This window comes from Patiria miniata, unplaced genomic scaffold (genome assembly GCF_015706575.1).
Source record: "Patiria miniata isolate m_02_andy unplaced genomic scaffold, ASM1570657v1 HiC_scaffold_3, whole genome shotgun sequence".
Lineage (NCBI taxonomy): Eukaryota > Metazoa > Echinodermata > Asteroidea > Valvatida > Asterinidae > Patiria > Patiria miniata.
In genome coordinates, this window is record NW_024037069.1 from 34,376,534 (window position 1) to 34,510,252 (window position 133,719).

At 39.5% G+C, this 133,719-nt stretch overlaps 8 protein-coding genes across 11 annotated transcripts; 6 read left to right on the forward strand and 2 right to left on the reverse strand.

The window, feature by feature from the left end:
- Window positions 1–380: 380 nt before the first annotated feature.
- Window positions 381–29,650, forward strand: LOC119736751 (receptor-type tyrosine-protein phosphatase mu-like). The gene is made up of 38 exons (XM_038210763.1): window positions 381–417; window positions 2,438–2,548; window positions 4,671–4,760; window positions 5,322–5,588; window positions 6,951–7,274; window positions 7,502–7,768; window positions 7,861–7,995; window positions 8,121–8,276; window positions 8,552–8,647; window positions 9,073–9,114; window positions 9,472–9,777; window positions 9,921–10,211; window positions 10,342–10,629; window positions 10,776–10,993; window positions 11,613–11,682; window positions 12,220–12,326; window positions 13,154–13,331; window positions 14,091–14,193; window positions 15,301–15,538; window positions 16,099–16,138; window positions 16,899–17,010; window positions 17,305–17,408; window positions 17,662–17,906; window positions 18,629–18,716; window positions 19,194–19,270; window positions 19,579–19,615; window positions 19,907–20,004; window positions 20,233–20,352; window positions 20,687–20,838; window positions 20,987–21,122; window positions 21,348–21,497; window positions 22,019–22,118; window positions 22,419–22,495; window positions 23,156–23,290; window positions 24,218–24,346; window positions 24,954–25,270; window positions 26,075–26,210; window positions 27,437–29,650. The coding sequence occupies exons 1-38, from the start codon at window positions 381–383 to the stop codon at window positions 27,536–27,538; spliced, it is 5,679 nt and encodes a 1,892-aa protein (XP_038066691.1). The 3' UTR covers window positions 27,539–29,650.
- Window positions 29,651–33,737: 4,087 nt separating this feature from the next.
- LOC119737557 (mediator of RNA polymerase II transcription subunit 26-like) lies at window positions 33,738–41,522 on the reverse strand. 3 transcript variants are annotated; one of them, XM_038212000.1, is made up of 3 exons: window positions 41,317–41,522; window positions 36,495–36,569; window positions 33,738–35,501 (listed from the first exon to the last, which is right to left on the reverse strand). In XM_038212000.1, exons 1-3 carry the CDS (start codon window positions 41,377–41,379, stop codon window positions 33,996–33,998), a joined length of 1,644 nt encoding a protein of 547 aa, XP_038067928.1. In that variant the 5' UTR covers window positions 41,380–41,522; the 3' UTR covers window positions 33,738–33,995. The 3 variants fall into 3 exon arrangements, with proteins under 3 accessions (XP_038067928.1, XP_038067929.1, XP_038067930.1); XM_038212001.1 differs by lacking the exon at window positions 41,317–41,522 and adding an exon at window positions 40,757–41,301; XM_038212002.1 differs by lacking the exon at window positions 41,317–41,522 and adding an exon at window positions 40,594–40,695.
- Window positions 41,523–45,427: 3,905 nt separating this feature from the next.
- On the forward strand, window positions 45,428–54,239 carry LOC119737717 (myophilin-like). The gene is made up of 6 exons (XM_038212266.1): window positions 45,428–45,633; window positions 49,694–49,818; window positions 50,762–50,828; window positions 50,946–51,050; window positions 52,033–52,065; window positions 52,206–54,239. The coding sequence occupies exons 1-6, from the start codon at window positions 45,583–45,585 to the stop codon at window positions 52,386–52,388; spliced, it is 564 nt and encodes a 187-aa protein (XP_038068194.1). The 5' UTR covers window positions 45,428–45,582; the 3' UTR covers window positions 52,389–54,239.
- Window positions 54,240–58,298: 4,059 nt separating this feature from the next.
- Window positions 58,299–63,773, forward strand: LOC119737716 (calponin-1-like). Of its 2 annotated transcripts, XM_038212264.1 has the most exons (6): window positions 58,299–58,489; window positions 59,345–59,466; window positions 59,652–59,718; window positions 60,950–61,054; window positions 63,309–63,341; window positions 63,474–63,773. In XM_038212264.1, exons 1-6 carry the CDS (start codon window positions 58,439–58,441, stop codon window positions 63,672–63,674), a joined length of 579 nt encoding a protein of 192 aa, XP_038068192.1. In that variant the 5' UTR covers window positions 58,299–58,438; the 3' UTR covers window positions 63,675–63,773. The 2 variants fall into 2 exon arrangements, with proteins under 2 accessions (XP_038068192.1, XP_038068193.1); XM_038212265.1 differs by lacking the exon at window positions 60,950–61,054.
- Window positions 63,774–66,204: 2,431 nt separating this feature from the next.
- On the forward strand, window positions 66,205–76,443 carry LOC119738290 (myophilin-like). The gene is made up of 6 exons (XM_038213130.1): window positions 66,205–66,530; window positions 71,959–72,104; window positions 72,491–72,560; window positions 73,830–73,934; window positions 74,564–74,596; window positions 75,705–76,443. Exons 1-6 carry the CDS (start codon window positions 66,477–66,479, stop codon window positions 75,900–75,902), a joined length of 606 nt encoding a protein of 201 aa, XP_038069058.1. The 5' UTR covers window positions 66,205–66,476; the 3' UTR covers window positions 75,903–76,443.
- A 6,740-nt stretch (window positions 76,444–83,183) lies between these two features.
- LOC119736899 (VWFA and cache domain-containing protein 1-like) lies at window positions 83,184–111,051 on the reverse strand. The gene is given in 28 exon segments (XM_038210922.1): window positions 83,184–86,102; window positions 86,284–86,544; window positions 87,251–87,402; window positions 88,012–88,128; window positions 88,553–88,668; window positions 89,395–89,646; window positions 90,203–90,425; window positions 90,909–91,019; window positions 91,314–91,397; window positions 91,664–91,761; window positions 92,509–92,612; window positions 92,615–92,650; window positions 93,257–93,346; window positions 93,832–93,910; window positions 94,244–94,316; window positions 94,640–94,763; window positions 95,633–95,782; window positions 95,974–96,106; window positions 96,414–96,520; window positions 97,079–97,213; window positions 97,342–97,431; window positions 97,729–97,864; window positions 98,401–98,545; window positions 99,014–99,164; window positions 100,262–100,368; window positions 101,100–101,248; window positions 102,535–102,597; window positions 110,438–111,051. Coding segments are annotated over 28 exon segments (4,095 nt in total). The 5' UTR covers window positions 110,816–111,051; the 3' UTR covers window positions 83,184–85,671.
- A 42-nt stretch (window positions 111,052–111,093) lies between these two features.
- Window positions 111,094–117,426, forward strand: LOC119736898 (adrenodoxin-like protein 1, mitochondrial). Its single transcript, XM_038210921.1, has 6 exons — window positions 111,094–111,341; window positions 112,458–112,512; window positions 113,095–113,201; window positions 113,564–113,651; window positions 114,674–114,726; window positions 115,311–117,426. The coding sequence occupies exons 1-6, from the start codon at window positions 111,110–111,112 to the stop codon at window positions 115,412–115,414; spliced, it is 639 nt and encodes a 212-aa protein (XP_038066849.1). The 5' UTR covers window positions 111,094–111,109; the 3' UTR covers window positions 115,415–117,426.
- Window positions 117,427–117,669: 243 nt separating this feature from the next.
- Window positions 117,670–132,621, forward strand: LOC119738028 (protein zyg-11 homolog B-like). Its single transcript, XM_038212744.1, has 13 exons — window positions 117,670–117,851; window positions 121,368–122,398; window positions 122,941–123,081; window positions 123,229–123,287; window positions 123,733–123,850; window positions 124,619–124,672; window positions 124,860–125,018; window positions 126,093–126,254; window positions 127,001–127,048; window positions 128,103–128,170; window positions 128,704–128,836; window positions 129,324–129,471; window positions 130,127–132,621. The coding sequence occupies exons 2-13, from the start codon at window positions 121,388–121,390 to the stop codon at window positions 130,276–130,278; spliced, it is 2,253 nt and encodes a 750-aa protein (XP_038068672.1). The 5' UTR covers window positions 117,670–117,851; window positions 121,368–121,387; the 3' UTR covers window positions 130,279–132,621.
- The last annotated feature ends 1,098 nt before the right edge of the window (window positions 132,622–133,719 follow it).

Consider the following 133,719-nt stretch of genomic DNA (forward strand, 5'->3'; position numbering starts at 1 on the left):
ACATTAAAGGGACATGGCGTTTAATTAATAACCTACTTAACAAGGGTAAATCGAAACCCAACCCGTCTCATGTAGTCCAAGATGGCGTACAAATAAATGGTAATGAAGAAATTGCCGACACATTTAATGAGTATTTTGTAAATATTGGAACTCAACTTGCAGACAAGCTACCATTATGTAATACCGATTGTCAGTCTTTTCTTAAAGACAGATGTTCACATTCTCTCTTTTTAACACCAATAACAGAAGAAGAGATTGAGGATACCCTCAACCAAATTCCAGGTAGTAAGGCACCTGGCTTTGATGACTTAAGCCCTTTTGTTATGAAACAAGCAAGGAGTAGTCTTTCAAAACCACTGGCTAAAATCTTCAATAAGTCCATGGCTATGGGAGTTTTTCCTGAAGGGCTAAAAACAGGTAAAGTTATTCCAGTGTATAAAGGGGGAGATGAACATGAAGTTAGTAATTATAGACCTATTTCAGTTTTATCTACATTTTCTAAGGTTTTCGAAAAGTTAATTTACAAAAGACTTATATGTTTTATAGATAAACACAATATTTTATCAGAATCTCAATTTGGATTTAGGTCAAACCGCTCCACCGAGATGGCAACTTCTTATGTGGTAAATAGACTTCTTGAGGCCATAGACGACAAAAAGATCGCTATCGGTGTATTTTTAGACTTGTCTAAGGCATTTGATACAATTAATCATGATATCTTGATTTCTAAATTAGAGCACTACGGAATTCGAGGAATAGTTTTAGACTGGTTCAAGAGTTATTTGTCAAAAGAAAACAGTTTGTATCATTCAATTCTGCAAAGTCTACATGCAAGACTATTACCTGTGGAGTCCCGCAAGGTTCTGTTTTAGGACCACTTCTATTCATTCTGTATATAAATGATATTTGCAGTACATCAGATGTAATTGAATTTACTTTATTTGCTGACGATACAAGTTTGGTGTATAGTCATAGTAATGTAGATGCTGCTGTAAGTAATCTTAATCATGAATTTCTCAAAATAAGCACTTGGTTGGTAGCAAATAAACTTTGTATTAATCTACTTAAATCAAATTATATCATTTTCTGTCCTAAACAAAAGAAATACGCACAAACCATTCCTTTAAATTTCAATGGTACTATCATGAAACAAGTCAAAACAACCAAATTTTTAGGTATACATATTGATGAAAACTTAAATTGGAAATTTCACATTAATACCATATCTGGCAAAATATCCAGAACTGTAGGGATTATGAATCGCCTAAAGTTTTTTGTGCCGGAAAATATCCTTATCATTCTCTATAATTCTCTGATTCTCCCTTATCTTATTTACTCGATTCTCACGTGGGGTGGTTGTTCTTCCCAATGTGAAAAACTACTAATTTTACAAAAAAGAGCAATTCGTATTATATGTAATGTCAGTTATCGTGAACACACTACTCCCTTATTTGCTGCCCTCAAGATTTTACGATTTAATGACCTTTATTACCTAAATTTAGGTAAATTCATGTATAAATATTCAAATAATTTACTCCCATATTGTTTCAACAATTTCTTTACTTTCACCTCGAATATTCATTCATATAATACAAGAAGCGTTTCAAAGCAAAACCTTTACGTTTATTCCAGTAGAACGTCAATGTTGAAAAACGGCCTTGTCCACCGGGGCATTGACTTTTGGAACAGGCTGAGTGATTCAGTTAAATCATCGTTAACTTTATCTACATTCACCAAAAAAATGAAAACTCAATTGCTTAACTCTTATAATGTCTGATGAATAATTATTTTTACTCCTGTTTGTTTTGTTATGTTCCTGTTTTGTCCCTGCGTTTTTGTCCCTATTCGTAACTTGTATGGTAATAGTAGGTATTTGTCCAAAGGTTGGGGTACAAAAGCTATGCTTCACCCTATACCTAACGTTGTTCCAGTATGTATGTTGTTGATTTATGATAAATGTTGGTTTGAATTCAATTTATATCCAGTTATAATAATGGAATTATAACATTAATTTTGTGTATTAATGAACAACGTTGAATAAATGTCTAGCAAATTGAATTGAATTGAATTGAAACTTCGATTTTTCCGCAAGCCAATCAACCATTTCATACTGAAAGTATCGATAAAATAAAGCCGTGGTAAGTCAAGCTATACCATTTTGTTTTCAAGTAATGCTATTCGAGAACGAGAACTTTGATGATCGAGTGCGAGTGCCGTTATTTCCAGTACATGTACTTTGAAATTCGAGTACGAGTATAAGCACGAGTACTCTTGAAAAAAAATACTCGAGTAGTACTTGAGTACGAGTACCAAGTATGAGTACTACAACACTGCCCCAAGCTACATGAATCAGCAGAGGCAAAAACCGGCAAAACCAGGTTCAACACCATGACTCTTGGACTATATGGACACTGTTAAATAATATACTTTAACACAGGTCTGGCTCTCAATCTGCGGAACAAGCCGACTAGTCAGAGTACAACGTTTGCAGCTGATGTGCCTGCGGAGAATGCAGTAGATGGCGATCGAGGCACCACATCACATACAAGTAAAAGTTGTTTACTGTTTAAAAGGGGTATCATTCATTGTTATATACTGGCAATCGTGGGCATCAATCAGTGTAGGCATTCAGGTTGGGGACGGGGGACATCCCCCCCCCCCCCACGCGCACCGTGTCGTGAATTTCTATACGCTCGAGGACAATGCTTTATATTTCCCTTTGTCACTGTAACACCCTCTAAAACTAAGCACATAACCGTACGATCGAGGACCGTTTTCAACAAAAGACCCAAAAGTCGAGGACTGAAAGGATCTTTTTTCTCCCTTTGTGTGTTCGTCATCTATCGTAAAGCCATATGTACACATAGACAAACGTGTGTGTTTACCTGCAATCGTGGACCCATTATTGTCCCTCTTTTGTTTGTACTTTTTAGGAAGACCTCCAAAATGTTTTGCACACGATTGTCAATTGTGGACCTTCGGGAATTGTGGACCCTATTGTCCCCTATTGTTCAACGTCCCCTATTGAATGTAATATACACTCACCCCACACACACACCTTTATTAGTGAAGTGATCGATGCCCATGTTGGTAATGTTTCATACAAGGTTGCCTTTCCACTTGTTTTATTAATTCTAAGGATAGAAGGTCCCGTTTTAGATGCGGGATTTTAATGTACGAAAACTTTATGTTTGTGAGTGCAATGATAAAACCTTCAAAAGGTGACAGATGGAATGCTCCGTTCCACGAGTCCAAATGGAACGAAAATAAATGGAACATTACATAATCACCGAATGACATTATTCTTTCCACTTATGAAACATTTACTTTTTTATACAAAACCTCAATAATTCCAAAAGTATAAGTGTGACCCGTGCAGCGGATATTCCATTTACCGTGGAATAGAACTGTTTTTGCTGTCGGGCCGTGCGTTGAGACGAATAAATAAATGGCACGTGATCAACGGCCCACCAATCCGATGACGGGGATTAATTCAGGTGTTGCCTACAGATATTATTCAGGCTTTTCAAAACGGGGTTGTCGTAATTCGTATCAACTGCGATAGAAAATTGCACAAAATAACAATCTGAAGCTAATTGGACGTCTTTGATGTTGTTACATTTCTGTTTGATTGTCCTCTATTCCAGCTGAGATGTTATAAAGCTTTTGGTTTGGTTTTGCGTCATTCATCCGTTTGGCTAAGGGCCACATTATCCAAACACATCAAAACAAACAACCGAAAAACGTCTCACAAAGAGCGCCCCGCATAATAAATTACAGGGGTTACACAATATTTCACAATCAATTAACTTCATAATTAATTACGGATGATTTGTGACGTGATGTATTGTCTTCTGTGATTGTGCAAGCCAAACAAATATGGGTTTCGTTAAAAAAAAAAACAGGGATGTGGTCAAAAACGGGTTTATAGAATCCCGCATAGTCTCAATTTTGTGGGGTTTTTTTTCTTCTATCGAACCGTTCCAAATAATGTATTGTCAACAGTGATTGTGCACGCCAAAAACAAAGACAGTAGCCAAACGATGGTTGTGGCCACAAACGGGTTAATAGAATCCAAAAGTTAATGTAAAATTTGGTGTTGATTTTCTATCGAAACCATTAAAACAATTGCCTGTGTAGACTTTTCACAACACTAAAATACCACCGTGATTTGTGACATGTCCTGACGGTAACTTATGCCTAATAAGCAGTTTTGGAAAACAAACCCAATAAAGACTCGACATTTGGCATGATTAACAAAATGTTTGACGACACAATATTTTGGCACTTTCTCTATACGGGGCATGGCGAAAAACCCCAGGGTTGGGAGATTATATCCCTCCCCTTTCTTTGACCTGGTTGGGTCATTGTATTATCCCCCCCCCCCCCAGTTTTGTAGTGAGAAACAATAAATGCTGAATTTGAGGCTGTATTTTTACATTTCAACCGTCCTAATTTTTATATAATTATGAAAAACGGAGAAGGAGCACTACAAAAGCTTACAATACACTGTTGGTCTGCAAGGTTCAGTGCCCAACATGTACATTTTGAATTTCCATGATTTTGGGATTTTGCCGTTTGGTCATCCACAGTCCCCCACTTGCCGACACAGATTTACGCAACTGGTACGAGATGATAATATGTGGAAGGATATATTATTTATGTTATAGAGGAAGACCCGAATCAATGGTGGAGAGTAGATCTTGAGGCTATCTACTGCTTGAAGAAAATTACAATACTCAACAGAGTCGATGGCTGGGGTAAGTTTTCTCTACATGCTCTTCCAAGCCACGTTTGTCGATTAGAAAAACAAAATCCTTCTTTTTTGCATTCGCCTTCATCATTATCAAACGCAGTGTAGGCCCATATAGGCCTACGCAAAATCCATTTCGTTTCCAGATATGGGGGTATTTCGATGGCACAGTTAATTTAGAATTTGTGTTAAACATAATAGTGATGCAATTTTGTCATTAATTTAGTTCAGCCGAACTGACTCAGGTGGGCATTTGCACCCGAAGTTAAGTTTCATTTTTTCTTACGTCGGAAATCGGTTTTGCACACAGGATTCGAAAATAGTAGGCCTACAAAGTCCAAAACATGTGCTTTCGGGAAATACATTTTAAAACGTCCACACATAAAAAACGAACCTGTTGAAGCTTTTTATAAGCAAAATACAAATATTAAAACATATCTAACTTTATTAGAGTCCATTAATGGGGTTCTTGAACTACTAGGAAAGTGCAAAGACCGTGGGTCAAAATAATCCGTGGGTCAAAATAATCTTGGCAATGATTACTTTACGGCGTTACAAATTACTGCAGGTGGCCGATTGGCAGGTGCTGTAGTGCGGGCTGGTTTGGATCCATCAGATTTCTCACAGAACACACAGATAGGAGATGCAGTCACAAGTTCTCAAGCAACTAACGGAGCAGTGATTGATTTCATCGCGGATCCCATCGTCTCCGCTCGATACGTCAGTGTGAAAAAAAATGCAAATGGTTTTGTGTGCTTGGCCGAAGTCATGGTGGAGGAAATCCAAGACACTGAGGAGACTTCTACTGTTGAAGGTAAAACGAATGAAAATTATGGTTGCAAGCAAAGATGGTATAATTATTCTGCTGTTTTTAACGATTTGTCATAGTCACGAGGGAAATGACATCGTGCTTCACGATACAGTTTCAATATCTCCAACATTTCGCATAATGAATATTTTCCGGGAAAAATATTAAACATTGAACTACGGATTTTGAACTTCACAAATGATAAAGATGTTTAGTTGCTTTAATTCTTTGGCGAATTACTAAGAGTATCGAAGTTGGTCTTGGGTATTAAGGTCGAGCCCATGCATAAAAGCTGTTATTGATGGACTGTTTATTTTTTTATTTATTAGGGCAAGTTGATGAGAAAGTTTACACTGCTTAAAATAAGTTGAAAATTTGTGAAATCATTGCAGATGCAAACACCGAAACCTCAAATGTGGTATTAAATAAGAGGGGACAACAAAACATGCCTTTTATTTGCTTTGTGTGCCTGTGAGCTAGATGGGATATAGAATGGTGTACTGATGTCAAAAGTGGGGGTGTGGGGGCTAAAAAAAATATGGATTTTAGGGTGGTCTTTTTTGGCATCTTGTTATTACATGCAAAATGCAAGTGTTATTGTGATGTTTTGTTTTAACTATTTGCCATGGCCTTTTCTGTAACCTGAATTACCGACAAAAAATATTGCCAAACCAACAGAAGTTTATTTAGATGGCCTCATTTTGTAGATTAGTCATTTAACTTCAAGGAACATTTTTCCTTTACGAGATCTTCAGTGAGAAAACTCCACTCTTAATGCCTTGAAGTCAAAGGATAATAGCAAAGAGTTGACAGAAGACACACTTAAAACGTAACACGAGTTACCACGAAATTGCTCATCAGTGAGCCTTGATTACTTTCATTTCTATTTATACAATAACGTATGAAGTTTTAATTCAATTGGCTGCCGCCAATGAAAAAAAAAAACGTGTGTTACATTGCAAAAGTTTCTAGGCTGAAAATATAAACTTTGAATGGACATTGTCGGCAGTGGGGGGATGGTTGGGAAAACTAAAGCGATTAACCTGACCCCACTGCTGCAGAGCTCTTAACACCTTTGTCCATATTATTAGCATATAAATAACCTGTTAATTACAATATATTGCTGATTGATTGATTGATGATATGTTCCTTTTTAACACAAGTTGTATGAAAAAAATTGAGGTTCAGCCGAAATTTACTTTACGTTTTTTTTTTTTTTTTAGGGTATTCAAACGCTTTCTATGTGTAACATTCCAAAGACTATACTTTGACATATTTTGTATTACGAGAAAAATCCCTTAAAATATTTAGATGAAAATTTAATTTGTTCCGATCCAACAGTCCTATGGCAACGTTAAAACATTTTAATGCATTCATTTAACTTTTCAGAAATCGGTGTGGATTTTACTCTGGTTGCCAACCCCGCTCGTCTCGGCCAGACTGGAGACGACAATGCAGTCATCCAAGCTTACAAGGGTTCTACGTATGCCTCAGCTGGGATCATCTTCGGCAGACAACTGACCACAGGAGGTAGCAATGTCGAACTACCAGCAGGATCGATGGTTATGGATGATCCTCAGACAATATGTAATGTTACATTGTCCAGTACGTTACCTGAATCAGCGGGGATTGACCGAACGGGTGTCTTCTACGCTGAAGCAGTCAAAAAAGAAAACGTGACCAGGATACAGACAATCATATTGAACAAAGATGGTAAGCTGATATGATGGCAAGGAAAAGTTGTAGTCTGATATCAAGCACTGCATTTTATTTCAAATATACATCCATCTGTTTTTGTTGTTACTTCCTCATACCGTCGTTTTATTTTATAGTTGTATTTACAGACTATGGAGCTGGGGATGCTTTCCTCACAAAAGATTGTAACAGGTGAGTTCCATGGTTATTACTGATTGTTGCAATGTTTCGTGATTTCATTGCAGACAGCACAGTCCATACACGACCTACACAGCGAACACAGATTGCCAACATCGGAGAGTCGGTGACACTTCAGATGGAGGATGTGAATTCACCTGCTAACAGCAACTACAGATGGAGGCATAATGGCGGTGACGTCATCGCAGCATGGAACAACCAGCTAAATGCGAATATCGATAACGTTGCTGTAGATGATGGAGGCATATACAGCTTTTCTGTCGCGGACCAAGAAAGTCAACAACTTCATGGCTTCATGAGACTCATCGTGAGAGGTGTGTCTTTCACATTTCTGCCCATAACTACCTTAACTTATAAGTTCTTGTTTTCCAAAATAATATAATTATTGCGATCATTCCATAAACAGGTTGTCCTGCGGGTATGTGGGGCCCGCCTTCATGTCAGAACACCTGTCGTCGATGCTACAATGGAGGTATCTGTGATGACAAGACGGGAACGTGTATCTGCGCTCCAGGATTCAGCGGAGAATATTGCCAGCAAGGTAATTCGTCATATCATTATATTTTGTATGGCGAACATTAAATCCTTCTTGTGAACAACTTGTTTGGCTGGTTTAGATATAGTTCAATTTGATATGATATGAGTATGTTATTCTCTTACATTCAGTTCACGGGCGTCATGTCTTTGGCCAGAATGCTAGCCATACCTGTTCTGATAGCACTGATCCACACAACGACGCTTGCCGGGGTCGTATGTTTTGTCTTCCTGATCCTTACGGATGCTCCTGTGCTGCTGGGTATATGGGACTAGACTGTATGCAAGGTATTATGGAATTATCAAAATCTTGTTAAGTGGTTTTTTTTTCTACACTTCTTTTCACTAGTTTTCCTATTCAGGCAAGGGTCTCCGAATTGTGAACAGATGACATGAAACTGGTTGTTTTGTGAAAGCGGATTTTTTTAATAGCAAAGATGTTCTGCAAAACAGTCGCTGCTGATTAGTTTTACTGTCTCGCTGATTCGTCCCCGTATATAGGGTAAACACTTTCTTTTGTCCCAAGTTGTCCACTTTTATTCAATTGACTTTTTTCACATTAGAATGTGCTGAAGGGAAGTATGGAGCCGACTGTAAGCAGACATGTCACTGTCCATCTGGAGATTCCTGCGAGAAGGATACGGGAGAATGTAATGGAAGTAAGATAATGTTGCTTTGTATTACAACTAAGCTTGTTGAAGCGGGGGTTTTTGTGACAATGCGAAGCAAAAGTTAGTCAATCTTTCAAACGTGAACTTAAGTTGTAACTTTAAGTCGAGTCTCCCAAAACTCTCCCTTTGGTACCGTTGAGGGGGTATTTGTGCACGGAGCTCATAAGGCAGTAACAACTAACAGGAAACTTCAAATTGGATGTGTACCCAGCTGCTTTTCTGACTTCAGCTATATGGTGAGGTTTATAGAACTGCCTTTGTTAAGTCAAAAAACTGGACAAACAGAACTTAGTTACAACTATAGTGTAATATGAAATGCAAAAGGATATTTACTTATTAACAATGTGTATTAATGCGTTACATCCGCTATACTAACATATACTAACGTTTACAGTCTTCATATTTCATTCCAGATTGCATACCACCATATTTCGGAAGTAACTGCCAGTGTTCTAGTAAGTTTGTTGAATCTCTTTCACTATACCCACTTATCTTTAATCTAAACAGATATTATTTTGCAGATACACGTTGACGGGAGAGTTACCAGCAAGACAAGACAAGCATCTCATAGTTGAAATAGAAACAATTAGAAGACGTTTGTGCAGATTATTATGTGAGATGACACCTTTAAGAGGAAGGTGATGGATAAAACGGCAAACAAAGAAGCATGACATATGAATGAAGAGGCCACGTCTACAATGGCTAAACATGTGTGATATTATGCTATCAGTGACACTACTTCAGCTTCAACATTACCTTTGGCGGATCATTAACTGATGCTTGTAATTGTTACACCCTTTGTCTAATTGTAGCTGACAATGGCGTTCTGGGGCTAACAGTGATTGCAGACGATCCAAAGCAACTCCAAGTTTCCTGGCAACCAGATGCATGTGTCTCTGGCTACATACTGGAGTATGCATTGACAAACAGGGGCCAATGTGAAGAGATTGAATCTCCACAGTGGGTATCACTTCCAGGTCTACTCGATGGTCAAACTACCAGTCATGTCATCACTGGTTTGATTTCTAGTTCAACCTATATGGTTTACATTCGCCCACAGTACAGTGGTACGCCAGGACCCAATTCGACGACATCTGGAACCACACTAAAAGATGATAGTGAGTAGATCGAACCATTTTTCCTCACATCCATAACTAAATGCAGCAATTTTGCTATATGGTCATTTAGCTGTAAGCGCTCAAAGATAATTTAGGACAACCTGCGATTAAACGCTCCTTTGGTTGTCTCTCTTTTTCTCCAGATCCATCCGTTTCCCCTGTGGTGGTGACTTCCTACGATTCTACCAGTGTCACACTCAGCTGGCGTGAGGTGTATTGTGCCAACTACTCCGTCGAATACGCACTGCAAAACAAAGATGGTTGTGAAACTATCGACCAGCTAAACTTCATCCAGCACTGCATGTGTTCTGGAAGTAATTCGACGGTAATACCAAATCTCTTGGTCAATTCGGTTTATGAGATACGAGTCCGCGCCTTTGTTGATGGAAGCGGCGGTCTACTTATACAACGGAGCGTTACAACCGGTACCAAAGGTAAGACTATTTTCTATGAGCCAAACTGTCAATGCATTGTGTACTGACTCCCTGGGCCCTGGCTCAGTTTGGCACCATAAACAAGCAGATGTGGACCAACTTAATTCAATCTGATTATTTTTTTCTTTAGAACCGTCTGCACCACCACAGCAAGTGACCGTCACTTCAACGGCGAAACGGAGCCTGAATTTCTCCTGGAGAAAGCCAGCGTGTGGAAGCCGAGGTGGCAACATCACAGGCTACTCATACAAGCTGAGTGGACCAGGGTCACAACTCATCTCAAATGTATCGACAGCTGAACAAGTTGAGATAGATGGCTTAATCCCCTTCACTAACTACAGTTTTCAAGTTGCCGCAAACAACAGTGTTGGGGTAGGGCCGTACAGTGAAGTTGTCGTTCAGAGAACTGATGAAGCAGGTGTGTGCTGTTTAAAAATACCATGAACAAAACCTTGATCAAAATTCCTTGTTATTGGGTGATTTTAGCCATTGTTTACTAACGCTTGCATATTTAAACTGATTGCTTAACCCTGATTGCTTGATTTTTTTAACAATATTCAATAGAGCCCACAGTACCCTTGAATGTCGCTATTCAGAACGTTGATGACGTATCCATCACTCTCCAGTGGTCAGAGCCCGACCCTCCCCAAGGAATCATCATCCATTACAACGTTAGGTACTGGAGGAGTGAACAGCCAGGAAACCAAACGCTTATCAACGACGTGGTGCAGTTGATGCATGAGATCACAGGCCTTGAAACAAATGTAGCCTACTTTTTGCAGGTACCAACTTTGTCAGTTCCAAACGGCAATATCAGAATCTGATAGGTACCATTAATGTCTACCGTACGGAGAGCAGTGGTGTAGAAGTGTCATTTTTATTGAGGGGTAGACGTGAAAAAGGCCACTTGCCTCATCTGTGCTCACATGTAGACATACAGGTGGGTTTTTTACCGGTCACCCAACTTCAGTAAACCAAAACAGTGGGGAAACACACCCTCTTCCTGTGTTATGAGGCTGCTTTTCAAAGCAGAATATCACGGACGTTATCGGGCAATATGTGGTGCTTTTCAGGGCGGCAATATTGCCGACGTTTGCCAAGTTGCAGAATGGTCACTCTTGAAAAAGGCACCTGTGAAAAAAAGGGCACTCGTACCAAAATATTGGGAGGCGAGGGGACGATCCTCCCCCCACCCCACCACTAGTGCAGAGTCGATTCGGTTTTATATTGGTAAAACTGAAGACTTTGATTTATGTTAATTCTCTATTAAGGATGCGGTTTAAAATGATAACTAAACCATTCATAACTTTCATTTAAAATAAGTGGTTTTACTGCCTGCAGGAACAGGGTGATCATTTACTTCAGTGATGCTGTAATTCTCGTTTATTCAAATGTTGTTAGGTACAAGCTGAAACGTCTGTTGGTGTAGGACCATGGAGTGCGAATGTCACTGCGACCACCCAAATCGGAGGTATTGTATTCACTGCAGAAGTCTGATATTTAATTTTACTATATAATACGATTCTATGGCGAAAATATTTTATTTTCTTGAGCTTTTTTTACGAAATGGAAAAGTAATGGCATGCAGCGTCGTTACTTTGCGAGACAAGTTACATGGTATGGACCATTTTATCACTGTACTTCTTGGTTATATTGCTGCGGGGTTTTTTTTTTTGCAATTAATTTCCGTTCAAGACTTAATTAATCTTTTTTCATAGATTCATTAATGTTTAGGTTTTCTTATTGACTGTTGTAAATGTGACCTTGCAAGGAGTATATGAGTCATTAAGGCAAACAAAAATTATTAATACCCACCATTCGTGTATAGTTTTGGTTCCGTCATACGATTCCTTATGTGTCCTTATTGCGATATTTGACTATAGATCTTAGTCTGTCGTCATACGAGTGCTCATCACAAAGGTAAGTCCATACTTAGTTTAAAAAACGATAACAAGGAAAGATTGTGAACCATTCTCTACTGACTTTTCCTTGTCATTTCTCCTGGCAGTGCCTGGGCCCGTACGAAATCTTCGTTGGACGAATACGAACGAGTCGTCAATAACTCTAGATTGGGACGAACCTCTCAAACCAAGAGGCAGCATTTCCCATTACATAGTAAGTATTTCAATAAACAAAGCCATGAATAAGTAGTGTTTGCGAGTCCCAGAGGGCCAGCCTACAATCCTCGCTGTACCTATCTCACTGCCCGACCGACCGACCGACCGACCGATTGATCGATTGACTCACTGACAGTCACTTGTGAGCAGGTCATTCTCAACCAATTCGGGCTATTCACAATGCTGTGCGCCACCAAGAGTTTGCCATGGAGATTCCATTTTTAAAGTTAACGGTCGACAATCACGGCCCATATGAATGAAGTGTCAGTAGACAACTTGAGCTATGATTTGTTATAGATTGGGACATAGCGTTCTGCCGCCTTACAAAAAGCATGATATAAATAAAAAGAAAAGAAAAGGGCAAACATATACTCGAATCGTACGCTTACGAAACTACTGACCGGAAATAAGTAACAATTTCAAAGGTGCGGCGCGGCGAATTTGTCGACCATCTCCCACAATGTACTGGGAAAAATGAACTATCTGTGGCAAACTCATGGTGGCGCACTGCATTGTGCATCGCCCGAATTGAATAGAGGTTTGTACGTGGGATGAGACTCAGTTTCATTTTCATTTTCAGTTTCATTTGAGAGACATTTATAGTTCCTTGATCGACAAACAGAGTTATCAGGGTCACACGTTGACCCTAACTACACGCACGCTGTTAAATAAAGGTCCAACATTTCCTTAATTCTCAATAAAGTATCGTTATTTCGTCTTCTATTTATTTGCATTATAATTACATAACAAGGAATATTGATCATATCCTGAATACCAAATATGTAAATTGTTTTTACAACTACAAATGAATTCTTGATTTTTAAGGTAAGGTACAGGATCTTCTCTCCATCGGAAGACTACAATATGGATGAGGTTGAGAATTCACCATTCACAAAGAATGGGCTAGATCCAGCCACTGCGTACGAGTTCAACATTACGGCTCAAAATGAGAAATTCGAAGGATTCCCCCACATCTTGGTGGTTTACACGAAACCACAATCAAGTAAGATACCATTCATAAGATGGAATTTTTGCGTCGGGGAGTAAGACACCAGTTTCTTCATTTATTCTTAAAAGCCCCCAGTCAGATTGACCCGAAACAGAGATATATGTTTGACCCACTTACTGACTATTAGGCAAAAGAGACTGTTTTCCGGGTCAAATTGACACTTCGTTTGCTCATTTACCGAGTCATTAGACCCGCTAACCTTGCAAAGTGTTGTTTTGATCCAGAAAAGTGTCATTTTTTTATGAGGCAAAAAAAAAAAACAGGATTCCGGGTCAAATTTGACAAGGGACCTTTCAGAGTGTAGAAAGTAACTATAAATAGTTCTTTTTAATACATGGCTAGTCCGTATTGTGTGGCATACCACTCACATTTGCTATCGGTTTGTGGACCAGGTAGCCTGGTAAGCTCAGTGGTCGAGTTGCTACCACGGCTGCCCTAACTAGCAGGTAGCGATGGGTTAAATTGTTCCTGCAACCAACATGTTTTTTTTGTACATGGATTTTAGTGAAAGGTATAGGATGTGCAAAATGTAGACCGTATGTGAAACCAGGTTAGGGCCTACTGTACTTTATAACCAATTCAACAAATGAATGAAGTCTATGGAGGTATAATGCATTATAATGTTGGTCTATCCCACAACAAGTAACACCTCAATTTTCTTCATTATTACTACGTCTATAGATACTCTGAAACGCAGATACGGTTGTATAAAATTAAAACAATTTTAAAACTCCCTTTGAACACTTGTTTTAGACCCTGCTGCGCCCCCTAAACCACCTTCCTACGACAGCGAAGCCACAGACACTACCGTGACGATCGGGCTGACGAAACCCACCACCGGGGGCCAATTCGTGGAGTAAGTATGAATCCGTACCTTGGACAAGGTGTATGAAACGCCAAGACCACCTGGAATTGGCACATAAACATTGACTCTTATTGACAAATTAAGGTTTGCTCAGTTGTCTCGTAAAGAGAAACTTCAAGAGAGAAATTTAGAAAAGTGTTAATTTTCAATGCGTGAATTTCGTAGTTTCTGTCGACGAATTATCCTTAAGGCATCCAACCGAGGTTCAAAGTATTTGTTTGATGTTAGGCCAAAAAAAATAAGTCGGTCTCTGGTCAGCGCGCGCGTCGATTTTAATCATGCGCGTCAACCTTTTTTTTCTTCAAATTGTCCACGGTAGCTACAGCAGCGCCCTCTATTGCCGCACCTCCTCAAATGTTTGTACCAAGGAATGGGGAAATTGCACCAAGGCAAATGATAAAGGGCACCAAGGCAAATTATGGAGGTCCCCAATGTATATGAGGACACAACAAAAGCAAAAAAGTACCCACCTTGTCTGTACAATCCAAGCTTCCAAAAAAAAAAAAAAGACCAAAAAAAAAAAAAAACAGCCGCGTCGCCGCATCAATTCCGGAACTTTGGTCTGACCAGAGACCGAGTATTTTTTTGGCATTAAAAAGGGTAACTACTGGCGAGCTAAGTCCGAGTTAAAAAGGTAATGTGTCTATTTTATAGATGCCTGCTATGGAAAATGACATTTTTTACAGTTAAACAAAATAAATAATATGATCGTAAAGATACTTGGGGGTTAAAAATTGATATATTTAACTTAAATTGGAAATTCCTAGTCTTTTTTCACAAGCGGGTTTTAATCACGAGTGCCCCTTCTTAACGTCGTGCGAACGTCTTTAATTGTGCCGTTACGAAAAGCGCCACCTATATTCCGATAGTGTCCGCTTTGAAGGACAACCCCGCAGAAAAAGGGTGTCAATACCCCCCCCCTCCCCTTTGTAATGTGGCGGATGCCAGGTGACCATTGAAAAAAAATGGGCGCCAGCCCCCCCCCCCCCTTCCCCCAAAAAAACCCAACTAACATCCCCCAACTCTCCCCCTAACGGCAGGCCACGTTGCTGGTCTTGGGAAATGATGATTAACAATCAATACAATATTTCCCCTCAGGTCATACGTTGTCCGAGTCAAGAGAGTTGGATCGGTGGTCAAGAGAGATATACTGGTCCCGAATCAGTTCGAGGATTCACCCAACGACTACATCGCAGCTGAGCTACTTGCTCAGATTGCACCGGAAAAATTCGTCATCGGTGATACCCAGATGTACGGTGGTTACTACAACGCACCGCTAATGACAGGCGAGAGTTACGAAATTCTCACGGGCTCGGTTAGCAAAGGCAACGAATCGGTAGGCTATTTTCGGTGTTTTTAGTAAAGAATTGTCAGTTATATCACGAAGTTAATTATTCCCGGTACTCTGATGTTTTGCTTACATACTTTGCTAACAGGAAGGCTACGTGTTTTACTCAGATCCCTGTATGTATTTTTATTACATTGTATGACAAATTATAGGTATCATTTTTTGATAAATGATTCCTGCTAGTATCAGATCCCTTTATGTATTTTTATTACATTGTATGACAAATTATAGGTATCATTTTTTGATAAATGATTCCTGCTAGTATTACGGGAAATGATCTTTAAATTACATAGACTTATGTCACAAAAATTCCTAGCTTAAATGACCCTTAACTTAACCTTATCCTACCCTCAACAAACATTGTAAATTTGGGCATCACGTTGAACCAGGATATGCGATGGTAGGATTTTGCCCAGAAACAGGACTTGGAACACCAAGGGTCTTCCTATTTTATCTTGTCTCCATAAATACAACAGTTGATGATACGTATCACCCTAAGGGTACAGTATACAAGATTTCTGATACTCGATTTGTGTGATATCTTGTAGGATGGATACGTGTCTTACTCGGAGCCCTTGACGGTTACAGGTAAATAATAATATGTCGATTTAGATATTTGTTGAAAAAGGTTTGTGGAAACAGTATGTGAAGTGATATCCCTGAAAATAATGGTGATTCTGAATAGGATGAGCGGTGTAAAGTCGACGTTTCGGTCATTATGCTCGGAGCGTCAGTTCAAGAATGATGCCGATATTTCTCCTAGATGTTCATTGTCATTCATGCATGACACTACAGTATCACTGTTATGTCCCCCCGCTCTCTATAGAACAATCGATTGGAAGCATGGTGTAGTCCTACAGTATACTTTAACCCTAAAGAGGCCGGGTTATTTTGCCAATCTCTCAGCCGGGGGGGGGGGGGTGTCAGATTCCGCCCCCCCCCAGATCTCGGCCATCGAGTGACGAAAAATTTTGAAACTCTGTACATGCATAGAACAACTCTTCATAAACATACCCAAGAAAGTTCATGACCAAAGGTCAAAGGGTTTAGGAATTATGGCTAATTAATTATTCATATGTATGAATGGCAATTCTGGTCTGTGTACACGACGTATATGGGAAAATTCAGTTTTCACGGCCAATTTTTATGTTTTTGGTGTGCAAGGCTTGAGGCTAAAAAGTCATAAAAGCTTGGGTCGCAAAAAAATTTGTTTAAAGGCTATTGCGGAAAAAGTCGAGGGGGGGGCGGATTCCGCCCCCCCCCCCCCCGGCCCTTTTAGGGTTAACTGCCGGAAGAGCCCTTACATACTTCATGACTAACCTTGTGTTTGTCGATCTTTGTTTCGCAGCAAAGAAGACCACAACCGAACCACCGCCACCAGTTGGCGTGATAGTAGCTGTCGTGCTCGTCGTTGTCATCCTTGCTTTGGGTCTTGTCGTTGGCTTTGTAGTCTACAAGAGGTAACCAATCACAGATGAACTTTATTAGAAATCTACAGATTCTGAAAACCAACACAATGTATCATGCTCTTTTATCAGACAAACAAGCTTGTTATCTTTTGTCATGTAAAACCTTGCAACAGTTTTTCTTCACCAAGATGAATAATTGTCAAACCTTGATCCTCTTACGCCTCTTCAACTTTTAAAATAGTTGAAATAATAATTTATTTTGCAATGAAGGTATGGTTCTTTAGGATATCAATCCTTTTACCTAATTTTTACATCTACGTGTCTTGATTGGTGTTTCTTTAACAGAAGAAGAGCAAGTCGAGCCAAACAACTCAGTGATGAATCTGACATTCCACTGAACGCAAAGGCTTCGCCTTCCGGTAAATCTTCTTCATTTCTAGAAGATTTTTGTCATAATCCATTTTGAGCCACGTTCAATATGTTATCCGTCGACCCAACAAGGGCAAACGGTTTTTTTTGTTTATTGCAAACAGATTACTAACTTATCTAGAAAAAAAAATGAGTGGGAATACATCGTAGTTTATCTGATCAATTTAATTACTATTTTTGAATGGCCCTGTATCTGCATTCAAAATCACAGAAAGATGTTCTGAAGACACAAGACGTCTCTAAATCACATCAGCATTCCATTTTTGTTCACAGATTTATCTTCTGTTCACAATTACGTCAACGACGGAGCAGCAGCCAGCGATACTCCCAACAAACAGAAGCCCAAACCGACACCAAAACCACGCCAGAAGCAGGGTGAGCCAGAACCACATGCAGAAGAAGAGGGCGGCGAACAAGTGGAATTCGTACCACCACCTCCTGTCCGCAGGGATGAGCTGGCTGAATACATCCGCCAGAAGGAGGCGCAAGGCGATAATGGATTCCTGGCAGACTACAAGGTAATAGTCCCTAAAAACCAGGCAAAGCTTGGCTCTTCCAAAGTAGCCTAATTCAATAATGTTTTCGATCCGAAAACGAGAAAGGAGTCACATGTCCAGCACGTTATTAGATCAGTTAAAAGGCAACTGTGCAATGGCCAATTCAAGCGTTATGAAAGTAAGTGTAATGTCTTCAACAGAGCGAATTGAGTCGTCTAAATAATGATAAACAGAAATGACCCAAACCTCAAAGTCTGCAATCTTTGGTTATTACCAGAGAAAGGATGTATAAGATTTAAGAAATAAATTTTCAGGGTATTTTACTGAGCTTTTAAAAGCTCTGTCACTGACATTAAATAACGCTGGAGTATCAGCACTCGTCGATTATAATGTAAGGTATAATCGTTCTTGTTTCATCCGAGTTTTGCCATGAGACATCATATTGCCATTTTTTTCTGGAAAATAAAACCTGAAAGTCCTCTTTTCAAAATTTGGGTTGAGGTGAAGTTGACAGTTGACTTATTTCTCTTAATCATGTCATCTTTAATTCACCGCAGTAGTTGCCGTGGTATATGTTTAATAGTTATTTTTTAAAGCCATAACTCACATAACTTGTATTCAAAGAACTTGTTTTTGTTTTGGTAATTACGCACAATTTAGTATCCTGATTAGACATGGAAAAACCAAATATAACAGTTATAAAATAATGAAACATATAATCCAGATTACTTTGTCTGTTTCAGTCGCTTCCCGATTTTCCACTACATCCATGGACAGTGGCAGCGAAACCAGAGAACAGGGCCAAGAACCGATACGTCAATGTCATTGCATGTGTGTATTACAGTCTATCTAAGTGCCATTGATAGCTTTTATCAAACCAGCATTGTTTTTAATTTTAAAACAAATAAGGGATATTATGTAAATCTCAACGGAAAGACATCTTATCTGATTAATTAGTACGGTTAATTCGAAAGCTTGTAAACATTTTGCAAATTTCAAGTGACACTTAAAGTACACTCTGAAATTAGTCTAGTTACATTTGACGAGAAAGCTTTCAAATTTCCAGCCGGCCGACTCTATAACTATCGTCACCTGGGTGCAAGATTAAATGTTTTAAAGTCAAATCTAACTAGGTGTTGTACAGTGTAAGCTGTTAAAATCACGATCACCACCGACTGAAAACTATTTTGATGAATTTTGAAAATGTTTTCCTACTTTTTAGAAACATTGTTTAAAAGGCTTTTGGACAAGAATTTTGTTCAATACCAAGTTGTGATTTCATTGTGTATTAATTGTTATTGTACGCAGACGACCATTCCCGCGTTGTACTTGACCTATTGGAAGGTGATCCTCATTCAGACTACATCAATGCCTGCTACATCGATGTAAGTCCATAATTGATGTACTCCTTCAAGCTTAGTGAGTAAAACACCGATGGGGTATTCTGTTGAACTAGGTTCTAATCCAGACTCAATAAGTCTTCTCTTTTCAAATGACAAATGAACATTAATTTCTTGACTTTAATTTCCCCCACCTGTTTGAACAAATGTAAGATTGCAGTAAGTCCACATTTTGTGGTGAAAAAAATGCTTGAAAACATAAGGCTTGCTGCCGAATAAAATACTTTTGTGGATTTTGTGTTTGTGCCAAGTTTAAATAATGCAGTACGTCTTAAATTGGTTTTGCTTTGTAGGGATACAAGACGGAGAACAAGTACATTGCAAGTCAAGGTAAATGCAATAGCAAAGTGGCCACTGTGTCTTGTAGTTTGGCAAGTTTAAACTCGTAAAGGCGCACCCACTGAATTATCTACCAAATTATGTATTTTCCGTAATTAAATAAAAGTAGGTTTGAACATAGTCACAGCTGTTGAAATACCGACAACTGTCACAGACAGAGCTCACTGTTTTAGTACCAAAAACAGTTTCTTTTCAGAACCACACAAAGTCCCAAAGATGTGACCACACGTTGCTACTAAAACCATTTATATATTAACGAACTTATTGTAATTCACTTTGCAGGACCCAACAAGGCATCTATCAAAGACATCTGGAGAATGGTCTGGCAGTTGGGCATCGATAAGATTGTCATGCTCACCAATCCCATGGAAAACGGCAAGGTAACGTGCACACCCTGAAGTATTGAAACATTATGAGGTTTCGGCAAAAAATATCGCACAAATACTGTTGAAATCACTCTTGCGAATCAGTATGAGGCGTTTGACCTTGGCTGTATAATAGAAGTTGGCTGGGAAATTTTGTCTTTTGAAAATTTCGAAAGTTTTAACAAAAATCAACCCGGCGCAAAGTGGTTAAGAATGTTGCATATTTTTTTTTGCCGTATTCAGATGAAGTGCCTGCAATACTGGGCTGATACTGGATCTACCATTCTCTCAGGCATCGTGGTGACTACAGACAAAGAGGAGGTGTTCCTGGATTACACCATTCGTAATTTCAGCATTCACCCGGTAATCACTAAATTATATAATCATTATTTTATTTGGATCAGGGAAATCAATGTTTTTATCATAACATGCAGCTGAAACAGGCCGTGAATTAGGCGAGCCATACATACAGTCCTAAATAGTAGTATTTAGAACTATTTAAAGAAGAGTCGGGCGTGTTTTTATCGTGATATTCGTGCATCGGGCACCGTTGGCATAAACTTGTTATAGATGACACCCGCATCCAGACAAGAATAAACTTGTTTTTCAAAACGCAATACGAAACTTTATTTTTTTCAATGGATTTTAATCTGATAAGATCTTAGCATGGTTTAATGCAAACCGACTATTTATTCAGGTTGGCAGCGAGGTTGCAGGAAGAGCGGTGAAGCAATTCCACTACACCACCTGGCCCGACATGAAGCCGCCAGAGTACCCAGCACCATTGCTCAACTTCCTGCGATTGGTCAATGGACATCATAACCCGGGACGCACAATGGTGCATTGCAGGTACACTCACTTTTTACATTTCGCTGATATTGCAAGAAAATACAAAGCCTCGTTGTTTACATCATTCTCATGAAGGTTTGGCTGGTGCGATTTAATTTAAAGAAACAATATCTAGTGATAGTTTTATTGATATTTACTCTTAATCTAGCGCTGGAGTTGGACGCACTGGTACATTCATCGCCCTAGATGCGATGCAGGAACAAATGGCGCAGGAAGGACAAGTTGATGTTCTTGGCTTCATCTACCAAATGAGACAGAATCGCATCAAGATGGTCCAGACACCGGTGAGTTTACGGGCACACAATCCAACAATAGCTATGGTTATAAGAGACTGCTGCGACTTTTGGCATTGCAGTATATCGGATGGAATATACAGAACCGAAGTGACATGAACCAATACCTGTTAATGCAATTAAAACTTGAAATCTCATAACATCATGACACCTGTTTTGCTCAATAAACGTCCAGAATAGCCATTCATCTCTTAAGAAATGCATCTTTATTTTCAGGAGCAATACAAGTTCCTCTATGACGCTCTTCTGTCGGCCTCTCTGACTGGAGACACGACCTACAGTGTTGCAGACTTCCGCCAGAAACTGACGACTCTGAAAAAGAAGGACAAAGGAGCGAAGGAAACAGGCCTTCAGAAGCAGTTCGCGGTAAGTCAACAAGCCAGTAGCATTTTGGAAATTAAGATGGACACAATGGGAGGGCACTATTTCAGTAAAACTCTTTTGTGTTACCCAGTCCAAATAGCACCATTCTGTTGTGTCCGCCACATCACAACAAGGCTATAATTGCAATAGTGAATCCACTCTAGGGTCAGATCGTTTGAAGCGATTCCACTATAGGGTGAGATCGTTTGACATCACAGTACCACGTGGCCATCCGGTTTTCCCGTGATCGGCCACCATTGCAGTAGGCAACCGTTTGGTTAGCAACCACGTCTTGCGTGGTTGCACACTATCATGCGACAGTAGGGCATATTTTCACATAAAGTGATTTTACTAGATTTATGCACGCCTTCATTCATTATGCTCGTGTTTTTCAATCAGTAGACACGTTAAGGTCCTTTGGGCTCCTGTTATAATGCAAGCCAATAAAGTGAAAATTATAATTTGCCAAGAAATTATTTTCATCTTTGGGCCTTTTTATTTTGTTATTGGGGGTTCCTTTCCAGACTCTGATCCAGCTGAGCAATAGGCGAGTTAAAGTCGAAAAGAAGTCGGGACAGCTCCCTGAGAACAAGGACAAGAACAGATATCGGCATATCATACCAGGTGAGTCCAGACAACAAGTTGAGCTTCTGATTCTTTTTTGTCTCATAAGTTCTCTCTTAATCGTAGATGTCGCGTTATAAGTGTCGAAATGTGTATACTATTATATAACAAAACCCTAACACCCACTCCCAATGGCGCAATACTCACTGTTTCGTACGGTTTGAATAACTAATTTCATTTCATCATTATTATATTATATTATTCATCATCACCATCAAAACGTCCTACTTGGTACTTCTGAGAGATTTCATCCTTGAACTAAGTATTTCATCCTATGTCTTATCATCGCTTGCTTCACAGGTGACCGTTCTCGACCATTTCTGTCTACCAGAGTCCATGAAGATGAAACCAACTACATCAACGCAACCTTCTTGCCAGTAAGTATCTGAATCATATGAGATAACACCAACATTATACACGGTCTCCACTTGTCAACTTCTACAATAATTATTATAGGATTTTGTAGATACCCGCAAGTTATTCATCTTGATTGGTGTTCCCAACACGCACGAAAATAAATTGTTTGTTAATTTTCTTTTCTCCATTTCCATTTTAATTTTCATTGAAGGGTAGGTAAAATTATTTTGTGACAGAATAAAGCTTCGTTGTTTTAATATTTTCCAACAACACATTTCAATGTTGCGTGGTGAAGCTCAGAAAAAAAATAAAGTTTTTTGCAGCTCTTCAGTTAGTATAATAATAACTTTTGTTATACCTCTGTCTGAATAACTTAATGTTCGTGACAGTTTGTGGCAGTCCTTCAGTTAGTATATAATAACTTTTGTTATACCTCTGTCTGAATAACTTTTGTTATACCTCTCTCTCGAATACTGCATTTTTATTGGCCTAGAACGATCACGTGTTAAGTTTATAAAAAGTCATGGCACAAAAATGTACAAAAATGCCAATATTATGTTTTCACAAAATGACGTCCCTGTTGGGTTGCCCGTAACAGGAAGTTTTTACACAATTAAAAAAACATAGCCTACCTAACAATACTCAATGAAAACGGTTCTTAATGCTTCTCTTTCCAACAGGGCTACCGTAAAAAGAACATGTACATCGGTACGCAGATGCCCATGCCCAACACTGTCACTGATTTCTGGCGCTTGATGTACGACCACAAAGCGACCAGCATTGTGATGCTGAACACCTTTGATGTCAAAGACAAGGTATGATGACAGCTCGTGTCAATGTTTTTTTCCAAAAGTTACAACTGCTGGCCCCTACATTTAAATATCTAGAATTGAAATCGCCCACTTGAAAAAGCAATGCATGAAATTAATTTTCAGCAAAATAAGAAGATAATGATTTCAGTACAGATCCTTTGCATATATCCCCAAAGTAACCTGTCAAATGTTAATTTGATTCAAGATCGTACTGTAACTAAACACCTTGTGACATTATTCCGTCTGCGTTGCTGTCACTAAGAAGAAATCAAGAATTGTAGGTAATTTTAACGATCAGTAAGTTGACTGATTTTTGGACATATAAATCGTGTTTCGTGATGAAAATGGCCTTGCAATCTATGTTTGCCACTATTTTCTCAACAAGTGTAATATCCACTGAGCTAAAGGCTGAACAGGTTAGGTTCTGAACATTCTTCTTTGGATTTTGGGTTGTTTTATTAGTGCAAACGAACAAAATGTGTTAAAAGCAAATGATCCTATATCCCTAAGTAAATCTAATACCTATTCACCCACCACAGGGGCGGAACCAGGAATTTTCGCCAGGGGGGGGGGGATTCGTCCACACAAAAAAATCTGAAATGTAGACAGTTTTCTCCGGGACACTTGGCCTCCGAAAATCAATAGGTACCATACTTTTAATGGGGGCGCTGTTCAAATCCGACGATTATTAACACAATAGTGTTAAGATACCCCCCAACCAAGCTGGCTCTGTCCATATTTTGTGCACAGGCGGATATTATTACCAATACATACAATACAATAATTTTGACAAAGTTGGGGGTTGCGGGTTTGAACCCCCCCCCCCCCCCCGGATCCGCGCCTGCACCAATTTGCTGATACGTGATATTTCAGCACGATGATTCTTTTTAAGGATTTAAAATCAAATGCCATTTTGTCTTCTGATTATAGACCATGTGTCGCTACTGGCCGGAGAAGGGAACCATCAACTTTGGCAAGCTGTCTGTCGAACTTATCCAGACCAAGCGATCCGACAGTGTGACACGATGCACCTTCACCCTGAAGAACACCACTAACGCGGTATATTAACTAATCCCCAAACAACTTTATCTTTATAAATGAGCCTTGAGGTCTGAACTGTTCAACAAGATGTTGTAGGCTCGAGATGGCCGAGTCCCGTCCGAGAAAATTTGTTCTTACGTGCTTAAAAGCCTTAGATAGCACTGCAAATTCACAATTACAGCGTTTTGTCAGGTCGGGGCTTCCCATAATGTCAAGGCAATGGACACAACTTGCAAATATCAAAAAATAAAAATGTCAAAAAATCAATTCAGGGCAAAAAGGAGAAAAAACCTTACTTGATGTCAAAATATCCTGAAATATCCTACTTGATTGAAAGTAAATGAAAGGATCATGCATCATGTGAAATCGTTGCGCTTAGTTTGTTGTCATTTTTGAAGAAAAGGGGAATGACCATCATATTATTCGGTTAGGACCAAACCACCGCGCTTTCATCGGAAATTCATGCTTTGCGTGGAAGATGGAAGATGCATTTTCACAGTTTACTCAAACAGAATTATACCGTATCTGTACTGAAATTTCTACAGGTTACTTTTCAACAACATGCTTGAGATTGATTTTACTACAGTCCAGGTGCTAATTACATCGATGTGCTTACCATAAAATGGTTCTTGGCAAATTTAATTGCCCAGCAACCATCCTAAGAGAAAATTGTCTCATCACGCAGAACACGTCGCAAGGCATATTGGCTGGTATTCTGCTTTTGCCAGGCAGAACTTCGCTATCTACAGCTAATTTTGTTCTGAGCGAAACTGTGTCTATAAATCTTTTACAGTCCGAGGAAGCACGCACCATCACCCAATTCCAATACCACGACTGGCCCTCCGACCAGGAGATACTGAATTCCGTGCCAGGAATGCTGACCCTCATGGATCTCACTCGAAAGTGGAACGGAGACAAAGGACCCATTGTTGTCCACTGCATGTAAGTCGAAGGGGAATTTTGGATGTGAAAAAGAGTATTGTTGAAATGTATTACATTTGTCTGGGACGCGGTTCGACTTGGATCGGTACACTTTATTGATTTCCAAAACATTAGTGATAAACGAAGACAAATTTAGTGGCATCAATTCCAGTTCAAGCATTTTTAGGCCAGTCTTCTGAGTAGGGTGTATAAGCATTCGGCATTTTTGCCGGACTTTGGAAACTGTAACGAAAGTGTCTGACGTTGGTTAACCGGAAAGTGTCGTTGGAAAAGGGAAAAGTAAACACCGTTGTAGATTGAGAAGTGTTAAGTATTAAATACTAAATTGAAGTATAATTAAAGAGAAGTTTTATCTTAAGTACTTGCTTGCATGTGTATAACCAATAACAGTAAGGTATATGCAACCGTAAGAATAATATGATGTTAAGTCCCTTTCGGTGTTTTGAAATATTTCATTAAATGAGAATGCCAAACTTAAGTTTTCGTATTGTAATATAAAATTTTGGACCTTTTTGGTAGTATCTTTCTTGAATCATTGAAGACCATTGTAAGGAGATAATTATCATTATTATTATTATTGTTGTTGTTGCTGCTGCTGCTGCTGCTGCTGCTGCTGCTGCTGCTGCTGCTGCTGCTGCTGCTGCTGTTGTTGTTTAAGAGTAATTTGACATTTTGAGAATTTTTGAAGTTACTGTTAAGATAAACATCCGAATATGAAAATGTCTGTGTATTGTTTGTTGTTATTAATTCAATTTAATAGATTTTTGTTATTTTTACAACTATTTCCCTTTTTTGCCTTTGTAGGGATGGTCTTGGTAGTACTTCTGTGTACTGCACGTTGATGGCGCTGTTGGAACAGTTCAATGTCGAGAAAGCAGTGGACGTGTTCCAGGCAGCTCATCGTCTGCGCATGGTAAACCAAAACATGATGAACTCGCTGGTAAGTATTGTGTGACTTTTACCTGTCATTTTACCTGGAAAACTTTGAATGTTTAGTAAATTCTCACGGCCTTGGGATTGTGGACAAGGGCGGATCCAGGGGGGGGGGGCAAAGGGGGCCATGCCCCCCCCAAAAAAAACGAAACCATTTTTTTTTTTTTTTTATGTGACATCGCAATAAAGGCAGGCAATGAGTACACTATCTTTTCCTCTAAAAAACATTGGTTGAAGTGGTCAGAAATTGCCTCAGATCGCACCACAGAGCATCTAGAATCCAAAAAAATTTCGGGGCCCTTAAGCGGGCCCCGAACCCCACGCCGTAATTTTTTGACCCACTTTTTGGGGGACCCAAATTTTTTTGGGCCCCCCCCCCAAAAAAAATTATGTTCTGGATCCGCCCTTGATTGTGGACAGCATTAGAGTTGCCTATGGGCCTTATCCACGAGCCGGCCATATTGAATTGAAAGTTAGATAAAATCGTAATTGTTTGAACTGGCGAAGAGAAATGAAAGCAATTTAATTTATTATCAATAAATTTGTAATTAAACATATTTCCCTAATGTTTAAAGCCATATTTACAACAAAAAAATCAGTAAAATAAGGCTGTATTGTCCCTGCACAAATAGTCTGGCGCCATCCAATTCAACAGTTAACAATTAATGAAATACAGTCAGGGAACTCGAAAAATATGGCCAACTCGTGAACAGGGCCCATTATCCTTCTGTAATTGACCAGGTTGCAGTATTTAATGCAGCATGCCACTACCATGCTGCAATATAGGGCCTACGTTTACGTAGGTTTGAAATGTGTACAAATTCTATGGTAAAAGATAATTTTTTACCATGTTTTTAAGCTGTCAGCATATTACACTTTGTCGTCTGACTTCAGTTGTTGTTTCCAAACGTTCATAAACGTACGTTCATAAACGTACAAGTGACCTCCGTTGTTATGGTAGATGCGCATGCGTGAAGTAGGTGCAATGATGTTGCATGCGCCACAAAGGATATTAACAAAGTTATTTTGTATGAAAAAGTTTATTTGATTCCGCCCAAAAGATGTATGAATGGTATTCACTTCACACATGGGCAACAGCATTTCTATTCTTGCTCTTCTTAAACTGCCCTTTTGAGATGTGAGGACACACTATAGGAGGCCACCATTTTAGAGCGGGAAAACTGTTTTATATCAAAATATAATTGCTAAAAAAAAACATTTTTGTCTTACCAGGACAAATACGCACTGTGTTACGATGTGATACAGGCCATGCTGGACTCCACTAGCATCTACGAGAACGTCACACCCTCAGCTGGACCCGAATCTGCCGTGTAAGGTAGACAGTTTTGATGCAAGTACAGCACATTCATGGCTTATAAAATACAATCCTCTTCGTACCTGACTGACTGAAACACTGACTCGCTGAATGTCACCTGTGAGCCGGGCAGTGCTATCGTATATGATTACCCTGTAACTCTAACGATGGGCTAAATCCTGCCCAATATTTACACAGATGCATAGCAAAATTTCCACTAAAACCATTTTGAATCAATGGGCTAATTGAATAGATTTTTTAAATGGTGGGCTCTTTGACCAAGCATTATCAACTTCAATTTGAAAATATGAATGCACAACCTACTGCAGATGTGCAAAAAAAGTATTGATGTCATAATGACGTCATCATATATCAAATCATCTGGCCTGGATGTTACACAACACTCCTGGAGTCTTTCCTTGACTCAGTGCATGCCAAATTTTCAGAATCCAGACAGGTGTTTGCTGTCAGTGTTGTCAACTGGAGGAAACTTGTCGTGGAAAAGGAAAAAATAGAAATGACTCGTATACTCGAGAAGAAAGCATCGAGAAGTAGGGAGACCACGAACATGAGGCTGGAAACTAGTAGTAGCCGATCTAGAATTTTCCATAGGGCATAAACAGGGGGTGTTGAAGTCCAATTTGTTTTCCGGGGCGGGGTGAGTCGTTGCAGTCAACAAAATACCAAAGAACTGAAACAATGAATAAAGATTTGATAGGCCTACTCTGAGTGATGAGGATATTTGAGGGAACTTCAGAATGTTTTGGACTGACCTTGTTGAAAATTAACGATGTTCAGTCCTGGGGAGAGATTGCCTACCCAACCCCTCTCGATCCGTCGATCTTTGCTACAGCTGTGTTGGTTGTGCGCCAGTACCTTGCTCTAGACCCACCGGTTCAAATTCCCCTCCGATCGATTTTTCACTGTTGGTTTATTACATTTTGTGACAATGAAATGTTTTTCCCAAAACATGCAATATCACATAATTTTTGTATCCCGACCGTGTAATATTTTCCAAAAATATGTACAATCAGGAAAATTAGAAAATATGGTTGGATGGAGCTAGACTAAATGCATTCAATTGCCAATTCTCCAACCATGGCCAGAGTACATCTTGTCAGTAAATAAGTGTAACCCGTTTGAGGACGTATCCCATTTTACCCAGAGCTATAGTTACATTTTAGAATCTTAAACATAAGTTTATCTACAGCAAGGAGTGAAAGCTCTATTCTTCTTTTACCATAGCTTGTTTTCTCTTGCAACGCAAGTTTTATTTTAGAATCTTAGACGTAAGTTTTTCTACAAGGAATAAAAGCTATATTCCTCTTTTATTTACCCAGAGCAATATTTTGTTCGCTTTTGCAACGCAAGTTATATTTTAGAATCTTAGACGTAAGTTTCGGCTGCAAGAAGTAAAAGCTATATTCTTCTTTTATTTACCCAGAGCAATATTTTGTTCGCTTTTGCAACGCAAAATATATTATAGAATCTTAGACATAAGTTTTTCATCTGCATGAAGTAAAAACTTTTTTCTTGGTAGAGCTGTTTTTTCTCTAATGCGAAACAAATTATACTTTAGAATCTTAAACATATTTTCTTACTGCAAGGAGTGAAGGCTATTCTTGTGTTTTGTCGTGGAAAGCAAGAATGCACGGACGTCAGTAGTTACATGATCACATTAATGCAACATGGCCGACCTGCTAAACCTCGCCAATAGAGGGCGCACTGTGGACACAACATCTTGATACTGGTATTGCAACGTTGTAAAGTTTGTTTGTAGGTTTTATATTTTTTGTAATTCGTGATCACGCATTCGGATATATTATGCGCTTTCAGCAAAGATTTCGTACTAATGAAATATGGTTTGCCGAATTGATTTGAGTTGAAATTATATAAGACGTTTTTAATGTTTAATCATATATATATATATATATATATATATGTGCATCTTGAATGTTTGATATGTATATTTTCGTTGAGTTTGATATCTATAGGCATATAATTGTTTACAGTGATTGTAGAAATTTGTATAAAGGGGCCTTATTAGGGGGTCTGGGCATAATTATTTGATAACATAAGCAATACAATTGTTCGAAGTATAAAGAAAGGTGTGTGATCACAGGAGTAACGACTACATTGTTTAAATCGCGATAATAATTTTAGATTATCAGAATTATTGTAAATAATTCATTGAAACTGTCGAAAAGGTCGCCTTTTAATAATACATTTATTTTTTATGTCCATTGGAGCTTATGCACCAATGGACATAAAATGGACTGCGAATGCAAACTTAAATATTAGTGCAAAGTAGGTTTATTTAGCTACATGTATTTACCCAGGGTATACGCCACAAAGGCACTTATAATCGTCTTCGCTCGTTCCTTCAACTTATTTTTGGTTACAAAATGTAAGCCCATCTATAGTTACAAAAAGCTATCTGCAATACTTTGCGTTTCCTCCACAGGACCTACGTCGTCAAGGCCTTGAAAAGGAAGGGGCATTGGTATGAGCAAACATGGAGTATAGGCTATTAGGCCCCAAAAAAGTCTCCGGTTTCTGGTATGGAGCTTGCCCAAAAAGTGGTGCGGCGACGCGGCTTTTTTTTTTTTACCCGTTTTTTGTTTGCTTCAAATGTCGGCTGATGACTGCAAATGGTTCCCGACTAAACTTAGTGCAAATATGATGGGAGTCCAGAGAAGCCACGTAAAGCTTATTCTCGATCATAACCCCATATAAAAAAAAAACGTTAAAACTGTGCAGCAGCAGGATTCCAGTCAAACCAGTGAGTTTGGCGGTTTTGAGACATCATCTTTTATTGAAAAAAAAAACTTTTTCATTTTGCCGACGCGCATGGCTACGGCGACGCGCGCGCATACCAGAAACCGGAGACTTTTTTGTTTGGCCTTAGATATAAACGAAAACAGATTTGGCTTTCCCAAGTATTTTACTACCCAGATTTACTGCAAACCACATGTTTATGCTTTTAACATGAATAAAGTATAAATAAAACTGCAATAGTACACACAATTTTGCGAAAAATCATTGAGATACCGGAGACATTTTTTTCTGTTTAATGTCACCAAAAACATTGCTGAAACAGACATGTGTTTGTCACAAAAAGTTATGCAGATATGTATGCTTCTTGTGCAGTCATGCGTCTTCCGTGAGCATTCCCGTATCAGACGGAACACTTTGCATGATAAGTCCGCTTTTTGAAACTGATGAAATCTCCAAATCTCCGTCAAGTCAAGCAACCCCCCCCCCCCTTCCCCCGCCCACCAAACAAAAAGAAAAAGAAAAGGACTTTTCATACGATTTTGTTGCAATTGTGCCAATTTTTATATTATTTTCTGGCGGCAGACTGCAATTTTTAACAAGTGGCTTGAGGACTTTTAATAAAAGTTCTCCCTGTTCTCAAAAATTTCCCCTTAAAATTAGCTCCTTACAAAATCCAAATATTATCCCTCTAAGCTTAAGAAAAGGGGGTGCATAGCACCTTCTCCCTCCCCATTCAAAATAAAATTGACTAATGCACTTCACTATTAATCAATCAAAATGTTCACCTGTTTATCAATACATTACTTCAATGTAGCAATTCTCTTAATTTTATTATTGCTCGATTCAATTCAAAACATCAATACACATAATCAAATTATTTCAAATTACAAGCCTCCTCTAGAATTCGCTTCAACGCAAACTAACAACCAAGGAATAAAGTGACCGGGAATGGATCTTGATATCGGAGGTGTATATGGTGCTCAATCGCAAGTTGGCCACGAACTATAGCGACTCAAAAGAGACAAACAAGGTTAGGAATTTAAATTCATACACAGCTGTTCAAATCACACAAACAGGGGCAATGGCTAAATTATATGCAATTAACTGTTCAGAAACAGGTGCATATTTGGCGTGTGCATGTTTAACATGATACATGATTCTTTTCTATATTCATGTAATCATTACAAACATGGCAAGAGCAACTTAATTTAGGCCTGTATGCAATGGTGGGGTTCAGAACCAATGTTTGGGTATATGTAGGCCATTCCAGCTGTTCAGTTTGTAATACATGTACATGTATTGGTCATGGTGAGAGACAATTGCCTGCTAGAGCTTGCACAGTTTGTCGTCACTGTGAATAGGTTACACAAATTCATTAAGAATTAAACTAGAGCATCTACTCATGCATTTAATAGACCTGTCCACTGCGAGGGCGCTCTCCGCAAACTCTCTATAGGTGGATGGCGCATTTCTTCTTAAATTAGGCTTCAAACGAAAATGACGTCACAATGGGTTTACATCACCTCCCAAAATGGCTTCCACTAGAAAGCATACATGTTAAACGAAACAAGACAGCGCGTCTCAGGCTTGTCCTCTTCAATGCCCACCATGACAGTATTCACATCATTTTCAGGCACCCGTTTAGTAGGACAACAGACTACTTGTGGATGGCGCCCTCACAGAGGACAGATCTGATTTCAATTCAGAGACAATGAAAGTACAGAGTCCTCTCATGTGTATCACAGAGGTAAGGCGCTCAATGCAGGCGGTATCCAGTTCGTTAGTGACTCTGTGATGCATGCGCGCACACCACTGATTACTAGGGCCATTGGATAAACACTAAAGTTGAGTTAACTCGGAGTTCCAATATTTCCAATGCTACTTAATCATGTTAATGTGCAGTGACCATGGTTCAAACTTAAGTGACGTCACACTGACGAACCAGATATTGCCAAATCCTACTTTAAAACGATTTCTCTTCAATACATTTCTACCTGGATTTAGGGAAGTAACTTCCAAGCCCGCAGATTATAGTTAAAACACACCATCGGTTTTAATAATCGAAAATATTCAATTTCCTTTCTAAAACCTAACATGGTGGTGTTTTATTAATATTTCATTTCAAAATATCAAATTTTAGATTTCAAATCACAAAAAAAGTATACAAAAAAGTATAAAAAAACAGCTACTTAATTCTAGTCCTCAATTTTCCAAACTCTTAAGTATTTGCACACAATGCCAGGGGTAATACTATTTAAAGCACTTTTTCCAATATAATGGCCACTTGTTCAAGTCAACATTTTCCTTTTTCAAACACCACAGAAATAAGTCAATATTTCTTTTGTTTCCTGATGCGCACAAATTATAGTCTTTTTGAACAATCAGGATTTTAAAAAAATCCACTGTAGGTGGTAATCAATTAAGTTGCCCGTTGAACAGCTTCCAGTACTTGGCCCTTTTCAATGCACATCTCAAATGAAGGATTTTGTAGGATTGAAACCTATAGGGCAAAAAGGCATGGCTGATTTTGGAGGATGTACCGTTTCAAGGTCTTGGACCGGACCTTGTGTTGTTTATGCTCAGCCATGCATAAATTTAAGACATTAAACTTGAAATCCTCCACACTGCTCCAGGATATCTGGCTCTGCCTCAACATTTTGAGGATTGAGGCAGTGGTCACCCCTCCAAGGACCACATTCAAGTAATAACAGAGGATTTTGCAGAATCGAGGCTGTATGCAATTTTTACATGGAGGGAGTTGGAGGATTTTGCAGGATTGACGTTGCATCCCAGCCAAAATGCCTAGGGAGTTACGGTTAAAGTAAATCTTTCAGAATTATGTTCATAAACATTTACCATGAACAATGGTATGTTACAAAGAAGAGTGTATGAATAAGAGTCAATCACAAGTCTAATAAGTCAGGTCATAGTCTTAGTCAAAGACTGCATTTGGTTTTTATTCCCTTTTTAAAAGCCAATCTGTGGCAAGTGAGGTCACTATCTACAACATGAATCAAATTCAGTCTTGGCAATATTGGCAGCGCTACTCAAGCTAATGCACACACGTGAGGTATGCTCCTCATTTCCTGGGTAGCGCTGCCAATGTTGCCAAAATGCCAAGACTGGAGTTGATTCATGCTACTGATAGAGACCTCCACCACCGCGGCAACTTTAACGCGTTTGTCACAGGACTGGCAGCAAAATAGGGGAATAAAAATACCAAATACAGTCTTGAACCAAGTCTAGCCCGTTCACACGTAAAAGGGACTGAACAATGACAAACCACTGCTTTCGTCATTCTTAACAGCTTTGGTGAAATGGCACAATAGGTGAAGCCTCACTTCAAAAGGAAAATTAAAGACAATTTCTTTTTACTTGGAGACATTCTAATCTGCTCCAATAATAATCAATCACTTGGGCTCAATGTTTAAGTTTTTGAACATTTTCTTTTCATCAGCTTTCTTCTGTTGATGCAAAAACATCAGAAAATATCTGGGGCAAAGGAAAAAATAAAACACACAAAATGGCCCCTTATTGCAAAGCTAATAACACCTTGTTACTGGATTGATTAACTTGGAACAAAATAATGCTTATTGCCCACCATGTGAGCAATTTAGAGAAAAAAAACACAGCTCTGACTTGTAGTTTTTTTAATTTTATAAATTTCTATACGAGTACAAGTGAACGCAGCGCCAGGAATCAGTCCAGGCAAATGTACGGTAATATATGCAAGGCATTGTCTTCTTGTACAGTAACCGAGAGACACTGCGTCCAATCAAACCACTCTGACCGGTCGTTAAAGCAACCATTTACACCATCCCACTCCTGCTCATGGATCCTGGTCAAGTCTTCGGCCGTGACAGGTTTGGCGGGGACTGGTTCCTCCTCAATATCACTTAGAGCGACATCTTGAGGGGGTGATGCTTCTGGCGTTCCCTTGTCTGGGGTGTCAACCTCCAAATCCAAGTCTACTTGGGAAGTGTCAACAGGACTTGGTTCAAGAGGCTTCCCTGTATCCGCTAGTATCAGTTCATGACTTGTCGGTGTAGGTACTTCTTCCAAATCCACGGTCGGTTTGCTGTGTTTCGTACCACTAAGAATATCGTCATCGTAGTCGTCATCAAAAATTGAGAAAGAGACTTTGGAGCTGTCTGGTTCCTGCAAAGCTTGGTCAGGGGATGGTGATGCAAGCTGGGTACGGTTGTAACTGATGACTGGGGCACTACATGTTGGAGTCGTGCATTTCTCTTCGACAGCAGCTGCAGGTGACCGTAATTTAACAGTTGCTGAACTGGAATTGGAGTCCTGAAGGCATTTCTGTACACTTGGGGATTTGACATGCTGCTGGCTGGAGACGACAAAGTCTTTTTGTGAGGTGTCTTCAGCCTCTTCCCCGACATGCAACGTGGCATCAGCCACGTCAAGACGGTTGGAGTCTGTGCTGTTGGAACTACTTGGCTGTTTTGCCTTAACAGATGGTGAGGAACGACCTGCTTTAGCAGTTGCGACGACAGCGGGTGAGAGTTTGCTACCACGGTTGATGGCGGGGCTAGACCCTTGTTTGGTGAGCAAAGGTGACTTAGAAAGCCCCTTGCTAGTATTTGCATTCAATTTGCTCAAACTCGGTGAGGACTGAGACTTCGCTTTTAAAGCGGGGGAGCTGGTTCTGGATGGTGCCTTGGGCTCCGATTGTTTCACCTTGGAAAAAGCCGACTTGGAGCTCTGCAGAGTGGACCTGCCGGCTTCCAGTTGGGTAGGCATGCCATTTTTGGTCTCTGGAGTGGTCTGATCTTTGGTTGCATTGGAGGTGGGTGTGCTCACTGATGGTCGTGGTTTCTTGGCAGATGTTGGTGCGGACCCTGTTGACGTAGCTGTGCTCGGTGACGGGGTCAGCTTCCTCCGTTTGCGGTTCTCCGACTTCTTTTTGTCCACCGTTGAGGTCGGGGTGGCGGACGTCTGGGTTTTGAGGGATGGAGTTCTGTTACCTCCGCTTGACAGAGTGGAGGCAGTCCCTGGAGTAGGTGGGGTGGGTTGCCTGTTAGCGGTGGCATCCTGAGTACTGCTGCCGGCCGCCTTAGCAGAGCTAGGTGTTCCTCTAACAAACTGCTTGCTCCAGACGCGGACCAGCTTCTTACATCTCAACGAAAGCGCATTGTCTTGTGTGTTCTTGCGGATGTCGTTCACAATCTTGCCAAGACGTGTCTCCTGCAATGAAAGGAACAAATGACATTTAAAGAACATCCCAAAATGTGAAACACTCTTTCAGAATGCTCTTTTAAGGAGCAGGGAGCATTCTTTGCAGTAACAGTCTGTTCTTGTTCAAGAATGGAAGCATTCTTGTTCATGCGAACACCTCGAAAAAGCTCCAAAAGACCCTTCTTCGGAGAGACATTTTGCAATTATTTTACTCAAAGATTTGACCCTCCCATCAGACTGGCATTTATCTCCAGTTTCAATGGCATGAAACGACTAAGAATATTTTCTATTCTCCCTAGATGGGATGCCGGTCCACCCTAGGTTACTCCCAAACTATTGCAAGTACACATATACATGTACACATGGTCAATATACACAGAGCAAAGTTGGGACGAAGTGGCTTGCCCAAGGACACAACATGCATGTTGGCGATTGTTACTTAAATGTTACCCCAGGGTGGGGATTTGGTCACTTACAAAATGACAGTCCCCCTAACTTGGGTGGAGCAGCCCTGGGGGGGGGGGGGGGGGGACCAACTATCACCATTTTCAAGACCCGACAGTTAGTGAAAACCCCGTAATCAATCATTTCAGTTTCACGAACTGACATGCATGTATGTACGCGCACTTCGTACATTGACGCATAAGAGAATAATTTTGGATAAGATACTGCTTTTAAGGAACTGCAACGCAAGCATGTTGCGGAAATACAATTTGGAGAAAAATGCAAATGAAAGGTTTGACACGAATATACTCCATCCGTACACTTTAATTAACACCGGTTTCAGTTTGTGAAAACGAAAATGTACATGTACGGAGTGCGCTAATGTAGTACAGGGTGTCAGTTTGTGAAAACCAAAAAACAAGGTTCTGTATGCCGGTGTGCCAGCAACTCAAGAGCAACCTAGTGTCAATTCGTGGTTTCGGTGCCGCATTGATAGGTACATCAGGAGCTAGAATCTTAAGGTACATGTAGGTGTACCCTTCAAGCCTCAATGTTTACCTCAAGAGCCTCTTTGGTGATCTGGATGTTTTCCAGGCATGTTATGGCTTCCAACACACCAACCATGTTAGTGACCTGGACAAAAGAAATAAAGAAAATGATCAGAACGTGTTCTAATAACGTGAAAAAAGGTTTAGTTAGGGGCTGTGAAACTTGGTATGTCCATAAAAGTTCCCTGATGTCAAAGAAATTATACTAGATTATATCTGAAATCCTCCGCACTGCTCCAGGATGTCACTGACTCTGTCTCAACATATTGACAGTGATTGCTGGAAGATTTTTGAGGCAGTGGTCACCCTTCTAAGAACCACATTAAAAAAAAATAGGCTTTTGGAGGATTGGGGCTGTATGCAATTTTTACATGGAGGCAGTTGGATGATTTTGCAGGATTGAGGTTGCATCTTAGCAAAACTGCTTAGACAGTTAGGGTTCAGATACCATTGTAATACTTTCTTTTCTTTCAAATTACTCATTATTGCACTTGATTGGATGGGCCCAGTCAAAAAAGGGCCAAAAAATTAATTCTAAAAATACATTGTAGGATGTTAAACCCATTGTACATAGGTCGTACACATGGTGCCAGATGTGCTGTATTCTCATAAAATCTCCCAGAATTTTGAGATCAACTAAAAAGCTCTACAGAATTAATCAATGACCATATTCCATTCCATGACATTGGCACTGTACGTCGATGTATTCAAAATGAGCACTCACCTATTTTATGATAAGGATTTAAATACAAGTACATGTACAATGTACATGACTTTAGCAAATTCCATTTGCATGTAAACTGTCCCTGATCATTCATGTATTATGCATCACTATGAAAATGAACTGGTTTGTTTTCTTTTTCTTTCTTGTTGTGGAGGGGTGTTCAATAAATAAATCATTAATTGGCACTTATGATTGTAAACAATGTGTCATGAGACCGATCATTGACATTTGTATTTTTTTTTTTTAGATCTATGTGTATATTCAGAGACAATGTTTGACTAACAAGTGCAACAACATAAAGAGAGCTTCATTTAAAAACAGACCTTACAGAGTTGTTGAGAAAAACATTCCTTGGAGTCAGCGTAAAGATAGGACTTGTGATTTTTTTTTCAGTCTGAAATTTAAGTGTTTTCATTTTTCAAGTTGAAGTAAGAAATCGACTGGAGCAGGGTTTGAACCTGCGACCACCGGATTGCTGTTTCGGTGCTCTACCACCTGAGTTACCCAACCCTATGTTGGCTAGTCCCATAAATGTGACTGAAATACCTCCGTATATCAGTCACAGAGCCACGTACGGCCTGTGAGCAGAGCTTCTCGTTGCTAGGGGAGCCGAAAATTAATTAAAGATCGAAATTATTTTGTCAGCAGAAAATCAACCCAGCTATAGTATGACTGCTAAATAGCACAAAATCGTTAAATTCGGTACCTTCAGAGGTACTGCTGTTACCTGTCATTCCAAAATCTTTGAAGCACTCTGCAGTGAAGCGCGCCCTCTTGTGTGCGCTCTTCATCCGCGGTCGCGTATTGCATCCGGGCACTTCACAGAGCGCCAAAGATTTTGGAACGACAGGTAACAGCCGCGTTGCACTTTGCCAAAGTTGACGCACGCTCAGTAGATGATTAAAGCTCTTGTTTGGTTCCCTGACCCCTTTGGCCTCTTGACTAATATTAGGGTGGCCGGGAACATATCAGCGACACCATGCTTGCTCAAAACCGTCTGCATTCTTTGACGAATTACCATGATTTTTGGATAACTAGACCTCTGAAGGTACCGAATTTAACGATTTTGTGCTATTGAGCAGTCAAACTATAGCTGGGTTGATTTTCTGCTGACAAAATAATTTCGATCTTTAATTAATTTTCGGCTCCCCTAGCAACGGGACGCTCCGCTCACAGGCTGTACGTGGCTCTGTGACTGATATATACGGAGGTAGTCCAGTATTTCAGTCACATTTATGGGACTATATGTTGGCGGTTCCCCATTTTGTCAATGTCTTAGTTTGTTTATGGCCAAAAAAAAAAAGTCTCCGGTTTCTGGTATGCGCGCGCGTCGCCGCAGCCATGCGCGTCGGCAAAATGAAAAAGTTTTTTTTCAATGAACGATGATGTCTCAAAACCGCCAAACTCACTGGTTTGACTGGAATTCTGCTGCTGCGCAATTTCAACGTGTTTTTAGATGGGGTTATGATCGAGAATAAGCTTTATGTGGCCTCTCTGGACTCCCATATATTTGCACTAAGTTTAGTCGGGCACCATTTGCAGTCATCAGCCGACATTTGAAGTAAAAAAGTCGGGTAAAAAAAAAAAAAGCCGCGTCACCGCACCACTTTTTGGACAAGCTCCATACCAGAAACCGGAGACTTTTTTTTTTGGCCTAAGGGTCGCTAGTATGAAACTTCATTGAATCATTATTTTGTCCACCGACTCTTTTGGCAGTGAGTTACACATTAATTCTGTGTCCGTTTTTTGTTTCCCTGAACTTTCCTGCATGAAAATTGTAACAGAATTGTAACCCACAACATTACCTACTGGTGGCCCTACACAACCAAGACTGTGCATGATAGACTGCAAACCACATGCAAAATCGTGCCGTGGGTTTACGTTGAGCATACCGGGGAAAGCGACTATTGCACCACGTGAATTTCCGAACTGTTTTAAGTTTTTCCTTCCTTCCTTCCTTCCTTACAAGTGCTGCCTTCATATGGTTGAAGATAAACACACTGCCAGAAACACCAGGGCATACTACGGCTTTACGTCCCATCCGACATGTCCGAAGGAAGAAGCAATACTGGTTAAGTGTCTTGCTTAATGACACAAGTGTCAAGACCAGGACTCGAACCCACACTCTGCTGATCAGAAACACCAGCAAAGCTGGAGAACAGTGCTCTTAAAGGGAATATACAACATTTGCAAACAACGAAAAATAAAACTATCAAGTTTTTGCGAAATACCTTAACAGGATGTTGGTAAATGACAGTCTAAAGCATCCTGTAAAATTATGGCACCTGGTATACTGTCATTTTCAAGAAAAGTGGTATTTTTGTATCAATTTCCAACGCTGATCGGCCGATCAGCGTTGGAAACAACTGGCTTTTTATCAAATACTGGCCCCAATTGACCATTGCACTTGTTTGCAATCGATTACAAACCTATAAACGGGTACGAGCCAGCTAGACTGGTTCCCTGACCTTACAATTCCCCCAATGTATGTAAACTGCTCTGTTTCTTCTTATATGGAGTCAGGGAACCAGACTACAGGAAAATGATCGTTTTTCTTGGTTTTTATAGCATTTTCGAACCCAAAACCTCCAAAAAGTTAGTGTAACTATATTTGCTTTATATTCCGACCCCCCAATTCCACCCATTTCTGAAAATTACAGCAAAAGCAAATGATGTATATTCCCTTTAACCGCTTGGCCATGACACTCCACTTTTTGGGGGGTTTATTTCGGTTTTTCACACGACGCTGAAGACGGCCTAACCGAACTAACCCGATCCAAAAATCGCAAATGCAAAACTGACCCGGACCGACTGAAATGATGAGAAAAAAAACGACCTGATCTGAACCGACGTTCTGAAGAACCACTGAATCTTAATCCATTCATAAACGCAGAATTTTTGTTGAGGACATTTTCTGTACGGATTGAGAGCCATGAAAATATTGAAATTAAAATTGACTCCCGACAATATGTAATATTGGTGCTAGTTTGAAAAAAATATATGTTCATGATGACAAAATTGTGCATGGATTTTACTGTTTTCTCCGTGGCAAAATTTCTCACGCTTCAAAGTTCAAGACAACAGTTTTGATTTTACACGTACATTAAGATGGAAAAGATTGTTTTGTAAGGTGTATTTGACTGTTTAAATTTCATGATTCAACCAATTTAATGTGGATAATTTTACAAAGTAGCTTAACTTAAAGTTAAACTCAAGTCAGTATGGTCAATCACTAATAATATAATATGCCATTCCATGCCATCATGATCAGAGCAGATCATTCCATTATCATGCCACATTTTCCATGTTTCCACATCAAAAAAATCTGGCAAAACCCAATCTTTTCACAAAATAAGCAAAAGCATGAATGAAATGACTTATTCACAATTCTCATCCTTCACAAATCATCAATTTTGGAGCTCGAAAAGGGTCTAAACATGACAAGAGAAAAAACACTGAACACGATGACAAAAATCATGTCCATATTTAGTTCACACTGGGTCCCATTCAATACAGTAATACAGCACTACATGCATTTAGCTACATACATTGTACATTACGATACGACAGGTGTACCAGCTACGCAAGGCCTCCACAGCACGGCCGCCATACTTTTTCTGCACGCATTCATTATGCACAGAAAAACACAAGACGTGTTCCACAGACCCCAGAGCGCATGCGTGCAGGCCGTCCGCTCATAGGTTCCCGGCCGCGGTCAACAGTCATTTTGCAGCGGACCAGCCGACTGGAGAGATCCCCTTACGGCTTCGCGCTCTCCACATACCCATCGAAAAACGCCGCCGTTTTGCACTTTTTTCACGTTCTGCTTTATTGTTTTCGCACCCAGGACATTCTATGATTGTCGAGCTTGGCGTTAGTGGTGGTTAGAGACTCTGACAGAGAGGCCCTGGTGTGAATTCGCGGACCGAATTTTGGTTGCTGCCTGGCAAAAATCGGCCATTTTGAGGGGTCTCCGATCCGCGTGCGTGCGCAATGTGTATGTTAGGCATGGCAGTGTATGCCCGATCGTACAGCCGGCCGACCGGCCCCGGTTTATTTTTCCGATTTTACGACTCCTAGAAGCGAATTGACGGAAATTTTGGCTTACTTTGGCATCTTGGTCTATTGCATTGAGCAGCTGCTCCCGGATCTGGCTTGGGGTTGGCGGCATTTGACCGTCTTTCCCCGGTCAAAATCTGCCGAGGTGCTGCACCTCCACAGCGCACACACTGCACAGGCATATCGCGGTTTATCGGCCTATTTCCCGAATGGCCCTATGGAACTATGGGATACGTAATGAGCGAGCGCCCAGCTTTTATTTTCTGGCAGACAAGCAAACTCACTCGCGTAGCTCGAGTATGCGCAACTCGTATATTTTCGTAAATGACGTCACGGTGCCCGATTAATCCCGAAGTTTAATTCTTTGTTAATTAAATAACACATTTGTATAATAACAACTGTAAAAATTTTACAAGAGCAAATAATAAGAAGATTTGTTCACGAGTGGTCTAGGTGCCGAACTGTGCATTCGCGATCCCGGCGCAGCGTGATGAAGACATAATGGCGTATCGTACATGCTAATACGTGGTGCGTGGTTTTAAAGCAAACTACATGAAAATCTTTCCAAAAACAAGGGTATTAAATTATTTCAGACGTGTTCGGTTTTTTTCCTTAAATGTTTGATTCGTGTGCTTTGTTTGTCACATCATGACCTTTAACCCTGAAAGGTTTTCATAATTCCAGACAATAGTTTTCACATTATGTTTATTTAAAAATGCAGTTTCTCATGTCTGCTAAATCACGAATTTTAATACCGTTGAGGGCGCTTTAGATGACATCGTTACGGGTGCACCCATGATGAAAATTCCATAGACACCAGTCATGCATATCCATACTTCAAAATTCTTTTTAAAATAATCAAAACCCACACAGGTATCAAACAAGTTTTGGTGGATTGAACCTCAATTATTCCTCTAAAACCAAATCAAATGGTAACAGACTCGCTGTGAAAAAGAGATGGGCAATCCGTACGTTCCTGTGAACACAGGTTCGTCCCCTAGTACCCGTTGCCTTACATTTTTCATGCGGGAATATAGTCTCGTGATCATGAAACTATCATAATGAGCTATAGAACATTAAGTTTAACCTACCGCACCGGGCGGAGCATCTTATTTTATTTCAGTAACAATGAACTTCTACAAAAGGTTCACTCATTAGCGAAACAAATTTAAGACTCGGCCCTCAAATTTTATTGAACACGACCTGCTTGACTGCTTCGCATAACTATTCAACCTGCTGTATGGTCTTACCTACATATTTAAGGATTGTCCACCCGCCCGTTGAAAAATCTTCATGGAAGTATAACGAGAAGCTTGGATGGAGGGTGGCAATTAAACAAAATCAGAGGTAGCTTGTTCCACTATTAACAGTTCTTGGAAGAAAAGATTGCATGTAAACATTTGTTCTTGCGCGCGGTGCTTCATTAAATTAGCAGTTATTTCCCTAGCCTTGGTCAATGCTCTCGTCGTTATTCGTCCCGTACGCGGTCAATCGTCGGCGTATATCCTCACGCGCTATGCACATGCATGTAAAAATACAGCACGAACAGTGACCTCACGCGGCCACTATTTTTATACGCAAATCAGTTGGGGACGATCGAGAGCCTTGGTACGGTTCAATCGTCCATGTGAGGTTTTGGTGGTGGTGCTCATTATGTTAATAACCTTAGCTGACCTTAAATGTCGTTTTCTTATTGGTCGATCGTTGCGTGGAAACTTGCATAGTGAAACGTGGCACCGTACATAATCCATACACGTACACGTTGTGTGTCTCTGCACACGGCACCAATGCACAAAAACTGTAGTTCCTGTCACGTCCGCAAAAGGCGAAAATAGCTGCAAATAATTTGATGACATCCGGATTTACCAAGGTGTGATTGGACACTCCACATATTGGCCCTGCCTACACTCATCTGTATTCGCATACGAGGTCGTGCGCTAGAAATCCAGCGCAAAATAAAGAAAAACAAAAGCTTTTGCCGACGATTGAACGAAGGCTCTCGATCGTCCCCAACTGATTTGCATAAAAAAATAGTGGCCGCATGAGGTCGCTGTTCGCGCTGTATTTTTACATGCATGTGCATAGCGCGTGAGAATATATGTCGACGATTGACCGCGTTCGGGACGAATAACGACGAGAGCATTGACCAAGGCTATTATTTCCCCTCCTTTCTCTTAGGTTGCAGTGTATCTCAGCGAATGTCCATAGACGTAGCCAGCGGGGGGGGGGGGGATAATTTTGTATATTGACTGCCCTTTTTTATTCAAATGCCCTTTTTTTTACCATCGTTACCCCCCCCCCCCATTGGAAATGTATACAAAAATACCATTTTCTTGAAAATGACTTAACACCAGGTGCCATAATTTTACAGGATGCTTTAGACAGTCATTTACCAACATCCTAGAAAGGTATTTCGTAAAAACTTGGTAGTTTTATTTTTCGATGTTTGCAAATGTTGTATTTTCCCTTTAATCTGGACGAAGATACCACCTTGTCCTGTCCAGTATCCACTTAGATATAGAGACCTTTGAGAAAAAGTTTTGCCATTTTGTGGCAGGCGGCCGTTATACGGGTGTATTTTTGTTTTAATTTCGCGCTTGTATCGCCCTGATAACCATTATGTCTGTGCGAACCTTATGGTGCGTACGCATAATCGCCAATTTTGAACAGCGCCCCCAACGACATTACAAAAAAATGTACCCGCCTCGACCTGCACATTACTCCAATTAGCCAGGCGCGGTTCTAGAGCCAATGGGGCTAGAAGGGTGGATCCGGACTTTTTTCAGGGAGGCGTGCTGAAATGTAGACCGGTTATTTTCTCCGGACATTTAGGCCTCCGAAAATCAACAGGTGGGGGCCGGGGAGGGGTGGGGCTCGTGCCATATTTTCAATGGGAGCGCTGATAAAATCCTAAAATCAGGCACACTATATAAACTAAAAGTGTATAAAATGCACCCTTCTCACAGCTATTTATTTAGAGGAGACCATTCGCATGTCACATTCTTACATTTTGCTAGTGCAATTTTTTGTATGGAATTTTTTTGGGGGGGCAGACAATTTTTTTTGGGGGGGGGGCTAACCTGTTTGATGAACTTAAAATTGGTCCGTCCATCCTTTTATTTGTATTTGCCATAATTCATTCATCATCGTCCTGTGAAACCCGACAACTTGGGTCTTGGGTCAGTGGCCGCACCGTTGCTATCCTTTGTGGACGAATGTTGTCGAGAAATACAAACGTGCGTCACATTCATACGTATGTGCCGCAAAATCTTGTTTCCGTCTCCACGGGTCCACTTCCATAAAAACATCCGCCCACGACATCTATTGTTCAAGACAGTTTATAGATCTTGCAATGTCAATAATACTAATACCACTGATTGAGCTTGGAGTTCAAGATAATGAGACAAAACACAAAATTACTTATATCTCAGTTCAGATATCAAAATTTAGTAGACCCTGGCGGATACCTACAGGTCACCCATAGTGATGATAGTCCACTTAATTTTCAATTTCAATGAATTTTCTTTTTCAGAATTTTTAAAATTTTTTTACACTTTGATGATATAGAATGATGATATAAATATTGTCGCAATGATATTACTTTCAAAGGCATTATGTGACAACCTGCATGCGTCATGTTTAACTTAATTAATATGTTATCGGTTTTATTTGTGTGGTATTTCAACTTTTACCACTCACATATAGCAAATTTACTGCGAGAGATGGCTTGTGGTATTCTTCAAAATCGATTTAGGGCGCAAAATTGCCAAGATAGGCTACATGCGTTAGGGCGAAGTCAGAGGGCAATGGTTTTGTATCGCTGAGATATTTGTTTCAATCCTTGTAATTAAATCAAAATAACAATACCTGTCCTCCGGCTCCGAGACAACTGCTCCGCAAATAAAGCCTTACAAATGTGACAATATTAAGTTCATCGGATTTCTGCAATTATATAGATGAAAGACTAAATTCATTTATTTTGTAGTATACTATTATGCGGGATATCCGAACGTGGGCTACATGGGTTTGGGGTTAAAATGCCACAAAAATGTGGTGAATGGAAGTTTATAAGACTGTGATATGTCATGCACAGTATGAAGGCTAACCACCGTACAATCGGATGTAAAAATGACGTCAGAATACTAACTCAGTGGTCTGATTGTGTCCATAAAAGGGAGGGGCTTATACGTAGACGGGCAAGGCTGACATTGACTGCACTTACGCTAGTGCTTTTACAGACAATATCCTGTCGAGTTGTGAGTAGAACGCAGTCTGTTTTTGAAGCGACTTTTCAGCACCAAAATCACCAGTAATCATGGCTGAGAGACCAAAGGGCTACGGAATGACTGCCGAGCTGCAGGCCAAGGTAGGTGGGGTGTAAGCTTGGGCAGACGTTGATACTAGGAAGATAGTTGCAGGTGGTTGATTATGCACGTACAAACCGGCGCCGTGTACAATGTACATGTACATGGTGTACATGTACTTGCGAGGCACATGGGCATGTACATGTACATGTACAACGCGCAACGTAAATCGAGTGAATCACCACTGTACATGTACTGCCCATTTCAGGAATTTACTATTCATAATTATAGGGTTGGCATGTTTCTTTGATTTTTGCCAATACACGAGGGAATCTCAGCCACTTTGTGCAGGAGTCGGACTTGCTTGGGCGTATAATATTGCAACCTTAACACACCATTGTGAGATTTGCATGTGACCATGAAAACACAATGCGAAGGACACAAACATGGCATTGGATGAGTGGGGGGTGTACGTCCTATAAAATAATTGTGCCAAATAGCCTTCAGTCTACTAGTACGTACATTACAGACTATTGACATTTATATTCGCTGCAGAGTTGTATACGGCCTATACCCATCATGCGGTTCTAGGGGCGAGGAGTGGATCCAGATTGTTTTTTTTTTTGGGCAGGGAGGCGTGCTGAAATGTACACCTTTTTTTTTTTACCCGGACACTAAAGGCCTCCAAAAATCAATAGGTGGGGAGGCCGGGGCGGGCTCTTACCATATTTTCAATGGGGAGCGCTGATAAAATCCTACAATCATACACACTATTTTGCCCAAATGACAAATGCGCACTTCTCACTACTGTTTTTAGGAGAAGACTGTTCGCATGCGACGCCACCTTTAAAAGCCCCCCCCCCCCCCCCGCCGTAAAACCGCGCCTGCCTGAGCCGTGATGGAGTTGTACAAAAAAGGGTGATGCGTTTACCATGTTCAATGCACCTTGGTTTATAGCACGCGGTTTTGTTTGGTTATTTCAATTTAGCATCAATGCACAAACGGCCATTCATTCATCATGTGCATATTCGAGCAAAACTAAGGCATTGCCCACAAAGATTGACTGCTACGCAGACCCTTAGCCTACCTAAAGCTACAAAATACTACTGAGTAGTAACCTGCAGTATATGCTTTTCCTTTCCATACGTGAAGTGTACACAACACACGAAGCATTAAAGTCTGTTCAACAAGTTTCTGCATAATTCAAATGAAATACTGGGGTGCTGGGCGTAGTTGCATTGCATCGCGACTTGTTTCCATAATGGCTGTGTCTGCAGCCCAAGGGACGATTTATTGCTTGAAGATCCTCTCTCACTTCCTATCAATTGCATGTTCTTTATTCAATTAACTTGACCTGAGTCAAGCGCCGTGATGATGCATCAAATCCGGTTTACCGATTTGATGAACCGAAAGGTATGGCTATTGACCGACAAGACTTATTATTTGAATTTAAAGAAGAAAATGGGCCATTAAACTCCATAGATTAAAACGTCATTTTACCTTGAACGTTCTGTTACAAAAAGTACCATCACTCTATTTTCATAGACTTCGTATTTCATAATGCATGTACCATCATAAATTCGGCCAGTATATACCATTGTGCAATAAACAATTATACAACGCATGTATAAATATGTGTATAATTATGAATGTTTATGAGCGCAATATGAGGTGACAGATGGAATGTTCCATTCCACGAGGCGAAAATGGAACATTTTATCTATCACTAAATGAAATTATTCTTCCATTACAAGAATGTGACATTCATTGTTGTGTTTTATGCAACACCTGAATAAATCCTGGTCATCTGATTGGTCAGAGCCGCCAAAACTGTGGCCGTGCGTTGGAACTTCTATTTACCGTGGATGGAATAGAACTGCTGTTGTATTGCCATGCGGCCGGGTCATGGGTTGGGACGCACAATTCAATGTCACGTCATCAACGAACCACCAATCAGATGAGGGCTTACTCAGACGTTGTATAACAATACATGTGCACTGACCTCTGTCTTTAGAAGAGTGCCAATATTTTTGTATTACACGTTCATTGTCACTAAATAGCCCTAACCCTCAAGGGTTCATTTGAATTACACAAAACTAGTTGTGTTAAAGTGAGCTTGGTAAAGAAAACCCACCGGGGAGCCTATAACGCATAAGATACAGTCTATTGCAGCCAACTTATGTAATTTACATTTGTTCCGTGTGGCACGCATGGGTAAACTTCTAAATGGAATATTGTATTGGTACTGATTAAAAGTAAAAAAGAAATGCTATTATAAGTGTCTGTTGAAGAGTGCGTATAATGCTTTATACTCGGTAGAATTATTCCGAGGCTCGGGGGAAAAAAACTTTTGTGTTCTCTGTCCAAATCAGCAGGAACTTGAATTATTGTCTTGTTAAGTTCAGCAAGGTCAAAGTTATTTTTCACCTTTATGCCGGTTTCTAATGAGATAATTCCCGCAGTGCGAAATGGTGCGTGAAAACACAGCAACATATTTCGCAAGTCGCAACTATAATATGCAATGCGATCCGCATACTGTTAAAACAGACAGTAGACCTGTGCAAATATGGCAGACGACATTGTCGAATTTTAATGAGCTTGTCTGAAGCGGAATTTCCGAGAGAGACATAGAAGGCCAATATTGTTTGTTGGTTTGTGATCTCTTGGTTTCCTGTTAACGACACAGGACAGGTTGCTAGGATCGAGGTTTCGCGCCAAAACAAACAATGACATTAACGGCACCATTGAATTCGATAGCATGGGACGGAAGTTTCAGCCAAACAAGCACATGGGTGTTTCAGCTCTTGGTTTAGTTTTACTGTAATGCGACACGAAGTACAGTCGTCGGGTTTCAACATAGACTTGATACTAGTCGTAGTTCGTGGCAGGTTTACCTATATACTTCCTTCTCGGAGGGAATACCCAAAGCATCAACATAATTCAATTGAATATGCAATCAGGTGTATCAGTGGCGGATCTGGGGTTTTCGGGGTTCCACCCCTCCCCCGTTCAGCTGCTGACTTATCTTTTGATACTACTTGTACTATAGGCTAAAGTGGGGCAAAAATATTATAAATAGTCCTAGATTGCTTTGGTTGCCTTGGAATGCAGGAGAAAGCATCCTAACGTATAGACTTCCCTAGCAGAGCGTGCCTTCACTACCCTTCATCGGAAAATAAATACCAATACCAATACAACTCTAAATGACACTGTAAATATGTGCAGTTCTCTTGTCCAACTTGTCTTTCATTTTTAAAAGTGTCTTTTAACAGTGTAACACCAACAGTTGCAGGAAATTTTAAAATGGCGGCCATCTTGAAAAAAAATATAAAAAATAAAAAATAGAAAGCCCCGCTTCCTCCCTTTTTTCAAAACCCCGGACGAGAAACATTTTTTTTATTCGGCCTTAAAGTTGTGACATTAGAGTTGCGTGCCTCGTGCTCTTTTAAAACAAGTGTACGTGTTTCTCCTCACGAAGTTTCAATTTGTATGATTTTTATTTTAACGGAAAAACTACTTTATTAAGATGTTTGACACCTGCAACCATCTGAAAAGGGGTTTTCATATTGCGCACAATGAACCCGCTCGGCAAGAGCCAACTTATTGTCTGGCAGCCATGAATTAGAATTTTGTGAAGAGAGAATTCAATAACAAAACGTCGCATTGAATATTTTTGTTCGATGTCTCATTCAAAAGTGATTGACTTTTAATTGCTGGCAAAATAGAAATTTAAAACATCTATTATTTTCAAAAGATCCAAAACTTGAAAATTGCTCGGGGAACGCGTCTTTAAATTACGAGTAAAATCCGTAAAATCCAACTTGTTTCCGACGCGACCACATTGTGTATTTTTATATACAAGGTCGTTTAGGTGGTGCTACCTTACTTGGTCTGTAATTGTTTTAACTCGTTACATGTCACAAGTAAGTGATGTATCACATTCACTTTTCCAGCAGCAGCTCATGACGTGTCTGAAATGTACATTCGCATTTACTGAACTGCTCTGTCGCCGTCCGAGCTGCAGTGCAAGTGATACTTTTGAGGAGATCCTTGGTTTCATACCAGAAAGAAATTATGTTTTGCTGATTTCATATATTCCACAATATATTCCACAATATACAGAAAGATGCCAAGTACGATCCAGTTGCAGAGCAGGAGGCCAAGGACTGGATTGAGGCAGTCACTGGGGAGCGTATCGGCGGGGCCACTTTTCACGAGGGTCTCAAAGACGGAGTCATCCTTTGCAAGTACGTCCCGACAGACTTCCCCACCCTGGCACCCTCTAAGAATGAGTGCATCCCTTGTGCTCTTCGACCCTTTTCGCTTGTATATGACACCACTTCCATACTGAGAGTTTAATACTTTTGAAGTCACCTAATTGCATCATGCTATTTTTAAACACTAGAATGCTTCTGAAAAGAAATCCCCTTCATTTCGCAATAATGGCCCTTATTACCAAAACCTCGCGTCCGAATCGCGTCCTTCTTTATTTTAAACCGATTAAGTTCCTCTTGAAAACAAAACCCATTTCAGCCATTTTTCCCATCACTAAAAATTATTGTGACCTGGAACCGTGACCTGGGGTCATTATTGACAAGCAGGAAATGTTAGCCGCATCCGTAAACCTCTTGTCTTGAGGGCTATTGTCTAGGTCCTTGTCCATTGCAACTAAGTGGAGAAAAGTGGACAACATAAACGTAGCCATTCTGGCTGCCCGTTTTGAACGCGGCCTTATAATCGCTTTTATTGTAGACTTTCTTTCCTGCACAATTTGGTGAAAGGAGTTTAGATGGCACAAGTTAGCACCATTTGTCACTTACACGTGTCACTGTACTTGGGGAGAAGCAGCTTTTTAAGTGTTTGTCATCAGAAATCGAATTTCGCTTGTGTTAATATGAAGGCCCTATGAAGGTGTTATGAAAAAGCATGATGTGACACTCGATGCGTGCGAGTCGGCCGTTTTGGAAAACGCAGCGAACGGCTCTGGAAAATAAGTTTTCGCTTTGGTACGAAACGTTCAAACGTTTAAAACGTTTATTTCTAACGTGAGTGGAACACTTCCCGAACTCATCGCCTTCCCGATCGTAGAGGATTGTAAAGCGAGTATTCAATCATATTGTCAGTATGCCATTAAAGCAGACCCATTTGCGAGGAAGAATTACAAAACTGTTATCTTTTTGTTTTTGAAAGGCTCGCTAACAAGCTGCAACCGGGCTCTGTCGCCAAGTTCAATACAAGTAAGATGGCATTCAAAATGGTAAGTCCCCCTTTATTTTCCTCAAGTAGCTGTTGATGTTGTGATTGTGGACTAACTAATTTTTCAATTAATCGAGTATGAATTAATTTTTTGCTTCTCAAACTCATCACCATGTAGATGGAAAATATCGGCAAATTTTTGAGCTTTACTGAGGCGTACGGATGCAATAAAGTTGATATGTTCCAAACGGTGGACCTGTATGAAGATCAGAATATGCCACAGGTAAGGCTTTGGACAGCACACTGTTAGTTTATTTAAGTTAAATTGGCCTCATTAAAACATCTATGCGAAGACTAGAATGTGAAAAAAATCTTGCTCGAAACGAGCTCAATGGACTTTATTCACAAGTCGGCCATATTAAATTAGAGGCGAGGCAAAGTCTTCATTTTTGGAACTTGCGAGTAGAAATGAAAGCAATGAAATAAAAGATCATTACAAATTAATACCAGTGGTATTTTGGTACTAAATGGTACTTGGATTTTACTCTCTCTTTTTCCTCAAAATATATAATTTAACCGCTGAGCTGACACAAATTTTTTTTTTGGGGGGGGGGGGGGATTTTAAGCATTTTTGAAGCCTCCGACAGAAACAAGTATACACAAAAAGCAAACGAATTATGATGACCTGTACCTCAACAAGTGCGAGTGCACAGTAAGCTTTGGCCGTGTTGCAAGAAGTCTTACATGAAAGTCTTGCATGAAATCTATCAAAATGATCCCTGCCAGAGTTTAAAAATGCGACGTCGAAAAGAGCGAAGCCGAAAAAAATGCGACACCGAAGGCACATACGAAACACCATACTTTTGGTCAATTTCCGGAGACAGACAGACAGACCAACCGACCGGCCACCAAGTGACATGTAGAAGCACCTGCCAGGGTTTAAGAATTGAAGTCAAATATAAATGTCATAATAACTGTGTGTGCTCAGTTATCTCTGAGAGATTGTGAGCAAAATATACACAAGTTAAGCCTGCTCGGGTGGGAGTCGAACCCGCGACCTTCACAAGCATCTCACATGTACGGACAGTAAATCGAAAAGTGCTTGTGAAAATAAGCCGTTTTCAATTATGTTCCTTTTCGGAGTTCTGACCCTACACGGGTGCAAACACAATATCAAAAGCCTATACATCTCTCAGACGACAAAAACAAATATGATCTTCGTCCCTTTTATTAACAGTTTGATGAAATTGTTGTTTTTGTTCCAGGTGATTAATGCAATCCATGCGCTCGGACGTAAGGTACGTATTTATGTGCATTATTTATTCACAGATGTAGATTTACGTTGTTTTATCTAAGGGGAATCAATAATGTTATCAAACGGTCACTTATAATCGATTAAGTAAACAAGGAGTATAATCTTCTTCGTTTTTAATTGCAGGCCCAGGCGAAGGGATTCAGTGGGCCGACACTCGGGCCCAAGGAGTCTGCCGCGAATAAGCGGGAATTTACGGAGGAGCAACTCAAGGAGGGCCAAAATGTCATCGGGCTTCAGATGGGTACGAACAAGGGGGCCTCCGCCGCCGGACAGAACTTTGGACTGGGACGTCAGATCAAAAGTTAGGGCCCCTGCCAAGTCAAATAACTACAAACGCAAAACCAATATGCAACAACTTCTAAAAAGATCATAGTTCATTCACCACACAAACTCAGACAACCGGTAATACTAAGAAAAGAAGGGGAATTTCATAAATCTATGCCCAGTCAGTAGCAAAGTCTTCTTAGAAACCACGTCTGTTAAATTCGACAGTTTGATAAAGGTCGATATATCAAATTAATACGTTGAGGTTTCGATGTGAGTTTTGTTGTCTTTTTGCTGGGGTATAATGACTTTAGATTTCATGCTGTCCGAAGTTGATGTTTTAAGACGGTTTTATTGCACAGTGCAAAGCCCTGTCCAAGCATTTAGAGAAATGACACAATGGTCCAAGTATAAAGTGAAAAGTACCTTTTTTCCATAAGTATCTCTAAAGGCTTTATCGAGTTTGACGTTGTTCGCAAACAACACATTTTTTTTCTGGTGACACTTTGACAACCTTTCAAGCAAATTTGCACAGATTTTTTTGAAGCCGATACTCTGCCCCAATAAATTTGAAATTTTGATTAATTTGTATTTACTTTTTTTTCTCGAATTAGTGCCTTCAAAAGAGATGCATGGCCTTAGCGGTTCCATTGTTTACTGTTCAAAAGTTTCTACTTTGAATAAAATGTCTTGGTATTTGGTTTAATAGAGTATTTTTTATATTAATAGATGCAAATTAGTTTGTCTTATAAAAAAAATACATATATAAGGTGTCCAAGAAACTCACGCAACCTCGTACTTTCACTTTGCAGAGACCTACTGACACTTTATGACTAGGATTTTGTTTTGGAAGGAAAATGATACCAATAACTCCTGATTCGGTCTAATAGTTTTGATTCCAGCGCCATGTTAGCGAACCAAAGTCGGGGACAACGGATTATCTTAACCCCTGACCTTGGTTCACAAGAATGGTGCTGGAATCAAAACTACTGAACAGAATCGGGAGTTTTTTGTTTCATTTTACTTCAAACAAAATTCCCTAGCCGTACATAATGGTTTAGGTCCCTGGATCCTGGAAAGAAAAGGTGGCGTGTTTCTTTTTCGACCACCCTGTATGGACATTTAGCACTCTTTTGTTTTGAACATTTTACGCATTCATTAGCAAACATATAACATTTGTATATCTATTATAGAGAGTGATGTTTTTTGACAAAGCGATGCCAAACTTATAGTGCATTATTGCGTATAGATTGATTTCAAGTGTGTATTGCATGTTTTACGTCAACTTTATTACGCAGGCAACGAGGAGGTCGAATTTGCGATTTTACGTTGACCAAAAAAGAAGTTATATTTCGCAATCTCTTGCGGTATTTCTGTAAAGTAATAATGCGTTTAATTATGCACAATCTTCCAAAATCTAACAGCGTCTTCCTTTGTGTTGTCATAGCAGCTTTACACAGGGTTTGGATTTAGCTTACGGGTAGACTAATGTAAAAGTACGCGACGCGTTTCGTAGTCTTGAGTATCATAAAAGTATGTTGTCCAATGGAGTCCAACGCAGCGTTTTTAGTGGATTTGGTTTAAACGACTCTGAGAATGAATTTTTTTATTTTTTTTTATTTCATCGTCATTATCAGTCTAACCCAATTAATGTTTTCACGCACTTCTCGCATTTAGACATTTATTTTGAACAATCACTAAAAGTTTAATAACATTTGACTGCATAGAAATACACCTTAATAATTTAGCGAATTTTTTTTTCTTCCAATTTTGGTTCAAATATCCCTGGATAGTTCTGTCAATTTTCTTTCAAATATTGCACTTTGACGTGATAGCTGTTATGCTGTTAACAATTGATATAGAAATTAAAAAGCAGAAATCTTTCAAAATCAATGTTATTTGTATCGGCGTATAATTCTTAGTTTATGGTTAAAAGTTCCTTAAATCGTGGCTTAATGTAAGGTAGAAAGGTATGAAGTGGAGAGGAAAAATAGGTTCATTGGGCTCAAACTTGAATTGTTGCTCTGGGTAGATGGCGGAACAGATGGAAGTTTTTAGGGTATAGAAACTGGACAAAACATGACCCCAAATCCCCCCCCCCCCCACCCAATAACCTTGGAAAGGACATTTCTGGGAAAGATTGCCATATAAGAAGTTCACTAATTTTCATCTGTATTGACTAACAAGCCTCCAGATAGCAATTTCATGTCATCAAAGTCAATTTGAGCAGTGAGAAAATACAAGCATTTTCTTAGAAAACACTTAGAATTTTTCAGTCCAATCTCATAGGGTTTGTACACAGGGTGTTGAGTGAACTTCGTATATGGAAATCTTTCCCATTTCTGACCCCGTCAGCGCGTGCGCGTACGCTCAGTTATCAAGAGGAGGCTTGTTAATGTCAGATAGAATACAAAACTTTCCTTTTTTTATTTTTGTTATATTTTGGATTCAAAAGTTACGTTTCCCACCACCAAACATGGATGTCACATGAAAAGTGAGCATTTCTGCGGTTTTTTGGTTCAAATTTTCCTCGATAAATGTCAATTTTTCAAAAAGCCTACTTTGAGATGACAGCTGTTACAAAAAAAAACTTGGTAAGGCAAAACAAAAAAAAAGTCTCCGGTTTCTGGTATGGAGCTTGCCCAAAAAGTGGTGCGGCGACGCGGTTTTTTTTTTTACCTGATTTTTTTTGTTTCAAATGTCGGCTGATGGCTGCAAATTAATGGTGCCCGACTAAACTTAGTGCAAATATATAGGAGTCCAGAGAGGCCACATAAAGCTTATTCTCGACCATAACCCAATCTAAAAACACGTTAAAATTGTGCAGCAGCAGGATTCCAGTCAAACAAATGATTTGGCTGTTTTGAGACATCATCTTTCATTGAAAAAAAAAATTTTTCATTTTGCCGACGCCCATGGCAACGGCGACGCGCTCACATTCCAGAAACCGGAGACTTTTTTTTTGGCCTAAAGGAATTAACAAAAAAAAATATTTCAATATAATTAAGTCATGTGTAAGTCGGCGTATAATTCTTTGTGTATTTAAATCATGGGCTTGATAAAGATCGATTAAAGGTAAAGTCAAGGGGCAAAAAAGGTTCACGAGTGGTTCATATGGTATATGGAGGAACATTATGAAACTTTTTAGGGTATAAGTGAAAACTGATGATTCAGGAAAGATGACAATTCAAATGACATTTCTAGTACCCCGTCGATCAGCGCAGCGCGTGCGCGCGCGCGTATGTCATATCAGATACAAATTTAAGTTACGTTTCCCACCACCAAACATGGATGTCACATGAAAAGTTGACATTTCTGCACAAGAATCTGAATGATCATGAGTTTAGAAAAAGAGCCAGGCTCATTGATGTACCTTATTCATGATCATATCTCAGTGTCGAAGTTTGTAGAATGCGACCTTGCAAACGCAAACCGAAGGTGAAATACCTAACCCCTGACGTCATACTAACTTCTAGGTTAATGTATCGACGACGGCTGATGCATGGATGGCCTTTGGGGGGAGGGGCGGAGAGGGCCGGGGGCGCGGCCGGGATCACATGAAGTCATTGATGTGTGCTCTTTCTTTACTTGCATAATCCCTTCATCCAAACCTTTCTTAAAAGTCAACTTTTATGCATCATATTCGCTCATCGTTTTAAGATAAAATCAGTCCTTACCCAAAATAACAAATTGTGTTGCGGCTGCCGGGGGCTTATAATTCAAGTAAGTATTATCATTGAGTACTTCTGCTGCTGCACGTGACATTTGTTGTTCATTACATTTACATGTACTTCATGGTCAAACTTCCTAAGTCTTCAGGAAAATCTTTCCAAAAAACAAGGGTATTACATTATTTCAGACGTGTTCGGGTTTTTTCCTTAAATTGTTTGATTCTTGTGTTTTATTTCGTTACATCATGACCTTTAACCCTAAAAGGTTTTCATAATTCCAGACAATAGTTTTCACATTATGTTTATTTGAAAATGCAGTTTCTCATGTCTGCTAAAACACGAAACTTAATACAAAAGAAACGAATAGGAAACTGTGCACTTGTAAACACAGATTCGTCCCGTAGTACCCGTTGCCTTAAATTTTTCATGCGGGAATAGTCTCGTGATCATGAAACTATCTGAGCTATAGAACTTTAGGTTTAACCTACCGCACCGGCCATCACAGAAGGACATCTTTTAATTCAGTAACTGCAACAATGAACTTGTGCAAAAGGTTCGCTCTTTGGTAAAAAAAACATTGAGGAGGTGCGGCAATAGAGGGCGCTGTTGGAGCTACTGCGGAACATTTTGGAAAGAAAAAAAGATTGACGCGCATGATTACAATCGACGCGTGCGCTGACCAGAGACCAGGGTTTTTTTGGGCCTTACTAATTTAAGCCAAGAAAGAGTGAAAACTGCAACTACCCAAAATTGGGTTGTTCTATAACCAGTTGTTTGGGTTATAATTTCTGGTAAATTCAACCAAAACTTGTGGTCTAGTATGACTACAACTTTTGGTTGAATTTAACAGAAATTATAACCCAGCCAAACAATTTTGGGTAGTTGCAGTTTTCACCCTTTCCTGGGTTCAGTTATAGTAACTCAGGCAATTTTTCAGTGGGACGGCTGTAGCTAGCTGTGCGCGCGTGTGCATAATTGTCAGTCCTGAACAGAACTCCCATCGACAGATGGTACCCGCCCCTACCTGTGTCACATGAAAATCGGACTCGTATGAAAATCGGACTCTTTTTCTCTTTTATTGGTTAAACCCTCTCACATGACCGGTCCCTCTCCTAATTATCTATGCATGAGCATGCGCGATACCACCGATGAGTCCGTATTTCATAAAACCTAAATTCACGCTACACCTGCACACCCGTGATGGAAGTTACTCCAAGCTGTTTGATGAACTTTTGGTCCATCCATCCTTCTACTTGCATTTCCCATGATTCATTCATCATCGGCCTGTGAAACCTGACGACCTGGGTCTTGGGTCAGAGGCCGAACCGTTGCTATGTCCACGAATGTTGTCGAAAAATACCGACGGCATTCATTAGTATGTGCCGCAAAATCTTGTTCCCGTCTCCACGGGTCCACTTCCAACTAAAACATCCGCCCATGACATCTATTGTTCAAGACAGTTTATAGATGTTGCAATGTCAATAATACTAATACCACTGATTGAGCTTGGAGTTCAAGATAATGAGACAAAACACCAAATTACTTATATCTCAGTTCAGATATCAAAATTTAATCTTAGACCCTGGCGGATACCTACAGGTCACCCATAGTGATGATAGTCCATAATTTATTTATTTATTTTATTTTTTTTACGCTTTGATGATATAGAATGATGATATAAATATTGTCGCAATGATATTATTTTCAAAGGTATTATGTGACAACCTGCATGCGTCACGTTTAACTTCATATTAATATGTTATCAGTTTTATTTGTGGGTATTTCAAGTTTTACCACACACACATATAGTGAATTTACTGCGAGAGATGACTTGTGATATTCTTCAAAATCAATTTAGGGCGCAAAATTGCCAAGACAGGCCACATGCGTTATAGGGCGAAGTCAGAGGGCAATGGTTTTGTATCGCTGAGATATTTGTTTCAATCCTTGTTATTAAATAAAAATAGCAATACCTGTCCCCCGGCTCCGAGACAACTGCTCCGCAAATAAAGCCTTAAAAATGTGACAATATTAATTTCATGGGACTTCTGCAATTATTGAATGACTTTAAAGATAGATGTAGATGGAAGACATAAATTTATTGATTTGTCATTTATTTTGTGGTATACTATTATGCGGGATATCCGAACGTGGGCTGCATGGATTAAAATGCAACAAACATATGGTGAATGGAATATTTTATGCACGGTATGAAGGCTAACCACTGTACAAGTGGATGTAAAAATGACGTCAGAATACTAATTCAGTGGTCAGTGTCCATAAAAGGGAGGGGCTTATACGTAAACGGGCCAGGCTGACTTCGCTGGCGCTAGTGCTTTTACAGACAATATCCTGTCGACTTGTGAGTAGAACGCAGTCTGTTTTTGAAGTGACTTTTCAGCACCAGAATCACCAGCAATCATGGCTCAAAGACCAAAGGACTACGGAATGACTGCCGAGCTGGCGGACAAGGTAGGTGGGGTGTAAGCTTGGGCAGACATTGATAAAGCTAGGAAGATAGTTTGCAGGTGGTTGATTAGGCCCAAAAAAGTCTCCGGTTTCTGGTATGCGCGCGCGTCGCCGTAGCCATGCGCGTCGGCAAAATGAAAAACTTTCTTTGTCAATGAAAGATGATGTCTCAAAACCGCCAAACTCACTGGTTTGACTGGAATCCTGCTGCTGCACAATTTTAACGTGTTTTTAGATGAGGTTATCATCGGCGAGAATAAGCTTTATGTGACCTCTCTGGACTCCCATATATTTGCACTAAGTTTAGTCGGGCACCATTTGCAGTCATCAGCCGACATTAATTTTGAAGCAAAAAAATTAGGTGAAGAGAGAATTCAATAACAAAACGTCGCGCTGAATATTTTTGTTCGATGTCTCATTCAAAAGTGATTGACTTTTAATTGCTGGCAAAATAGAAATTTAAAACATCTATAATTTCAAAAGATCAAAAATTTGAAAAATTCTCGGGGAACGCATCTTTCATGCATCTTTCATTTACGAGGAAAATCTGTAACATCCAACTTGTTTCCGACGCGACCACATTGTGTATTTTTATATACAAGGTCGTTTAGGTGGTGGTCCCTTACTTGGTCTGTAATTCTTTTAACTCCTTAGATGTCACATGTGAGGGATGTATCACATTCACTTTTCCAGCAGCAGCTCATGACGTGTCTGATATGTACATTCGCATTTACTGAACTGCTCTGTCGCCTTCCCGGAGCTGCAGTGCAAGTGATACTTTTGAGGAGATCCTTGGTTTCATACCAGAAAGACATTTGCTGATTTCATATATTCCACAATATATTCCACAATATACAGAAAGCTGGCAAGTACGATCCAGTTGCAGAGCAGGAGGCCAGAGAGTGGATTGAGGCAGTCGTTGGGGAACCTATACAGGACAACTTTCAAGAGGGTCTCAAAGACGGAATCATCCTTTGCAAGTACGTCCCGACAGACTTCCCCACCGTAGCATAGTCTAAGAATGAGTGCATCCCTTGTGCTCTTCCACCCTTTTAGCTTGTATATGACACCACTTCCATACTGAGAGTTTGATACACTCCAATTTTTAATTTTGAAGTCACCGAATTGCATCATTAATCGGCTAAAATCTTTTCGTTTTTGAAAGGCTCGCTAACAAGCTGCAACCGGGCTCTGTCCGCAGGATCAATGAAAGTAAGATGGCATTCAAACAGGTAAGTCCCCCTTTATTTTCCTCAAGTAGCTGTTGATGTTGTGATTGTGGACTTACTATTTTTTCAATTAATTGAGTATGAACACGGGGCGGATCCGGGGGGGGGGCGTGGGGGCGCACGCCCCTCCTTTTTTCCTCAGAAAAAAATGTTACACGCGCTATTCTTAATTTCAACTGGACATGCTCAATCTTGAGGGGAAAAGCCCGTATTTCTGACGCATGTGTCATCACATCAAAGCCATGCCGCTGTACGATGTTCCGTACGTACGGCATGCGGCAGTGCAGTGCAGTGCCATCCCAATTCACAGGTTCCCACCGCGTTCCCAACAGAATGAAAGCTATTATGATGTAGGACCAGAACCAGTGACTACAAATACGAGCTATATATACGCTGCAACAGTTTCGTGCGTTGAACTTGAAATTGGATCATAGAAAACACCAAACGAACATCGATGGATGGAGAGAGTTTCTTCAAATTAATTTCCATGCAGAACGTGATCTCTCTTTTCTGTGTATGTGTTTTCCATTAAAATTAATATTTATAACGAGATTGTTCCGCTCGTATGTGATACACCGTAGCGTGTTTCTGCAAACTTTTCGGTCACGGTACGAATGGCTTTGTCCGGGTCCCACACAATACACAGTGCTGTTTTCACACCATAGTGCGCCGTGTGCGCGACGCGATATACGGCCAGCGCTGCGGCCGGCGGCTGACGGTAACTAACATTGTCATTGTTTGAGCAAAGTGGCGCGGACGACTTCAATTCTCCATTATTTTAAAGAATAACCCACCTTAAATATATTTTCATATATTATTAGACAAGGCAAAGTTTTATCTAAAAGTTTTGATGGACATTCTCGATAACTTTCATGGCGCGACAGGAATGTGATAGGAATCAGATTTTTTTGTTCTTGAAACTTGAAACTTACTTTTAATCCATATACTTTTCCTGTTTAGGAAGTTGTAATGTTTGTGAAATGACTATTCAGTATTTTTTGTTAAAAATATTTAAAAATCTCCTCTGAATTTTGTGGAAAAATCTGCCGCAGAGACCCCCAGATTTGCTCTAAAATGCACCAGAGAGCTTCTAAAGTTCACGAGTTAATGTTTCACCACAACAAAACTTCCCACACAAGTTTGTAAAAAGTTTCACGCCCCCCTCCCTTTTGGAAAATCCTGGATCCGCCCCTGATGAATGAAATTTTTGCTTCTCAAACTCATCACCATGTAGATGCAAAATATCGGCAATTTTTTGACGTTTGCTGAGGCGTACGGATGCAATAAAGCTGATATGTTCCAAACGATGGACCTGTTTGAAGGTCAGAATATGCCACAGGTAAGGCTTTGGACAGCACACTGTTAGTTTGTTTAAGTAAAACAAATTGGCCTCATTAAAACATCTATGCGAAGACTAGAATGTGAAGAAAAAAAATCTTGCTCGAAACGAGCTCAATGGACTTTATTTTTTTCCTCAAAATATACAATTTAACCGCTGAGCTGAAACATAATAGGGTTTTGCGATTTTAAGCATTTTTGAAGCCTCAGACAGAAACAAATATACACAAAAAGCAAACGAATTATGATCACCTGTGCCAATAACAAGTGCGAGTGCACAGTAAGCTTTGGCCGTGTTGCAAGAAGTCTTACATGAAAGTCTTGCATGAAATCAATCAGAACTAGAGGTTCGCGTTTGTTGTTACACACGCAGAGTGGTCGGGTAGACAACCATTTCATTAGACATTGTCCAATTAAGTTATGAAAATGTTTATGTCAGAAAAAAAGGACCAAGAACTTCAACATTTCCAGTACCAATTATTTTGTACAAAAAGTATAAATTTCAGTAAACAGTTGGGTACACGTACAAGTTATTTCCGGTTTGATGGCGTCATCAGCCAAACAGGGAAGGGAGGACTCTTGTTTATCATTAAGTAAAAATAACGCATGAAAATATGGAAATTAAGTGTATGTAACTATAACAGCTAATTTCCAGTTTGATGATGTCACAGTATTTGGAAGCAAAAGGTCAATATTAAGTGTAACAGATGTCATTTTTGGGGGGCAAAAAACAAAGTCATGAGACAGGGATCATATGATGGATTTAAATTTAAAATAAAATGGTTATTGTTGAATTCTCCCTACAGTAACTTCTGGTCTGATGACGTCATGATTATGAAACCTTGCAAATTCATTTGCGGTTGCTCACGGGATATATAGGGGCAATATATCATAAAAATTTGATTGAGGGTTTTAATATTTTAAAAGATTAAACTGTTTTCTATATGCCGCTGGAGGGCGCCCTATCGTGGATGACGTCAAAATAATGTTTTTGTGATTGGCATTCCTCACTTAACACTTCCATAATGTATTTGTCTGTAGTAAAATGCTTCCGTTTTAGAGTTAGATTCAGTTTCTATTGCACTCCCGGTAACACCGGAAGTAAAGGTCAAGCAGTTTTGTGCCCGGGAATAAGAAATGTTGCTCAAGGCACCGTCTACAACCTCACGAAAAAATGAACACGATACTCTATTTAGTTCCAGAGATATAGGTCAAAGTACTTTGTCAAATCGTGCAATCAAATCGCTTGTAATTTGATACCTGATGACGTCATGATGACGTAACAACAGTTATAACATCTTCGTAACATGGTACAAGTTCACACAAGGTTTTATGATCATACCGTAAACCGTTTGGAAGAAATTGTGCTTTGTTTCGATTTCAGGCTAATGTCTTCATTTTGAATTCACCTAACTATGACCTTCCGGTAGACCCGGAAGTAAAGGTCAAGTGAGTTCACGTAAAATGTTTATCAATTTATGGTCTATCTGTTTACAAGATTGGAGCATAATTGATCATTTTGTTGAAGAGTTATAGATGAAAGAAAACTGTCATTTTTTTTACAAAAATCGCTTGTAATTTGACACCCGATGACGTCATTATGGCGTCAGTGTAATATGCACCACTCTGAGTGAGGGTCAATATATGTTTTAAGTTACAAGTTCATATCATATACCGTTTAGGAGAAAACCCGCGGAAACTTGCTATGCAGAAAAAAAAAGAAAGAAAGAAAGAAAGATTAATCGCAACAAATCCAAAGAGTGGTCGGGTTGTGCCCGACCACTCAATGATCCCTGCCAGAGCTTAAAAATGCGACGCCGAAAAGAGCGAAGCCGAAAACAAATGCGACACCGAAAGCACACACAGAACACCATACTTTTGGTCAATTTCCGGAGATATACAGACAGACAGACCAACCGACCGACCACCAAGTGACATGTAGAAGCACTTGCCAGGGAATAAGAATTGAAGTCAAATATAAATGTCATAATAACTGTGTATGCTCAGTTATCTCTGAGAGATTGTGAGCAAAGCTGCTCGGGTGGGAATCGAATCCGCGACCTTCACAAGCATCTCACATGTCGAAAAGAGCTTGTGAAAATAAGCCGTTTTCAATTATGTTCCTTTTCGGAGTTCTGACCCTACACGGGTGCAAACACAATATCAAAAGCCTATGTAGCTCTTAGACGACACAAACAAATATGATCTTCGTCCCTTTTATAAACAGTTTGATGAAATTGTTGTTTTTGTTCCAGGTGGTTAATGCAATCCATGCGCTCGGACGTAAGGTACGTATTTATGTGCATCATTTATTCACATATGGAGATTTAAGTTGTTTTATCTAAGGGGAATCAAAATGGTATCACACGGTCCATTTTAATCGACTAAACAAGGAGTGTCTTCTTCGTTTTTAATTGCAGGCCCGGGAGAAGGGATTCGATGGGCCGACACCTGGGGCCACGGAGAGTCGGCACCGGGACTTTACGGAGGAGCAACTCAAGGAGGGCCAAAATATTAGCGGGCTTCAGATTGTTTCGAACAAGGGTGCCAGCGCCGCTGGGCAGACCCCCTATGGACTGGGACGTCAGGTGGAGAAGACAAATTTGAAAATTAAACAATGAACTGAGCGGACTTGTCTAGACGCATGATAACGGGCATTAATATCCGTTGGCTTGTAATCGCGAATTTTCCAGGTGTGCCATTGTGTTGGGTTTTTGCATGACATCTATAAAACGGAAATATTCATAAAACTGTAAGCAAAACTACTTCTTATTTAAGATATAAATTGTTCCAAAATTATTAAAGAATAAATACTTCAGAAATACACGTCAAATTTCGAGGAGATCACTGTTTACCCAAATTTCGTGTTTAATTAGGCTTTTATTAAAAAGTTTAAGAGAGATGTGATGCCGAACCGATGTAACAACAGTGACATTTTATTGTTCATCTTAAAGCTAAAGATTTTGTGCTCGGCATTACCATAGTCAAAACCAATATGCAACAACTTCTGAAAAGATCATACATGTAGTTCATTCTCCACACAAACTTGGGCAACCGGTAATACTAAGACAAGAAGGGGAATTTCATAAATCTAAGCCCAGTCAGTAACAAGTCTTTTAAGAAACCACGTCAGTTAAAATCGACAATTTGATAAAGGTCGATATATCGATATATTAGTTTGTCTTATAAAAAAAATACATATATAGGTGGTCCAGAAAACACACAACCTCGTACTTCCACTAAGCAGAGACCTACTAACACTATATGGCTAGGATTTTCATTTGGAAGGAAAATGATACCAAATTAACTCCTGATTCGGTCTAGTAGTTTTGATTCCAGCGCCATGTTAGCGAACCAAAGTCGGGGGCTCTATTTCCCACAAGGTGAACCAGCGGATTATCTTAACCCCTGACCTTGGTTCACAAGAATGGTGCTGGAATCAAAACTACTGAACAGGATCGGGAGTTCTTTGTTTCATTTTACTTCAAACAAAATGTCCTCACCGTACATGAATGAATTTTTTTTTTATTATTTCATCATCATTATCAGTCCAACCCAATTAATGTTTTCACACAATTCTCGCATTTAGACATATATTTTGAACAATCATTAACAGTTTTATAACATTTGACTGCATAGAAAATATCCTTGATGATTAAGCGAATTTTTTTCCTTCCCATTTGGTTCAAATTTCCCTGGATAGTTCTGTCAATTTTTTTTTCAATTATCGCACTTTGACGTGATTGCTGTTATGGTGTTAACAATTGATAGAGAAATTAAAAAGCAGAAATCTTTCAAAATCAATGTTATTTGTATCGGTGTATAATTCTTAGTTTATGGTTAAAAGTTCCTTAATGTAACGTAGAAAGGTTTGAAGTCGAGAGGAAAAAATAGGTTCATTGGGCTTAAACTTGAATTGTTGCTCTGGGCAGATGGCGGAACAGATGGAAGTTTTTAGGGTATAGAAACTGGACAAAACATGACCCCAAATTTACCCCCAATAAACTTGGAAAGGACATTTCTGACCCCATCAGCGCGTACACGCGCGTACGCTCAGTTATCGAGGAGGCTTGTTGATGTCAGATAGAATTTAAAACTTTCAATTTTTTTTTATATTTTTGTTATATTTTGGATTCAAAAGTTACATTTCCCACCACCAAACATGGATGTCACATGAAAAGTGAGCAAAGTGCGGTTTTTAGTTATGTCAATTTTTCAAATATCCTACTTTGAGATGACAGCTGTTACAAAAAAAAACTTGGTAAAGGAATTAACAAAAAAAATATTTCAATATAATTAAATCATGTGTATGTCGGCGTATAATTCTTTGTGTATTTAAATCATGGGCTTGAAAGATCGATTAAAGGTAAAGTCAAGGGGCAAGAAAGGTTCACGAGTGGTTGATATGGTATATGGAGGAACATTATGAAAGTTTTGAGGGTATACGGTGGAAACTGATGATTCAGGAAAGATGACAATTCAAAATGACATGGATGTCACATGAAAAGTTGACATTTCTGCCAAAGAATCTGAATGATCATGAGTTTAAAAAACTGAGAGCCAGGCTCATTGATGTACCTTATTCATGATCATATGCAGTGTCGAAGTTTGTAGAATGCGACCTTGCAAACGCAAACCAAAGGTGAAATACCTAACCCCTGACGTCATACTAACTTCTAGGTTAATGTATCGACGACGGCTGATGCATGGATGGCCTTTGGGGGAGGGGCGGAGAGGGCCGGGGCCGGGATCACATGATGTCATTAATTGATGTGTGCTCTTTTTCTACTTGCATAATCCCTTCATCCAAACCTTTAAGTCAACTTTTTAAGCATCATATTCGCTCATCGTTTTAAGATAACCATTACCCAAAAATAACAAAATCGTGTGTGTTAATTCCTGGGGGCTTGAGTTTAAATAAAGTACATTGAGTACTTTTGCTGCTGCATGTGACATTTGTTGTTCATTTTATTTACAAAGTCATGTACTTCATGGTCAAACTTCCTAAGTCTTCCTTTGATAAGTACGCCATCAATATAATCCTTGACTTTGGATCTAGCGCGGTGCAAAGCGCATATTGTCCTAAATTTCATGAAATAGTCGTCTGCTTCGAGTTAAACGCATGAACGTACGTGGGTCACGTTGGGTCACACTCACAGATATCTATGCAATGTATAAGACGTCGACGAGTCGACACATGTGGATTCGTTTCTCATGCATGCTCAACTGTACTACTGAAATTCTACGTCATATTTAATGCACATCAAGTCACGAGAACAGTGATAGTTGACGTCTATATTTCCTCCAACTCTGACCGTAGTTGAACTCCGGGCATATTACAGCCGAAACTGCAGTTCTTTTGGACTTAGCCCACGTATTTTCTTTAGAGTTTCGTCATCAACAACACTCAACAGTCAGGCAACATGCCGATGAATAAAGGCCGCGCGTATGGCTATTCAGCTGAGTTGGAGAGAAAGGTGAGGATTATTTGGGGGTCACTCAAAGAGCATAGATTACAGGTCGTTGGGAACTTGATGAAAGACATTTACTACGCTTGGAGTATGCTTTAATCCTGTGTAAATAATGGCAGATTTATAAACCTAACAAGTCCTCACTGACCTCAGACATGTCAGAAGAAGATACATTTGTACCCACAATTCATTCATTGTCAATTGAAGTCACACAAGTTATTTTGACATGTCTGAAATGAAAATCTTTTCCTTGATCTATAATGGCCATATGGTGTGACCACAGGGCGACCGTAAGGTCATGTCCAAATTCTGCTAAATGCACTTCAAAAATCTGTCAGATTTATCAAAAATCTGCCAAATTCCGTACTTGAAATACACTTTAAACACGTAAAATCACATGCAGATGTTGTAGTATTGCCTTAATTAAGGTTCAAATTACATTATAAACAATCTATAGTCACATGAAGATGTTATGAAATCGCGTAAATTTCAAGCAAAACGCGGTTGCGTCACGACGAAATCCGGTTCGCAGTGAACCTCAGCATCTAGACCAGCCAACCTGCCCCATTATTATATTATGCAACTGTTTGATTGAAAATATTTAAGTTTTTTTTAACAAATGTACCATTTTTTTTCAGCTTTGCTGTTTTTCTGTCAAATAACCAATTTCTACAGAATTCTGCCAGAAATCTGCCAAAAGAGCTCATTCTGTCATATTTTTTGTCAAACCCCTAAAAAAATTTTTAAAAATCTGTCAAAGTTAGTTGAAAATCGGCTAAAACGGTCACCATGGACCATGGAGAAAGGAACAGGAACACATCCTTGTACATGCTGGGAGTGTTGGTGACAAAGGCATTCCTTTGTCGTTGTTCATCTTTTTGTCTTGAGTCTTGAGGTTGACTTGTGATGGACTTCTGTATTTGTGCAATATGGTGCTTGTAATGTTAATGCTTAGCTTCTACTGAGTGGAGCGTTGAACTACGGTACCCTCCGTTAGAACGGAGGGTACCGTAGTTCAATGCTCCAGCTTAATAGAGCTAGGTAATGCTTTATTTTGATGTTACATGTTTTGTTAAGCTAGGCCTAGGCCTACTTAAAGAAAACAAAATTGGTCAACAATAACATATAATTTTTGTCAAATATTGTAAATTGTAAATTACTATTTCATAGTACATTCGTGCATGCTCACTATAGTGGAAATATTCAAGGAGCTGACTTGAATTATTGACATTTTTGTCAAAAAAGTGTATCATTAACTGAAAACTGAAGCAAATTTTTTTGAAGGGACAAGATCACAGGTTTAATTAAGACTGTGACTACCAGCAAGTTGTACTTGGCCAATATATGCCTCAATTCCTGCTGCCCCACAAGTTGTACTAGAAAGACATTCTAAAAACTGACCGCTGCAGATAATGTCCACTTAATACTCCTGTTGTGTAGTAAACATGACAGACAGAAGTGAACCTCATTTCTAGTTCAGCATTCATAATTGAAAAGACTTCCAGCACGTACGGAAACCTGGATGTTCCAATTGTCTACACTTCCTCCTTCTCTTCGTCTCAGTGAAACAAAGAGCAGAGTTTCACAATTGTTCAGGATGTTGTAATTTGAAAGTCAGAAGAGAACTGGACAGTGTTTCCTCTTTCTGTTTAACTTACAAAACTTGTATTGATAACGAGCGTTGTTTCCCCCCCCCCCACTTCCCCCCCCCCCAAAAAAAATGGCGGATTTTCCAAGATGGCGGATGCATTCTTCCGTTTTTTCAACTCTTTTGCTGAATACAAAATTGTGTCCAACAGTCCAAATGAGCCATGACCCTTTCTGCATCTTATAGGCTATAGCTATAATTTTATTGGAAACAAACAATGTGCAAAAATATTGTACAATGTAATTTATGTATGAACTAAAAAAATTTAAAAAGAGGCGGGCAGGAAAAAAGGAAGCAGGCGGGGATGAGAAACTGGGTTTTTTTTGTATGCCTTAGGCCTATTATAAATGCAAATATATTTTTTTAAAAAGGTAATACGATCAATTTCTTTTTTTCATGCTATATTCTTTGCACAGTCATGCACATTATAATTTCTTTCAACCCTATCCACCCACATTTTTCCAGACTTATGGTTTTTTAGGTAATCCGCAGTATCAACAAACCCAAGTTATTTCAAGGACTAACCAAACAAAAGAAATCCCAAACAACTTTCAACAAAAAAAACTGTTCACAGAACAGTCACAACTGGGGCAGTCTGGATTTGTTAAAGTTCATTGAGTTTGAACAGCTAACAGTGGGCGCAAGCTTTACAGAATATGTGGCCTTGCCATGCAACTTGGAAACAGTCCAGGCCGGCATTCCAAGGAAAAAACCTGCCCCCTACAGTTCAAATACCCCGCTGCGCTATTATCCATCTGTGATTTTTTGCATGACATCACGTTTTCAACAATTGCACCCTGAAGTTTAAGAAATAAAGTACCCTTTATGCTTGCAAGAAGTGTGTAAATTGTCAGATTTCCTACATAGATGCATACTGTAGTGACCCATATTCAGTCTCATTTAACTTTGCAAAATAAACATGAACCAACATTCAGGCAATGTATTGGCTGTGACAACTTCTCAGCACAATGTTTGGTTTGGCATAAATGTTCCTACTGACAGCAAAGAAACTCCATGTACGTAGATCTACATGTACATGTACATTTGTAGATCTAACATTTTACATTTTTTTATACTAATTATACACCTGAGGCCGAAACAAAAAATAGTTCTGCTTCCGGTTACCCTACATGTATCTACCCTATTTTGACTGCTGTACCCTAATTTGTTTGGGAAAACGAGGAAAAAACATAGAAAATTATCCACTACTACCTTTTACCCTTGACTCAGGCATGCAACTTTTCCTCGGATCAGCTGATTTCCTCGTTTCTCACTTCAGACTTATGCCATTAAAACTTGAAAAACAGTGTACAAAGTCTTGTAAAGATTGGAGTGTCCTCGTTTTTTGTTTCTTCCAAGTTGCATGCCTGTTGACAACACCTCCATATGATCGTACGCCAACAAATTGGCCTGCCTACCTGCCTACCTGTACGTGTACCTGCCCTATTTTCAAGTATTTGGAAAGCAGAACTATTTTTGTTTGCCTTATAAGAAGTTGCCTTTTTATACCCCATTCGAAATGCCTGTGCCTGTCACAAGTTTTCAGTATAAATATCAACCTTCATTCACGTCGGCCATAGATGCGCGCAAGGAAATTCCAAAAACATAAAGTTTAAAAAACTTTTTTGTTTGAGTCTGCTCTGTTTCACTTTGCGTCATTTCATTTGGTTTCATTTTGCTCTTGGGTTTCATGTTGTCGTTTGATTTTGTTTTCTCTTGAATTGCTGTTTAACTTAAAACCATAAACTCAGCACCTATTAGGCCTAACTAAAAAGATTTTCTTGCACTAAAACTGTTTGTTTCTCTACAGTGGGCTTTTGTACTATGCAATACAATGTTCTCCATCGTGTGTCTGGAAGTGTTTTACAGTTATGGTACATGTATATGTACATGTAGCTGTTCCTGCTTTATGTTTGTATGTGACCCCATGACCAGACATGTGATTTACAACCTTGAGCTCAATAGTGGAGTGAAGGTTACTGGGTTCTTCCCTTTTGTTCCTTGGAGAGAAATTTGGGAAGGGAAAACAAGTCTGAATGTTAAATTATGTAGGTGTACTAGTACAGGCTGAGTAAAAAAACCCGAAACCCAAATGTTGGGACTATTGTTTTAGTGAAGTTCTGCATCAACATGTAGCACTTTTAAAATCTAGGATATGAAAGCACAATTCATAAACTTTGTTGTACTTGTACTTTACAAGAATCATTCAAATCACTCGTGTACTTTTCAAGTTAGGGAATTTTAAACACAACCACCGTTTTAAGGTTCTGTCCACAGATCACAAAAAAGTTCAGTGTTCTTTCAGCAAAACGAAAACAAATCACATAGGGATGTGCGTGAATTGTTTTAATTTTGCTGGAAGAACGCACACCTTTTTGGTGATCCATGGACAGAACTTTGAAACGGTGGTTGTGTTAAAAATTCCGTAACTAGAAAAGTACATGAGTGATTTTGAGTGATTCTTGTACTAAAAGAAAGCTTATGAATTGGGCTTTCATATCCTAGATTTTCAAAGTGCTTCATGAAGAACTTCACTAAAACAATAGTGCCGACATTTGGGTTTGTCACACTACCCCCCTCCTCCAATGTACACCAATTTTGAATATCAATGAGTTAACTTTCATTAAAAATTCATTTTTCCCCTTCTCCATTGTTCTCTGTAAAAGCACAGTATTAATTAACTGGCACAACTTTTCTTAAATGTTTTAAAAGAACAAAGTGCTGCATTGTTTTGGTAATTCCGAGTGTCAGCAGAAAAGCAATAAATGTTTTCAAATAAATTCATTGAAATTTCTGTTCCCCATAAGCCCATACCTTAATGTTGGTGTGCATGTGTATTCTGTGTACCAGAGCTACAAATATCTTCCCACAGTTTAATTCCTGGTTTCTGTCCTGGGTTTCACGGTAGGCCCTATAGTTTGTGACGTCACATGTTTACATAGCCCTTGGCTAGGGAAGGGCACCTTTCATGTCAGCTTGGTATGTCAAGTGTTGTGGGTCACTTCTCCACAATGACCGGCATTGTGGACCAGCCACAAAGTCAAGTGATTTTAGTTAATTATTTGCACATTGTAAAAAAGGACAACTGCATGCTAAAGTCTACTTGAACTTGACTTGAAGCAATCAATGGGAACAGTTGGGCAGTAGAATACTGTACATATCAAGGTCTGACATGTTTTGAGTATACCTCTTAGTTCTTGTGTGTGTTATCTGTTACTGGGGACAAATAAAACATCCTCTTTTGTTCTTGCTACATTCCATGTTAAAAGAAATATTTTAAGAAATATAGCATTAAAAAAATTTTTTTTTCACAAACATGTTATTATTCATAGCTTGTAAGTGGGTTTTTTTTTACTCCTTCCCCAATGTTACTAATTTACCTCCTTTCTTATATCCACATATATAGGTCTTTATCTTCAAAATCTTCCAATCATCCAATCTTCATGTATGTTAGAGCCATGGCCATAGATCTTGTGTATGGCAGCCATCTTAGGGCAATGCCTTTGTTCTGCTGGGATGTATGCACGAGTGAACTTATTGTGCATTTATTCTTACTGAATTGAAGTAACAAAAGTTGTCCTCTAAGATGGCTGTTAATGCATAACGTCTATTGCTACAACATGCACAGTATGCTCCACCACATGGACAACACACAGTGGATTACGCAGTGACTGCGGCTGTGGAATAACACACTTACTGCAGCTGACAAAGTTTGCTAGATGATTTAGGGAAAACCCTCCAGTTTTATTTCTCAACTTGCTCTGATTATTGTATTTTTTGGTTTAGGCCAGGGCTACCTTTGCGGAGAACCTGGACAAGGAGTTGGAATGCAGAGCATGGATAGAAGCCATCGTGGGCGACGAACTGGAACCGGTGGAAAGCGGCTGGGATAACTTCTCTGCTGCCCTGAAGAATGGCATCGTTCTGTGCAAGTAAATACATTTTGTACATGTATAACCTAAGCAATTTGCTTAAAATGTGTACTAGGGCCTAATTTGTTGAGCAGAAAATATTAGTACATGTAAGCAGATATGTGATAAGCTAAGAAGGTGAGAACCAGTTATGTGCAGAATACAGCACATTGTATTTTGGTTGGTAACCTGTTTTTGCTTAGCCTATATTTTCTAGAGTGATTATGTGAAAGCAAAGGACCTGCCAAACAAATGAAAAGTACAAAAAGTGGACTGACCAGAAAGTCACAAAGTCACCACTATATAAAATAAAGGAAAAGAAAAAGTTGTTAAGAAAAAGGTTATAGTGTTCATGTCTGTATTTTATTTTCTAGACAGCAAGCTTATTGTCTCATTTTTCTTCACAGGTTGATGAACATACTGCAGCCACGGAGCATCAAGAAGATCAACGAAACTAACACCATGGCGTTCAAAATGGTCAGAACATTTGTTCCAAAAAGTTACACCCCAAAAGCACAATTTAAAAGTACTCTGAAGTACCCACGAAATGACTGCGTTAAGTCTAGTGATTTAAGTGTCAGTGTAGTGTGTTTTATGAGCGAACTATACGATGGTCGAGTAGTTCTTCACACTACTTATCATCATTTAACAACTTTAAATGGTCCATTTCAAAGTCCCATTTAACCAAGTCAAGTGTTTGCGAGGCCTTTATGACTAATGTTTATCTTTATTGCACATTTTTGTGTCCCATATTTGCCGGTTATAACAATGAATTGAGAATTACATGTACATTTAATACTTGGCTGTTACTTTTTCAAATAAACACCTTTTTTATTCAAACTGCAGAAGTAGTTTTTTTTTTAAATAAGTATAAATATCCTTCTTTAATAAATGGTTTGAGCTAAATAGATTTTTTACCTGAAACTTAAGCCATGCCCTGCCATGGTCTGCAGCAAACATGTGACTTACCCTAACCAAAACAAGCTGAAGTCGATTGTAAACATTCTTAATTTACAAACATAATCTCTTACTGTCGAAATCAGCACACGAGAAATGCCAGTTCCATCAAAGCTTTCTGCTCAATTTTTACGTACAGTTTGAATTACTGGAAATCAATTTTGTTGTTGGCACAAAATTCCACAACCAAAATTCTGCAACTTTAGGGTTTCGGTTAGCGGGTCTCACATGTTTAAAGCCCTTTTCACACTAAACAAATCTCGGGGTTGACGCAGGGTTGACGCAGGGTTGAAAACATGCATTGTTTCTCACTTGAAGAATTTCAACCCTGCGTCAACCCTGCATCAACCCCGAGATTTATGTCGCCCCTGGTTGAACTCAACCCTGCTCCAGACCAGGGTTGAAATTTTCAACCCAGGTTGAAATTCTTGCCAATGTTCAAAACAGAAGTAACTGAACATGATAAGCTTGATTTGCATGAAACAAGTGTGAAACGATGCGGGTTGAACGCGGGGTTGAAAAATCAAAAACTCAACTTGGGGCAGCACTGGGTTCGCCCAGGGTTGAGTGCAACCCGGGTTGAGAGGCTCTAGTGTGTAAAGGGCTTAAGTAAATTCCAAGTTGTGTGTTATCCCATCATGTACCGCCCCAAACCGCCCAAGCGCTCTTATGGTTTTACAGATTCATCAGTTAAAACATACATTTTTACATAATGTAGTACACTGAGGTGCTAATGGGTTATAAGTAAAACAACATAATAGGAAAATGTTCATATTTTTCCCGTTATAGATGGAGAACATTGGTAATTTCTTGACAGCATGTGAGACGTATGGCGTACCCACCCGAGATCTCTTTCAAACTGTTGACTTGTTCGAGGGACGTAATATGAACAGTGTAAGTTACTTCCCTCCCCACCCCCCCCCCCACCCCCCAGGCAACAAAATTAATAAATAATTAAATTGGTAAGGTAAGGTAAATCGGTTTCCCTACCTACCCTATTCTGACAGCCCCTACCCTAATTTCTTTCTGGAAAAATGAGAAAAAAACACCTAAAAGCATCCATTTCTACCTTTTACCCTTGACTACACGCAGATGCCTCCATATGATCGCACACAAAAAAAATTGCAAAAAAAATATTTCCCTACCTACCTAATCTATTTTCAAGCTGAACTATTTTTTATTTTTTTGGCCTAGATATTTGTTTACATCTTCAAGGAATATTCAGTGATGTGACGTGAAAGATTTCTTGAGAAGGATTACTTTCCTCAGAAAATCATTTCAAAAAGTTTGCAGAGATCCACCATTGTTTTTTTTTAATCAAAATACATCCTGACCGAAGCAACTTTGAGACAATGTGACTCATAAACTATCCCCTGAGTAATAATAATAAACCATTCTATATAGCGCAATATACACACAAAATGTCTCTATGTGCTTCTGAAGCAAACAAACTTGAGTAGTAGTTGACTTCATTTTACTCCTTGAACTTCTCTGCAATATGATTTTTTTTCTCCGTTTTTTAGGTGCTGACAGGGTTAGAAGCTATTGGACGAAGGGTAAGTACACAAATTATCAGACTTGAGACCTGAGGAAATATTTTAGCCAGCCCACCCCAGATTTTGTGGTTTACCCTTCCTCGTCATTCAAAAGATTACTCTTCCTGTTGTAACGTTGAGCCCTGCATCCTCATAGCACGTTATGCTTTCCAAACTTTACTGACCCAGTACACCTGGGCAAACTGATGTGTACTCACAAGGTTGTGTGATCTGGAGAATGGTTTTGTTTGTAAAGTACATGGCACTGAAAGGACCAATTGATACACGGAAGTGTGAATCAGGCAATGTCCCTTTATACTAGAAATAAGATTTACATGTAAGATACATGTTGGCAATATGACTTTGCGCTCTTTCTATGAGATGTGCAGGTATTGTATTATGCATTTAAAGGTAATAAGCAAGATTTGCAAATATCACTACCAAATTATTATGAAAGACCTTACTTGACTGTACAAATGTAGGTGAATAATAGTCGCAAGCATCCTGTGAAATCATCATGGGCGTCGCCAGGATTTTTTCCAGGGGGGGGGGGGGGGCCAAATCAAAGTTTTCCCCCAAATTCCATAACTTCCATATTCTCAATTAATTTTTTTCCGAGCGTGAGCAGGGGAGCATTTGCCCTAACCCCCCCCCCCCATCAAATTAACAGCAATATGGCTTCTCACCTCTTTTTCCTTCCCCCCCCTCTTTTTCCAGGGGGGGGGGCAAGCGCCCCCCTTGGCCCCCCCCCCCCCCTCGTGACGCCCATGGAAATCATGGCACCTGGTGTGCTGTCATTTTCAAGAAAAGTGAAATTTTTGTATCAATTTCACCAGCTTACTAGCTGTCTGGTTCCCTGACCTGACAATTCCCCTATGTCTATAACTTGCTCCTTTTTCTTCATAAAGTAGGTTCAAGGAACCACAAGAACAGCATTTTTTTTTCTTGTTAGTTCCATAAACACAACATCTGAAATGGGTCAGAGTAACAATATTTACTATAAATTATTAACCCCCAAATCCTTCTGTTTCTGAAAATTCCTGCGAACGCTTTGAGTCGAGTTGTAAAACTTCAAATTGTCCACCTTGCTGTGTCCACTCACTTGCCATACTACACATTTCTGACACAGGCTCAGGTCCAGGGTTTTCAGGGGCCGAGCTTCGGCGCCAAGCCGTCGACGGAAAACAAACGGGAGTTCTCCGAGGAGACGCTTAAAGCCGGCCAGAGTGTCATTGGTTTACAGATGGGTACCAACCAGGGCGCCAACCAATCAGGAATGTCCTACGGCACCAGGAGACAGGTCTATGATCCCAGTGTCGCAAAGTGAAGGCGAGGTTACGGTTTGAATTTTAATTTTTTTTTATACTGAAAGTGTACTGCTTGTCTGTTGTTTTTAGATCTGTGTGGCTTGGACTGGAATGCAGGGTTGTTGTCACAAGTCAGTCATGAGTTGATTACAAGCCAATCACAAAGTGATCATAAGTCAATCACAAGTCGATCACAAATTGATCAGAAGTCAGTCACAAGTTGATCAAGGTTGATCTCAAGTCGGGTTACAATATAAAGTCAATCTTATGTCATAGCACAAGTCAATCGCAAATCAATCACAAGACGATCACAAGTCAATCACATGTTGATCACAAGTTGATTGCTAGTCGGGTTACAATAAGTCAGTCTTATATCATATCACAATTCACTCTCAAATCAGTCACAAGGCGAATGATAGTTTCAAGTTTCAAGGGATGAACAAGGACAAAGGACATGTGAAAAGCTTGTCACTGGACATGAGTTTAGATGACGTGATTGACATACGATTGACAAGTGAATGACATGTGATTGACATGTGAATGGCATGTGATTGACTTGTGATTGACATGTGATTGACATGTGATTGACTTGTGATTGACTTGTGATTGACATGTGATTGACATGTGATTGACATGTGATTGACTTGTGATTGACATGTGATTGACTTGTGATTGACTTGTGATTGACATACGATTGACATGTGAATGACATGTGATTGACTTGTGATTGACATGTGATTGACATGTGATTGACTTGTGATTGACATGTGATTGACATGTGATTGAGGACTCAACTACCACTCTGGTGTTATGTCCTTGAAGCTAAGCTTTTTTAAGGTGTAAAACTAAGGAACATGTATGCTGCTGCATATACATAACTAGTCAACAAGTACCGGTACTTGTACATTTTTATTTGTGTTTAATGAGCATTTGCATTTTAGTTGCAAAATTTAGTCGGCATTTGCAAATTTGAGAAAAACATTCAGGGACCTAATGGCTAGATCTTGCCCTTTTAAGGAGGCAGTGCCCTATGTCCCTGTGTTCATCTCATGATGACTCTGTCAGTCTACAGTTGATTTGGTATTGAAAAGCCCAATTGTTTAGACTAGACTTGTACCACTGCAACCAGCAGTCAATATCTGTTATTAACACTGCTGAACTGATGTACGTGAATGTAGTTGGTTTGGCCTGACGCATGTGCGGTATACTTTGTACATGCTCGACTCTACAATTGTAGACATACAGATATACTGATAAATTTCTGTTTTATACGCAGCAGTTAATGCTCGATACAAATTTGAAATAATAGACACGTTTCTAATTTCCAAACTTTAAATAATATTTGTATTCAAGAGTTATGTGCATGTATGTGCAGACTCATACATGTACTGGTAGGTACATGTATGAACACCGTTTGGGGGAAAGAACATATGAAACCCTCGCTTACATAGGCCTACAAATTTAGAGAAAGTTGCCAGACACATTGGCTATTGTTTCCTTTTAAAGACAAGTCTTTTAACTAAAAATTTTTAAAAAAATTAACATTTCCATGAAGTATGGCTAATTTACTTCAGAAAATTGTAGTATAATATTTAATGAAGCTTAAGTTTCTTCTCAATCAGACGATCAGTTATTTTCCAATTGCTTTTACCAAAAAGTAAGTCAAGCAAAGGTGCTCAAAGAAATTGTCATGGGATATATGTACTGTATATCACTTAATAGTAGTAACCAAAGAACATTCTATTCAGATATATTTTGGAAGTTAAAGAAATTCTGTAGAAATCCATTTACATGTTGGAATCATGTGCAGTTGTCATTCCATTTTTAGAATTGTGTTCTGTATTTTCGGTAAAATTTAGTTTGTTTCAACATTGCTATGACCAAACCTTTCACGTATTTTTGTGTAAACAAAATTAGTTTAAGACATTTGTAAGAATCTATATTTTTTAACAAAATTCGGCCCTGTACAAACAATAATCGCGGTGAAGTTTTTAATTTTTCATGTAACCATGCACGTGTACTTTTAGTCATTCCTGAAAAATATTTTGAAACGCCATTTTATCATTTTTAAAAATTTATTCTTGGATGAGTTCTCAACTGTCCCCATTTTGTGTTGATATTCCAATTACGACTCTTTAACTATTTTTTTTGTACAGTTAAAAACTGCATCGTAATATTTGTAATTTGATTTTTTATTTTTTTTTGCAAACTTTAAAAACCCATCTGCAACCATGAAAGTTAGCAAGTGACGGAATGAATTTAAAGGGAGACACATACCAACTTATAGGGTCTGTGTTGAAATACTTTCAAAATCCCATTTTTTTTTTTATTTTGGGGTTTTTTTTGGGAGGGGGTGGGGTTTGTTTCTATTTTTACCCAATGTAGAGATGCTGTATGTTTGGTTGAAAATAATGTGATTTGGCATATTTTTTAATGAAGTTTCCCACAAGACTCTTTTGAAGCAATTTTTCGAGAACTTTCATGACACAGATGAGCTTTACAGGTTTGTCACGTTATTTTCTTATGTGTACACCGGTACATGTACATGTAGCTAACTTGGTTTGGCACATGCCCCATATCTGCAGTCCGTGCTATTGAACACTGTACAGGCCACACCCCGCAGTTATTGGACAGTTTACAACATTATTAAAGTAGCTTTTATATTTATTAGTTATGTATCGGCAAGTGCTAGATATAGAGGTGTTACTATGACAACCAAGTTCACAGCTACTAGGTTAGTTCTTCTTCTAAGGACTCCGCAAGGGAGTTTTAACAGGAGGCCAGAAACGCAGGGGCAGACCCCTTCTCTTAGCGATAAGTGTTACTGTTTTTTTTTTCGTGCACTGCATTACACTACTCAGTGACCTTGACATGAATATTTAGTCTGTTGCAGAAAACTACCTGCAGAAACAGCATAATGAATAGTAATTTTATGCGCATAGATAATATTCAGCCCTGTCTGGACGTTTTAGAGTTTTTTTTACAGCTCGTTTATAACACGGATCCTACACACAAGGATTAACGGCTCAGCTAAACTTCTGGTTAGACGCGTGATAATGGCCGGTACAGGTGGCAATTACCATGAATACTTGTCAACAAAGTCCTACACAGCTTGACCGCTTCACTGTCATGACTGTGCGCGAAGGCTATCAAATATGAAGGGCATTAATGCTCTCCATCTGGTGTCGGAAGTTTGTCGAGCCAGCTAATTATATTTTTGTATATTCATGATCCTACGTTTTTGGCCTTAATTATTGAATTCTGATAAGGGATAACTACATAATCATGTTGACGCCAAGCACAATAAATTTAGCTTTAAAATGAACTATGAAGTGTTGTATTTGTTTATCGTTTCGGGACCACATCTCAGTAAAACTTTTTATTGAAGGCTTAATTAAAGACGAGATTTGGGTAAACAGTGTTCTACTCGGAAAAGGTCACATTTGACGTTTATTTCCAGGGTAAATACTTCATCTATGACGACAAAAACTGCACAATACCATCTGTTATATCCTGAAGTATGTATTTTTTTAACAATTTGGAACAAGTATATCTTACATCAAAAAAAAAAATGAGCTGTTTTGCTTAAAGTTTTCTGAATATTTCTGTTTTAGATGTCATGCAAAAAAACCCTGACAAACTGGCACACCTGGAACATACACGATTAAAAAGCCATCAGGTAATAGCCCATTATCACGCGTCCAAAGGCAAGTCCATTCGGTGCATTTTGTACCGGTACTAGAGCTCAGAATAGTCGTTCATCTTTATGTGTAGGATCCGTGTGTTTGTAACAAGCTGCATGATTTATTTTTAGAATACATAATGAACTTCAGCTGCGACTGGACAATGTATTGAAGTTAACATGCTGTTATTTTTGTGAATATGCCAAAGCGATAGTCTCTTAAGTATGTACAAATGTAGATGTAATCTGTGTTTATTTAAACGACAATTGCTGAACATTGATAATTCCAAATAATGTTGTTATGCTACAACAAATTTAAAACCAGGCTGAAATTGTTGCTATGTATTCAAGCAATTCCAGAAAATGTTCCATATTTTGCTTCATATTTTGCAGTTTTTTTGATACAAATTGATTACAAAATCTAGAATAGATTTGCCTGGCATTCCTACTCAAGATTGTTCCATTCCAAACTTATTCCAAAGAATTTCTTTTAAAACATTTCTAAGAAACACTGTGTGCTTATTTTCAGTGTACCTGAAAATGTCTGTTCATTTGTGTACCTTCACATTTGTTTGAAAATTTGTTTTGGAGTAACCTTTTGTTGTATTCAGTTTGTGCTACATTTTGAAATAAAAGATGTTTAATGTGCTTTTCCAATGATTTCCTTGTACGAGTTATTGCCATGTTGAATTCTGCACCACATTGTTATGACTGTTGCACCTTTAAAGGTAGTATACAATATTTGAAAACATCAAAAAGCAAAACTACCAAACTACTATGAAATACCTGTGAAATCATGGCACCTTTTTCTAGAAATGTGAAACGTTTGTATCAATTTGTATCATGGTCGGCCAACCGTCATTGGAAATAAAAAACTGGCTTTTTCAAACAGATTTACAAGTACATGTAGTTAGTCCACAATTGGTTTGCAATTGGATACACATTTTTTTGCAAACCTATAAACCTGTAATTTTTTACATACTCAAGAGCAAAATGCCAATACATGCTTAAATATTGGTAGTAAATGCAAATGCCATTTTTTATTCATACGAACTATGGTATTATTTGTGCTTTATAAACCTAGTTAATATTAATTTTTTTGCGATTAACATTAATAAATGCAGTACTGTTTTTTTGTTCAGAATTATGTGCTTTTATATTTTCAAGGTGACCCCAACCCAGCCTTTAAATATGACCTGTAAATATTTAAAATTGGAAGCATTAAATCCTATTTATTCATATCAAACGTAGTAATCACTACCGTGGAGCAAAAGCTAAAAGGTAAAAAGTAATTATTTTCCGATTTTAGCAAATGGTTTTTAATAAAAACATTTTGCCTAATTTTCATTCACACAGATGGGAGTAAATGCTTAAAATTGGTTGCAAAAGCTAATGCCATGTTTTATTCATAAAAACATGGTATCATTTGTACTTTGTGAACTTTAATATTATTTTTTTTGCGATCAACGTTAATAAGTGCAGTCATTTTTGTGCAGAATTTTTTGCTTTATAATTACAAGGTTGCCCCAACCCAGCCTTGAAATATGACAAGTGCATATTTGAATTCTGAAGCATGTACTTCTTGTTTTATTCATACAAAATGAAGTAAACGATTATTAAATAATTTATTTCCGGTAATGAAGCCAAGGATTCCTCAAAAGTGCATGCCCAGGCACTGTTGCTCGCAAGCCTGAGGAAACTTGTAGAGAAAAAAACCTAAATTTTAATCAATATTTACATTAAGCGCTTTGTTAAAGAATTAGTTTTTACTGAATGGGAAACATTTTATCAAGAAAAAGCTACAAATGTTTGCCTCCTAATGCAAAGGTTATGTTGTATTCAGCAATTATTATATTTGATTGAATCTCTCAGATCCGAGTTTGATTTAAATCAGGAAATAGCTCAGCAGAAAGCCAATAAGTTTCGCATCTTAGTTCTGTCACAAGACAATGCCAGACATCTATATTTAGAAACTAAACGACACATCAATTGAGCCATGCATATATCAACACAGTTTTACTTTCAAATGTTTGATGTATTTATTTTGTTACATGATGCGTATAATTCACAAACAGTCCCACACGCTGACCTCATTTTTCTTCCCATACGGAAATAAATCCTACGTACAATGAACACATTCATTTTCTGTACAGTGCATGTTAATTGTGTTGGACACACTTGGAGATATAATCCAACTACTTCGTAAATGGGCCACTGTCTAACACAAATAAACACATTTTGAGGACAATGATAAAAAATGTTAACTCACACTGGTTTCAGAATAGACAGTTAAAAATCTGCTTCGAGTTCAGTAAATTAAAATCTAAAATCCGTACAGGGCATTACATTTACAAAATGTATTTCATTGTAAAAATGGGTACCATTTTATTGCTTTTTGAGTACATGAGACATGCGTTTTGAACACACACATGTATTTGTCTAATAGCTTACCGTTTCCTGATATGATAATGATTGCAAAGAAATGCATTCTGGTTTCCTGTTTGGTGAATAAAGATCATCAAATCCATTGGTAAAGGGTAAAAACACTTGTATCCATTTTTTTTTTTGGAATGGCACATTTGTACTGACAAATTTGGACATACATGTAAAGCCCATTACCCTTGATATAGCGTGCACGATAGGAGTGGGCTATTTATATGAGTACATTTGAGCAAATAGATCTTTCAATCATTTGTAAACAGTGAGTGCCATTTTGTGTGGACTGCCACAAGAGCATACATTTCAGCCGTGGTTGGCAACAGATTTTGCCGACTATGCATATTGATACCTTCATCATTTTAAGAAAGAGGCATTTTTTAAAAATAAGTCTCATGGTAGCATTTGTTGGTTATTTTGTTATTTTCAACAATCAAATATGTTTGGAAACGTTAACTATTTATTTTTTTGGCAATGTTGTCCTTCCATAGTTGGCAAATAGTGGTCTGTACAAAAGAGTACACAGACTCTGAAAAGCAACCTCCTATTTGTCCACCGTATCTCCAAAAGGCTAATGCTAAGGATACCAACAGTCCTTGCTCAATCAAAACCAAACAAGAATTCCAATGGATTTGGTCAAGAATAAAGTGATTTTTAAAGGCAGTGGATATTTAGTCGGAGACAGCAAACCTTTAGTCAACGTTAGTTTGCCGGATATGCACTGAACATGCGCAGTTACTGTTTTTTTTTTAACTTGGACATTTTCCAGTGACAAATTTTAGTCTGGCTCCATGCCAACATTATCATTGTAACTTCATATTCCCAAGATGGAAATCAGACCATTTTACAATTTCGGACTTTATTTCCCTTTTAAAAAAATCCTCCAGTGCCACAAATCGGAAAAAGAAAATGTAATACTCTGCAATAAAATGTTTGAGACATGTTAAAATAATAAATGAAGAATATTCTTATTTTTTGGGGATGGGGAAAAAAAAACTTAAAAATTTCGCCAGCGGGGATCGAACCCCGCTCATGCGATCTCTGTTGCATATCCACTGGCCACAGGTGCTACACAACCATTGGTGGTAACTTAAAATATCTTATACTTCAGCCCTATCTTAGAGAGTACAGCGCCCACTGTTGATAGGGATTGCCGCAGGCAATATATCCACTATCATTTTTAAATTGTTGGACCTGAATCTCTAGACATGTACATTTCTTTACATTTCTTGCCGACGTACTACATGGCGGCATTATCTTCTCTATCGTTCGAAACACATTCAGAATCACTCACCTTATGAAATCATGGCTACCTAAGTAAGCACAATACTCTACCGCAGCATTACGATCACTTACAAAATGGCACATACTAACTCCATATGAAAACATCTAGCTTCTTTGGCATGTTGTAATATAACAACGCTTGGTTACTCAATCACAATAAATACAGAAAACAAATTTGGTATCATAAAACAAAAAAGACTTACGTACAAAGGCAGCTGGTTTATGCCGTGACCATCTTGGCCATGTTCCCTGACTGTACATTGAGAATTCCTGTGACATGCAGTGACAATGTATAGGCACCTGTCTATAAGCTTTGTGCATGACTGTCAGTACAAATAGGCTGGTTCCCAATCTCTACAATGTGTTCTAGACTTTGAAAGGAGGGGGCTGCAACCAGTCCTCACTGGTTTACATGTGCTTTTATCACCATTTACATATAGGAATCAATGCTTACCAGGGAAGCTGAATACACTGATAAAGGATTTGCATGTGAAATAGAAACTGACAAAATGGACAAAAATGCTCTCCTTTTTCCCCATCATGAAGACAAGTTATATGCAGAATGTACATTCACACACACATGTCAGTCACAAAAACTGACTTCAAGAATTGTTTTGAGCAAGTAAATTACGTATATCATGAACAAGATGGTCACAGCGTCAAATACCAAGCCTTTTTGTAACTGAAATCAGTCTTCATAACTTGTAGTGATTTTCAACAGTCCTACAATAAAATAAGCTGCACTACTAAAATTTTCTAAAAAGGAAGCATTTTTAGCAAGCTTATTTACATATCTACATTTAGTTTAAAACAAAAATAACCCGGCCCCTATTTTCTGGAGTCGACTACTTCAGAATTTAGGACAATTTTAAAAAATATTTGGCAGTGATTAGTCTAATACGATATTTGATAATTTATTTATGAATCATTTAATAATCACACATCAAGCATTTGGCACGATTACACCACTCCAACCCGATTAAGTACTTCGCCTCCAATTTTTTTAAAATAAAAAATCACTGATTTTATAGAATTTGGTTGTGTTTAACTGAACTGTTACCAAATTAATATTGATTCCCAAATTAAATTTTTGTTAATGTGTGGAGGGAAGAATTTCTTAAGCTTTGGATTAATTTGTTACAATTCAAATCCTAATGGTTGAAAATAAATAGAATTAATTATTATTATTTAAACAAGTGATACGGTTGGTCATGTTTTTCTTGTGCATATACGCCCATGGTTTGTGCAAACATGAACTTTACACTGATCTATGTATAGGATACTGTAACACGCATACCGGTGTTAATTGTTCCGTAGTTATGGGGACCCCTCCTTCGATAAGCGATAGTTACTATGGGGACCAAAGATACTATGGGGACCAAAGACGCTGTGGGGACAGTTGAAACTCGGTCCTAATTTCCATAACAATAAAAAACTTCCCCACTTCAGTGTCTCCACTAACACAAAAGCTCCATTAATAACACACAACTTGAGCTCAAAAAAATATATGAAAAAAACGTCAACGAATTCTACGAGTAATTTCTGTAGTTTAAATTAGGTTCATTTTTGTTGTTAATCACCTGAGATCATTCATTCAGTTATTCGTTATTTTGGTTTTTTAATCAAATACTGAATACAAAATATATATACATGTATACACAAATGTTGACAAACGAACATTTTCTCTCTTATCTGATCACATACTAAGGAGTAGTACTTTGGCTAATAATAAAATCTCTACAATTGATATGTACAATATTTACAATAAAACTTAAAAATGCTTTTAATATTTTACGTCCAATATCAGAACTTACCGGTATGACCAAATTCTGGGGTAAAATGCCTAAAATAAAAAAAATCTTCATATATTTTGAATTTGGCAATTTGTAAAAATGCCGCATAATGCTGTAGTGACTGATAAGGCTGATTGGCCCATGGCTTTGGTATTTATTTATGAATATTCAAATATGCAAATTGTATGCATAATTAACTAGGAATTTTCTGTGTTGCAGCTTTGGTAACAGTACTGTGATGGTTTTTCTGAAATTTTCCACACATGTTGGGTATACAGAAGTGCTAGGGGTACATAGTATGAATATAATGCTATTTAGGATATCAAGAAAATTTGCCATCAAATTTTGCATTGTTCCTGTTTTCATGATGTGATGCCACACTGTTCCTGGCACTTTTCCAATATGCGGCCCAAATAAGTACTTGTATCTTTGGTAAATGCAAATCATGGGGTCATTAAGGGATCCCAAAAGATTGTTATAAAGTTGCTCCAAATTTTGCACAAAAACTGTGTGAATACAGTACAACTGGTGAGTTGCGTGAAATTACTTAAGGAATACGTACAGCCGCCGCGTAGGGGGCTACAAGACTGACAGCTAGCACACCGTATCCATGGCGTGTACCTGCGCTTTGACTAGAGACCTCCTGGTGGGGATGACGGTCTGGGGTGGGGGGTCCAGCCTTGGGGGGAGGTCGCTAGAACCCCCCTGGGTGGGGGTGCCTGCGTCACCTTGTGATAGGTCTAAGAGGGTAGCGGTCGGGGTGGAGGATTTGGGGCGCTTGACGCGTAGCGTACCCGGGGGCGGGTCTATGTTGTGGCGCTCTGGTTCCACGTGGACGAGGATGGGTTCGGGCTCCACGTACTGGTACTCGGAATCTTCGTGGGGGGTCATGGTGCTGTAGCCGTGGTCACTCTCGCTGGGAGTGCCACCAGGGCGGTGGCGCCAGACACGGATGCCATAGCGGGCACGTTGGTGGTAGGGGCTGGGTTGGTTCAAAGCGGCCAAGAGAATGTTGGCATGTCCGACTACAAAATTTACAATTACAAAAATTGAAAATGAGAATAAATATACATTTTTAAGAATTTTATAGACAAAAAGTGTTAGAAATGAATGGCTCAGTCCACATTGCAGGGATGGTGGTTTAATAGCCCATAGCAGCAAGGTCTTTAGACACTTCTAAAATAACAAAGTTTGAGCGAGACTTACAAGCTCCCGGTGCTGGGGGTTGGTTCTCGTTCTCCCCTTCCTCTTCTCCTTCCCCCTCCCCTTCTCCCTGAGACATCCGGACCGACGCATCTGAGCCGTTCTGGGCCAGCTCGCGACGTCGCTGCGCGTTGTTGTGAACGTGGTGACGGTAGGCATAGATGACCAGGGCTAGGGCCATGATGACACCCATGAAAGCACCAGCGACGGGGCCGACCTGGGCACCCTTGTGGGCCTCGAAGGGGGCGGACTGGTTGTCGGTGACTAGAAAGAGAAAGATATTGAAAATTAAACAGGCATAATTACATAAATAAACAAGCAAATCAGTTTGGAGGCTAATCATCAATACTTGCAGAAGAAGCTGAATTACAAAGGATGCAAATCCAAACTAGAATCTTCAAAACTAACTGTGGATATTACGCTTTTCGGGAAAACTGTGAAAAACCATGTGCAACCTTTGGATCACAAAACACGATTTTGTCAAAAACGCTCTTTATTTCCAAAAATTAGTCAATTGACTGATCGTTGGAAATCAACTACATTTCTTGATTTCTTCCAAATGACAGCAAGTTAGACAGAATAATCTCACAGGTGTTTAGTACCATAATAATCTATAATCCAAGGAAGATTTTTGATCAAAATGCAGGTTACTTTTTGAATAAATGCAAATGATCCTATATTCTTTCAGTCGTGAAAACATAGATTTTTGCAGAGGTACATACAAATCACTATAGATTGGAAGAGTTGGCAGAAAAAAAAACCTTAAAAGATACTTCAGGGGAGCAACGGAATAATGTCGGTACTTAAAACCAAATCCGCAGTCAACCTGGGGGGCATTCGAACCCGGACCACACAGGTGGAAAACAAGGAAAGTACCACGACATCAACATTACACAGCTCCACGTTTCACAACTTCTTTCAACGTTTTGTCCGAGTTTATCTAACTTCCTTACGTCCAGTTGATACTGACCTATCTCGTCGTAGTACGGCGACTGGGCACCGACCACTCCACCGAAGCACTCGCGCTGAGTGGCGCAGTAAGGCATGGACAGCTTACGGAGTTTATGCTGAGGGTTGGTGGCGGCCACGCACCACTCACAGTCTACCACACCAAAACAATCCCTGTAATAATCAAACAAAACAAAACTTAAAAATAAATTACAACGAATATCGGTCTACAAAATAAGCCAAAATTTGGGCGTACTGAATCAGGTATTTTTTTTAATTGTGTGATCCATCAGATAACCAAATCTATAAACCAGAATGCTTGTTTAGGGGACTTTGAAGTCAAACTACTTGGCTATGGCTTACGATAACACATGCACCTATGGAAGTGGCTTTAGCCTCTTCTCATAAACATGTGTTACTTCTAGTCGTAGCCATGTAATTCGGATGCGGCTTTAACTTAAGGATCACAGTAGATTACTGTTCCTTAAGAATGTTCCATTTGGCACTAAAATTCCTCCAGGACATTTTGGAGGATTTGTCAAGATTGCAACACGTAGAACCTCAAAATACTGTACGTGATGCTGCTTCGAAGTTAAATATAGCAAAGACAGTGTCACAGTACTGGATTGTGGAGCATGCACAGAGGTTAAAACAAGACAGCGAAGACAATTTGGGTTGAGAAATCATGGCATATAGCAATAAGGGAGTTCTCTGAAATGGTTCCCATTGGCACTGATGATGTTTTTTTTTGGGGGGGGGGGGGTTGTTGACAGATGCCTGTACCTGAATGTCTTTCTCTGCTTGCAGTTGTAGTTGAAGCACTGTGGTAAGTCTTCAGTGATACTCTCATCTATGATAGGCAGGCTAGCACTCTCTTCCTTGTCAGAACAGCTGGGATTCCTGCCATGAATATGGTGATCAATCATGATGAATATGGTAATCAGTCATAATGAATATGGTAATCAATTACGATAAATATTCATTAACAAATATGCCATTCATGTTAGCACTGTGGTATTAAAGCCTTCATTGATACTCTTGTTTGTCATTAGTAGGATGGTGTTCTCTTCCTTGTCTGAACAGCTGAGATTCCTGTCATGAATATGGTAATCAGTCATGATGAATATTCATAAACTTGGCAACACAAATGTGTCATATTCATTGTCACTTGTTATGAAGTACATACAAAACTAAGTTTGAAAGTCAAGCATGCTTACGCCTATTGTGCTATCTACGTAAGCTCTTTGTTGTATGAAAATATCAAATTGAAACGATAAATTAGAAGTGTGGTTTTATATTTTGTTTAACATCCTTGTTTACTGACCTATCCTCCCCTTGTTGCAGTGTCCCATGACAGTGGTCCAACTCCAGCTCACATTCACAGGGGCATTCACACTCTGTTTGCTCCATACGGTTGCAGTTCAGACACAGACGGTCATACTGTAAGTAGAAACAAAAACGAGGAACTTGATATTTCCTTCTCTTTATAGCAGAATACTGTTGAGACAATGCTAGGTAGTTTAAGCAAATAGTTTAAACATTTACTTTGGAGTAATAGCATTAAGGAAAAGCAAATGCTTGAATCCGTATGAATAAAAGTTTTCTTTTACTGTTCAACATTCGTTAGACAACAGGTAGCAAATACTTCTTACTGTTGGATTGTTTGCATGGACGAATAGTTGTCAACAATAGGGTCTGTTTTGTGTGTACGAATTGGCACACAGACAGGGTTTACACGTAGGGTAAAAGCTCAAATGATGAAGATTCTCCAGTTGCAGAAAAAAAAATGCAGAAAATATATATTTGTGAAACTTGTAAAGTGCCACAGTATTCTGTAGACAAAGTCACAGTCGCTTACAAAATCTAGACATTTCGGCCAGTAAAATCACACCAAAATACAATATAGAAAGTTGTTAAAATTATCTCGAATATTGAAATTTTTTTAAAGTTTCAAAAGATTTATTACACAACCAGACGATTATCTATTTCAGCTCTTTCAAGAAGTACCTGGTACGCTTGACTAGGTTCATTCTAAATGTGCATGAACCAGTAGCATCTTTGCGTGAGCATCAAGCACTATGGTCAATGTGTTTAAGAGTTCCAGCCCAATTTTTCATTGTAACCATTGAGGGTGGAACTTGTGTGTTAGTTCAGTTCTCTACTCACCATGCTGCACGGGCAGAACGTCGTCACCTCGCTACACGTATCGTTGACCACGCCCACAAAGGCGTTGGTATCCGGCACAGGCACGATGCGGTACTTGCTGCAGTATTCTCCATGGTAGAGGTTAGACAGGACACCGACTAGGCTGGTGTTGAACGAGTAGTAGCGCTGGATGGTTCGATCCTCGTAGTTGTTGCATCGGAGTTTCTTCACCAGGTGGGTGTGGTACAAGATGTCGTTGGACACCAAGATTTCCTTTAAGGAGACAAGAATCAAATAACAGTTCTCATTTAGCTTTGCTCTGTTATACCCAATATATTCCATTAGACCCTCTCCACGGCAGCCATTTTGAAGGTACAATGCTATTGTTCAAGAGGGACGAGAGTAAGTGGACAATGTGTCTATTGATACTGAATAAAAATGATAGAAACACTTTCAAAAAGGCGAAGGGTCTATCTGCTCCGTTCACAAGTACCCCCTCACCGGCAAAGAAAGTACAGTTGGGGTCACTGAACATCGCCATCTTGCCTGACTGCAATATTTTGCCGCAAAGCGCTGCCACTAGCTGCGTGAACATAGTAGAAATCCCCTGGTGAACGTGCGTCACACACAAGGAACGGTGCGTGCGCGTCAACCAGCGAAATGTATGTGTCCCGCCCATGGGACATTAATGCTAGGTAAAAGGGCGCCCTCTTTTGTTGGCGCAAGGAGCCCATAGAGACCACAGAGGCTAAATTACAAATTTCAGTCCCTCGTTCCTCCATTAAAAACCAACAAATAATGATCAAGATTCAGTTTTGAAAGCACTCACTTGATGAGTTATGTGCTGCTGCTCCACCGGTCCCCTGCCGGCCGGTTCCACCAGCCTCGGGTGAGCTATGAGGTAACCCCTATCATCCATGACGAAGCAGCGAACGTTCTCCTCCTTGCATACCGGCATGATCTCCAGAAGGACTTTGTAGAAGTAGCGGATGGTGAAGTCAATCCCCATGATTCCTACAACGTGGTCGGTTTCCTCGTGTGAGCCGTCAGCCCTGAGTTAAGCACAGAAATGTTTGCTTAGGAAATGCGGTTACCAACCAAAATGCCATTGGGTTAATACTGCTTGTGACTGGTACTCAGCTGATATTTGCTTAGCGCAAAACATTTGCTAAATAGTAATTTCTGTTTTTATAAGCTCAGTGAAAAATTGGTTTTGATGACAACTCATGGCTGATTTAAACTATAAACTTATCGACATGCAAAAAGAAGTTAACTACTGAGAAAAAGACCTTTAAATTTTCAAGTTTTGTATTCGTGAAAATTTAAGATACCTACTACTTTTCCTTAAAAACACTTTTAACTCCACGATTTTTGTACTATTTCTCTAAAATATGTGTAGTAGACATATATCGAAGATTACAAATCAATAAATCTGAAAATGTTCAAGTTGATATACTTGGTGCCATTTTTATCATTTGCATATGCATGCATATTCAGGACTCAGACCCTTGGCAGCATCCAATGGGATGGCTTACCTTCCCTGATAGACAACATGGCTGAGTGTGATGATGTAACCGGCCCCGCCCATGTCCAAATAAGGAGAGGAGAGAGTCACACGGCCGGGATGAGCTATGGCACGCTTGTACCTGTCATAAACAAAATAATAATAACTCAATAATAAAGGATTAATGTTTGAAGTGAAGTCTAGCCATATATTATGGGTACTGCAAAGTAAAATACTATCACACACAATTTTTTTTTAACGAAGCATATTTTTTTAATGAAAATAATAAAACAAAATTTAAATACATTTTTTGAGGATTTCATGGGTCAATCATGTATCAAAGTTTTCCTTTCTAATTGGCTCATGATATGAATTTGGTAACCTCAATGGTATGTGTGGATATCGGGTCACATGACACGTGTCAAAGGTCACTTACCAAGGTCGCTTGGAGGGGTCAAAGCTCTTATCCACCCGGGAGCCTGGGTACATCCTGAGAATGCCGCTGGTCGTGGCTAGATACCTGACAAGAAAAACAAAACCAAGAACATTCTTATAGAAGCTGTGAAAAGGCAGCAAAAAGAGAAAATTCAAAACAGGATGCTGGGGTCAAGGGGTCACTAAGAGGTTTTGCATCAGAACTGAAGAGTGGCACAGGACATATCCGTAACGTGTTCATGTGTAGCAGACAGCAAGTTGCTTGTGGCACAAAACCACACACAGTGATGACCTAACCGTATCCATTTGATTGCGAAACCTCTCTACTGTTTCAGCGTAGGAATAACCAACCTTCTGACAACGTAGTCGTTGAGGTGACTCTTCTCAAACTGAGCCAACCACGCCTTCTCCAAGCCGCTGGTAGCAGATACATCATCTTTGATCATATCCTGGAGAAAGTTAAAAAAAAAAAAAACAATTTGTAAAACCCATTCATTCCTGGAATCAAATTTTTAACCTTACAGTCATCTTTTATTGTGTTCTGTTGTTTTTCACTACCCAAATTGGAAATTGTAAAAGTTTCCAACTAGCAACAGTTTTTAGAAGTTGTTGAAGAAATTGCCTGGAGCGGGGTTTGAACCTGCGACCTCAGGATTGCTGTTCCGGTGCTCTACCAACGGAGCTATCCATTCTTCTGATTGCGGTTCCCCCGTTTGTCAATTTGTTTGTTCAAGGGGCGCTAGTCAGAAGCCATAAACCTGTATATGCCATGTAGCCAGGGATCACAGCCAAAGTCACGATGCTAACAACATTAGCAATGCTGCAAACCTGGGAAACTGTTAACTAGGATCACTCACAGATCAAATCCAGTTCTTCAGGTTAAAAAGGCTGTGACGTAAGATGTTTAATAATGATTTCTTCTCAAGACTTGAGCTGACCAGCTGTTCCCTGGCAATCTTACATGAATTGGTCAACTGGTTAAGACATCTGCACTTGTAAACGGGAGGTCTTGTGTTCGAATCTAACCCACACAAGCTTGAGAAATGTTTTCTTGCCAGCGCTAAGACAACGTAATACAGCACATGTACAGTTCATACAGAGTAAACACATGGAATATCCCATTACATCACTGATGAGAAAAACCCAAACCCAAGAGTTTTAAGCAAAATCGCTTTCCTAAAGGAAGACGCGTTTACCTTGAATCCTGGGTTGGATATGAGATTAGTGTTGTCACTCAGGTAAGCCATGTAGGCCTGAACCACCAGCTTAGTCTCTCGTTGGCTGAGATGCTCAAAGGGGAGGAGAAACTACTGGGTGCTAACATCAGGGTGCTGGCATCTGAAATTGGAGATGACAAAAATCAAATAAATCAATTGCCCCACAATGTTTTGACCAATTACAGCCGTGACAGGGACACGCATGTTGATGTCAAAGTATTAAGTGGCAGGCTTCTGGCCAAATCCAGAACAGTCCACCGAGATAAATCGAAACTTTGAGATTTGGGGAGAATGGAGAACTAAACACAGGGTAACCCGAGGTGTAACGCGAAGTTTACCTCAAAGTTTTATGATGTTTGACAGGATTTAACAGGGTACTTTGGGGTTCAACCTCAAGTTTGCTTGTTTAATTTTGCATTCTTCCCTTATACACATGTACATTGTATAATTCTCTTTCAAGGTCAAAATCCTCAAACATGACTATGTAAAACACTTTGACGTTTATTTTGACATTTTGAAAACGCCATTTCATGCAACTTGCGAGCAAAGCAAGTTCGTCAGGGTGATGACAAGCGTTATAATGAAACTAAATCTGTCATTAAAACATAAGGTCTTTGCTGTTTGAAAAAAGTTCCTTCAAGAACAACATTGTCCTTCACATGAACGGTGAGCCAATAGCAAACCAGGAAGCTTGGAGACTAAAGGACAAGTTACAATCATGTTTTACCTGTAGTTGCCAGCTGCTTGAGGTGCATGCAGATGTTGTCCGAGGGGAGGAGGTCAAGTCGATGATACAGGAGGGTCTGGCCTGGTGGAACTGCAATAACGAAAGACAAAGATGATTTGAAAACGTCAGATACTGACAGCTATGGCTACGGCCAGTAATTACACATGCTACTATTGAAGAGCACGAATCCTCTTCTCGCACATGCATGTATTATTGCCAGTCGTAGCCAAGTAAATCGGACGCTGCCATAGTTCTAAAAAAGCCTCAAAATCTGTCACAGTGGAGAGTCTGAGATCGACCCACACATTGTTAGCCCAATAACCTATGACGCAGGGGTCCACTTAACTTGAATATACACGCATGCACAAATAGGGCACTGTGTTCTGTGACCTTTAAGCGTGCTGGAGATGTAGGCCAATCAGATTATAGGTAAGGCAGCATCATCAAGGCATAGTAACCAATCAGATATCAGAATCATGGCGACCGTTGCCTGTCCTCATATACACATGTGATGCAAGGTCACGTTTCCAGTCTAACTCAGGGGAAGTTTTTATGACGTCAGTTGCGAGACTTACCGTGCATTTTCCTCAGGTGCCTTAGGTTGAAATCTTGCTCTTCTATGACCACACACACTGACAAGAGGGCATTGTCAACCTACAAATCAACATTTAAAGTAAAGCATGTAAGCTTGAATTTAAAAAAACTCTTGAGTGAAAACTAAAGTCTATGATAAAATACATTATATCATTTTCTGAGCCAATTTTTTTTGTCAAATATTTTTTTTGCCGATTTCGGACATTCAGTTCACATTTGTACAAAGAGGTGCTAGTAAAACAAAACTGCATGATGGGAAATGTGCTCAAACGTAGTTTTCTTGAGAAGTGTCAAATTACCACTCTACATTTGGCACAGTGGTTTTATTCCAATGAGGATAAGGAATTTGTTCATGAATATGCATGAGGTACAGCCTAGTACCCAGACACTCACCGGTTTCCATGTGTAGTTGACATATGTGCTCTCGTTGGCAAATCTCCGCAGCTGCATGGTACCACTCTCACCCCTGCACAAAACAAATGAGAGATTGGATTTCAACAAGGGAGCCATGTCCATTTGGTCAACACTCCAGACGACAAAAAATCTTACTTTTCACAAATTAATGGTCAATTTCTTTTTCAATATCAAACTGTATTTTGGGGGTTTGTTGCTAATTCTTTGACAACATTTGTTTGAAAAATTTCAGTTTGTTAGTGGTCTACATGTGCGACACGGCAGTAAAACATAAAATTTGCTTAGATAGATTATGTCACTTTGCTCATAATTGGAAACATAGTTTTACAAAATACTTGGTCAGGATATTGCAAGAAAAAGAATTTATGTAGATACCTTAGCATCGACTGGCGGACTCGGTCAAAGTTGACCGACTGCTCAAAGTGACTGATGTCGGCATAGAGCGGTGGTTGTGAGGCTACTATGGGCCGGGCTAGGGACGGATGCATGATGGTCAAACCTGCAACAGGAGAGAAACCAAAGGTTTACATTATACAGTTGTCATTTATGTCAGGCCCAAAAAGCTCAATACATCTAATGTCTGGATTGAGCCAATCCTATAGTGTGATTCGATGAACAAAATTAGAAGCCATTTTGCGTTGGTGTCACGCTCGCGCACGCTGCACGCATTCCTAAAGACAAGGCGTGCGCGCATTTTGGTAACCCTATTGGTCGAAGGAGCCCGGACTGTGTGCGTATTAGTCTATAGACAAAATGAACATCAACATGTGATCTAAGCCTAGTGGTATTTTTATGTGTTACATAGAGTTAACAACTGTCACGTACTTAGGCAAAAAAAAAATAGTCGGTCTCTGGTCAGACCGAAGTTCCGGAATTGATGCGGCGACGCATTTTTTTTTTTTTTTCAAGCTTGTATTGTACAGACAAGGTGGGTACTATTTTGCTTTTTTGTGTCCTCATTATACATTGGTGTCCTCCATAATTTGCCTTGGTGCCCTTTATCATTTGCCTTGGTGCAATTTCCCCATTTCTTGGTGCTCCTTGGTACAAAAATTTGAGGAGGCGCGGCAATAGAGGGCGCTGTTGTAGCTACCTTGTTAATTTGAAAAAAAAAAAAGGTTGACGCGCATGATTAAAATCGACGCGCGCGCTGACCAGAGACCGAGAATTTTTTTTTTGGCCTTATCTCACTGTTGTTATCAACAGTAAGTGCCAAAATTTATGACATCAACGGTGCACAAATTTCAACAATGATTGACAACTACTTTAAAAAAATAGCCTAGACGACCACTTGTTGGAAAAATTTGCTTTGATATAGTCCCAAAAAATAAGGATCATACACTGCAATACATGTGACCAACCACCTACCTCTCCTGTCAATAATGAAGGAATAAGAACGGTCGCCTTCCTTGAAGTAGGTGATATCCTCCAAGAGATCCACCATGTTAGCCTCTAGACCAACGATGCCTATCAGACGACTGTTGACGTAACATGTCTGGGTGATACTCATGATCAGACCTGAATAAACAACAACATACACCAAGTGTAAACAACAACAACCAACATAAATATCATGAATACATAGTTCAAAGAGACCACGTCACTGCATTTTGTTGAATTGTTGCATTGCGAAGATGTAATTTTTTAGAATTTTATTTTGTCTCTCAACAACTTAACTTTACCTTTTTCCTACACAAAGTGGAACTTACCTCCTCCTGTTGGATCAAAGTGAGGTAGGGAGAATACGGGCTTGGAGACTGTGTCCAGAGGCAGAATGGTGTAAAATCTCCCAACTGCAGAGGGTAAATTGCTCATCTGGTTCAGCACTGTCATCACTCCTTTCTGTAGGGAGAAAATGAAACCAAAAGTCGAAATCAGACAAATGCTGCTTACCGATACGTGAAGATGCCTGATACATACTTTGTACAGTAACTTTTAAAGATACATACCCCATACTCTTCCTAACAATTTTTTTTTTTTTCTCCTAACAACTTTCCAATTTGTAGGTTTTGTTTTAATGAAAAAAACTAATTTACTCAAATTTTCAGCATCTGCAACCCTCTCAAAAAGGAATTTCAATTTAAGACATGCTGAATAATTTTTTTTTTTGGAAGGGGGGGATGGGGGAGGGGAAGACACCTGTCTTTACCTGTTTAGGAGGTAGATTGAGTCTGGCAGTCTCTTGGTAACTTGTCCCGTTGTCTAGCTCAGCCAGGTCTCGTAGAAAAGCCAGCTCCTCCAGACCAGTTACGCCTTCTGCAAAATTCACAAGGAAAAATTAAGACACCTTAAATAAGACCCTTTGAGATCATGGCGTTGCCTTTCATTCTTGTGACTATGGTTCAAATCCCACATGGGCAGACATATGGATAAGATTCTCAGTCTTTACAAGATTCCACAGATTTGGCCCAAAGCACCTTTTTAGGTTCGTGGACTTTTGGGGTTGAAACCACTGCGTCATTTTTACCCTGCTCGCCATGCCACTAGAGCATTGCTAAGACCATCTTTAATCCTTGTGAGTACAGAGCTCAATGTTACAGTTTTAATGGAAATATTTAATTCAAACACAACATCCTATTAAAACCATCACAGGTTTAGGAAGAAAACTGAATAACTACATGCCAGAGATATACAAATCATGGCAAAGCGTCTTGCCAGAGGACACACACACTAGAATCTCACAGGTTGGACCTGAACCCACTATGTATACAATCACCAACAAGATCTCAAGTTGGCATTTAACATTCAAGGACCGTTCTCAAAAGAGAAAGAAAGAAGATAATGTTACACCATGACGAACTGAAAGTATCGTACCTTGGACCAGGGCGTACGTCATGACAATAGCCCTGTTGTTGAACCGTCGATTCTCGTTGATCACCATATTGATGATTGATGTAGCGCCCTCAGTGTCGGATACATGACCAGCACTAAAGTACACTATAACCGAGTCTGAAAAATAGAAACGCAAACGATGAGACATTTTTTAGAAGAAATTAGTCACATATCATTTCACACTTCATTTCTAGAATTCTTACAATTTATAATTTTCACAAATTTTTATTTATTTGTGTACTTACCAGCGATACTATTGTTGGGATGTTGCGGCACTGTAGACTTTTGGAACAAACTAAACGCTTTCTGCAAACCCAGTGTATGATTGGTAACACCTACAAAAACCAATAGAAACATACAGTTTGTCATTCCATGAGAAGCACAAACAACGAAGTACTTCTTCCAAAATAAGTGTGCTTAAAGTATATGCTCATTTCAAATCGTTCGGAAGCACATTATCCGAGATGTTCCAAGAGTTTTGGCAACACAGCTTTAAAATAACATTTGTACTAACAGCGAGATAGTCACAAATGACAGTATGTAAACAAACATTAAATAATGAAGAAAAATGGGAAAAATCTGCTATATTCAAATGCAATTGAATAAGAAAAGTTTATTGATTTGCTTCATACCAGTATCTCGCTTGATGGTTCTGATGTATCGGACCAGCTGCTCTTTGGCATCCATGGTAGCGGTTGCTAGGTGGTTGTCATAGCAACCATCCTGTTGGCACGTCTGCACGGTAGAGCCCACACTCAACACTCCAACCTGAGACATACCAATTGTTATTAGATTTTGTTGGTACTTTTTATAATTTTTATAAAATTTCTTCTCTGAATTAACATTTTTCTATCACGTCGGTAAAAAAACATTCCAATTGAAAAGTTTTATCTCCTGACCTTGAAATTCACACACAAATTCCCAGATATTGGGTGGGGTTTCAATCATGTGCCACAAAGCCACACCCATATCCTTGGATATGGGTGTGGCTCCACAAATGTACCACACCCATATTTGAGGATATGGGTGTGGCTTCACAAATGTGCCACACCCATGTGCCACACAGATATATAAGGATATGGGGTGGACCGCCTCCTTTGTGCCACACCCATATCCCAAGATAAAGTCAAATACCATCATTTCATGACAGTAAAATTATCGACTGTTTCATTTCTCTGGGACGCATTCTCTGTTGGCTACAGTTTGAAATGACACATGCATCTATGGATATGGCTGAATCCACTTCCCATAGACACGTGTGTATCACTGCAAGTCATAGCCACATAGTTCAGACATGGCTTTACCTGATCTTTCTCTGACAGTGATGCCAGGGCGACTTCAGCAGCCTCTCTAGCAATCTGCAACGATGCATCGCTGACTGAGAAGCCCCTGTCTATCAGTATGATGACATTCTTGGCCTGAGGTCGGACAGTTGAGGAGTAGATAGGCCTGCAGACAAAAAGAGACACATTGAAGTATTTGAATGCAGACACACTGATAGGAAGCTATTTTACTGTAAAATTTGAAGAAAAACAGGCACTTGCGTTTTCACATGATTTTCTTTACAATGATATCCAATTCATAAAAAATAACAGATGTTCGCTGAACGGTCACAATTTGGGACTATGGGATGTGCACATACATAATTAAGCAACACATCTGCAAATATATTACAGACACCGGCACAGAACTTGAAAATCTATTCCACAGTCTATGATGATTTAAAAGTCATATCAACCAATTTTCTGCTTGTTCTTTTCTCCAAACTCTTAATTTCAAAGTTATCACAGCTCAAAGTCCAGAATTCCAAGCTCAGAAAAGGGCAGAATTCTGCTTTAAATACAGAATTTCGTGCTATGAATAAAGTTCAATGTTAAGCAAAGTTTAATCCTAAGCCAAGTCATGGCATCAACTCACTCATTCCTCATGTCCATGTCATCTTTGCATCGTCTGGCATGGGGATGGTCGGCTGTGTAAGACGTCGCTGGGAAGATCACATGTACACCGTCTTCTGAGTTGAAATATTGCCACTTGAGGGTTGGGTTGGCCATTTGGTGTCTCTTAAATACTACACAAGACAACAAAAGATGAAACAACAAATAAATTGATAAATATATTTTCGGGGACTAATCATCCTTACTCGCAGCAGAAGCTGAATTTTGAAAAACGCGGCTACAACGTGGTCCTGCCGAAGGCATGTAAAGGTGTAGACAGGGCCCTGGAGTGCCCTGAAACATGCAAAACTAAATCAAGCCCACTTTACTCACAGTTTAGCCAGCAAATTTCTCCAAACATCCCACTGGGGCAAAGAAAACGTCCTCAGTATTTCACCAACTAAGTTGGCAGACTCAATTCAATTTTTAAAGCAGACTTTTCTTCAATACTTTGCACATGAGAAGGAAGTCAAGTGATTTCAAAATGGGGCTAAATACTAGACTGGTACATGTCCAACCATGGTCCAACTATTTGAAAAGACTGACCTCTTCATTCAGTGTCAATAGTCTGGTGGCTTGACTATGGAGAAATGTGTAGTAAACTGAGACTAGTTCCCGCTTCATGCCACATGTTTCTTAAATTCTTTTGGCATGGTTGATTGATGCAGTACTGAAGCTGTGTTGGACTGGCTGTTTGAGGTGCCAGTCTATTTTCTTGTATTGCATGTTTTGGTTTTCAATACCTTAAGTTTTGGGACTCTCATGTACACAGTATTGAGAGTCCCAATTTTCGGACTAGTAAAGGTGTATAGGCAGCCACCATATGACCCATGTCTGACCACGGAGCACAGCCAGATAGAAAGTGTTGATTTTTGCAGAGGGAGGAAAATCGGAGAACCCTCGTGGCCCAGGAGAGAATTATTGCACAACTCTACTCAAATATGTAGCCAGGAATCGAACCCGGGCCATGGCGATGAGAGGCAAGAGTAAATAAAGTTATAAAGTTATAAGTTTTGTATCCTCATTGTAATTTTATCATAAATTTTTATTGTTATATATGTTTTATGTTTTTACTCGGCCTGTAATTGGCGGTTATTCGCTGTTGGCTGAGAGAAATAAATAAATAAATAAATAACTAAATGTTGACTAAAAGAGACTTCAGATGATGCAAGTCTTAAGAATAGTTTTTGGAAAACAGTAAGCAGTATAAGTGGGTTCTCGTTGATGCTACCTTGTGAGATGTTTTTGACAGGGTTGAAGGCGTTGCCGGGCGTGGCTGGAGACACTCGCTCACAGGCGGACTCCTTAGAGATGTTGGCTTGGAAGACCGAGTCATATCTACGCAAAATAAAGCAAATCAAAGACGTCAATAAAAGTGGAGTTCTTACAAAGTCTGACAAAATTGTTGTAGTTGTGTGAGGGGTTCAACTCTTAACAATTTTTTTCTACAATGAAAACAAAGCATGCATTATAACAGCGAAAACAAAGAGATTAGTATCAGATGATAAACTCCTGGCATACTCTGGAGATTGTGAAAATGGGTGGTGTTTCATGTTTTTTCTTGACAATTTGAATCTAGCTCAGTGCCACTTTCCTCGCCTTCCACCTCTGTGACCTGGGTTGTAATCCTGTTCAGGCCAACACGCAGATTGGTTCTTCATTCCATGCCTGACTCTGTCACTTTTCTTCGAAAAAAATGTTTCCAAAATTTTCCTCCCACCTCTAAAACTGATCATTTCTTCTTACTCCTCTCTCTTTGGCTTTTTGTTTTCAGGATTCTGGGCTCTTGTCACTGTTGTGCCTGTGCACTTTTAAAGAACCTTGGAATCATTACTAAAAAGAGTATAAACATTATATAAAATAGATCAAGACTATTCATAGTTTCAAGGACATCTCATCGCAATAGACTGTTCAGAATTCACCAATAAGCCCTGTCTGACAGTGCCTGTGATTGAGTTTGATCAGTCACCTGACCAAAACGTTGAAATCTAATTGGTCAAAGTGAACTGTTTCATTGCCAGGCAGGGAAAGCCACTGAACTTTATTTTTTTTCAAGACGGAGGACTTACTTGAAGTACTCCGGTGGGAGTCGGCAGCATTTATGACTAGCCGTGATGGGGTCCGAGCGGTGGGCTCGATACAGAGTCTCTATCACCACCCGGTCAAAGTTCAAGAGTTGAAGGAACTTCTTCAGTTTGGCTTTGACGTTGAATGTCAACTGCAGAAATACAGAGGAGACACAAGTTTAACACGGCCAAATTGCATGACAGTGGTAAGAACATAAATCTTTTTAAGATATGACGGGCACAAAAGGTGGCACAGTTTGGTTTGGGTGAATTTACTTAAACCGAATAGTGCCCTCATTGTGTCCACCACATCTCAAAAAGGATTTCCGCAGACAGAATTTCTGCTCATTTCAGAGAAACCTTTGTCAGTAAACGCAGTATTAACAAGTATGCTAATTTCAAAGGATCAATTCATGTATCAAGTTGCTCAAGCGAATATATACTGTGAAAAAATGCTAAAGGTGAGCACATTATTTCTGCTACAATTAAAAATACTGTTAAGTAGCAATTGTCTTTTAATTATTTCAGGATTTTTCTGTTGCAATAGGAGCAACTTTTCAGCAAGCCACTTCATAAGTCTGTGAATCTTTTCCCAAGGCATAATTATCATTTTACTTTATTATTTTGAGAAAAGAAAGAAACAATTCTGATTGCATTTGAGAAAGATTTTTTTTTAAGAAAAAAATATGTATCGTCAGACTAGCAATGCATAGGTGTAGCTGGTGTAGAGATATAAATGTCAGTTCCATGTTCAAATTTATTCAATACTTTCTTAATCCAAATGAAAATGCACAGAGCAGGTTTCCTGTGCAATTATTTCGCAGTCCAGTGCACTTCGATCGCTGCTAGTCAGCAAGTAAAATTTAAAATTGCAATGTCGTTAAATTACGCACATCGTTGCACACAGTGTGATGGAGTGTGAGACATGTTCTGCCAGTATACAGTGATGACAGTGAGTTGTTTATTAACACCCAAAAGGGCGGACTGCTCTTAAAGGGAAGTTTGAAGGGTGTGTTTTTTTTAAACGGGAAACAAAATCTAACTAGGTACAGTGGTACTAAAGGGACATTGCTGTCATGAATTTCTTTTATGATTGGACTTTTTAGAAATTACAAAATTATAATTACCTCCTAAAAATTGGGCACCTTGCTGTTCTTTTGTTTTTTGGGGGGACAGTTCAATTGTTTTTAGAATGCCTTAATCCTTTTCCAGTATTTTTAATTTTGTTCTGTTTTGTGGTTTTTTTTTTTTTGGGGGGGGGAGTTACTGTTGTTGTTGTTATTAGATTTTGTTTGGGGGGGGGGGAATTTGTTGTGTTAAAAAGTTAAATATTTACAGTTACATACATGGTCACTATACATACATTGTGTGTACCAATACATGTATGAATATTTAGGAAGACAAGGAATTCTGCAAACAGGAACACATCTAAACTTACCTTATCTAACTGCTGCTGTGCATTAGGCTCCTTGTCTTCATATGACAGGGAATCGTATGCTTTCTGAAATGAAAAAAATAAGACTTATTTGTTAAACCATTTTTCATTTTTTACACATATTCACTGTACAGCAAGTTCCAGCAATTCCAGATTAACATCAAACTGATTGGTCTCCGTTTATGTTGTACCTGCTAGTTTTTTTTTCTAAAATAAAAAATATACACTTCCTTTAATTTTTACTCTTGCTAAAAACAACTTCGCTCCCGGTGATCAATACGTTGTAAATACTACCACAGGAAAAAATATGTGGACAATACTTTCTGCCTGTGGACCAATGGAGGTCGATAACTGTAGAAGACTTTTCTTAAGCATTGCAAAGTTTTGTTTTCATAATGAAACCAAACTACCGCACGATTTACACTTGGTCAATACAAAATAAAGGTTAAAATAACAATAACTTGTGGTCCCTAACCATTTTCTCAAGGTCTTCTTGCACAAAAATCCAGAGAGTTTTTTTTTGCTTCAGTTTTCAGTTGCCTACTGAAGAATAAATTTAATTTACAGTAGCCACATGGAGGCGTGTTTTAGTCTTTGAATCGATGTCCATTCACTGTTCAGTCAGCGTATGAGAGAGTACAGAGTACACTGTGGGACCTTGTCAATAATTAGTGAATTCGTGCGCGAGACTGAAAAATGAAACCCTCCTGGATTGTTCAGGGTTTGTAAAAAAAAAAAAAAAGCACCGCGATCTTTGTACCGGCACTCAACGCTCATTAATTTGTCATTTTGGGAGGAAGGGATACAGAATACTGACACTGTAAATGCAAAGCTTCATGTACATGTAGTGAATGAATTACATTTGGACTTTTTATTCACAATGCGCTTCCCAAATGCCTTAATTGTGTATGTACAATGTACCGTACAGTGTATTAAATCTCAATTTCTCTAAGCAATATTTGCATATTAAATGAAAAATATTCACTTTAAAGTAACATCTACAATTTACAGCATCACATTATGAAAAAAATGTAATTAACTTCACAAAGCTCAGTTTTTCTAGTATTATAATTATTACTACAATGTATACTGCATACATTCAAAAAAATTACATACCGGTACATGTATTTTGGTCAGTTATAAATTTGGAGTGTACATTTTATAAACCTTGATCTTTTCAGTGAAACAGTCTTCACCACAAAAATATGACATTTCTAAAATCTGGAGTTTGCATCAAGATTATTTGCATTTTCAATACTATAGGCCTAATAATTTATAGAACCCAGTGAAGATTTAAATGTACATGTACATTGCCCTTGCTGTCAAAATTTTAGTCAAAATGCAAAAATATTACATCATTGCTTTTTTGGTCCATTGTAATTTTTGTATGAATTTGGAGAAGTGAGGATTTTGTTTGTAAAAAAACCTGCATCCATGGGGGTTTGGGTTTAAGTGGATATAAAGTTATTTAAATGACATACATGTACATGTACATTGTACAATGTATACACATGTAGACGTGCGTTGCAAATTGCACATTTTCCATCAAGTAAACACTAATTCCACATATATTTAACAAAAAATGTTCTTTTCAGGACAATGCATGTACCGGTACCTAGAAAAAAACTGGAAAAAAAACTATAGTGACAATGGATTAGGTAAACTGCTGTGTTTCGAAGTCACCTGTATTACATGAACTACATGTTGCAAAATAAATAACCCTTGCCTGCAGCATGTTATCCGAGCTACACTGAGCAGTACCATGCATGTATGCATGGTGTAGGCATTGGATTAAAAACCTTCACTCGGTACGGTTCAATATGAGCGGGTTGTTTGGAGAGCCCTAGTACCTGGTGTGCCAGGACTGGGAGCTGGAGGGAAGAATAACAAGTTCGGTGGGAAACGCCTGAATTCTAATCAGCCTCACAGAGGGAAGTAATATTTTCGTAGGGCTTAAAAAAGCTCCGAGATTTTTTTTTTTCAAGGTAAAACTGTTTGGTTTTGAGGGAATGATACATTTGAATCCAGAACCTTTATAAAAACAAGTTTTTTACCAATTGCTATGATAACTAGTGCTTTGTCCATGCTTTGTCCTGCAATTTTCCATTTTGCTTCAACCGTGAAATACATGTATTTCAGGCGTGGAAAGTTGTAAAATCTGACATTTAATTAATTTACCCGACCCATCAAAAACCTAAAGTTTACCAGTATTTTAGAAATTTTCTTGATCCAAATTTTTTTTTTTTTAATATTTTGTACAAATAACGTGTGCACTGCACATTTGGATTGGGTAATAATTCAGAATCGTTCTCTTGGTGAATACAACAGGGGAAATAAGGGTATAATTAATTCATATTTCATCGATAAGTAGAACTTTGCTATAAAGAAATGCAAGGAACGCCACAAAATTTGAGCAGTAGCATGGTTGTTTTTCTTAACTGATTTTCGGCCATCATTATTACATGTGTACAAAATGTGGTATCAAAGGGATGTTCACTGCAGCCAAATGTTTCCTTTACTAGGGCTGTTCATTACAGCATCATTCTGTTTTATGAAAATGAAATGGAATTTGCGTGGGGGAGACCTCTGGTATTGCGTTTTACCCTTTGCCTATAAACACTGTATACTCGGTGTTGTTCGAGGGTTGCGAGAAACAATGCACAAGCTTACTCCAGTGGGACTCGAACCCACGACCTCCTGCTTACTAGTGCAGAAGTCTTACATGTACCACAGTACCACACGACCACCAAGCTTGCTGGGTCAGCTGGCATACATGTACATTCAGTTTGATGTAGCAGCGGATACCACATCCAAACATTTCATAAGATGGAATTCACCTGGGGAGGGGACTGCTTAATCTTACATTGTGTTTCGCCCTCCTCAACATACTTGTACATGATGTACCCACACTTCATTTTTCTCTGCATTTTATTGTAGTGTAATAAAACATACGTATGCAATAAATACATCTGTACTGGAAGATTGTCACTCGGATTCAGAATGCAATCAATATGCCAGTACCCAGAGGAATCATACCAGTCTTTCAAGACGTAATAAATTCCCTTTTGCTCCCTGTCCGGTCCTGACCTGACTGGCCTCAGCGGGAATGCTGCGCTGACGACCGCTGACGACCGCTGCGCCAACGACCGCTGCCCTCATAACTCATGGCTAGCAATGACCTCCATTGACATCGTGACCACCAATGGCATTGTTCACAGGGTTTTAGTGGAAAGTACAGGGTTGTTGTACATGTACGTCTCAGCGCTGTGGCAACAAATGATGACTTTGGTCTTGGGAGAACAGGCTAAAATTCAACGAGGCTTTAAATCACAACTTTTAGTTTTACAATTACCTCCCCTGGCTTCATGACAACCAATGGCATTGTTCACAGGGTTGGTAATAAACTACAGGGTTATATCTAAGTACCCTACACTTCATGTACACGTAGGCCTACAGTCTAACATGTACATGTACTGTAAGTTTTATTGCTAAAGCAAAGTGTGATGACTCTGGTCTTGGAAAACAAAATCGCTGAAATTCAACACTGCTTCAAATTACAATTCCAACTTTACAATTTGGATTGAGTTAAATATATGGTAGTAGGCTCTTGCAAATGCAAGCCTTACAGAAAAGCAGAATTGTACTGTACATGTACATGTATGTACCGTAGAGTCGCTCAGTTTGAGTCCAAGACTGAGTTTTGAGTCTCTTGGCTCAAGTACAGGCCTGAGATCCAAATCACTGGGTCTGAGTGCAAGTGTCAAGTTGAGTTATGGTAGTCAACTCTGTGTCTGAGCTTTTTGTCCAAAGGACTCGAAATTGCAACTCTAAATTGATTCACGTCATACAACTCTGCAGAATAATCTAAATTTACAAGCGTTCTTGATCTCTTTCCTTAACATTACAATCCAAGTAATAACATGATAATTTGCTGACCCACAGGAACATTTTACGATGTTGAAATTCTTGTACATGTGTACATGTGCATGTGGTTTAACCAATTTCGCTTGAAGACAGCGCATCATCATCCTTGCGGATGTGGAACTGAGCACAGCTTCATGAGATTATATGAGGATGGATCTGCTACGCAGAGCAAAAACTGATGACTAGGAGGCCCTTACTAGCCAACATTTCATGGGATTTATAAACTGCCTGTGACCGATTCACCAGGGATTTTGGATATTAAAAGCAAAAGTTTATGGTTTTAAACTTTAGCAACATCATGAAAGTGTGCCCAGGACTTAAGAACCCCCTTTTTTTTTCTCGCCTTACTGAGAATGTACACGTTCTGAATACATTGTAGGTCAGGCATCTTGAATCCATGCCTGGCACTGTGCCTGAAATTTACAACTTTTGCCGCAGCATTGTTCACACCTAACACGCACTAGGGGTCCATTATGACCGACATCAACATGTAGCAAAATTGGCTTTCTTGTGACACACAAGCCCCACAAAAACCTCCTCACAAACAGCCATAAACACTGCAGGATTGAGCCCAGTCCCTTGTCATGCATTTGTGGTCTGGGGCTGGTTTGGCTTCGGCTTTTGTGAGGAACAATAGAAGGTTTAGCTGGCTGAGGGGTGGTTTTTTAATCCAATGGGCCATCAAACCTACCCTCTTTGTGTGGTCATAATGCTAGCCTACAGCATGTGCTCAATCTAGACCTATGCATCTTGAGTGCAGGTTCTTGGACCACAATGTTACTTCTCAGGTCATCTTACACAAAAATCTGGTCACAGACCTCAAAATAGTGTACATTCATTGAGACAATTTCTTTCAAGCGCCATAACGTTGATATCATACATGTATGGTATCCATTTCATGAACTGTCACTGAATATTAAAGTTCTCAAATAATTAATGCAGTGCATTCTAAATCAGTAGGCCTACCTTCAAATATTCTTCAAATTACAAATTACAATTAAATGCAAGTAATTGTGAAATAATGTTCACAGGGTCAATAAATGTCAATGGTACCATCTTAACAAAATATGAAACAAGATGACATTTTCTCATTTTATTGAATTCTACGGGGGACACAAACTAAATTTAGTTTTTCTCTGGCCACCATCCCAGCCTGTACCTGGTTTGCCCTGTGGCCATGAGGTGAAAGGCCAGCCTGGATCTGCAATTTGTATGCAAAATAGGATTTGTGGCTCCAGCCTGACAGAAAATTACATTAGTTGCGCCGAGGATACACGGGGCAACATGCTTCATGCGGAAGAATGCCTCATGGAGTACACATAGGAGATGGGCACTGATATGTACACATAATTGAAGGAACATGTTTTAAGCATAAAGGATAATTTGCATTTATCCCGAAAGTAACCTACATGGACAAAATTATTTCAAAAAGCTTATTTGGATTAAAGATTGCACTGGCACTAACATCCAGTGAAATTGTAAGAAATCAAGAAATGTAGGTGATTTTCCAACAATCAGTCAATGGACTGATTTTTTTGGGGAAAAAGGGTGCTATGGATAAAATCATGTTTTGTGATCAAAGGATTGCTTATTTGGATTTAAAGATTGCACTGGTACTAACATCCTGTGAAATTGTAAGAAATCAAGACGATCAGTCAATTGACTGAATTTTTGGGGGGAATAAGTGCTATGGATATAATCATGTTTCGTGATCAAAGGATTGCTTATTTGGATTAAAGATTGCACTGGCACTAACATCCTGTGAAATTGTAAGAAATCAAGAAATGTAGGTGATTTTCCAACGATCAGTCAATCGACTGAATTTTTGGGGGGAATAAGTGCTATGGATATAATCATGTTTCGTGATCAAAGGATTGCTTATTTGGATTAAAGATTGCACTGGCACTAACATCCTGTGAAATTGTAAGAAATCAAGAAATATGGGTGATTTTCCAACGATCAGTCAATTGACTGAATTTTGGTGGGGAATAAGTGCTATGGAAAAAAATCATGTTTCGCGATCAAAGGATTGCCCATAGTTTTTCACTGTTTTCTCGAAAAGGGTAATATCCACTGAGCTGAAACTTCAACAAGGTTAGGTTTTGAATATTTGTCTTTATATTTTGAGTGGATATTATTAGAAGCGAACAAAATGCATGAAAAGCAAATGATCCTAGATATGACTTTAAACTGAAAATACAATTTGGATAATCATGTATTTAACATGTTTCTAAATTTGCACTGTGCTGCTCTGAATATTCAATAGTAAATTGGGCTATATGAGGATGCTGACAGCTCTTTCTTTGCAATGCATTGACGAATTCACAATAATTTTTTTTGTAAAGATCCAAAAATCAGTCTTGCTAGTATGATCGCGTAGGATCCATACATTATATTATTATTATAAGTTATAAGCATCAGCTTCAATTAACAAAATTCCAAAATTTACCAAGCAAATTTGAAATCAAATGAAATTCTCCCCAAGGATATTAGAATTGTTATATATTTTGACTCATTCATAAAAAGTATTTGAGTTTAAATACTTCAAATTGAAACAGTTGTACTTTTCTAAGTTATTCAGTTAAAACATGAAATTGATTCTGTGAAATAACTGATAATTCTAATGTGAGGCAAATTTAGATCGAGGACTTACATACATTAAAACAGTATGTACTGAAAATAAATGTACACTTTCTAATAATACATACATTGAAATTGATGCAATAGTCCCCATTATTTACTGTGTGCTTCATTGAAATCTTTGGTGCATGATCGACATACATGTAGAACAAATTTGAAACAAATGTATGAAACTTACTAAATCCTAATGTTCGCACAAGATTTGGACAAAAAAAAAAAAATGTAAACACTGTGCAGTTTATTGCTTTTGAAATTTGGTACTTGATGAATAACAGCTTTTCTAAATTTTTTAGAGTACATGTATGTACGTCATGAGACGTACATGTACGCATATTTTTACTCACTATTAATTCTTGCACGCAAAAAGATAACTGTAAAATCTTGATATGCAAGTCAAGTTGGAATGTCAAACCGTCCTACGGAATTGCAACAAACTGACATCCAGTTACAATAAAGCGAAGTTACAGTGTACAAACGGATCGTACAAACGATGTGTCGTTACAGTCGGTTATGTTTAAAAATTAACAGCAGCAATTTAAATTGTCAGATTTCAAACAAATCATTTTCAAACATTTTCCATTTTCAAATGTCTCAAAAGCAAAGAATCAGCGAAGCATAATTATTCTCCCCCTCTAAAAAAAATGTTGAAAGAAAAAAATACAAAAATTCAAATACAAAAATTCCCTGATGTGAAATGAACAATCTGTATCAGATCCAGGTTAATTCTTTATTGGCAACTGATGATCTGCTGGCTGACTGGTAGATCATGCAATAATCAATTATTTTGAGCACATTGAGCATAACAAACATACAAATGTACAAGCATATCACAAATTTACAAAACATGTTTTATAACCATGATAACATTTACATTTACAATCACGACAATGTACTGTAAAAAAAAAAATGATGCTCAATACTTTCCTGGATGTAATTGTAAAACATAACACATTTGTTTGTCAACAACATACTGGCACATCCAAGTTACAACCTGAATATATGTTTGTTTATAATAATACTTCTGTAGGGCCTATTATTGGCCTACGGAAGTTCACAAATCAGTGGAGAAATTACACATACATACACATAATCATTTAGCCTGTATAAATAACAAAAGCCATTACGCCAAAATCTGTTGTAAATGTTTAAATTATTAAAAATAAACCAGTATAAATTTATCCATCAAAATTGGAAAAATTGGTCCCTTTAAAACTATAAAATAATTATTATAAATGAAAATGGTCAACATAATATTAACACTGAATGAAAAGACAACAAATAAAAAAAAACACATTGGCATTAGTTTCTTCTAATAAAAGTAATATGATGACGGCAAACATACCTGTAATGAGCTCAACCCGAGTTCTGTGTTCACGATGTATCTGAACCGGTCTGACAAGATCTCAGCTTGCCGCACCAAGACGCCGTCCAAATCGGCCTCCTTGCCCGCCCCACGACTCCGCTTGCTCGCTCCCGCTGACTCGCCGGGCTGGTACAACGAAGAAGCCAGCTCGCGAAGCAAGTCCGGATTGTTAAAGTTAATCTGTGATTTCGAGAGATCGTCCCCTCGATCTCCCCGCCTGCTTGATGCAGATTCAGTCTCCTTGGGAGCATTTTGAAGCGGTTCCAGTGCCGAGGAAACATCGTTCGTAAACATTACCAATCCGCACACAAGTACAAGGACAATGGAGTCTCTCGCACAACATGACGAGGTCGCCATTTTTGCTGCCGATTTACCTCCGCTACCGGCCGGCAATCGCGACAGTTTTCAACGCTTTTCGAGCAAAATTCTTCGCAAAATTCATCACATGGTCGATGGAAAGACTTCTACCTGTCCTGTACGGGTTCACTTACTCAGTTGCATATCTTAAATTGTAGTATTTAAGCGATCATTTAGCAGCACATTTCGACGTTCCATCGTCAAGTCGCGTATGCGGCGATCACACACACACACCAACTGTAGTGTATGGCAATTAATCTTTTCTTTTGCATGCATGATTAGCTTCGCTTCTCAATGTCAAGGGTCACAAAATCTATCCCACAATTCTACCTGATTTCCAAGATGGCGCTGTTCATGAACGTTACAAAATGTGCGACAAGTCTTATTCATCGTCAAGTTCGTCAGTTGGCAACGTTACAACGAACTCAGCCTTTTGTTCGAAGTGCTACCTGTACTTGTAAATCTAATTTAAACTCTTTCTGTGTGGAGTCGAGAAGGAGAAGACGGTTTTTCCATTCACAAAGTGGTGAGCAGTCAGCAGTGACTGAAAATGAATTAGTTGAAAAGCCCCCCCCCCCCCAATCATTTGCCCATGCCCCGCCCCTTCTGAGGTGGGGTATATTTTTAGATTTTTACTTAAAACGATCGGTATAATTTTAAGGCCTAGCAACATTTGACGAAAGTGGTGAATAAGACATGGCCATGCAAGGCCATGCAAGGCCATGGCGTCAATTTTATTTATTAATTTATCATGTTTATTTTTTGTTTTAATAAAGTATGAGTTTTCTTCTTTGTTTTAAATCAACTCTTACATTGAGTTGCAAAAGAGTTTGTCTTTTTTCCTAATTTGTGGCTCGGGGGATTTTTAATAACAAAAGGGATTTACACGTAACATGTGTAAAGTCCAAAATTGGGTAATCCTTACTTTTAGGACCCCTTTCCTATATAAGGTTAAAAGACTCACCAAAACAGCTGACTATGACACTCAAAAGTGACATTCTGATATTTATTGACACATTTGAACATTTGGCAATGACACCTCTTGAATATCAGCAGGTTTAATTTTGTAGAAAGAGGGCAGGGTTTTGATTTATGAGGGGTTAAAGACGACGATGACAAACAGAAAATAAATTTAAAAAGCAAGATGGCGAACTGCAAAAAAAGGTAGGAAAGTCACATTTTCTTTGAAAGTGCTTTCAAAATTATAACTAACATGAGTTTGTCTGAAGAAAAAAGACTTCTTTAGCCTGCAAAAGTCACTTTGGTACTGGACAGTCATCTGCAAAAGTCAGTTTTGAACAGAACTCGTACAAAATAGAGGTGTCCTAAAAGTAAGGATTACCCAAAATTGCATTAAGACTGATTCCCATCTCCGAATATGAAGTCATGGTAAAAAAATTCAGTTCCACAAACAGCCACTATGCATATTCAGTGCAGTGCTGGTGCAACAGTGAAAACAATCGGGAACCGGTTCACGGTCAAACATTCGCTGTCATTTGTCGTAAAATCAATTTGAACGTTCGAGCACTTTATATTTATCCACTTGTTGTATACGGCTCAGTTTCCATGTGAATAAAAGTTTCTGGAATGGATGTTTAATAATAATGTTAAAATTAATAATCAATTGGTTTTTTTTGTGCAGGTCCCCTCAGGCATGGCGATTATGAATATAAAGACCCGAAATCCCCCGATGAAATGTGAGTGCCATAGAGGACTTCAAAAACATATTAATGGTCTTTCACAGTCCTCCAAAATCCTCCCTGGCAGTTTTCAAGGATTGAGGCTGAATGGCAAAATAAATGTTGGTTGATTTCGGAGTATGCATTGTGTTGAGTTTGTAGGCTGTACCCTGCATTGTAACTGTTTATGTTCAGCCATGCATAATGCTCATTATCATCCGCACTGCTTCTGAGTGTCATCGGCACTGCCTCAACCCATTAACAGTGATTGTTGGAGGATTTTGAAGGATTGAGGCAATGGTCACACTTCCACTGAACAAATTCAAGAAGTAATAGATGATTTTGGAGGATTGAGGCTGAATCCAAGTTTAACATGGTGGCAATTTGAGGATTTTGCAGGATTGAGGATGGTTCCTAGCCGAAAGGGCCTAGGGGGTTAGGGTTAAACCCTGACTTGTGAATTCCAGAAAAATTAGTTTTATGGTGCCTTGTAAATAAGGGCCAGTAAATAGGAGACATGTATTTCAGCCAATCAATTTTGTGAGATCCACCAGACTCTGATTCAGTGATTGTCTTTCCTGTGTGTGGTTTTTTTTGCAGAGTAAACATAACATATGTGGACAGAAGTGGTGAAAGAATCCCCATACAAGGCAAAGTGGGAGACAACGTTATGTACCTAGCCCACAGATATGACATAGAAATCGAAGGTAAGAGATATGAATATTGAAGTGACGGTGCTACATGTGCTATACATTTTCCTATGAGCAGTGTTAACATGTAGTGTGACTTGGGGTTAACGAAATCTTGGCTTAAGTCTATCTTCAGCTTCGGACTCCAGTTTTGTGATTTCAGTCCCCTGACTGGACAGACTCCAGTATGGTACTGGTCCATTTTCTGCTTTAGATACAACAAAATGTTGTCGAAATGCGGCGGTTAGTGCATTTTTATTCACACTACACATTTGGTTCTTCTTAAAACCTCTTCTTTTATTATCTGCAATCTTCTCCAAAGTCACATGCCACAGAGTGAAGGTTTTTATTAGTGTTTGTTGTTTACATTTTCTTTCCAGGTGCGTGTGAAGCGTCGCTGGCGTGCTGCACATGTCATGTGATCCTACCAGACGAGTATTACAATAAACTCCCCGAGATTGAAGAAGAGTAAGTATTCACAATCATGGTATGGAGACAATTTTTATCCAGCCACTAATCGTAAAGTAAAAGTAAAATTGAAAAAAAGCAAAACATTTTTGCTCAGCAGTAGCAGTTAACAACGTTGTGGTTGATCCCATCACACATTCTACACAGGTCCATCACAAAGTCCACCACAAGTCCACCACAAGTCCATCACAAGTCCATCACAAGTCCATCACAAGTCTATCACAAGTCCATCACAAGTCCATCACAAGTCCATCACAAGTCCAACACAAGTCCATCACAAGTCAATCACAAGTCTATCACAAGTCCATCACAAGTCCAACACAAGTCCATCACAAGTCAATCACAAGTCCATCACAAGTCCATCACAAGTCCAACACAAGTCCATCACAAGTCAATCACAAGTCTATCACAAGTCCATCACAAGTCCAACACAAGTCCATCACAAGTCAATCACAAGTCTATCACAAGTCCATCACAAGTCGATCACAAGTACATCACAAGTCCATCACCAGTCTATCACAAGTCCAGCACAAGTCAATTACAAGTCAATCACAAGTCCACCACAAGTCGATCACAAGTCAATCACAAGTCCACCACAAGTCGATCACAAGTCCATCACAAGTCCATCACAAGTCCATCACAAGTCCATCACAAGTCCATCACAAGTCCATCACAAGTCCATCACCAGCCCATCACAAGTCCATCGCAAGCCCATCACAAGTCCATCACAAGTCCATCACAGGTCCATCACAAATCCATCACAACTCCAGTCACAACTCAATCATAAGTCCAGTCACAAGTAACAGCGGTTGAGAAATAACAAAGAAATGTCTTTGTCACAGTTCATTTGAATAGCTATAGACTAGTGATAGAGGATTTTGTAGGACTCCACTAAAACACTGGACAAGAACCATCCCAAATCCAACACGCCGTTACAAAGACTGAAATCTTTGTAAAGCGTTATTAGGGACATAAAGGTTCTTTCAAATTATTGCATTTTGCTTACATGGTTTTTTTTACAGGGAAGAAGACATGTTGGATCTTGCACCATTTTTAACTGCAACGTCAAGACTAAGTAAGTAACTTCATTCCTCAAAGGTTTCTTGTTGGAGAACAAATGTTGTAATGACATTGGGATTTTCTGATAAGGAGATTCAGTTGGAAAGCTCTGTAGATTTTGAAATAGTTAACACAGATAGACTGTGATCAAGCAAGCAAAGGATCTCACTACGTATTCCCTTCTCAAATCATATTGAATTTTTTTGAAATTTCTTGTGAACAGCTATGAAATCACCAAAACTTAAAAAAAATTACATATTTATTTATTACCACCCAAAACCAAAACGTTTCAAAGCCATTAACTGGAATGCATTATGTGAAACAAGTGATTCTTTTTGGAAGGGAGGACAGTGGTGGATCCGGGGGGGGGGGGGGGGGGGGGGGGGTGCAGGTGGGCAACGCGCACGCGCCCCCCCCCCCCCGACAGTGACCAAAATTTTCTCAAATAAGGTAATTTTTCACTTAAGTGTGACCCTCTGCACCCCCCCCCCCCCAAGCACACCCTCTGCCCCTCCAACAGTAACCTCTCTGGATCTGCCTTTGGAGAAAATAGTCATATTTTTAATGAAAGTTTTACTTTTGTGTCTTTTCTTTGTTTAGGTTGTCAGATCATCCTGACAAAAGAACTAGAAGGAATGGAGGTGAGCCTTCCGCAAGCGACCAGGAATTTCTACGTCGATGGCCATGTGCCCCAGCCTCACTGATGATTATAGGTCCCATGAAATGTCACTGACAATTAAGGGAACATCTCGGAACTAAGAATGTTTTCGTACATCTTAGAATACTCCACTTGGAACATTGCTTCTTCTCTGTGAGAATGAGTGATGTTTAAAGCCGCCCTCAGGTCGACCTGTAATTTGCTTGTGCCACGATGGAACCGTCGACATCAAGCAGAAAAGTATTGCTCACGTCACAAAACTGAGAAATCATGTAATTCTCGTGGAACAAGCGGCACCTCCACGCAAAATAATCGCAACTAAGCTTATGTCATCCACGACGCGACGATCGCACGGCATACACAGTCAGGTGACTTCTTTAACAATAGTGGGAAAAGCGTGTTGATTACAATCAAATGACATCCCACGGCCACACCTGTTAGTTCAGCCGTTTTTGTCGCGCGCTGATTGGCTACAAGACTACAATTGATTCCCGCCTGTTTGGGAACACGTAGCAGAAGTTGAAATTTTTCTACTCTTTTCTACTCTACTGTTGATTTTTTTTTTTAGCGCCGACTGATGCCGATCGTCGTAATATTGCCACAGTTTCACTCAGGTCGCTAAAAATAGGCGACTACAATCCTGGCCAAATTTCGCTGGGCCCCCAACACCCCGGCCCCCACTCAATCTTGTCTCTCATTGCACTGTGTGGTACATCAGCTGGAGAGAACAACATTGACCGGGGGAGCAGGGGAGTGGGTGACCGTGGCAGGTTCAGGAAGTGTCCCAACCTTTTTGGCCGGGATTGTAGTTTGTTCCCAATAGTCGTGGCTCAGGCGCAGCTTGATCCTGAAAAGTCCGTTGCCGACTGATCTGTGCCATCGCAAGGTCGACCTGAGGACAGCTTAAAGCTTGTTTCCCATAACCCATTTTAAAAAACACACAGTGATGGGTTGGTTTGGGCTTAGGGTGGTACACTGAGCAACAGGCAGGACCGTTAGAGAAAGTGCAGGGACTAACAGGTTAGGGAAACAACTGGTCATGAAGGAGATAAGGGAGTGTTAATCGTTGAGTAGACAGAAATTTCTCAGCATTTTCCAGTTGTTGAGAAGACAAGTGTTGAAGACGCCACAATGGAATGGACTGGACTCTTGGTGTTTTCTTGACTCTTGGTGTTTTCTTGACCCTTGGTGTTTTCTATAATCCTGTAAGATTATTTGTAATGACCTTAAACAGACCTGTAGAATTATTTTAAAAACATTTTCAAGAAGTAAAAGATGGGGCTGAAACATTTTAAAGTAATTTCATCCATCTGACATGTTGTTTGCAAGAAAATAAGTTCTCGTCAAAATTAAAGTTCTTGAACCAGATATTACAAGGGAGGGGTGTTAGAGCAGTCTTAATACTCCTCCGCACAACATATTTTTTTAGTGTGAAATTCGTTGCATTGGCCCTTGAGATGGTAATGTAGATTTCCTTGCAGTATTTTTTCATCTTGTTCAGGACTTGGTGCTGTTATGTGCTGTACAGGGTCTATGACTTGTTACTGAACAATTTCAAAACTGTCGTCTTCACAAGCGAGGATTTTTTCTTAAAAATGCTGGACAACTATTTTGTTCACCCTCCGTGCAATGGTCATTGGATTTGATTAGCTAATTGTGGACATTGAAGAAAATTCAGTAAAATTGAGTACTGTTGTTGCCCTTTTGTGTTGTACAACAAAATGGACGACCATAAAACTCATAGTCTTGAGCAGCAAAAGACAGAAATTATGATCCAGTGTGCTTTGGTAGATATCTGGAAAGCTTTGTTTGAAACCACACTTGTGTTTGAAATTATACAGATTGGGAATGGTTTACAGCAATGGCTAAATATCTTTAATTAATTATAAACTTGAAATTGGCTGAAAATGACTGCTTTCTCATTAGCAACTAGTAATAACCAAAGAAACATTAAATACATATCATACATATAAATTAATAATGGTTATTAACGTCTCCTTAACCCAAGCGCACAAAATGTTTGTAGAAAAAAATAAAGCATTGAAACATTGCAAATAATGGTCTGATTCATGGATTTTTTGTTTTGTATGTCTGTGTGGGGAAGAGAAATCAAACATGGCCTTCCATGTTCAAACAATAATGAATGAGTTGAAATTCCTCCTTTTTTTTTGTTTTTTATTTCCTGAAAAAAACTTTAAATCTCAAGTTTATTTTTTGCTGAAATTTCCTTGAAACTTTTAAGTGCAAAACAGAGGGCGCACTGAGAAAAAGTACTATCTGTTGGTATATGGTAGAGGGCGCTCTTTATGTCAATCGATCACGGAAATTCTGAGTTCAGTAAACCGATGAACCTTCGCTTCGTCACGTAACATTCGCGATAAAATTTCCACTCGTTCTATTTCTAAAATGTCACCCAATAACAGTTTGATCATCTGAATTGATCGGCACTGCAGATATTCTTCATTTTAACTGCGTAAATCCAGGTGAGTATGTTTGGTGATTGAGCTCACGAGATAGAAAGGAACTTGGGTACGAAAATTATCAGCCGAGTTTTATCAGCTGTCATGGTCATGTCGATTCATGTCGCTGTCGATCAAAGTTCACTTTCTGTCTTCTTTTACCTGAATCGTAACCTTCATCAAACTTGTAGGTTTATGGTTAAGGCCTTGACCACAACGAGCAACGCATTTGATAATCTTGTTTTTAATTGCAGCATTTTATATACGACCAAGAGATTTATGGTGAAAATGTTCAGAAAGCAGTTTTTGTTTTGGCATAAATTGGTTTGTGAAAACAGCTGTGACGGCCACGGATGAGAGGAGGCTCGGACGAGCGCTCGGACAACTCCGATCTACTGTTTGCCAACTTGACTGGTCATGCTGGTGTGACAATTTGACCATATGTGCGTCAGATGGAAAGACAAGTCGTCCTCAGAGACAAGTTTTCTCGCAATTTTTTTTATTATTTTTGTTGTTGGGCAAGGCAGTGCTACTGGGGGGGGGGGGGGGGGGTACATTCTATGGGCGTGATGGTTTGGTGGGGCTCAGTCATCATTTATTTTTAAACTGAGCTATTTTTCTGTGTCCGGTTGTGATCATTGGGTTGTTTGGGTTGGGGTTTCTTGACGGGATCGTCCGGGCTGGGTTGATGGGCATGATGGGGTTGCGGTTGCTGGACGAGATGATCGGGCTTGGCTCGGCTGGAATCAGGGATTTGCTGTGGGTTGTCGGGCTCGGTGCATTGGGCAGGCGGGTAGGGGAGCCGCCAGGGTTTCTTGGCTGGGTAACATGGGCTGGGCTCGGTCTAAATTTTGTGGTACGGAGCTGGGGATTTGCGTGCACCTCGCCAGGTCCCGGCAGCTACCGCGCTGGATCCTGGCGGCCACTGCGCCGCCCACCTTCACGGCCTTGCATGCCGTGTCACAGTACACTGGACAGGTCCCCGCGCACGGTCATGCCACAGCAACGCTGCACTCGCAAATGCCCAAACATCAACGGCAGCCTGTGTGGAAAATACCACGTTTTTTGTACTTAACAAAAATCCTCCAAAGCCATGGATCACAAAGAAAAAAAATGAAACCTAATTGTACTTCAATAAAAAGTAGGATTTTATTTGAAACCTTAAAAGTATAGAAAACGATTAGAAGAACCACAAAAGAAAAAAAAACATTGTCGCAGTGCAAAATCTGCCTGGTACCTTCGGCATGGTAGTCCAGCGTTTAACCAATCGAAAAAGCGCTCTGTTTGGACAAGGGTCCAAACAGGATAACTAGTCGATGATAATAGATGTTCAGAATTTGATTGTTCCTGAATATTATCCAGGCATTCCATAGCGAATATCAAATGAAAAAGAGTTTTGATTTGAAATTCAGGAAACACAATTTTTCAATTTTGCAAGCTTCGCTGTGTGTCTAACATGGAGGAAATTGTCCATTGTTTGAGCCACATTTATGGGACTCCCCCCCCCCCCCCCCCATCCCCACTCCCGCCCGAAACGAAAGTTTGGACTTTCCCAGATTATAAAAGTACTTGCACAATTCCAACCATATTTGGGGGATGGGACCATCCTTACTATTTTTGAGACACACATGTAGAAAGGGACAGTCCCTACATGTACATTGTATACTTGGCATCAAGCCAAGTATAGTGATGCAAAGTTAAGTTGGGAAGGTCCCCATATTATAGGAACATAATTCATGAACCATTAATGTCGGTACCATATTTACAGGAAACTTAGATCAAGGATAAAAACACGACATCTCACTTTCCTGTCCTACATGTAGGGTAGGCCAAAACAAAAAAATAGTCGGTCTCTGGTCAGACTGAAGTTCCAGAATTGATGCGGCGACGCGGGTGGTGTTGTTTTTTTGGTGGCTTTTTTTTTTTCAAGCTTGTATTGTACAGACAAGGTGGGTACTATTTTGCTTTTTTGTGTCCTCATTATACATTTGTGTCCTCCATAATTTGCCTTGGTGCCCTTTATCATTTGCCTTGGTGCAATTTCCCCATTCCTTGGTGCTCCTTGGTACAAAAATTTGAGGAGGCACGGCAATAGAGGGTGCTGTTGTAGCTTCCGTGTTAATTTGAAGAAGAAAAAAAGGTTGACGCGCATGATTAAAATCGACGCACGCGCTGACCAGAGACCGAGTATTTTTTTTTGGCCTTACATAAAACCTTCCTGACCTACCAATACATGTTGAAATTCTTAGCCAGAGGGGGAGGGGACAGCCCCGCCCACTTTGCAAATGAGACAACAACACATGTCCATCTGCAGTGCTACTCTCTCACTGCATGCGTCATACATCAATGGGAGCATGTCAGATTTTGTTGGACATGTGGTTGGGTAGTCACAGAGTTGTCATTGGTCAATACATAATGGGGTGGGCCTCAGTGGAGCGGTCAAATTTGTTCAAAGTACAACTGCCCATTAGGGTTACTGTACTATGACATTCGGAAAAGGTAATTGCTACCGTGAAGCCCGCAAGTTTTTTTTCCGTTGGTTTTGTTTTTGTTTTTTGGAACGGCCTCGTAATTTTGGCATTCATTCATGTACAAACACTGCATTTCCTTTGGGGAAACCGGGAAGAGGAAGTCGGACAAGGATGTTGGATAGTTCCAAGATCTTACTTTGTTTTAAGCTCGTATTTCCCTATTAATAAACAGTTGCTTTTGGCACGCGTGTGATGCATGTGCATATCAAGCATGTTGTTGACATGTATTACTTTTCATTTGTCACAATGCTGCTTGTATCCGTCTACATGTGCATGTACTGTAGGTGTTCACACAGATTAGTGACAAACTGCTTTGGAATGTGAAGTTGGAAAAATCAGTTTTCGTCAGCATTGAGCGTGTACAGCAAGCGCAGTTGTACACTAAATGTGCTTCATCCCAGTGTGATTGAGGCTGTTGTGTGACAGTTTGAATTTTTTTGGCGTACAGTTTGGACATTTCAGTATGGTGCTTTCTGGCTCGGAAGCAGCTCATCTTAGGCTCTTAAGAATTTTAGGTAAAACCGATCTTTAGATGTGAAGTTCATCAAAACCAGTTGTTACTTGGGCAATCATGTTAAAATGTTTGTATTGTTATGATTGTTTGGTTCTGTTAGGATGGTTTGAATGATCAAAGTTTTGATCAGTTTAAAATCCGAACACTTTGGACGTAACTGAAATTTGCAGATTGTTTTCACAAGTTACTGGAAGAAACTTTAATTTGCTGAAATTTTGTGAATACTGTCACAGTGCTGAAACAAGCTCGATTGAAAATATCGCGGAAGCTGTGGGCCAAGGAATTCTGGTTCCATGTAATCTCTGATACTATACTTCTGAGCTACGGATATTTTTGTTGAAATCGGTCAAACTATGGAGGAGTAATAGACAATGTCAACGTTTACTAAGTAGTAACAGAGAGACATGATGATTTATTGAGCCGCTATCCTGCAGCTAAAAAAAAAAGGATTAAATACAGCATCGCTAACACCTCTTTCATTATATTACTTCCTAGGTAAAAATTTCAGGACCGAGATGGGCACCACTTCGCCAGACACCCTGCAGTCCATATGCCTGCAGTACATCAGCTGCAATCTGTCTAAGCTCTGCAGTGAGATACTAGTGACTGGAGACGGAGACTACGCCGAGTCTAGACTCATCTTCAAGAACCCCGATGCAATCATTCACAGTGATCTAGCCGAGCGTCTGTTGACCAAGTTGAGCGAAAATGGTAACCTGACGGATACCAGTCTGACGCTGTTTGCCAACCAATGCATCATGTGCCTGCGTCGGGCGTGCATCCGGAACGCCAGCTTGACCTCGCGGGGTTTGCGAGCGCTAGCCTGTCATCAACTCATCGAGCTAGACGCCTCAGGCGTGCAGAACGTGAACGTTAACGACGTCATCGGCGCGTTGGGGGAGTGGACCCGCAAACACATCCGTTCGCTCAACGTCAGCGGCTGCACGTTTCTGAACAACTCAAAATTCTGCATCGTCATCTCCTTACCCCAACTCCGCAATTTGCGACACCTCAACGTCAGCTACACTGAGTTCGGCAACAACTTGGGCCTAGAATGGGTCGCAGAGGGACTCTCCCATCTTGAAAGCCTGGACATTTCAGGAACCCTCGTCTACAGCATCCAGCCGTTACTCAAACTCAAACCCACCCTCAAGTCCCTGTGTATGTTTCACACTCGAGTTCCGGAGAAAGACCTCATCCCTGTCGTCCTCGCCTTGGATGAACTCCGACATCTAGACATCTCGCAGGACGTCCACCCCATGATGGACAACCACCAGAACCCTAGCGTCAACACCCTCCTTGAGGCACATCAGAGCCTGCCTCACCTGACCTCCTTAGACATCTCAGGCCGGGATAACGTCCAAGACGCTTCCCTATGGTCCTTCATCCAGCAACGGACAGGGCTGAGGTTCCTTGGACTGACCTTGACTCAGGGAATGGTCAGAACTCTGCAGATTCCTAAGGAGATGTGTGGGGAGGACTTACTGATCAATGAGAGCAACCCGGACTTTCCACATGATCTCAAGGTATGCAGCATTTTGGGGATAAAACTCTTTTAAATATATTGTTTTTTGTTAAGTTCTTTGTTTTGGGGGGTTGTTTCTTTGATTGTTTGACATGAAACACAGGGTTCTTCAAAAGTGCACACAAAAAAAAAGTGGAGGAGATTAGTGGTGGCATTAAAATTCGGATTTTGGAACATTGGGTTTGAATTCCTCTTCGGTTTTGAGCTGGATGGGAACTTCCGGTGAAATCTGATTTAACTGTTATAGGATTACGGGATTTTGAAAGCTCGGATTTCTCCAACCACTAGAGGGGATAATGAAGAACTGTATTGCTTTAATTTGATTAAAAAAATTATTTTCTTGGAAAAAGTCCAGAAAAAAGGCAGGCAAAGTAAACCTAAATTAACAGTGAACCAGGATTGTAAACAAAATTTCAGATTTTTTCCTCAAAAATTTGCTGTCATGCCAAACTCAAATATGTCTGTTTGCTTTTGCAATGAGTGTGAAACGGCCTCATTTTGTAACGGAATATTCCAAATAACTACATTTTATCGTCCAATTAGGTGACTGGACACGCCACCGAGAAACAGGTTGAAGAAGCCCTGCATTGCTATGGCAACCGGCCCAACTACGTGCACAAATTGCTCTGCAGCCTCTTCAACATGACGCTATATTTAGAAAAAGCCCGGCCGAATATCATCAAGGTAAAGTCCCATACATGTCTCACATAAAACTACCGACATAAATTCCAAACCCAAAACTTAAGAGCACAATTGTTTGTGTGGTTTTCAAGATTCACAATAATCTTGATAGTGGTGTAATTTTGTTTGTCTTGTGAATTTTGTCGCTAGATTATCCTGCCTGAAATGAAAGCCCATCCTCATCACCTCGGAGTCCAGATGGCTGCCAGGTAGGTTCAGCGGATTGCGCATTTGTAATGGCTCAGTGCATGACCCCATAGAGGGCGCTGTTTTGCGTGTCTCACAAGAGCCCACTAAGGGAGTATCACACGCATGCTGTTTTTAGCACAAATGGAGCAGTATTCGTGACCAGTTTTTAATTACATGCCTAGCAGTTTTATACCAGTAGAATGCTTATTAGAACAAATACTCAACATAATTTCTAAAGTGGCCAATCAAAACGTTAAAAACAATCCTTCAAAAAATCCTTAAGAAACATATCTAATGTGTAAATCTATTCAAACTTCATGTGTCGTGTTGCTGTAATGTCTATAAATGTAGTTATCAGTGAAAATGTCGTGTGATGGTCATGTGACCAAAGGAACCTCAACATTATGTACGAGGTATTCATAATGCTACTTTGACGTGATATCGTTGTATGCTTATTACCTTCAGTGCGTGTTTGTACAACCTAACCAAGCACCATCTAGCGGACAGCGTCCACGTCTCGGATTTGAGCGTAATGGTTCATCTTACGCTCAACGCAATGGAAACATTTCCCAGCCAGCAACAGGTAACAAAAGCATTTTGAGATCGTAATATATTGGAGAGGTTGTTAAATGCAAGTTTTTTTTCAAGAGAATGAACGCCTAGAACCTGCATTGTGTCACGTATACAGATTTGAACGTCTCAAAAATACTATGCATTGGCAACACACCTTCAACTTCTAATAACTATAATAAGGGAATGAATATGTGCTTGGCCGGTATTAAACAAGTATGTTTAAAACCGGCTGGCAGCCTTATTCCTGTTCATACATGTATATACCTTTTTGGTCAAAAAGTTAAAATATCTCAAAAATTGACAAAATTTCAACGATTTTACCTCTTGTTTTGTGAAACCCCTCTGGCCATGTCTATGGTATGTGCCTTGCGCGCGTAATGCAAAAAAATCTCCTTGTATTGAAATTGGTGCTTGCGCTGGGCATACTGTGCGATGTGGCGCAGAATGCAGCAGTGTTTTACCGGTGTTTTAAAACCACCCTCATGACGGGCCCTCAACTAAAAGGAATGGGTACAATTTCTCAGGTATTTATGAAGGTCAAATAATCCCATTTCCCCATGGTCATTAGAGGGCGCTATTTGCCAATATTTTTTTCAGACCAAAGCGGTGTTTAACTGGCAGTTTTAAGGTTTAATAGAGGCAGCAAGTTCTATTTCTAGACAAAAATTCAGGAATGCCTCAGTTTATTGAATGCACTGGTTCCAACAGTCATATCTTCAAATGTTGATTTCCAGAATTGTTTATAAGTAACATTGTTTTTTGGGGTGTTGTTTTATAGCTTCAGAAGAATGCCTTGCTGACGTTGTGCAGCGACAGGATACTTCAAGATGTGGTAAGACCAAGTCAAAAGGCTGTAAGCTGAATCTGTGCCAGGGTCATTCCTTGCCGAACTTACCTTGATTTCGGAAAAGTTGTCAGGCGACCCACTCAAATTTAGATGAAACTGTTTTTTAAAAGCCTTTGTGGACCTTTAAGAACACACAAAGAGTTACAATGTTATTGATTTCTGGCTGTGACAGAGTTTTGACCGGTACCGTGCATCTAAGATGGTGATGGATTGTCTCTTTGTCTTCGACGACGCTCCGATGACTCGTATGTCGGTGGCCATATGCTCCATCTTGGCTGCCAAGATATCAACGGAACAGACAACGCTACTAGGCACTAAGCGCAACATGCAGGCAAGTCAAAAAAAGAAATCATAACTTCTAAAATTGATTTCTTGTGCTTTTTGCTAGACCAGAAGAGCCAATGACTGTCCTCTGATTGAGTCACTGACTGACGTAAGACTGCAACAGTCCATTAAACAAAATAGGGACCTATTATTTTGCCCGCTGCTATATCAGATTCAAACAAGCCAGCCGACCCCGGCAAGCTTGGTAGACGAGCGATAAGATGTCTGCACTAGTAAACAGGAGGTCGTGGGTCCGAGTCCCACCCGAGTAATTTTTTTCTCACAATCACTGGCGACAACACTGAGTATACACCGTTAACCAAAATATGTCGGTGAAGGGCAAAACCCAATATTGAAGTTACATCACCCCGACACAAATTCCATCTCATGAATACTTTGGTTATGGTACCCACTACTATATCAGATTCGAACCAGCCAGACAACCCTGGCAAGTTCGGTGTTCGAGTAGTAAGACGTCTGCACTAGTAAGCAGGAGGAGGCCCGAGCTAGCTTGTGAACTGTTCTCACAAGCTTGAAGACAGCATTGAGTAATCAGTGCTTATGTAATTATTTCTGTCGAGGCCAATACCCAGTATTTACCCTCCTAGTCCTCTGCTCTTCACAACTCTTAAAGTTTTGCAAAACCACTTTTGCCCATAGAGCTAGCACCCACACTTCCAATTCCTTTGAAGAAGTCTTCTGTGGAGTATGGATGACACTTCAAATCCCTGCACAATTCCTTGGTGTTGTTAAGCTCAGGGCAAGCAGGCAGATTCAGTTACACTTCACTGCTCTCCACAGTGCTGTTTTTGTGCAGTGACTCTCTGTGTGACACAGTTAGTGCCTAGGGGATGTGCAAAATAGTATTAAAATTGGAGGATTCAGGATTGTTAGGGCTACCACTTCTTTTGAAACTGTCCTGCAGGGATATGAAGGGATTTTACATATTGCTCTGAATATTGACTTCCCACTATGAGGGTTCAAATTGGCTGGTATGTAGTTGCACAGCCTGCACTGTATTACAAAGGTCTCCGTTTCCAATCCAACTGAAGTCAACAATGATCCTTTTTTTTTTTGACAGAAACTGTTGCAAATTGTGAAGCAGAAGTCTGATTTATTATCAGTGGACATCACGCTCAAGTTTACCCTTAGTGCTCTCTGGAACCTGACGGATGAGTCGCCATCTACGTGTGCTATATTCCTCAATGAAGGCGGCCTGGATCTCTTCATTCACATCCTAGAGGTATGCTGTGGGATTGTATCTGATTAGAAAGCCACGTGTAGTTGGTGTTGAAGTGGTTTCTTCTGAAAATTGGAATAAAGTAAACTCTCAAACTCATAAACTCTCAAACTCAAAGTCAGATAATTCAAAATGCAATTTAACTCGACGTAATACTCCATTCCCGTCAAGAAAACAGGATTTTATGTACATAAATACCCTAGTCACTCAAAATGCCTGACCGATTCCTCCATATAACTCATAACATTTGTTTGGCCAGTCCACAGAAAACGCTGTCAAAACAGACACAAAGAAACGTAAACTACATAGCGAACAAAACAAAACATAAACTACATATTTTCATGAGTCATTACTGACCAACGGACTTCGTTTTGTCACGTTGGGATGCAGTGTGTACACTACATTGTGATATCGGATTCCAGCCCGTAACTGCAGCAAATAAATCCTGGCTTTTGAGTTAGCCTGATCACTACCGCTGATCCAATTGTAGCCTGCACGCTGGCAATCCAATCAATGGCTCTTTGCGGTGGCCACGTGACCAGTGGAGGATGCGCGTGAGATAGCCTGATTGCTACTGCTGACCCAGTTTCAGCTGGTGCGCCCTTTATTGGCCATATGACCACCCCACACATCAGAAAACCCGAACGCGGTGCGTTGCTATTCTTAAACCTGTGTGATTTTGAATTTGTGAAATGTTTGCGCTTAGCAGATTGTCAGTGGTTTTTATGTCATTTTTAATCTTTTGACAGATCTTTCCCGATCAGGCGACACTTCAGACAAAAGTCCTCGGACTAATCGTGAGTACAATTTCACGTTTTAATCTGAAGAAAAGATGGGGGTTATTTCTATCTTACAGTAAGGCAGAGGATTCCTTCAGATATCGAAGATTTTCTGATTTTTCTTCAAATGTTGGTATACCATGAGAGACATCTAAACAACGTCATGTGCAAAGTTTAAGCTTCATCGGCCAAAGCATTTCATCATGGTCACCCCTCCCTCTCTGGCTGGCAATGTCAACAAGGCCAGCCCAGCAGTCAAAATAAACCAAGTGTTTGCTTTTAAACAGTTGAGTGCTCCCTGCCTTCATAAAGCAGGATAGACTGGTTGTGATTGTTATAACTTGATATAACTATGCTTAACTGTAGGAAATTGACAAGTCAGCTGAACCTACCAGTCCCCTGCTTTTGTCTGTTGATGAAATTTGACTGTCACAGTGCTTGCTTGAAATATGATCTGACTGTTGGTGACTAGCCTGTGTAAAAGGCATGACAGGGGAACAGGATTGACATGTTGACTGTCTGTGACTGATCAAACAAAAGGAGGGTTAATGTTCCATGTCTCTTTCCATGAGTGCTTTGGTCTGTACCTTTGCAATTAAATATAAAGATTGTTGGTACCCCACTTCAAATTGTTTATGTTTATGACTAAACGTTAACTAAAAGTGCAGAAATTATAACGACATCCGTTAAATTTGAACCATGATATCATCTGTTTAGTTTGCATTTTAGCTGCGGTATAGCAGCTCAACAATTCATCATGTCTCTCCATTAGTCCTTTAATGAGTAACAAACGTTGACCATGTCTATTGCTCCTACATATTTTGACCGATTTCAACCAAACTTTGTCAAAAGTATCAGTAGCCCAGCCAAACATGTCACCTGACCAAATGAGGGTCAAAGGTCATCATGGGGTCACCGGCGTCAAAAACCTGATTTGTTTACTCAAAACACTTCTCCTTCCAGAAATTGCATGGCACAATCACGTAACTCATGCATGAACACGAATTCGTTGGCCCGTAGCTTGCGAAATGTTTTCGATCGAGCTTTTTTTTTATCCTTTTTACATTTGAAGAACAACATTGCAGAAGTGAAGGGGCAGCGGAATGCTCTACTCAGAGGGGACTTCATTGAACATTGCAGGTAACTTCCATTCTCTTATTTTTAAAAGATTGAATTTAAATTGAATTTCTTTCATAATTATATTGAAAGGTAATATATACAACATTTGCAAACATCAAAAAACAAAACAACCAACTTATTATGAAATACTTTACTTGACTGTTAGTGATAATAGTCTCAAGCATCCTGTGAAATCATGGCACCTGGTGTGCTGTCATTTTTAAGAAAAGTGGAATTTTTGTATCAGTCGGCCGACCATCATTGGAAAAAAAATGACTTGTTTCAATACTGCCCCCAATTGACCAAATTTAGTTAGTCCACATTTAGTTAGTTACACATCCGTGAACGGGTGCAAGCCAGCTAGTCTGGTTCCCTGACCTGACAATTCCCCCAACGTCTATACTGTATGGTTTATGGATTAATCAGGGAATAAATACAATGTAATACAATGTAATACAACGTAATACAATGTAATACAACGTAATACAATGTATTACAATGTAATACAATGTAATACAAGTGCTTATGGGTTTAAATATCCCCTTCAAACTCAGGACCCTGCTAGACAGTAAGCAGATTGAGGTCAGCTACTTTGCTGCCGGTATCATCGCTCATCTACTCAATGAAGGACCCAAGGCCTGGGCTCCACTCCCCCAGGCGCTACGGCTGGCTCTGCAAGACTCCCTGGTGAGTGGGCCAACATCTTAGAGCTGCTCAGAAAATACTTGTGATTGACTTGTGATAGACTTGTAATTGACTTGTGATTGAGTTGCGATTGACTTGTGATTGACTTGTGATGGACTTGTTATTGACTTGTGATGACTTGGATTGACTTGTGATAGACTGGTTATTGACTTGTGATTGATTTGTGATTGACTTGTGATTGACTTGTGATTGACTTGTGATGATTTGCAATGACTTGTGATTGACTTGTGATTGACTTGTGATTGACTTGTGATTGACTTGTGAACATTTGTGATGACTTGGTGCATACTTGTGATTTATTTGTGATATACTGATGCTGACTTGTAGTGACTTGTGAGTGGCTCAATTACAGCTGTACTCGCATGATTTTGCATTTTGCCCCAGCATTTTCAGAAGTTCTCAACTCAGGCCAGTCGCATTCATAATGAACTAAACTTGCGTGCTTGTTTTGTAATTTGCCGTGTTGCAGCACAAGAACATTCTAGCCTGGAAGAACCCAGCAGGTGAGATGGTCGCCTACCGTTCCTTCAGTCCGTTCTTCCCGTTGATCAAGTGTGACATCGCGGAGGTTCAGCTGTGGTCAGTTTGGGCAATGCAGCACGTCTGCACCAAGAACGGTAAGAAATTCTCCTAGGTCTCAGGTTTAGAGAGACTCGCAAACTTTTGGAAAGGGGATGTTAGTTTTGCCTTTTTTTATTAAAATAATTTTCCTAGCCAGTTTTCAAAAGGTAAAATACTCACTAGATCACTGTAACAACTCCAGTGGTTTCAGCTTTATTCTGTTCTTTTGTATGAGCAATCAAGACTCAAGTTATTAACAATTACAATTGGTTAACTTGGAGTCCCATCTGACCAACTCAAATTTGTATCCTCGTCAAAAAGGCAAATGTTTAACTCGTCAAATTAATCATTCCTGTATCTTCATTCCACTTTTGTTTCCCAAAACTTGTTTTAAAACAGTCGACGTGGGTGCCACTACTATACTAGGCCTGGGTGTGCAAAAGCGTATTGAAATTGGAGGATTCAGGACTGTTGGGGTTAAACAAACTAAGCCTTTTAAATTCAAACTCTAAAAGAGTATTTCTTATCTTGGCTCCAGTGTCATAGCTTTTTGAGTCTATTAAAAGAAATTTGATTGGAATGGTCTAGTGTATTGTTAACTGAGATTCATTCTTGAAATCAGTCGAAAAGTGAATGGCCTGCTTTGACCTTTTATTGACCTTTTTGTTAACCTTTGTGTTGACCTTTTTGTTGACCGTTTGCTGATCTTAGCTTCGCGTTACTGCCCGATGCTTGTCCAAGAGGGAGGCCAGGAGATCCTACGGGACATGATTGCCAACAGACAGGTCCACGACGAGGTCTACCAAGTTGCCAAGAGTGTGTTGGACACGGTGGACACCAATCATTCCAACAGTGGGACCTGACAAGGCGAATGCATCCCACTCCTGCCACCATTTTTATTCTCCCAAACGGTTGGCTTGAGAGGTTCTGAATCAGACAGTTTTTAAAGAAATGGATTTGTGATGTCGGTGCAGACGCTTAGTCTTTCCTTGTCACTTTAGGAAGTGACTGGGGATATCTCATATTAGGAACTGTCGGGGTATATCCCACATTGGGAATGGACGGAGGCTATCCCACAGCTGCCACCATTTTTTTGTCCAATAGATGGTCCTAGGCCATCTCAATTAGGAGATGATTAGTCTTTTCTGAACACTATGGACCGCACAGGTAGGTAAACGTAGGGCTGTGCATTTTCAAATAATTAAGTATCCGATTATTCAAACTTGGTCTTGATCAAAATATTGGTCAAATATTCGATCTCGATATGCACTGATCAAGTAAAACATGTGTCAGCCTAAACTGGCCCAATCGGGATTTGCTTGAACCCGCGCATCTTGGAAATCAACGACCTTGTGAAAATAATATGTAGAACCAAAAAGGCTGATATTTGACTAATTTTCACAAAGAAATTTGAGCTGATAATCCTCATTAAAGCTCTCAAAATTGCACTAAAGTGGCATTCAACAAAAGCGTGGCATTTGACAAAGCAATAAAACGCCACAACTTATACATCTCTTTGAGACTGCTTATATTTTTTCGAATATTTGAATCGAAAAATGGTGTTCGGATAGTCGGGTGATGATCGAATATTTGAATAATCGGTACAGCCTACTCAAGCAGATGCACATTCAGGATAACGTAAGTGGCATGTTGTTTGTGCCATTCTGTTTATCTTCTGTAAATTTTATTCATGAATTTTTAAAGAAGTAATAAGTATTTAAAACTCTCATAGCTGCAGATGGCATGATTGAACGAATATGTGGAGGTTTCGTGTATTTTAATTTTTTAAATTTTATTTTATTTTGCTTTACAAGCAAAATATTGCAATTATCAAATGAATGTTATTTAAACTAAATATTATGGATTGGTGTATAAACGGGACTTTAGCCCATGTATATTGTTTTGGGTTACTCCAGGCATCTTGGTTCAAAAAGTGTTTGAATGGTGAGAAATATGCAGAATAAATATGTCCAACTTGTGTTGTAACAGGCATGTGTTTTTTTTTTTGGGGGGGGGGGAGGGGTAACATCGAAAGTTAGAAACAGGGATGTCAGTTTCATGCGAGAGCTTGAATTCAGGCTTTTTCATGTTTTGAAGAAAAAAAAAGTTTAGCATCCCATCCCTGAACAGGCTGGAAAAATAAATCTTTGTGTAGCGTGCATATAGGAAACACTGTGCATGCGATGCTCCATAATAATCACCATGCTAGCTCGATGCAAGATTGTATGAATTGTAAGTTCAAAGAAGACATATTGCACTGTTATACCTCTGTCTTGAATACTGTATTTTCATTGGCCTAGAACGATCACATGTTAAGTTTATAAAAAGTCATAGAACACACCCTGTTGGATATCACGTATGTGATATCCCACCTAGGGAGTGCTATGACTTTGTGCGTACAGTACGTAAAACGCAGCGAACTTGCAGCAGACGATCGATCGATCAGCTGTTTCGAGCACGTGACCTTGCATGTGAGTTGACGTCGTGTCACAATTGTGTTTGCTGCTGTTTGTTTTCGTGATTTTTACATCAAAATCCAAAGAATCCAAGACAGAGGTATAACAAAACAATTGTTGACTGCTGTGATGTGGGATATTCACACCAGTCAGCAATTGTTAAATGTGTTTATGGTGAATTGCAGTGTGTTTGTAGGTATTCCAATGTGTTTATGGTGGAATGCCATCATTTTGTGCATGGGTGCCGGCTTCCACGTCCAATTTGTCAGGCCCTGGAGCAAAAACCCATTGGCATCCCTGTAAAAAGTACATTTGTATCACTTTGAATTTCCCCCTTTAAACAAAAAACATCCACTAAAACTTGCTTAAAAATGTTTGCCACATTTTAGACACAGTGTTTTTGAAACTTCCCAAATATGCCAAAAAATGGCCTCAGAATTTTGTCCCCAAAATAGCTCCTTCCCAAAAATATGAAGTTTTGGAAAGTTCTTAAAGATAATATTTTCAGATTTGCCATTTGGCATTATCAGTGCAACTAAGTTGGCTGCCGCATATTATACGATATTGCCTTATTGTGTATACCGAATACTTTACTTGGCTTTCGGCTGTAGTTATATTTAAATGGTATTAGTACCAACAAAATGATAGAATACTGATGTATAGGAAGTGACAGAGACTATTATATGAGAGGTTAATGAGAGAGTAGTGTTTGTATGAATAAATTATTGTAACTTATGCTCTTTAACATTTGATCTGTTTTTCCATGTTTGGAGTCTGTTAATTGGTTGGGCTGTTGGGTTTGTTTGTTGTTTGTTTGTTGGGGTGTTGGGGTGTTTGTTGGGGGTGTTGGGGTTGTTTGTTTGTTTGTTTGTTTATAAGACTGCCATGGGTTGGGCAGGGAAATGGGTTGTTTGTTGATCAAAGATTAGGCTGTTTGGGTGTTTGGTCTGTCTGTCTGTCCATCTGAGTTGTTTTGTTTGTTGGTTGGTCTGGTTGGTTGGTTTTTGGCAGATGTTTGAATGCCAAACAGGCCTTCTAGCCAGTTAGGATAAGGATCCATTATTGAAGAAAAACGTAGACTAGAACTCACGTGAATCTGAAAAGGAAATCTGCTTTAACATTTTTGTTCTAAAAAAAAGAGTGGCATTTTAGTTGTTTATTCCTAGACTATGAGAAAAATATAAAGGGTGTAAACTTTTCATTGTACGTTCACGCACCCACACATCACCTATTTTGTATTGGAATTCCTGAACCCGTTCACTAGGTGATGCATTGAAGATCCTGTTGCTTTTCAAGCCGATTTGAATAAGGTTACCGCTTGGAATGTTTACGCTGATTCCGTACTGTTTGTTCAAGGTCTTTGGGACAATGAGACACATGTGTGACAAGTTCATTTGGCAACGCAAGGCCGAATAGTTAGGATATTCTCTGCGTATGATTTTTTGTTCAACGCACAAGCTTTTCACGGAAACAATTTTTTACACGGTTGATTTTAAGGAAGTGTAGTAATGTATAGGAAGTATTTGAGAGTGTCCAAAGACTATGATATTTGGGCAAAGGTGCCAAACTCGGGGAAAACTTTGCAGCTCGAAATCGGGGCTTCTGTGACTGTTTAACCGATTCTTGAGTGTACGTAATAGTCAAATATTCCAGTAAAATCGCAACCATAATGTCACCAGGTTAAAGGTAGAGTTCATGATCCGCCTGCAAGACGAATGAAACATTCTGATATCCGCATCCTGTTTTCCCCCAACCTTTTATTAATTTTATAGAAATCAATGACAAAAACACACGAAGGTATTTTAGGGTATTGGTTAAGTTTAAACTAAAAAAGTTTCTCACGAGCGC

Excerpts from the sequence above, each read along its gene's own strand:
- LOC119736751 (XM_038210763.1), top strand. The coding sequence starts at position 381 with ATGGCTATGGGAGTTTTTCCTGAAGGGCTAAAAACAG. Across the intron at positions 7,769-7,860 it reads CATGAGACTCATCGTGAGAG|GTTGTCCTGCGGGTATGTGG; the intron begins GTGTGTCTTTCA and ends TTCCATAAACAG. Across the intron at positions 8,277-8,551 it reads GGGACTAGACTGTATGCAAG|AATGTGCTGAAGGGAAGTAT; the intron begins GTATTATGGAAT and ends TTTTCACATTAG.
- LOC119737557 (XM_038212000.1), bottom strand. The coding sequence starts at position 41,379 with ATGCCGCCAACCCCAAGCCAGATCCGGGAGCAGCTGCTCAATGCAATA. Across the intron at positions 36,570-41,316 it reads CAATAGACCAAGATGCCAAA|GTCACTAACATGGTTGGTGT; the intron begins GTAAGCCAAAAT and ends TCTTTTGTCCAG. Across the intron at positions 35,502-36,494 it reads TCACCAAAGAGGCTCTTGAG|GAGACACGTCTTGGCAAGAT; the intron begins GTAAACATTGAG and ends CTTTCATTGCAG.
- LOC119737717 (XM_038212266.1), top strand. The coding sequence starts at position 45,583 with ATGGCTGAGAGACCAAAGGGCTACGGAATGACTGCCGAGCTGCAGGCC. Across the intron at positions 45,634-49,693 it reads CTGCCGAGCTGCAGGCCAAG|AAAGATGCCAAGTACGATCC; the intron begins GTAGGTGGGGTG and ends CACAATATACAG. Across the intron at positions 49,819-50,761 it reads GACGGAGTCATCCTTTGCAA|GCTCGCTAACAAGCTGCAAC; the intron begins GTACGTCCCGAC and ends TGTTTTTGAAAG.
- LOC119737716 (XM_038212264.1), top strand. The coding sequence starts at position 58,439 with ATGGCTCAAAGACCAAAGGACTACGGAATGACTGCCGAGCTGGCGGAC. Across the intron at positions 59,467-59,651 it reads GACGGAATCATCCTTTGCAA|GCTCGCTAACAAGCTGCAAC; the intron begins GTACGTCCCGAC and ends CGTTTTTGAAAG. Across the intron at positions 61,055-63,308 it reads AAGGTCAGAATATGCCACAG|GTGGTTAATGCAATCCATGC; the intron begins GTAAGGCTTTGG and ends TTTTTGTTCCAG.
- LOC119738290 (XM_038213130.1), top strand. The coding sequence starts at position 66,477 with ATGCCGATGAATAAAGGCCGCGCGTATGGCTATTCAGCTGAGTTGGAG. Across the intron at positions 72,105-72,490 it reads AATGGCATCGTTCTGTGCAA|GTTGATGAACATACTGCAGC; the intron begins GTAAATACATTT and ends TTTTCTTCACAG. Across the intron at positions 74,597-75,704 it reads TAGAAGCTATTGGACGAAGG|GCTCAGGTCCAGGGTTTTCA; the intron begins GTAAGTACACAA and ends TTTCTGACACAG.
- LOC119736898 (XM_038210921.1), top strand. The coding sequence starts at position 111,110 with ATGTCAAGGGTCACAAAATCTATCCCACAATTCTACCTGATTTCCAAG. Across the intron at positions 113,652-114,673 it reads CTCCCCGAGATTGAAGAAGA|GGAAGAAGACATGTTGGATC; the intron begins GTAAGTATTCAC and ends TTTTTTTTACAG. Across the intron at positions 114,727-115,310 it reads AACTGCAACGTCAAGACTAA|GTTGTCAGATCATCCTGACA; the intron begins GTAAGTAACTTC and ends TTCTTTGTTTAG.
- LOC119738028 (XM_038212744.1), top strand. The coding sequence starts at position 121,388 with ATGGGCACCACTTCGCCAGACACCCTGCAGTCCATATGCCTGCAGTAC. Across the intron at positions 123,851-124,618 it reads CATTTCCCAGCCAGCAACAG|CTTCAGAAGAATGCCTTGCT; the intron begins GTAACAAAAGCA and ends GTTGTTTTATAG. Across the intron at positions 128,171-128,703 it reads GACTTCATTGAACATTGCAG|GACCCTGCTAGACAGTAAGC; the intron begins GTAACTTCCATT and ends CTTCAAACTCAG.